The 124,670-nt window shown below is 46.1% G+C and overlaps 8 protein-coding genes, 1 long non-coding RNA gene and 1 other non-coding gene across 12 annotated transcripts; 6 read left to right on the top strand and 4 right to left on the bottom strand.

Annotated features, from left to right (window-relative positions):
- Window positions 1-17,442: 17,442 nt before the first annotated feature.
- LOC311366583 (bone morphogenetic protein 2) lies at window positions 17,443-19,664 on the top strand (the record flags this gene model as incomplete). Its single annotated transcript, XM_084485363.1, has 5 exons — window positions 17,443-17,773; window positions 18,067-18,203; window positions 18,289-18,405; window positions 18,854-19,034; window positions 19,267-19,664. The coding sequence occupies 5 exons, from the start codon at window positions 17,443-17,445 to the stop codon at window positions 19,662-19,664; spliced, it is 1,164 nt and encodes a 387-aa protein (XP_084341489.1).
- Window positions 19,665-20,018: 354 nt separating this feature from the next.
- LOC311367037 (uncharacterized protein) lies at window positions 20,019-29,513 on the bottom strand. The gene is made up of 3 exons (XM_084485849.1): window positions 29,408-29,513; window positions 29,182-29,270; window positions 20,019-27,548 (listed from the first exon to the last, which is right to left on the bottom strand). The coding sequence occupies exon 3, from the start codon at window positions 27,384-27,386 to the stop codon at window positions 20,970-20,972; it is 6,417 nt and encodes a 2,138-aa protein (XP_084341975.1). The 5' UTR covers window positions 27,387-27,548; window positions 29,182-29,270; window positions 29,408-29,513; the 3' UTR covers window positions 20,019-20,969.
- A 4,457-nt stretch (window positions 29,514-33,970) lies between these two features.
- LOC311366581 lies at window positions 33,971-37,972 on the top strand. Its single transcript, XR_014639579.1, has 4 exons — window positions 33,971-34,046; window positions 35,932-35,985; window positions 36,580-36,734; window positions 37,796-37,972. It is a non-coding gene; the product is annotated as an uncharacterized lncRNA (long non-coding RNA).
- Window positions 37,973-40,231: 2,259 nt separating this feature from the next.
- On the top strand, window positions 40,232-50,488 carry vstm4b (V-set and transmembrane domain containing 4b). The gene is made up of 8 exons (XM_084485341.1): window positions 40,232-40,364; window positions 41,469-41,882; window positions 46,825-46,878; window positions 47,520-47,627; window positions 47,991-48,024; window positions 48,252-48,376; window positions 49,046-49,110; window positions 49,786-50,488. Exons 1-8 carry the CDS (start codon window positions 40,310-40,312, stop codon window positions 49,909-49,911), a joined length of 981 nt encoding a protein of 326 aa, XP_084341467.1. The 5' UTR covers window positions 40,232-40,309; the 3' UTR covers window positions 49,912-50,488.
- Window positions 50,489-57,008: 6,520 nt separating this feature from the next.
- On the top strand, window positions 57,009-59,633 carry lrrc18b (leucine rich repeat containing 18b; the record flags this gene model as incomplete). The annotated part of the gene is made up of 2 exons (XM_084485746.1): window positions 57,009-57,275; window positions 59,019-59,633. 2 exons carry the CDS (start codon window positions 57,009-57,011, stop codon window positions 59,529-59,531), a joined length of 780 nt encoding a protein of 259 aa, XP_084341872.1. The 3' UTR covers window positions 59,532-59,633.
- Window positions 59,634-61,643: 2,010 nt separating this feature from the next.
- On the bottom strand, window positions 61,644-61,714 carry AC3HAE_037101 (transfer RNA glycine (anticodon CCC)). Its single transcript has one exon. It is a non-coding gene; the product is annotated as a tRNA-Gly (tRNA).
- Window positions 61,715-61,950: 236 nt separating this feature from the next.
- Window positions 61,951-67,173, top strand: LOC311366533 (histone-lysine N-methyltransferase PRDM9-like). 2 transcript variants are annotated; one of them, XM_084485318.1, is made up of 7 exons: window positions 61,951-62,225; window positions 63,029-63,129; window positions 63,231-63,323; window positions 63,452-63,726; window positions 64,176-64,243; window positions 64,603-64,793; window positions 64,972-67,173. In XM_084485318.1, the coding sequence occupies exons 2-7, from the start codon at window positions 63,036-63,038 to the stop codon at window positions 67,074-67,076; spliced, it is 2,826 nt and encodes a 941-aa protein (XP_084341444.1). In that variant the 5' UTR covers window positions 61,951-62,225; window positions 63,029-63,035; the 3' UTR covers window positions 67,077-67,173. The 2 variants fall into 2 exon arrangements, with proteins under 2 accessions (XP_084341444.1, XP_084341445.1); XM_084485319.1 differs by lacking the exons at window positions 61,951-62,225; window positions 63,029-63,129; window positions 63,231-63,323 and having other exon boundaries at window positions 63,698-63,726; window positions 64,154-64,243; window positions 64,972-67,172.
- Window positions 67,174-67,913: 740 nt separating this feature from the next.
- On the bottom strand, window positions 67,914-89,431 carry LOC311366536 (neurabin-2-like). Its single transcript, XM_084485323.1, has 11 exons — window positions 89,376-89,431; window positions 87,477-89,087; window positions 80,187-80,319; window positions 77,959-78,079; window positions 76,832-76,936; window positions 74,924-75,056; window positions 72,802-72,951; window positions 72,476-72,529; window positions 71,702-71,931; window positions 70,666-70,762; window positions 67,914-69,059 (listed from the first exon to the last, which is right to left on the bottom strand). Exons 2-11 carry the CDS (start codon window positions 88,977-88,979, stop codon window positions 69,009-69,011), a joined length of 2,577 nt encoding a protein of 858 aa, XP_084341449.1. The 5' UTR covers window positions 88,980-89,087; window positions 89,376-89,431; the 3' UTR covers window positions 67,914-69,008.
- A 1,229-nt stretch (window positions 89,432-90,660) lies between these two features.
- Window positions 90,661-96,619, top strand: sgca (sarcoglycan, alpha). The gene is made up of 10 exons (XM_084486033.1): window positions 90,661-90,728; window positions 91,109-91,234; window positions 91,374-91,525; window positions 91,770-91,836; window positions 92,015-92,213; window positions 92,415-92,583; window positions 94,144-94,352; window positions 95,021-95,047; window positions 95,641-95,817; window positions 96,252-96,619. The coding sequence occupies exons 1-10, from the start codon at window positions 90,692-90,694 to the stop codon at window positions 96,280-96,282; spliced, it is 1,194 nt and encodes a 397-aa protein (XP_084342159.1). The 5' UTR covers window positions 90,661-90,691; the 3' UTR covers window positions 96,283-96,619.
- Window positions 96,620-99,916: 3,297 nt separating this feature from the next.
- cdc42ep4b (CDC42 effector protein (Rho GTPase binding) 4b) lies at window positions 99,917-116,991 on the bottom strand. 2 transcript variants are annotated; one of them, XM_084485343.1, is made up of 2 exons: window positions 116,780-116,991; window positions 99,917-101,252 (listed from the first exon to the last, which is right to left on the bottom strand). In XM_084485343.1, the coding sequence occupies exon 2, from the start codon at window positions 101,026-101,028 to the stop codon at window positions 99,937-99,939; it is 1,092 nt and encodes a 363-aa protein (XP_084341469.1). In that variant the 5' UTR covers window positions 101,029-101,252; window positions 116,780-116,991; the 3' UTR covers window positions 99,917-99,936. The 2 variants fall into 2 exon arrangements, with proteins under 2 accessions (XP_084341469.1, XP_084341470.1); XM_084485344.1 differs by lacking the exon at window positions 116,780-116,991 and adding an exon at window positions 103,611-103,735.
- Between the last annotated feature and the right edge of the window lie 7,679 nt (window positions 116,992-124,670).

Here is a 124,670-nt window from a genome sequence, read left to right as displayed (position 1 = left end):
AGGGGCCGAGAAATAAAGATTGAGGTCAAAGTTCATGCAACACAAAGAGAACCACTGCCGCAGACGCGTGTACACCTACCAACACGCACACACACACACGCACGCACGCACACACACACACACACACACACACACACACACACACGCATTAGACCCACTTCATGTAACTCAGGGGAAGTGTACCAATTCTTTGGTATTTCGTCTACAAACTCAGGACCACATCCTATCTGTCCAATACTCATCCATCCCATAGTACCCCAGTGACAGCACAACGTCCCCCCCCCACAGGAGATCCTGCCCCATCACTCAGACGGCCCTAACCCCCTTCGACACCGACATACATACAGCAGACCTACCGGGGAAGACCCCTGGACCCAAGCTGATATTATTATGCAAGACGATTCTAGACTAGCTATAGCACTCCTCTCTCTCTCTCTCTCTCTCTCTCTCTCTCTCTCTCTCTCTCTCTCTCTCTCTCTCTCTCTCTCTCTCTCTCTCTCTCTCTCTCTCTCTCTCTCTCTCTACTGTGCCCCCTGCTCCTAATGATGACCTCACCATGGGATCATGATGTCATCCACGCAGGCCAGATACCCAATGCGCCGCAACCGTGTGAACGACATGGAGGCAGGCTGTGAGTGCAGTGAGAGAGTGAGTGACAGGGTGTGAGGGAGTGAGTGTATGTGAGTGAGTGAGTGGGTGAGAGAGAGGTTGAGTCTCAGAGAATGAATTAGAGAGTGAGTGTTCAATAAGATGGATGCAGATTTATTGAAATTCTCATAATGTTGAAGACATTTTGTGCTTGTATTGACGTTGTTTTCTACAGAGTAAGGGAGTTGTGGTAACAGTCTTTCAGTAAGCCCAGTAGACTTTCCCTATATGAACAGTCTGTGTGGTTGTGTGCATGTGTGTGTGTGTGTGTGTGTGTGTGTGTGTGTGTGTGTGTGTGTTTCTCTTCTTTCTCTGTCATTTAATTGTTGGCGAATGACGGATGATCTTGGACGATGGCTGATCTTTAGGTCAAGTAAGTAAGTTGAGGGAAGAGCGATTGGCCAATACACAAAAATATGAAAAATGTTGTCCTTTGACTGCACATATAGAGCTTTTATTTGAATTCATGTTAAATGGTGAACCACTCTAACACAGCCATTGGGTTAAACGATGGTCCCCGTTTATGTTCTGCGCTGGATGCTGGATGTGGCGGATAATTCTCTGTCTATCCATGGTGTTACAGTGCCCCCATCAGGTTGGACGTGGATCAGCAACCAATCTAGATAACTAACACAACGTTCAGATCACTTGGTGTGTTTTTGTGTGGTCGCACGTGTGTGCGTGTGCGTGTGTGTGTGTGTGTGTGTGTGTGTGTGTGTGTGTGTGTTTGTGTGACCTGGTGTGTGTCCAAGTGTCTGCTGCAGTGACTCTTTGATGTGTTCCATGAACTTTGACCTCTGTCTTTATTTCTCCATCCTGCTTTTTTTTCTGACGTAAATCCCACATAACACGTTTATGTCTATATTCATATATCTATTGTGTACCAACAGGATCTCAAATACTATGTCACACGGGTGCAGCATACTCATCTGTCTTAATGCTGGATGCCGTGAATGTTTATATTTACCACTAGGTCATAAAGAACTTGCTTAAGTTGTTAATTAAACGACTCGTTGATAGAAAAATATATCAGACACTGTGCTCGGTACCTCTTTGCTCAAAGTGCTCAACCAACCTCGGCCATTAAGTCAGCAGAAAATCCTTCTAGCACCTGCTGATGATAAAAGATTAACAGTCTGCTTCAACCTATCCTCTTTTTACTGCACCGGGCTTAGAAAGAGTGAAGAGTGTGTTTAAATAAGATCTCTTAAAGTCTTAAAGAAGACGTTTCTCACACCTTTCAGAAAAACAATTGGGGAAATGTACGTCAAGCTGACACATTTGGACCTCTATCATGTTGGTGTCAACTGTCCATGTGTCAAACTAACACCTTCCTGGGGAGACAAGCCATCGACGACCAGCAAAATGAAGGACAAAAACACCTCTATTCTCAATACCACTCAACCACATATCATTACAGCATAACATTAATCGATTGCGAGCAAACAGTTCATGTCAGATCAATTCAAGCCAAAAGGTAAATAGATCAAATAAACAAACTCTAAGGATAAGTAGAAGGTAGTAGTAAGGAAAAGTGAAACCCTTTACGACCACCAACATCACGGTATCATCCAAGCAACATTATGGGTAAACGGAAAAACCATTATCTCTCTCTCTCTCTCTCTCTCTCTCTCTCTCTCTCTCTCTCTCTCTCGCTCTCTGCCTTTCTCTGGTCGCCCAGGTCTTCCTAGACCCTCTAAAGAGTCTAGCAGAGTCCAGCCACAGTCAATAGGTCCTGCAGGGCCCATTACCCTTCATCGTGTACATCAGGTCCCAGGGACTCACCCCGCCACACAGATGCAAGGAGAAGAGGTAAGACAAAGCGCTTTGGGAGGGATGAGTTCCCAGGAGCAGCTGAAGGGGAATTCCACAGCAACTGAAGCATTGAATTTGTTTATAGGCAAGGCCATACCCTGGATCTGCCTTATGGGACGGAGGAATATATTATTGATGTGTGGTTAATCATTTAGATATTTTATTAAGTTATTAGTTATTAAGATGCTTCAAATCCAAAGCAACTTCAACGTGAATTCCTGGATGCCAACAGGTAAGGCTGTGGAGGTCAGGGGATGGAACCCAGAACGTTTAGGTCCTGGGTTCCTCTCGCTTGTTTCACAAAGAAATAACAGACATGAGAAACAGTAGCTTCAGGGGAGGTGTACACTCGGACAGACGTCCAAACAGCTGGAAATGAGTCACTAACATCTGTAAGTATTGCCTGGTGGTCATTTTGTAACGTTGGGTTGTTAATTGAGGACATGTTTCTTTTTAATACAAGTTTTCTGGTTGTGTTTGAAAATGGGAAGAAGTTTGTGAGATGCAGGCACTGTAGCTTCCTACATAGCGTGAAGCCACCGTCATCACTGTTGCAAAACATTGTTATTCTGTTAAAATGTTTGGATTTGGTTATTCAACCCTATACTCACGCACCTGAGGAGAGGGTAGGGGTGTTTGTGCATGATGCATGTTGTCAAAGAGGAAATCTTGCCAATACGACTGTAAGGTCCATTCAGTCCATTGTCTGCATGGTGACTGAGGTCACAAAAATAGACTGAACAAACTCTCACAATGTCTAAATGTCCGCCACTGTAAATGTTTTCTTTCCTCCTGTCTTCCTTTCCTTCCGTTTCCCACCCCGTGTGATTCTGGACCCACCGCTCACCGGAATAGTGGCTCCTGGAGTAGCTCACAGCCACGTCGTCAGCCTGTGATTGTTGCAGCGGTTTGGAGTTGACGCTTAAAACAAGCCAGACTAGGGAGACCCGAAGACATGTGTGTGTTATTTAACAGCAGGGGACACTGGCAGAATGCCCCACCCCTCCCCCCCTTCTTCCTTTCTATGACTAGGGTTGCAAATTTGTGGCATTTTCCTTGATCAATGGTTGAACACGTTAACAATCATTATCACACGGCTCTCCTCGATGCTGTGGAACGCTCCGTTAACTTGCATGGACCTTCCCGACTTCCGGCGGTCAATTAATTTTCAATAATGACCGTTGCTAGGCGTATAATGACCGCTGTCAAGGAAAGTGGATTTTTTCACGTCTTTCATATCTTTCGCAAGTAGTCCGGTAACTCATCAACCCCAGCGTATTTGGTTGCTAAGTGACGTCAACGTCTTTGGCGTACTATTTCTCTGCTGATCAACACTACGAATACTGGCAACAAATAAATTGTAAAAAGACACACCGTGTGAAGTTATTTTTTCGTTTTGGCAAGTAGCCGCGTAATAAACGGGATAATGTACAGAACGTCGCCGGTCATTATCAAAAATAAGCCTCTTCAGGGCGAAGCAAGACACCTCCGCTTTGCGACGGTGTCCGGCTACATATTTAATCAGTTAAATCACGGCCGTTAATCATTAATCATTAACAGCCCTATGAATGACTGTGAACTGAAACTCGTGATTCTGAAATTGTACAAGATAACGTCTTCAAACTAAATGAACGATATTTGGGGTGAAATGCTTTGAACATCAAATGTTGTGACAGTTATACACATTTCTAGAGCTGAAAAGGGATAGCGGTTATATTAAACTATTGTGTAAGAGTATATCTTAAATTTCCCACTGTCTGTTAAAAGGTTTCATGACACATTTTTCAAAAACAATTCCACGTAACACTATGTAGAAGCATGATTGTAGTTTAATGTTGCAGTTCTTTTCGCCTGTCTTCCAAGAAATTCTTACATTTGACATGAGATTATAATCACACAGGACTTAACTGTGCTATCCTCTGTGCTGTTTGGAACGAATGCATAGAGACATCACTTCACAAGCTGAATGAGATTTACCGGCCCGTCTGAAAGATATTTGGGAGATTTAAGAGATTTAATAAATAAGTGTGTCGTGATGGTCTTTCTTACAAATTGCACACCACTATACACAACTGTTTATTCTTAAGTCATTTAGCAGATGCGTTTTATCCAAAGCTACTCAGTGCATTGAGATGCAGGTAATTTAGGAGCAGGTAGGGGTTAGGGTAGTCAGTTAGGCTCCACACATTGGGGATCAAACCCATTAACTTAAGACTGGGATTCCAAACACCCTTATCACAACTACACTCGACCAATGAGAAGTGTCTTACTCGTCCTCGTGACTTTGACTCTAGAACCACCATTTTGATCTTTCTCTTCCCTCTATCAATTGCGTGCACTTCCATATCGCTATTGCATCTCATTTAATTCATTCGCTATACTCAAGCGTTGCGTTCTCCTCCGAGTCAGGAGAGGCCACCGATGACAATGTCCAACGAGTAAAACATCCAGTTTGACATGCCAGTGATACCATGCCAATCGTCATGTCAACAAACTGTTTAAGGTTTCGATTATTTTTCCCTCTCCGTATAGTTGGCGCTACAGGAGCGAGGATGGCTGGGGAAGAGGGTGGGCAGGCCAACATCGGCTGGAGCAAAGCCCCCCTCTCTCTCTCTCTCTCTCTCGCTCTCTCTCACTCTCTCTCTCTCTCCCAGGGAGAGGAACGTTGATTATTCTGCCAAGCTGCTTGAGAATCTTTAACACAGCACACCGAGACAAAGTCAAGGAGGCCAGAGGGACAGGGAGGAAGAGGGGGGATTCAGGACGGGGATGAGCTGAAGAGAAAGAAAAGACAACGCTAGAGACGGCCTAAAAAGACAACGTGAGGCGTAAGCGGTAAATAATATCAACTCAATCATTGAGATGAGCAAACGAGAAAACAGAGAAGTAGCCTATAGGCTACGATAATTTCAGAGTTAATTCAGAACAAAATGCTTGAGTGCTTTAGTGCTCTTTGGCTCGGCTATTCCCGAGTTGGACGACATGGGCCATCGGTTGGGGTAGCTCGCCATCGAGCTGTCCCCTGGATCCCAGCAGCAGCACAATTTCATTAAAACTAGAGACACCTTGTTCGTGTCCCGCTACTCTGACAGCTTTACAGGAACACAGGACGCATTGTGAACCTCACATCAAACTTCTGTGGCCGATTCCATGAAGTCCGATGCCACCGATGCCACACGCGGTGGTCCTAATCTCATTTGGTTCGCGGCTCACATGCATATTGCTCCTCACAACCCTTTGCAAAGCTCGACAATAAGGAACCGTCAATCCAGTAATGATGATACAAACACATGTCAACCACACAACCACACAGCGAAACCCTTCGATACTGAGGCCTCATGTCCATGACGAGCTCAAAACAAGCTCATCCTGGATGTTGTGATTCCTCCCCTGTGGGACTCCTGTGGGAACGTCGGAGCTCAACTTAACAGCGCTGAGACGCTGTGCTGAACGCTACGCTCACTAGAGTTCAACTTTGTTAAACTTTCACCCTGACCTTTCAGCATCACTTGGAAATAACCAATCACATTCTAATCTGACACTTTCCACCAGAAAGATAATAGTTACATTTATGAACAATTCATAGATTTCTAATGCCCAGCCCGGCCTAGCGCCTACACAGCTAGTCTCCAACGCCCAGCCTAACTCCAAACAGCTAGTCTCTTACCCCCAGCCTAACTCCAAACAGCTAGTCTCCAACGCCCAGCCTAACTCCAAACAGCTAGTCTCTTACCCCCAGCCTAACTCCAAACAGCTAGTCTCCAACGCCCAGCCTAACTCCAAACAGCTAGTCTCCAACGCCCAGCCTAACTCCAAACAGCTAGTCTCTTACCCCCAGCCTAACTCCAAACAGCTAGTCTCCAACGCCCAGCCTAGCGCCTACACTATTTAATGACTCATTTAATCTTTCCACAAATTGATGGAACAGACACCAGTATATGCAAAAATTTACGCATAGCACAATAAAACACAATAGTACCTTTCCCATTATATTGAACTACGATAGTTTAAAGTAGACGAGAAGCCAAACGCAATATAAACTAATAAATGCTGTTTAATTTCCAGAAGATTTGTTGCAAAACAATATGGTTACACATCGTCACCCTCTTAAAGTAATATTTTCAAGTTGTTCAGAAAACAGAAAAAACTGAACCATATATAGAGTATATTATACTCTATATATGGTTCCGTTTTTTCTGAGTATATTAGAGTATATTATACTCTATATATGGTTCAGTTTTTTCTGAGTATATTAGAGTATATTATACTCTATATATGGTTCAGTTTTCTGAACAACTTGAAAATATGACTTAGGCCGTTACTTTAAGAGGGTGACGACATGGATTTCAAAGAAACACTTTTGGTTTGGAATAAGAAAACAACGCAGGAAGAGATAGCTCCTATAAACTGGTTTCCTTCCTGGGATTAGAGGTGAGCTCCGCAGAGAGATCATAGCGGAGGCTGATGCTGTAGCTGGCTCTTTCCAGGAGGACTGCTCACTCAGCAGGACCTGGTCCGAGCTAGAAGCCCAACAGAGAGATGAGATGAGCTGGAGACGTCCAAACAGCTGGAAATGAGTCAGCAACATCTGTAATTAACTAAGTAATTTCGTAACGTTGGGATAATGTGGAGTTTGCTTTTTTTTTTTATATACACTTTTTGTCATGTGTCTCATTGGAACATGGGGAGAAACCGAATAGCACTGAAGAAGAAAAGTGTTTTGCTTTTTGCTGGCAGTTGGAATCCCTTGCTCAACAGCACTACGGCAGTGGTCGGTGAGAGCAAACTTTCCCCTGATCCTATGCATCACAGACATTGCCTAAAGCTCCACAGATGTTGGGCACATCATAACTACTTGAACTGTATGATATATTAAAACATTTTTAAAATCCTCAAAATCCTAGACTGCCATCCAAAACCCAAAAAATTAAATCATCCGCATTGCCAAGAACAGTTTGGTTGCAGGCAAGGGCTTGGATAGCCATTTCAAAACAAAATATGATACCCCTTGGATCATAGATTTGTGACTCAAAAACAAATGATGATCTTAGTTTATACTTAAACATACGCACTCACTCACACACACACACACACACACACACACACACACGCACAGACAGACACACACTGAATTGGCCTCCATTAAATTAACATGTTGAATATGTATTGACTTGCCAATATTTGGGTATGAAGGAATTGGACTGCCTGTTCTGTTCTCTGCAAATTGTATATACGGTAAATATATATTCATATTTATACATATACATATATATATATATATATACCAAAGAAGATAAAGTTCCTTATGAGGCTCAATTTACTTATTGTGTCTCCTGAGTCATTGTTTTAACTCACAGGGACCGCAGGACAACCGAACGGAAAGGAGGGAGATTCCAAAGACCCTTTTAGAGAAGGGGGTGGAAGGACGTACCACATGGGGTTAAGTCAGGAAGGGTGAAGGTGTGCCAAAATTACATTTATAAAAGGTTCAATTTAATATAAGTTCAATAAGTCATTTGCCTGTATTGTTCAGTCCACGCATTTGGGTGTGTAAGTCCAACCCTAAATTGTAAAACCTGTTTCAAGTTCAACTAATGAAGTAAAATTCACTTTGGGAACCTGGAAATGCTCAGCAGATTAGCGGAGGGAATATAGATCAGTGTACTTACCGTACGTAGGCCTGCTACTCAGTAGGATCCTTTGCCACAGCTCAGCCTAATGGGAAACACCGTTTGGTGACCAAATTGGATTCCAGTTTCACATCTGAGTAACAAACACAAAGCCACTTGTTATGTCTTTTGACATATATCAAAATATCAGTTAAAACACATTTTCACACACTGCATGGGTAATTTAAGTCAAGGCAAGTCCATTCAATCTTTTTGGCTTAGCCCTTAATCACAATTAAAATCTCAAGGGGCTGAATAGGCCCTATATTATCGACATTCAAATAAAGATGTCATGAACAACGGCTAAATCTTTGCTAGAAAATATGCTGTCTTCATCCATTCCTGGATGAAGACAGCATATTTTCTGGACATTAAGGAGTCATGGGTTGCATATTCACTTTTCTTGACATACAACATTTGATCTCATATTCGGTCTTTCTTCCCCTCTGTGTCTCTTTGTTTTGCCAGTCTCTCTCCCACATCATTGATACCAAGTAATCTCCTCCAGCTCTAAACGTTCTGTCCTTTTTTCCTCTCTCTCTCTCTGTCTCTCTCTCTCTCTATCTGTCTCCCTCTCTCTCTGTTTCTCTCTCTCTCTCTCTCTCTCTCTCTCTCTCTCTCTCTCTCTCTCTCTCTGTCTCTCTCTCTCTCTCTCTCTGTCTCTCTCTCTCTCTCTACCTGTCAGGGAAACAGAATCTCTTCTCATGATCTTGATCCTATTCGCTGTGTGACTCCTTCCTCCCCCGCCCCCCCCGTCCCTCCGTCCCTCCGTCCCCCCGTCCCCCCCCCGTCCCCCCCCGTCCCCCCCGTCCCTCCGTCCCTCCGTCCCCCCCCGTCCCCCCCGTCCCAACCAGAAGGAGAGTGCAGAGAGCTCTTTTCCATCTCACATCTCCAACCCATCAAGGCTCTGACCATGAAATGTGATTTTTCTTCCTCTCCTGGGGAAATGTGGTCTGTGTAGGATATATATTTCTCTCTCGCTCAATATGCTGAGATTGAGATGACAGGGGCCTGGACACCGACATCGGGGGTGTATTGAATTAAAACCTTGTTTCTTGGACCGCTAGGGCAACGCCGCTGAGTGCGTTAGCCCGGTGCTGGGGCGATGGGATACATGTTTGTGAACCATGTGTATCATTGTCATGTCTGAATCAAATTGAGGAAGTCGACAGCTGCCTTTGTGATTTCAAGGTCGTCCGACCGAGTAACGTTTCAGTACAGCGATGTACACGTTCAGACTCCAACAATAACTTATTGACACAATTACATCTTTTACACAACATTTGCCTTTCTTCTGCATACTTTTGTTTCTTATTATTTGATTTGAGAAAATCAAATCTGTCACAGTTCTTCTGTGACCCAAGTGAAACATTTTTTCATCCAATTGATTTTATCCCAAAATCCCTGCCTCTCCTCGTAAGAAGACTAATTAGGTCAACCGTCCCAACAAGTTAGGTTCCCTTTGGGTTTCTCTGGTGGTTCTACATCTCGGCCCCCAAACAACCATTTGTTTACTGTAAACGATCGTTGCTGTGGTGAGGCTCCGTCTGTCACAAGGCATTAATAATATATTTTGCGAGAAAGAATCCAGTTTTGGTTGTTGCAAAATATTCTGGCCTCCAAGCCAACCCCAAACACACTGTATTCACAGTATGAGTTTTAGTGTCTGCATTGTTTGCGTGTGTGCGTGTGTATTGTGTGTTAGCGTTTCTGTTGCTAAATCAGCCTTGGCTTTAGCTAAGGTTTTTGGGGTCATTAATAAAATGTAATTGCAGTCTTGTGTAGCTGTTTATCAGATTCTCGCCCTCCAAACAATAGCTGTGGTTTGAAACTTGAGATCCACTCTGGCCTGCAGGGTCTGGCCAATTCACTTCTTATAAGCCTTCTCTCTATTTTAAATCCGCCTCTGAGAACAACACACACAGACACGCACTGACGCAAGAAAAACACACACACACACACACACACACTCAATAACATTTAAAATACCAGGCACTACAGTGATGAACATTTATTTTGTGAGTTATTTGAGTTATTTGTTCTAATGCAAAAGTTATTTTATTTGTTTAATAATTAATAACGATATCAATATTTATATCATAAATATCATATTTGACTGCAAAAGACGAAATGTTGCCTGGATTTGTTATTATAAATACTTATTTTTATACTGTATATGGTTTTATACTGTAACAAAACATACAATTGGCTAGCACTGTGTGTACTAGGGCAACACAAATACACAATACACCATGATAAAGAACTAAAATGCATCCATATTGGTTTGAAAAGCCACAAAGGGGAAAAGGTCTTTGGAGAGCACACACACACAGTAGACCCAGTAGTAGGCTACAATAGACATTTCTCTGCCTCTGAGCTGGAGACATGATGACTGTGAGATGTCCAGGCCAGGGTGGAGGACTCCCGTACACTTCCATTCTCACCTACTCAAGACCACAGTCTGGGCTGACAGTAAGACTACCAAAGACCCAAAAGCTTCCCAGCACCATACCACCCTCAGCCAATGGAAAAGAGAGAGAGAGATGGAGAGATGGAGAGAGAGAGAGAGAGAGAGAGAGAGAGAGAGAGAGAGAGAGAGAGAGAGAGAGAGAGAGAGAGAGAGAGAGAGAGAGAGAGAGAGAGAGAGAGAGAGAGAGAGAGAGAGAGAGAGAGAGACTATGATGGCTGGATCGATGATTCATAGTGGGAATACGTTACAATTGTCCAAACAAGGTAGAAATACGACTGAGAGTTAAGCACCAAGAGTAAAAGTTAGGTGGTATTAAAGGTTAACAGCGATGCATTGTATATACCATCAGTGAGTGCTAAGCTACACAAGATGACGAAAATATAATAGAGATATTTGGCTTTTCCCCCAGCGTTTTTTTTTTTTTACAGATTTACAGTTTTTTTTCAAACAACTATCCTAACTTTTCCACACGTGGAAATACAAACCTATCGCACGGACACTGAAAACTATACAAGCTGTGCAAAAAAATCAGTGCAATTATCCACAAAATGTATCTAAATATTATATCACGTCATTCATTCATTAGGACTGTGATAGGCTGCAGTCCAACATTTACGCGCACCATTTGCAGTCATCATTCGTCAAACTTGTGACCGGTTTATGCAAACATCCACTTAAAAAGCGCGCAGAAAAGAACAAGAGATATGCATTTGGGACTCAAGTGGACCTTAGAAATAATGGCTTGGTAGCGCAAGAAGTTTGCCAAATCAAATAGTAGCTAACCCTTAGATTGGCAACCTCGCTGAGCACATATGCAGACACACAATCACAGAGCCAAAACCAACTAACACACGTTACACACATATATATAGACTCATACACACACATATAGGTAGAAACGTAGTCCCTCACACCCGTGCACAAACTTACACACACAGATACGTAGGTATCAAACACACACACACACACACACACATACACACACGCACACGCACACACACACACACACACACACACACACACACACACACACACATATAGGAACAAACTTGCAAGTTTACCTTTGAGGGAAACTATAATCTATTAGTTTACCTTTCAAAGGGAGACATAGACTAATAATCTCGCTCTCTATTTTTTTGAATAATTTGGTTTACGGTCTTATAATTTCTCTAATTTTGTTTAAATGTTTGCAGTGGTTTATTTTGATTTGTTATGCCGTCTGCACATTATGTCATGTCTCCGGTATGGAATGTTCTTTATCGATACGTTTTGCGTGACTGACAGTAAACCAAATACAAAAAACGTAGTGCCATGGTATCTATCATCACAGCTTCTGTCTCATCCGCTTCTATTTACTTATTTTTGTTTTTCGTCCCCCTAAATCTCACGTCACATAAAAATGTCAGAGCATAGTTACTGTATTACACTGGTGTCATACTCAAACATTAAATAGGTTGAAAATGACAGGATTGAGACGGAAAGAGACAGAGAGAAAGAGAGGGAGATGGGAAAGAGACATTGACATTGACGGGGGGAGCGGAAACGATTGTCAACAAAATATTTAAAGGGGTGCGGGCTTCATCAATAAGGACAAATCAGCTGAACAGACAGCCAGAGATCGACCAATCAGACTATGCACAGACCTAGTGGGCCCTCCTACAGACCGGCGCTGGGGCCGGGCATTAGATGAACGCTCACTGGAGCCATTAGGGCGGCCAGAGGAGAGCTCTGTCGGCTCCAATAGAGATGATCACACCCGGAACCGGACGGGGTCCAACAGAGGAGCCCGGTCCAGGGGGCTTACCGGGCGAACTCCCACCTGAGCCCCCACGTATCGGCTTGCCCGTAAATTAGACGGCAGTGAGGTGGACCCGGGCCAAGAAATGGGAATGAGAGCTGTGTGTGTGTGTGTGTGTGTGTGTGTGTGTGTGTGTGTGTGTGTGTGTGTGTGTGTGTGTGTGTGTGTGTGTGTGTGTGTGTGTGTGTGTGTGTGTGTGTGTGTGTGGTTTGAGTGTGCTTGAGTCACTAAAAAGTTCAAGTAGCGAGCCACGACAATAAAACATGTAGAAGTCAAATTGATTGGAACTAAATTTAAGGGCTAGGTGGTTTACAGAGGAAGGAAGGGAGGAGAGAGGGGAAATAGTGATGTAGACAGAGGAGAGAGGGATTTGGTCAGGCAGAGCGAGAGTGTGCGAGAGAGCGAGAGAGAGAGAGAGAGAGAGAGAGAGAGAGAGAGAGAGAGAGAAACACAGCGACAGAGACACAGACTCGGAGAGATAAAGAGACACAGAGAGAGAGACAGAGAGACAGAGAGAAACACAGACACAGACAGAGAGAGAGACAGAGAGAGATATGAAGGGAAGAGAGAAGGGGACGATGGAGAGAAGAGAAGAGATATCGGGACAATTGACAGAATGGATGCAGAAGACAAGAGAGAGTGAGGAGAAAAAGCTTCAAAATGAACGTGAATGTCTGTGGTGAAAATGCAGCTATACTCCAACGTCCAAAGCAGCCGATGGACGGTAACGCTCACCGCTCACTCCTCCACCAAACCACCTTCTCTTCTTTAACCTCTAACTCCAGCCTCACTCAGAGACGGGGCGAAGGCCCTCATAACCGCCCCGTTCCCGCTCCCCGATTGGCCCAGAGCGGCGCCCTCACCTTCAGACGCTACTTCATCTGGTAAATTGTTGCGGTTGAGATTAAACCCCTGATCCAGGCGAGGCCCACATTCCTTACTTTCCTTCCGCGTTGGGGCCTACTCGTAGAGAATGAACCTGCCCCTTCTCTCTCTCTACGCCTGGCTGTTTCTAATTAGGGACTTTTTTTGGTGTGTTTTTTTTACTGTGAATATAGCGAAGCAAGGGAGATTTTAGCATGAGTTCCTGATTGAGGTTTGTGTGTGTGTGTGTGTGTGTGTGTGTGTGTGTGTGTGTGTGTGTGTGTGCATCAGCATATGTGTGTGTGTGTGTGTGTGTGTGTGTGCGGGTGGGTGTGTGTGTGTGTGCGTGTGAGTCAAACTTTCAGTGTGTGCAGCCATAACAGCAAGCTACCGACTCCCTCAGGAGCACAGGGCTGGAAGAGTTGAAGCATGCTGGTGAATGGATGAATAATAAAGTACGCATTGGTATTGCCATGTTAATCGATTAAAAGAGAGAAACAGGTATATATGGTGTATAACACTCATCATAGAGTCTGTGTTTATGTTCTCTCTCCTCTATCTCTCTCTCTCTCTCTCTCTCTCTCTCTCTCTTTCTACTCTTTCGATCCTGTCCTTTATATAAACTTGAATTGACTACAGGAAACCATAAGTAGGATCAAGAGGACTGAGCAAAGATAAGAACCCAGCACCTCCCATGGTGACATGGGTTAATGCTATGGGTTAGTCATATGCGTTGGTCATATGGGTTAGTCATATGGGTAGCGTTACCGTTATGGGTTAGTGATCTGAATTAGTGATATTGGTTAGTGATATGGGTTAGTGGTATGGGTTAGTGATCTGAATTGGTGATATGGGTTAGTGATATGGGTTAGTGATCTGGTTTAGTGATTACAGGTTAGTTATACAGGTTATGATATAGGTGTTATGGGTTTGTGAAATTAGTTCCTGATATGGGTTAGTGGTATGGGTTAGTGATCTGGTTTAGTGATATGGTTTAGTGATATGGGTTGGTGATATTGGTTAGTGATATGGGTAAGTGATACGAGTTGTGATATGGGTTAGTGGTATGGGTTAGTGGTATGGCTCAGTGTTATGGCTCGGGTTAGTGATATGGGTTACTCATATGGGTTAGTAAGATGGGTTAGTGATTTGGGTTATTAATATGGCTTAGTGATACAGGTTATTGATATGGGCTAGTGACACAGGTTTGTGATACGGGTTAGTTATATGGGCTAGTGACACAGGTTTGTGATATGGTTTAGTGATATGGGTTAGTTATGTGGGCTAGTGACACAGGTTTGTGATATGGGTTAGTGATATGGGTTAGTTATGTGGGCTAGTGACACAGGTTTGTGATATGGTTTAGTGATATGGGTTAGTTATATGGGCTAGTGACACAGGATTGTGATATGGTTTAGTGATATGGGTTAGTTATATGGGCTAGTGACACAGGTTTGTGATATGGTTTAGTGATATGGGTTAGTTATATGGGCTAGTGACACAGGTTTGTGATATGGTTTAGTGATATGGGTTAGTTATATGGGCTAGTGACACAGGATTGTGATATGGGTTAGTGATATGGGTTAGTTATATGGGTTAGTTATATGGGTTAGTTATATGGGTTAGTTATATGGGCTAGGTACAGTACAGTGGCTGCTTGACTGCCAGCCAGAAGGTACCAGGCTTCATCCCCAGTGTCTGACGCGTATCCACGGGTCTTCTAGAGCTAAGACGCCGTAGTTCACGCCTCGGATGAAAGTGTCCGCTAGATGATGATTACAAAGAATGAAACCTTCTGCCGTCCCCATCCAATGAAAACCAGAAGGAATACGCAGCTGCTGGTGTGAGTTCCACAACAGCAGGTCTGAGACCACAGCGCGTGGTTTCAGCTCCACTCACCAGAACCACGGGACCAGAACCACTTGGAGACCTTCATCAGACCGACAGCTCCCTGACACGGCCGCACAGGGACCATCATCCCCCTCACAGACCTGGAAACGTCCATGCCCAATAGTATTAGTGACATAAGTAATGTATTAACAATATCAATAGCAGAAATGTATTCATTTTAGTGTAATGTAATAGGATTAGTAGCAATGCATTAGTAATAGTAGATTTTGTTCATTATTATTATTATTATTATGTTTTAGTATAAGTAATCATAGAGGTCCAGAAGTGTTGCCTCCATTTATCCACACAGAACTGTATGTTAGTTAATATTACTACAAAAGATCTAGGAGTTGCTTGGACAAACCAACACATGCGTGTGTGTGTGTGTGCGCGCACACACACACACACACACACACACACACACACACACACACACACACACACACACACATTCAATCCAGGCTGACTTCTAGACCTAGGTGGTATGGTTCCACTTTGACCAGTGATTGTATTCTTCTTCATTATTCAAACCGAGGGGGCAACTAATGCCAGTGCTTGTGGCAAATGCCTTCCAGGTGTGTTTGATTGGCGCAGTAAGAAGTATTTAACACAAGGTGAAGTCATTAACACATGCTAGATTGGCAGATGTGGAGACAGCTGCCTTTTAGTGTAAAAGAAGCCAGAACTGCGGGTCAAATGTGTGATTTAATTGCACATTGTGCTGCTGCAGATGTTCGTTACGAAGAGGATTTATGTTTTGTTTTTTTGTGAAACCCCTTCATTTCTATTTTCAATAAATGGTGTTAATTATTAAAGTGTTAAGAATGTCGCTTGAACACATTTAAAGAAGAATCGTCGCGTTTTTATAGAGCAAACTGAGACTGCAGACCTAGATTAACCATTATCTTAACTAATGCGATAAAATAAGACGTTTTCATATTTCTTGGTCAATGTCGCCATCTGCTGGTGGACTCAGGATCGTGCTTCATCTTCAACCGACCATCATGTTCTATATCATGTTCTAGTTCACACCACGTATTTGATTCTACTCCGATTAACACCAGAGGTCGGTTAGCTATGAGAGTTCATAAAACATTTCAGAATAAAGAGACATGAATGTAGGTATTGTTCGGTGTGGTAAAATAAAAGAAGGCCTCTTATGTAGGCTATAGGTCCAATCATCAACATCCATGCCTATATGTGAGGCAAAGCACAGGTATACAATGGTAAATTATACTGCAAATATCGAAGTTAATCAGTGTTTTATCGTTATACACATTAAGAGTCATTAAGTGCATCCATTTTTATCTGTGAATCAAAACGGTCGATGCAGAAGAAGTAAGCACAAGCCGGAGTGAGTGATCGCTCCTCAATGACGGGATCATAATTTCCATTGTGATGGCCCCCCATTCTCCCCCATAACGAATATACTTAACAAATCAGGATTAGCCATGTCGTATTGATCAGCGGGGAAAGACCTTACGAATTTGATCCCTTTTGTCCTCGCTGATTGATCGGTAGATAATCCCTGGTCCGTTTGACCCATGTGACTAAACGCATCATCCGTTTACCCCTCGACCCAACTCTGAGTCACTGTGCAAACGGTGGGTCCCCCCCCGGGTGCCATGGATACCGAGAGGACCCCGACGACGTTTTAAGAGGTGTGTGTGTGGGGGGGGGGGGGGGGGGGGGGGACACGCCTGGCAAATACACGCTCGCGTGTGCAGCGCCCATACGTGCGTCATAGGGCGACTGTTGGTTTGCTCTTGCGGCTGCAGAAGAGCCAACTGGCCCCACACTGATAAGGCGCTCATCCGATCTTTGGGACGGAGGTTAAATGGTCCAAAAACAAACAACCTATGGGGTTGGGGGTTCATAATTCGCATGCGTCATCCGAGTGTTTTACGCGTTTATCTTGTTCACAACAAATGTTTTTTTTTACATACGCCAAAGGGACATTGACATTGTGGCAATTACCTTATGACTTATCTTATGAATTTAAAAGGGGAAAAAACAATGTTTATTTAGTTTTTGAGTCGTTCCTGTGAGTTTTGGGTTATTAACACACCTTTGTCATGTAAACAAGCCTGCACGTTTGCAGCTCTTAACGCAGGCACTAATCCACCATCAATCACTGCCCAATCACCCTCATCCATTTGGTGTTAGCAGAATACAGGAACATCCTGTCGTCAAAGCGGGGCTGCGCCTCTATTATATCACCCACCACCTTCCCAGGTAGGGAGCTCAGTTCGACCGCTCAGCACACACCACACAACACAACACACAGCATGACAACACTAGGTGTGCGCGCCTGGGTGCTCGTGGCTCTCCATCTCCATCTCAGGTGCGCGGTGGACGCAATCGCCTTCCCGCACGAAGGCCTGCCGAGACACGCTAAAGAGGGGAAACCCACAACCACGACGACCATGTCCGCGCAGGAGAAATTTGACCGGATTTTCCACCTGAGGGATTCGCTTCAGAAGCCCCCCTCGCCGCCCCACAAGCAGGCGCCCCAGTTCATGGTGGATCTGTTCAACTCCGTGTCAAAGTCCGCGGGCACCCCGCTGTGCCAGAAGGATATCCTAAAGGGCAACATCGTGAGGAGCTTTGAGGATAAAGGTACGTTATGAACGGGTTAGGATCGTGCGTGTGTAGAATATTAGGGGCATTAGGCAGCTTTGTTATATGAATATGTTGAATTTGAAACTGTGTCGGGAATATTTGCAGCGCGCAAAGTGACCCAAAAATCAATCCCCTAACCCATTAAGAACTTTAGGAGAAAGCATTGAATTGAAGAAAAAAGAAAAGAAAAGAAACATATAGCCTACCCTACGCGTCGATTTCATTTTTGTGATGAAAACTAAATCCCAACCCCACCCTACCACACCCACCCCTCTTCCCCATGAATACAGGTCATACGGGAGAGAAGTTTCACTTCTTCAACCTCTCGTCGTTCAGCAGAGACGAGCAGATGATCAAAGCGGAATTCCGATGGTTCAGGCAGAAACAGAAGCATTACTTCAAGTCCTTGGGGCCGCACGTCTATAAGGTAAGGCTCGCACGACCCCTTCTGATATATTTGTCCGTTCAGGATGTTTGGAAAATAAATTAACAATCTACTGCTCCTGCTCCAGGTGGACGTGTACGAGGTTCTGGAGAGCCGGGTGAGGCCCTGGAGAGGGAACCTCATCACGACCCGGTTGGTGCCCCTCTACACCCAAGGGTGGGAGGTCTTCAACGTAACTCAAACGGTGAGTTTCAAGTTTTGGTGTCGGCTAAAACATGGAGCGTTTCTGTATGGGTGTGTCTGTGCGCGAGCCCGTATGTGTGTGTGTGTGTGTGTGTGTGTGTGTGTGTGTGTGTGTGTGTGTGTGTGTGTGTGTGTGTGCGCGCGCGCGCACGCGTGTACGTGCATGTCTGTGCGTGTTTTGTCAGTGCATGCGAGTGCGTGTGTGGGTGTATGTGTGCGCGCGCACACGTGTATGTCAGTGCATGCGCGTGTGTGCGTGCACGCGTGTGCTTTGTCAATGCGTGCACGTGCGTTTGAGTGTATGTGTACGCGCACACGCATTTACGTGCAAGTCTGCGCGTGTTTTGTCAGTGCATTCGCGCGCGCGCGCGTGTGTGTGTGTGTGTATGGGTGGCCAGTGAATCAGTTCAATTAACGTCAATGCGAGTGATGTTAATGTGTCCTCGCAGGTGTCCAAGTGGATCGGGGACCGACAGGAGAACAACGGTATCCTTGTGGTGACCACTCTCCCGTCGGGCGCCTGGCTGGAGGCCGCGGCCGAGCACCGACCCACCGACCGCAACGCCTACCTGGTGGTGTTCTCCGACGACGCGAGGACTGAGATCACCGGCAACACATCCATCCATCACGGTAGGGGACTACGACTTAGCCTACTAGAAAATATCTATGTGTAGCCCTCCTATTCTACTTTGCTCATGGATAGCTTTAAACAAAAGTCATTTGTGTAGCCTAGATAATGTAACATTTTATACCTACGACTTTACCCCAACATCAATAGTGTAGCCTAGATAATGTAACATTTTATATAATGACTTGTCTAACACGATATTAATAATTTTCATCAATAACTGTATATCGATAGGACATGGGAACGCCCGTCCGAGCAACGACCACCACGACAGGAAACGCAGAGCGATCCCCGCCTTCCTCCGCGGGCGCCCGCAGCCCTGCCAGTTGGTTCCCCTGTTCGTGGACTTCGAGGAAATTGGATGGGCGGGCTGGATCATATCGCCGAGGGGCTACAACGCCAACCACTGCAAGGGCTCCTGCCCCTTCCCGCTCGGGGAGAGCCTGCGCGCCACCAACCACGCCACCGTGCAGTCCATCATGCACGCACTCAAGCTGTCCGACGACGTGGGCTCCCCCTGCTGCGTGCCGGACAAACTGCAGTCCATCAGCCTGCTGTACTTCGACGACGAGGAGAACGTGGTTCTGAAGCAGTATGACGATATGGTGGCGGTGAGCTGCGGGTGTCACTGAAGCCCTGGCCCGCTGGGCTCTTTGTGGACTGTATGGCTGGTTGTTTGGAGGGTGGATTCATAACTTTAAGCTAAATTAATGTTGAAAAAAAAAAAAGAAAGCAATGTATTTTCGTGAAAACATGTCTAATATTGTCATATTGTATTATTTTTAGAAATAAAAGATAGAAAAACGCATTTTATTTTTTAGTGTGGGTGGCTAAGCGTCTTTATAGTGACTGACTAGTCTAACCTAAACACAAAAGGGTGAAGCTTTAAAGGTTAGCATTAAAGGCATATAAAGAATGACCTGCAAATCAAGCCAAATGATTGACACGTTAAATTTAACAAGACAGGATATTATTGATGTAAACAAATGGTTGGTATCAATATTGTCAATCATACAAATTGATAAAAGTTTGATACACAGTGTGTCACAAAATGTATGAAATACATTATTAAGCTTCACAGAATATTTGTGGAATATTGAAAATTACTACAAATGTATAAGTTAGGAAGAGTACTGTCAGTAATACCTGTTGTTTTTATTGGAATGGATCACATAAACAGTAGTCTATCAATGAAATTCAAAATGAAACACCAAGGCCAAACAAAGTATCCTTCAAAGTCCTCTGCATGTATGATTTTTGGCAAAAGGCAACGGTATTTTACAGTTTATTATATAAATGATTGCAAAATAACTTTTATTATTCCTTTAAAATAGTTTTTTAAACTTGTGCATGCATAAACAGCCCTTCTTGTGCAGTCATACACAGGATACAACCAGGATTAACTCAAAGAACGTATATTCAAGGGACTTTAATAGTGCTCTTTGTGACTGCAAACCTATGTGGAAAATATGAAATTGAGGACCACCATTTCAGTGCTTAAGCAGAAATACATCCAAAACTCTTAAATTGCAATTGACTCGTCAACATTATATTACATTTTCAAGATTTACATCCGTGCTTCATCTTTCTTATCACATACAAAGAACTATAAATATATATATATACATCAATTTAAAGCACTATAAAAAAAATATGAAATTGCACATTGTAACACACAAGAAGTTCCTAACAGTCACACACATACACACACAACAATCGCCATCTTCCCTGCATCATTTGAACAATATATTCACACTATTGACTTCATTCCTGTTCAAAAAGCCATCTCCTTACAACAATGAATGGTGGGGATTTTTAGAACAAATTTGTCATTTATCAAAGTGACCAATGTTTTTAAAGCATAAAAACAACACCAGATATCCAAACAAAATACAACCTGAAAGTTCCTCAGTCTATTTAAAAGCCCTTGCTCTATATCAGCTTGCACAGTCCAGCTCCTCTACACCCAGAAAATCTCCCAGCATGTGGTCGTGTTGACCATAAACTGGTTCTAAATAAGGACGTCCTTCGTTACTGTACACCTGTCTCGACCTCTCCTTCTGCCTCCGTTCAAACTCGTCCTGCTCCATTTGAGAGGCCTGCACGACAGATTTATGGGATATGGACGTCATGGGCACCGGGACAAATCCATGGTAGAGCACCATTGGGGTGTTTAACACCTCCACGGTGGACGCCTGCGGTATGGCGCCTTCTGGTGGCTGGACAGGCAACTGCAAATAGTTCCCTGTTTCTGGATCATAGAAGGTTTTGGTCTTCACCTGGATGGGCATGTCTACGAAAAAGTACTGCCCCGAGTCGGGGTCTTGGAGGAGTTTTCGCTGGGTCATGGGGATGGACTGAGTCACGATGGTGTGCTCCACGCTGGACTGACGCGACAGTTGTTGACCGCTGTAGCTGGACTGGCGGGAGAGGTTGGATGGGCGGGGCGCCTCGCTGGCATACGCGTCGATACTGTGACTTCTCTGCACCGCGACGTCTCCCCCTCTGCCGGCTCTATCCTTGGCGCGACCCCTCTGCTGCAGCTCCTCCATGATGGACTTCTCGATACGCTGGTTCCTCGATTCAGTCACTTCCGACATGTTGACCGACATATCCGCACTGGCCCGGCGCTCCGCGTGCTCCCTCACATGCCTGTCGACACTCTGGGATCGTTTGGACTGCCTGTCCACTGCTGGCCGACTCTCACTGACTTGGGCTTTGTATACGGGTACATTGCTGATCACCCTGTCACTGCTGTAGTTCCTGTGTTCGGGTTTGTCGCGAGGATGATGATGCCGGTCACTGCTGCGGCCTTCCCGTTCTGTTACAACAACGTCGGGTAGTCTTTCAACGCTGCGGCCACTGCTCTCCTTCCTGTCCTGCGTTCCTGCCTTGTAGCTGGATCGGATCACTTGGCTGTGATCCAGTCGATCCATGCTCTGGGCCCTCTGTGGATATTGTGCTTCCTCAGGCTTAGTCTTGGTGTGCCTGTGATGATGACTGCTCTCGTTGGGATGGAATCGTTCTTCATTCTTTTGCCCATGCTCCTTGTTGATGCTCTGGCTCCGCTTTTCAGAGTGTCTTCTGGAGGTGGTAGAGGGTTTGTCCTCGGTCTGTACGTTTTCCGGGTTATCAGCGCTGTGTTTTACCGCCCTGTGCTTTCTGCTGCTGCTGGACGACTTCTGAGATGTCTTTTTCTGGCCCTCTTCTTTCTTAATCCTTCTGGTGGTCAACTTCATGGCTTTCATGAGGGCCTTCTCCGATTTAGGTAAAACCGGGGGAGGTTTGGAAGGCCCTGTTTGGCTGCCGCTGGCACTGGACGGAGAGCCTGACCTCTCACTAGGAATCTTGGAGACTTTGTCCCCATCTTCCGTCTCGGCAGTGAGGTCGTCCCTGGTGTCTGCTGTGCTGGTGGCCCAGCTTTCGACCCCGTCGGACAACGGACTCACTCCAGAGTTTCTGTCCTCTTCTTGTGGAACCGTTAGAGTGGGGCCGAATTGGCTTCTCCTGAGATTGATATCGTTTGAAACACTTGAAGGAGACAAGCTATCAAGTGGAGAGTTTTGCGGTGAGACTTCGCCAGGGGCGAAGCTTGTAGTAGTATTTTGAGAACGGTTGCTACTGTTGATGGCAGTATCGCTACCCAGTGGGAGATTATTTTTTACGTGATTGATGGCCCCCAATTCCGAGCTGTTGAGATGTTCTTTCGGTAACCAGAGATGCACTGGCTTTACTGGTTTGTTAAAGAATGTGTTATCTTTGACGATGAATAAGGCAGGGATGTCCAAAGATGGCGAAGAGAGAGTGCTTGCAGGAGACATGGGGGTTGAATTGATTATCTTTTCCTTTGTTTGTTGGCTTATAATGTCTATTCCTCCATCTCCACCGCCCCCGGCTCTGTGCCTGCCAACCTGCCGGTCCGGTTCTTCATTCTCCGTACGAGGAGTTTTTAATAGCGGCTTCAAAACTTCTGTCTCCGGTTCCCATACAGAGACAAGCTCTGTTCCTGTCGATGCTGAATCTGAATTGAGGTTTCCCAAAACATTCATAGGCTCTCCATCATTTTCCTCCAACCCGACAGTCAAATTCTCCAAAGAGTGATAAACGTCATTGTTTCTGTGTCCGGCACTCTCCACAGAGAAATAAGACGACTTTGATGAAAGACTAGCTTGATCAGGGGGGCTTTGGTTTATATTATAGCCATTTACTATAGAGGATAGAGGAGACACAATGATTCTAGGTATGTCAATGGCAGCCTCCTGATCTAGTATCACTTCGGCTTTGGTTGTTTGGTCAGCCTCGGGTGCTATCAGATTTGTAGTTCCTGTGTTTTCTTTAAGGACAATACTTTCTTGGTTCAAGTGCTCTACTGGGTACACATCATCTGGCCTTAATGGGGCCTTGCGCTTAACCTTCCGCGGTGATCCAAGACTGCAAAGACTCTCTTGGCTGTAGGTTATTTCTTTTCTTCTTTGCTCCCTTGGTGAGCTACAGCCATTGTTGGTCTGCAGCTCAGAAGACATAACACATTCAGATAGGATTGGATCTCCTTCTATGGTTGAGTTGGTCTTCTCCTTATTTTTCCCCAGCTTATTAGTAAGGATATCTCTGTTTTGTTCTTCCCTTTCTGATTCTGTATTGACTTCAGTGACAGAGGGTCTTTTATCTTTAGGACTGTCTTTAATGGAGAAGTCATTCTCAGTTCCATCCATAGCACTTCCGGACTCTTCTATATTATCCTCCTCATCCTTTCTAGCAACTCCTTTTTTGCTCCTCGGTGGAACAGGTGGCACATCCTTCGTCTTCAGATTTTCTTTATTCTCTTTTAACAAATGTTTCCCGTTTTCCTCCGATATTTTGGGTCTTACTATATTGTTTTTCAGCTCTAAATCAGGGATATGCCTTGCATCGTTTAGTTCTATTCCATTATTTAAATTGTTAGAGTTGCTAGCTCGCCGTTTTTTCAAGTCACCAGTGACTGTATTTATACCTGGCAGAGGGGCCGTTCCGCCTAACTGATGACTTGCACCGGGCCTAGTTTCAGTCTGTGACAGAATATGTTTGATTTGATTATGATCCCTCAGATCGCCTAACCTCTCCTTTAGCTCCAGATCTCTCAGTGCAAGCATGCAGCCATTTTGATTTTCCTTTGTGTTCTCCATAGAATTTTGCAAAACCGTCTCATGTTGATCTTGACTCGTTGCATAATCATGTTCAGTTCCAGTGTTTAATAACAGGTCTGCGTCCCTTTCCTTTGACGATTTAGACTTTTGTCTTTCCGATATGACTTCCTCAAGTGCCATTTTTGCTCGGTCATAATTGTCATTTATAAGTGCTTTGTTGAGAACAACATGGTTATCTAGCTTTGGGAAACCCTCCTGCTTGTTCCGCTCTTGTTCTTTCTTTGTGAACATGTCCCTTTTGGCTTGGGTGTTACCCCTCATAGATAACATCCCCTTTTTGATATTTCTCAGCTCCCTGGAGATCAGGTCGTTCTTTGCCTTTGCCTCTTCATCTATGTTAATAGACCCTCGCCTTTCTCTTGCTTTATCGAGAACATCGCCTCGTCTTGCCCTTTCCAGCTCTTTTAAAGCATTCAGATCATTTATGATGTGCCCACTGTCTCTCATCATCTCTTCCTTCTTTCCCAAACCTATTCTCACTTTTGTTTTACCCTCATTATGAACTTCTTCCTGCTCTTCCTCCATCTCTGCGTGTCTTTGAGTTTTTATATAATTGTTCTGCCTCGCAGAAAATATATGTTTCATCCTGGCATCCTTCCTAACAGAATCACTTACATTTTTCGGTATATAATCATTTTTAGCTTTGCACGGATCTCTCTTGATCGGGTATTCCTCAGTTGGGTTTGGTAAATCTGATAGTTTCTCAAGAGTAGGTATAATATCAGATTTAGTGAAATTTCGCTTTGGAACTGGTGGGGGATTTCTTTTGACGATAGTATTTTCAGGCACAATGTCATCTGATCCATCAGTTTTATTTTGATGGGAGTGATGATCCATGACAGACAAATCTTCAATTATATATTCATTTGAATCCTCTGTGTTTTTCTTGCTCTGATTTCTTTTGGGCTCTGAAATAATGTTTTTGATGTGACTTGGGTGACTCGCCTTGATTTTTTCTGCATTGATTGCATCTCTGGCTGCTTTAATAACATCCATTGTACTTAGAGGATGGGAACTGGTATCTTTATCATTAACAGCTATGAACTCTGCAAAGTCTTTTGATTGTGTTTCCGACCTACTGGTGTTTTCTGGTAGGTTTGGATTATAAGCCGAGCCCTCTTTCTCCTGTTTATAGGGAGATCGTTCTTTAACAGCTGCTGCTATTTTGGGTGACAGTCTTTGAATAATATTTGGTGAAAGCGCCGCGTTGACAGCTTCCCCCTTTGGTGCATCTGGCAAAGCTTCCTTTGTTTGCTTTAAAAGATGGCCTCTGTTATCGGGAGAGACACTTAAGGCATTCTGTGGGGCTTGCGGCTGACCAGCCCCATTGTCAGCAGTGACGGCTTTCTTGTACAAATTCAGGGACGGATAGTGTTTCTTGATTACCATTGGGCTCCTGTGGTTTTTCATCTGCATTACAGGGGCGAGATAATTCTCTTCACCTAGACTTCTGCTTCCCGCGGCCTCTCTTTTTGTTTGCAATAAATTTGTTATTAAATAATCATCGGACAAGGGTGAACAGAAATCGTGTTTCCCAGGGTCATCACATGTGGTGTTGGCTTGTTTTGAAACTGGACTGCAAGAAACCCACCCTTCTTTAAAGATGGCCGGTGTGTTTAAGCCTGAAGCAAGTCCCTCAGATCCCGTGTTTGTATGGCCGCTGGCCACTCGAGGTGGCTGGGTGTCGCGATCAGGCACCTCAGATGATATGAATTTAGCTGGGCTGTAGCGACTCTTAACCCTTTTCCTGTTGTCTTTGAGGTTAAAGAGGATGCTCGAGGCTAGGGATTTGTAACCCTCTCGCCTGATGGGCATTTCAGAGGACAACCTGGCCTCCGATTCCGGTCTGAGGGGCAGGTCAAGGGCTAATTGGAGAATCTCTGATGTTTCCGTCGGCTGTCTTGATGGAATAAGAGGAGTCATCAGCTGACAGATGCTAAACGGAGTGGAGGCCGCAGAGCTGCACTCCTCGATAGCTTGGACTTTAACACGTTTAGCTTCCTGTTTCACCTGTACACTTCCTGTTTCCTGTTTCACCTGCACAACACTCTCAGCTCTCAAACCATCCACTATTGTTTTGGAGATGCGACCCTGAGGAGGGGGGATCACGTTAGGAGGATTAACAGGAAGAGCGTTTCTTGACCTTGATTTGTTTTGCCGCCAGGGGGCAGCATTTCCTTCGCTTGTGTTAGAGGAGCACCGCATTTCAGCCAAAATGACTTTTGGCTTTGGTGGGACCTTGGGTGGAGGAGGTGGGGGGTGAGGTTTTGAAGCGGGAGTTGGAGGGGGTTCAGCCCCAGCTCGCTGACATGGTTCCACCCCCTCTGCAGACAGAGAGGGTTCTTTGGCCAAGGCTTTCAGACATGGTTGGGAATCGTCTGCGTGGAAGATATCTATTCTATGGGCCTCGGCCAGCTCCCTGTAGAGTGGCGAATCATACCATTTGGGGATCTTTTCAGAGGGGATGGAAGTAACTATCTCCTCCCGTCCAAATGGGAACCGGTTGATGTCCCTCCACATCTGAAAAGGGCTAAATTCACTATGAAGGAAAAAGTTTTTAATATTCAGTTTTCTCAGTTTGATAGTGGACTTCCCATTCTTTACTTTTGAGGTGTCTTTTCCAGACTTCTTCAACAGGCCATCACCAGAGGGATGTCTGTGACGGTCGTTTTGCCCAAAATGTCCGTCCGCAAGCGTGTTGTGATAATCCGACGAAAACTCGGAGAGTTCCTTCCGGATGCTACGAAGAGCCGATTTATCCCACGATTCCTTCTCGTTGCCATTGTCCAATATTCCCTTGCAGCCTTTCTCCGTGGCGCTCAGTGCCTTCAGGAAAGACGACACCTCGGTCATACTCTGCTGATGCTGTTTCCCACCGTTGCTGCCGTGATGCTGCGACTGCCCTTGATTCTTTTTAGATTCCTTCTTCTTTGTTTTGCCGGGGGTCCCCACTAAAGGCTTGTGGCAGTTGAACGGTGAAAGTCCGTAGGAGAACTCGTCGTTGTAAACGGCGTCGTCCCCCACGCAGAGGCTCCGGAAGGCCCGGTCCGTCAGAGTGCTGACCTCTCGGTCGGCCTCGTCCATGAGCAGCTCGGTGAAGCCGTTGGGGAAGCGGTGGTGCAGCATGCTCCCCGCCCGCTGGCCCAGGTGACGCTTCTCCACGCAGGTCATGGTGAAGCTGGTTGTCTGACTGTCCCGACGACGGCCTTAACGAGTTTCCCGGGTGTGTATCCGTCACGTCTCCCCTTTGAGCAGACTGTGTGTAGTCCAACAAACCATCTGCTGACGGTCCATTCAGGTCCCCATGAGGAGTAGGTTGGGTATCACTGCTTCCTAAAAATAGAATTTGGTTTTAGACAAAGCATAGACGACTTATCTAGACACATATCGTTATAGCTGATAATTTATTGAGTGTGCGTGTGTGTGTCCAAGTTTCTGCATATGCTATAAATGGTTTGAACTTGTGAGGGGGTGCAGTTGACCTTTGTGCACAAAGCATATGCAGAAGTTGACTATGCGTCGCTATGTGCATGGTAGACAAACACTCCAAAGCGCCAGGGTTATTTTAAGCTGAACAAGGTGCTTAAAGCTAGGGTAGAGACTGGGGACTGGCATGATAAAGGGGCCATGAATCCATATTTGAAAGTTTTTCTTCCATTTCCATTGAACTAGGGTCACTATCCATGTCACAAACGTCAACGCACACTCCTTGTGCATATATGTGATTATGTTGGTCATTTAATTCTTTACAAGCAAATCGCAAAGCAAATTGTTGTGACAATCATTTGTGCTAGTTAGTGTCAAGCACAGAGCCCTGGAAATCAACGCATCACTTATAGTGTGCTTTAACAGCTGCTGCCCTAGCTTACTTTAGCTATCTGGCTGAGGGCCTGGAATAGCACATTAACCCATTTATATATCCTGACCGAGGATCCTACATTGACACTCAACTCTTTAAGCATTCCCACGCAAACAGTACACTCCAGGAAAGTAGATAGATAGGTAGAGAGCTAATTGGAACAAAGATTAACACAAACACACTGAAGTTGCCAACACTTGCAGTCATTATATGGCTTGGTTTAAAATAAAACTTAACTAGTGAACTGGTTGAACTGGTTCATATGTCAAAAAAAAACAAACGTTAGGATTCATCACACCCTGACTGCTTTATAACATTCTAATGACTTGGCCTTTTCAAATATAACCAGCTATATTTTGCACGCTATAATTGATACTCTTTTACACATTTTTACACATTTTTGTTCAACAAACATATTTCCTGTTGTTATCTAGAATTAATGTTAAACCTATTAGGACCCTTAACCATAACAAAGCTACTTGTTGCTAGTTACAATATATTTTCCACATATTAGGATGTTTTTACTGTAACCAGCCACCTGTTGCTAGCTCAATATCATGACATTACATTAGTGACATTACTGTATGCACCCAGAGGAATATCATGCTTTCCAGTATGACTTTGGCTGTATTTAGTTATTTTCCAGCGCTCAGAACCTGATACCAGTTCTGCACCAAGGTGCTTTCCCACCAGTCTCTGCTGGTGTATTTATACTCAGTGACCTGGATCTGCACCCTCCCGCTGGTAACATTACTGTATTATATGTAATTACTCACACGCAGATATATCTATTACTGTCTGATGCATAGCAATAATGAATTACTTCTGTAAAGTACCATCACTCCTTTTGGTAGTTGAAAGTGTGTCATTCATTGTTTGAGAAACTTTCTAAATGTATTGCTTGTTCATCTCAGAATAATAATAAAAAATAGAAGCAATGTAATAAATGAAATGTGTAAATAGCACACAATAAGCACACATGCTAATTCCATTCTACATGCCTCCTTGTTTTGGTTATGTCCATAGTAGGATAGCTATCCCATGGTAGCGCCAGTTAGCACGTACAGGCAATCTTCTAACTGCTCACCCGTTAAACGGATATCTCACCTTCCAATAGTGTCTTCCATGTAGAGGTCGAGAGAATCCAAAAGGTAAAAACCTGAAAGTCCTTAGTCTGTGATATCGATCCAAACAACCTGTTGAGGAAAAAAAGTAATGTTAATAATTCAGGCTTTGGGGTAAAAAAAAAAAAAAAAACCTGCACATTCACATTCATTTTCTTTGCTCTGAGGGTTCAAACAAAACAAACCAATCGACAAAGAACTTTACTCACTTAACTGACTGAAGCCCTCAGCTCCATGTTCAAAAGCACTGCAGGCAACCGTCTTGCTGTCCGATACGGAGATACTGAAATAGACACACCCGTTGGTGTGGCCTAACTTGAGTATAGGAACTCTGGAGCTAGCTAGCTTGCCCACATTGGAACCTCCGGGCGGGTGTCGAGTGGCAGTTGCAATGGGAGGCAGCGAACGGCCAGAAGTGAGGAGGATGAAATGGACACTGTCATTGGCTATTTTTGTGTCAGGGCTGTATTGGCTTAGGGAGTACCACATGGCACTGCTGTTGGATGGGTGGTCGCTAAGCACCTTTTTCCTTTTGAAAGATGACAAAGGTTGCTGGGTATGTGTTATTTGAGGTTTCTTGGAGAAGGAGTGGCAGAGGGTGGGCGGGGGGGGGGGGGGGGGGGGGGAGTTGTTGAATGGGATCGCAATCCTTCAGGATGAGCAACTAACGTATGCGTACTGTTTTACATTTGTTAAAAGAAAAAGTTAAACACCCCTCAAATGAACACAAAAATAACCAAACAAAGCCTGAACTACAACGTGCCCACAACTCATAGTGGAGAGAGATGGCCTGGGCTTGGAAAACAGCCACTTAAGACATGATGACTAATGTGTTGATGTGGAAGGGTCGATGTTGTCCATGTCGTTTCCCCAGTCACCAGTTCATGCTTTGTTTACATGACGGCCCTGTGCTCTCCAAAGCTTCCCGTGACCCAGACGGCTGGTTAAAGCACCAGCCCTCCGCAGTCCTCTATGCAGCTGTTGTTGATGTTGAATATGGAAAGGGCTATTTTGTTTTGCTTCTTTTCTTTTTTTACTGTTACTTTTTACTACTTTTGTACTGTTGTGAGTCAGAGGAAGAGAGAGGAGCTGAGGTCATGCTTAAAGGTGGACCCCTCGGTCATTAATAAACCGGTGAAAGAAGTTCTAGGTATCACAGAACGGAGCGCATTAAACGGGGTGTCTGCAGTTCTTAAGTTCGTTAAAAAAAATATGACCTTATTAATACCTATGTTGTGGACACAAAAATAGTCAACCATCTGTAAAGTTCCAACCATAGGTTCTGTTCCAACTGCCTATTTGTGACCCGGCGCCTTGGATTCTGGTGCCAGTGAAAGACGTTGCTCCCTGGAAGGCCACAACAACATACAAACTCCACAAAAACATGATGTAATTAAAGCTGCAAGCAGCATTTTACGGTGCCAAGCATAAGCCGACCAATAAACCATTAAGACCCTGACACAGACCATGAAGACCCTGACAGACCTGACAGACTAACCCTAACCCTAACCTAACCCTAACCCTAACCATTAAGACCGTGACACAGACCATAAAGAGTTGACAATTAAGACTGTGACGCAGACCATAAAGAGTTGACGCTAACGCTGGAATAGCCTCAGCTTGGATCTGGTGATGGGCGAACAAACTTTCATGACCGTACGTCAAAAAACCTAGGATCCTTAGGGAATTGAGTGTTTTTAACAAAGTTCAAAATAGTCGCAAATCTATCCAAATAAACTCATAGGTTATTGAGGCATTGAGTTTTCATTTTTGGACTGTTGCTATAGCACCACCTTTAGGCCGATTTAGATACAATTTGGACAGTTTTATCTTGACCCATGTGCCTTGGACTATCCCAAGTTTGATGATGATTGGGTTAAGTTAACCCTGTTAACTTAAGTTAAGTTAAATTTTGACGAATTTTAGCCTCTGGCGGCCATGATGTTTTGTCAATCAACTTCATTTCACTTGAGCAGTTGAAACTTTGGTCCCCAACAGCCACTAAGTCGGTCCCGCTCAAATCAAACATTGTGTCTATGAACTGTGGTGATTTTAGTGACAGGCCACGCCCATTTGTATGCCACGCCCTATTTGAAAATATGTTGACTTTGTCTTGTTCAGAATTTGATTCTGAACAACTTTTGTATTGGAGTCAAGATCATAGGAGTCCAATTTGATGTTGATATGAGGATTTAAGTCTTTCGTGGTTTAAACCACACCCCTTTTAGAAGTCAATGGCTCATGGGTGCTTTAAAATCTATTGTACAGACTAATCTTTATGTCAGATTGAAGAAATTGGTCCATAGATGATATGGGCTAAATGATGGGCTAATTTTTTTCAAAACCAGCCCAAACTGTATGTACCCGCCTGTTACGGACCCTCTTTATTTTATTTAGTTTGTATATGCACTTTAGCACTTCCCTGCTAGTACTATTATGTGTTAAGGATTATTTTCTAACTTTCACCTGCTTCCAGCTGCTGATTGGCAATCATGGCCTACACCTGGTGGTGTAGGCTACACCTGGTGGTGTAGGCTATTTAGGCAGACGAGTTCCAGGTGGAAGCTCTCTCTCTCTCTCACACAAGGATCGGTGGTTGGGCTGGAGCCTTGCCACCTCTTCTCTTTGGTTTTTGTCTCCTGCGTGAGACTTATGATTGTCCGGCCTTTGGCCATTTAAGTCACATTTTGACTTTATGCGGGAACCTGATTAAAACCCCAATTCAGTAATTCTCGTGTCCATCAATTCATTGTTGCTCCTAGACCATGGGCCGTAACACCGCCCAATGCTAACTGTTCCAACCTGAAGTGATGAAAAGTAGCCCAACTGGGAGGAGAACAGCCAAATCTTGCAACACTGGTTAGTGTTTATGGGGAAAGCTGTTTCGATTAGCGATGGTTGTAACACATTGGGTTGGAGAGTTCAAAGTTTCAAATATCCTACCAGGTAGAGAACAAGTGGAAACATATCATTGTGGGCTAAATTGGCAATGGCTAGGGCAGAATGTTTCTCTGCTTACTAAGAGCAACCAACCTTTCCATCAGGAATCCTGAAGTAATACCTCTGGCTAATGAAATCACAGGTGGAATGTAAAGGTACTTGTTTGGAAGCTACCATCAACCGTCCCTTGGAACCATTTCCTTGCCACACCTTAAAAATAACAGAACTGACAGTTATGGAATAGCCTCAGGTTAGATCTGGTGATAGTCTTTCATGACTGTAAGTCAAATGGCTGAGGAGTTATAAGTCTTTAAAGTTTTCAATTAATTGCTGTAGCACCCCCTATGGCCCTATATGGATGAACCATATGGATTTAGCCAGGTTAACCTTGACCTATGTTTCTTTAAGTACACCAAGTTTGTGTGATGATTGACTCAAGTTAACCCCGCCTTTAGTCACCTAACATTGAGCGTAGGATTTTCAGTTAATTGTTATAGCGCTCCATATAGCCTGATATAGATACAATGATGATGATGATTGCTTTAAGTTAACCTTGCTTTTTGGCATTAAGTTAATTTTGGATGATTTTGAGCCTCTGGCGGACATGTTGTTTTGTCAATCAACTTCATTTCACTGTTAACACAAGTCACTTTGGATTAAGGCTTCGGGTTAAGCCTTTGTTTGTGGACTTTTTGATTGACAACCCCACATGTGGATTCTGGCACACAGGATGTAAAGCTCTAGGCGGGTTCATCATTTCACCTGGCTACCTCGCTAGCTGGCTACCTCAGCAGACGATGTGTTGGTCATTTTCGCTATTTATTTTTTAACACAATCTTGTATTTGTCATTGCTCATGCTCATTGCTCATGCTCATGGTTTTAACTTAGCCTATACTACCTTTGCTACCGTTGCTAAGTATGCTCAATGGATCAAATTGAGAATTTGACATTGGCTGTTTAAATGGATGAAGCTTTTTGATGTAGCTGTTTGGATTCTGAGCTGAGGGAAAGGCTTTACTGTGTCCATTCAACACCATGATGTTCACGTACAATGTACATGAACATGTGCAAAGGCAGTTTGTTAAGGGTCAACCACGAGGGCTGCTTAATTCTGACGTGCGTACAACATGAATTTAACTGGAGCAAAGGCTTCAACCATCCAGTAGGATGGTCCTTCCATGGGGGTCTGGATTATACGACAGGGCTTCATTCCCGCGCTGTAATGTGATAGATACTGTAGCTGGGAATATGTTGTGAGGGTGAGAAGATGTTGACAAGTTGCCAGTTGACTTGAGAGCTTTGAAAGCAGGATAAGCTTTTGTGTTGTTTGCTGTCACATTGTGTCTATGTGACATGTGCTTGAGGATAGATGAAACATAGGATCAAATATGTTTTATCTATTTGTAGGCTTCAGCTGGGTCACTTATAATTCCATTTCCATTTTTTCCATTTTGTTGGTACCCACCCTGGTCACCCCACCAGGACCAGTTTTTAAAAGTAAAAAGAAACAAGTTTAATAAATAATTTAATAATGTCCAGCGGTGGTTAGCAACTTTGGCATCCCCCGTCCACAGGTCACCTCTCCCGCCATACATTCGTACGTTTATTCGTTTATTCCTTACTAGTATTAATTTCTCAATCGATTCATCCAGTCAGCCATTAATTAAATATTTCATTAATCCATTCATTTGTAAATTCATCCATTCATCCGTCGATCACTATTTATTTTGCTGATGTGTCATTTGTGCCGACCGCACTGTACGACAGAGCTTGAACTGAACTTACAGGAAGTGGTTGTGAAGGGAAACAGCAAGGAAGATCACCCAGAGAGAGAGCATGCATGGCATTCTGAGAACAGTTGATCATGGTCCATACGCGAGGCTGTTTCTTAGCCGTTCTAATAATTGGTAAGTAGGCTACTATTAAAATATATGACTATTTAAGGAGTGGATTTCATTGCACTTGTTTATGATTTGTTTTGTTTATCACACAGAACAGTGTGTATCCGTGTAACAGTGTATTGTACAGTGTGTTTAATGTCTTGCGTTTGGTGGGCTTAAGTGGATTTCTTTGTAATGTGGATGAGTGGTTAATGTCTAATTTCAAAGAATGACTTTATTACAAATACTAATAAATGTATAATGAATAATGTTGCTATTACAGTTAGACCCGTTTTCCAGTAAGACAAAATCGTCACTAATGCTTCAGCCTCTTTTGGTGAGACTATTCAGATTGGATGTCTTATGTAACAGGTCATGGCCAGGTCATCGATAAGGACATCTGACTCCTTCTAGTTAGTACCGAGCCCAGGTTTAAAGTAAAAATGACCAGAGAAAAACAAAACAAGAACCATAGGCCTGTTTAAATTTGGGGTTAATGTGAACATGTAGTATGACATGGTATATTATTGTGAGAGAGCGAGAGAGAGAGAGAGAGATCCACCAGCATAGACATTGGCTCATACATTTAAATGTATAAGGTCATATAAGATAACCATTGGTAGACAGTGCATACAAAAAGAAAAGAGGAACTATTATTTTGACAAAATTACATTTCTAGAAAAGTCTTTGTCAAGCCTGTCCCGTTAACCATTTAATCAGTGTTGTTAATTTAAGTCTGATAATTCATAGCCTAGAAACACAGCCATTTTAGCCTTCACATAACAGGTCTGTTCAGGTCTGCTGCGTGTCAGGTTCTGATCTCCAGCCAGTGCTGTGTCTTTATTTCAACAACACCTTGTGGCTCTCCTGGCCTTTCTCCCCCTCAATGCAACAAAAACAGAATGGAATGACTGTTACGACACTTTGCTGTCTCTGCAGCCCTGTAGGCACAACTTGTTCAGCCATAAATTGTTTACCAGTAACTATTTCACTATGTAGTCTTATAGGCGACACTTGTTTCCAGAATGAGCAACAGGGACTTCAGATACAGGTCATTAATGTCATTAAGGTCATCAGGCCCTCAGTTTGGACTGCAGACATTGGGAGATCTAACCCTTTGTCTGGGGGTCACTAGACAGTCCCCAGAACCTCTCCCACCCCCTGAATCACATGCACTGCAGTGTACCCAGCTCCCATTTCAAGCTAAGGAATAGCGGCAAGTTGTTGATCAATGAGTGTTTACTACTCCGACCATGGTGTTATTGTTTGTATACACCTAATGTTCACAAGTCAACTTTTGAAGCAGCAACTGTTGAAGTGTGTTTGTGACATGCATGTGTGTGAGTAAGTACGTGACTTTTTCTGTGTTTTCTGCCTTTTGCCTTAGTTCCCTGTGTGTGTGTGTGTGTGTGTGTGTGTGTGTGTGTGTGTGTGTGTGCGCGCATGTGTGCGCATGTGTGTGTGTGTGTGTGTGTGTGTGTGCGCATGTGTGTGTGTGCGCGTGTGTGTGTGTGTGTGAGACATGATACCACAACATTGTTTGCCGATGCCTTTAGGTCAGTGTGTTATCTATTTCCTTTTCCTGCTGTCTGAGGTATTGCTCTATTTCCTTGCATTGATGTTGTTAATAATGATCTACTCTACACCGTGATTTTGCCTTTCTTTAGAACTTTAGAATTTTTGTTTTTTGTTTCAAAAATGTATAGTTATAGTTGTATTGTTATACTTCACCTGTAGTATTATAGTTTTTCATAAAAATGTGAGGTAGCACCAAAATGTAAACTGTTCTGCTTTAGTACTTAGGGGTGTTGAAGCGCTCTAACAATATATTTAGCTTGGTGGTATTCCTAGATATATGTTAGAATACACACTGCTGAAGGTTGTTGTAACAAAGGCCTGTCTTTCTTTTAAGATGTTGTGCTGAATGGGGTCAGAGGAGAGGATATGAGTGAGGAAGGAACCACAGGTAGGTAGAAAGAGAACTGATTGATCATCATCTCTGGATAAACCCCACTGTGGCCAATACACACACACGCACGCATGCAAGCACACACACACACTTAAATATAGTCCACTTACAAACGCATATTGACTATCTGAGCTTATTTTTATTATGACTTATTTTAAACTCAATTTGAAAAATTTAAATCGTATTGGTTTGAAATAACTAATATTGATCTAGCATGTCATCAAATCAGATGTTGGCCCTATCTTTGAGTATAGTTGATCACTGTTTATTTGTATTGGATTTCATAATCCCCCGTATGAGAAGAACACATACAAAAAAAGGAAAGCTGAATGAAATGCAAGGATTGTGGTTCATCATTCGTCTATTCTGGGAACCGAAATATTGTGCTGGACATCCCACGCAAAGAGAAAAACAGATTGTGAAAGCAAATCTCTCCTCACATTTCCCCAGATGATTCACACTTCAAGGAATCAACATGACATGACAGTTCCCTATACGCGTTTCACAACAGTGTATCAGGGGGCTAACCACAACACAACCCCCACCGTGCAATCACATGCCCTTAACCCCCCCACCCCACCTCTCTGTCAGACTTCAGGTACGCTCTGATTGGGGCAGGGATCGGGCTGTTCCTGGCTCTGTGCCTCCTGGTTGTCAAGCTGTACACGATGGGGACGTGCAAATGTCCGTGCACGGAGGCACACATGCACAACGGGGGCTAGATGCACTCATTCACAACACCTCAGGTACAGCTATGGAGTGAGGAGCTTGTGTGTGTCAGGCGAAACCGTTGGTGGTGTGTGTGTGTGTGTGTGTGTGTGTGTGTGTGTGTGTGTGTGTGTGTGTGTGTGTGTGTGTGTGTGTGTGTGTGTGTGTGTGTGTGTGTGTGTGTGTGTGTGTGTGTGTGTGTGTGTGTGTGTGTGTGTGTGTGTGTGTGAGAGAGATGGTTTTCAAATTGTGTAATCATTTTCTTATTCTTTCAATAGTCTCACACAAGACCGAGTCTCAGAGTTGAGATGTCATTAATACATATCATGCATTTTTTTATTGTTTGCAGTAGTTTTAATTTTTATATATTTTTGCACTGGAAGATTTTTATATGAATGTGCATGACATTAAACTGGAATTGATCACATACCTAATAAGCAACACAAAGATTGCCTTAGGTAATTTCCTTGTTTGAGACAATGTTTATTGATTTATTGCTGCAGAACTCATTCATTCACTCATATTCTTAATTTTTCTGTCGCTATCTCAGGCTGCATTGCAATACTTATTGCAATACTTATTGCAATGCAGAAACAGACATACAAACATACGACATGCTTTTCAGTGAACCTGGCACCACGAGACTATGCACATGGCTATGTTTATGGACAAGTCCATGTACGTGTCTCAAATGGCAGGCGGTGTGAAGGGTCAGGTGAAGTCTTGTGTAAGTGCTGCATGGGGGTGTGCTGTAGACTGTGGATGAGTGAGTGCCAGAAACTGCCTGTATTGTTTAGTTCCACTAGAGGTCACTGTTTGCCATATTACCATATCTAGCAATGCCACTACGGTTTGCCTTTTATATTTATGTATGTTTTATGTATTTACTCTAATGATATCATAACAACAACTCAAAGTTACTTGAGCATTATATTCTAATGGGGTTAGGAAAGCAATAGTTCATGAAAAGCTAGCAATTTATTTACTTATCTAAAATCCACCAATGCATAGACGAAAAATCGAAGCTGACCCACTTACTGCACGGTTCAAGATCAGACCGCTCAGTCTGACTTTTAGCACTTCTCCCTTCTCTCCACAGGGGGGCTGTGTACACCACACAGCACCATTCACATCTAAAGGAGCCGGTAAACCAGGCAGACGTGCACTTACATCACCAGTGTTTACCTCACAAGTATAACAAGGCTGACGAACAGCGACTGTGGTCTTTCATTTCCATGCATGGATTGATGTCAATGAGTTTGTCAATTAAAGGAAAGAAGTGAGATACCCAACCATTGCAGCTTACATTCCATTCCCTTATGTTGTGTCCTAAACGACTGCTTTCAAAGTAGGCCCATGTCTCTCGACTGCAGACTCTTACCATCTTGGCTAGCAACTACTCGTGTCGTCTTACCCGTGGATGTATTACGTGAACCGTTTAACTTGGGGTCACCATTTTGTAGGGGTGGGGGTCTTTTTGAAATTGTGTTTCATTTGTGTTGTTGCATTATTGTTTAAGTGTTCATTAGACTTTATAATTGCATTGTTTATGCAGCATCAAAGTGGGTTATTCTGGGGTGAACTGAAGAAGTGACGTCCAAACAAAGTTGATTATTATTATATACGAAAAAGAAAAGAATAACGAGTCAAATGAAATGCATACCGGTTTTCTTGGTTATCACGTGACAAACATCTGGAGCTGATTCGTCTTGCCTTTTTGCTTATGTATGCAGTAATGTGGCACCCAAATCCACACTTTCACATCCTTCAAGAGCTATAGGAGCCCAGGCCTGACTGCTACTACCCACAGCCCACTTCTTATTACCTTCAAATGTGACTACAAAGAAGCAATCAAGAACACACAAATCAAAGGGTCCAAACACCCTTTAAAAAGCAAATCAAGGCAACATGATGCAACCAGCATATATGCTGATGTATATATGGGCAACCAATCCCTACATTGCAATATCCCAAACAATATTTGCATACATTGCAAATACATATATGCAATATATGTATTGCATATATTACCCCCAAAATAACTAATTGTTTAAAAAACACAATAGCTGTAGTCCATTTTACAAGTTTGTGGTTTCCCAAGTGCAATGTATTTTTTTTTCTTATGCAAGTATAACAGCAGTCTAGGTTTGCTGTTCCAACAGTGTTGAATAATTATTGGTTTGGTTTCCCTTTGCAACCAGACTGCTGCGTCACCAGTGCGATAAAATGTTTCAACGCATGCATGCATCAACATGCTCTTTGGTTGAAACACCAGTATCACAGTGGATGAGGTATCTCACCGTATTGGTGATACTCACCGTATAGTAAAATGTTGAAGACATGATAATGCCTTTCCTGTTTAAAATCTGTATTTAAGCCTCTGCTTCATATTGGTTGTGTGTGAAATAAATATGCCTTCTCTCTCCAGGGTGCCTGTTTAACTGCCAGACCAGTGTCCCAGACACACACTGCTCCAAGTCTGGCTGGGCAGAGATTCACTGTCGGGTCTGGTTTCAGAGCAGACAGAAACTGATGAACAACAGACATACACACACACACACACACTTTATCTGTCATTTACTGTCTCACACACACAATAGAAGAAAAGAGAAAAAGCACACACACACACACACACACATGTACACAGTAAATCTGTCATTTACTGTCTCACACACAATGCAAGAAAATCACACACACACACACACACACACACACACACACACACACACACACACACACACACACACACACACACACACACACACACAGCCATTCACTGTCTCACACTCAAAAATGGAACACAGGCACAGCCCCCCGCCCTACCCAGTGTGTGTGTCTACTCTAGGCAGCAAATAAAGGACTGATGGGAGGGGGGTCTGTTTGCTTGCCGTCCCCCACAGCTGGAAGTGTGATTTGCCTGGCGTCGATCTCTCAGACAAACTTCCTGTTTCCTACCCCCTCGCACTTACTATTATTCACTCTCTCCGCCCCTGGTCCTTTCTCCCCCTCTCTTCCTCCATCTCAGTACCCCCCCTATTAATCATCCTTTGCCCTCTCATCATTTTATCTTCCTTTATCTCTCTCACCCTCTCTCTCTCTCCCTCCCTTACTCTCCCCCTTTCCATCTCTCACTCTCCGGTCTCCTCTAAGCAGAAAAAAAACATTTCCCACCCATTTGCCAAAAGTCAAAGCAGTAAATGCGTCTATGTGTGAGTGAGTGTCAATGTGTGTGTGTGTGTGTGTGTGTGTGTGTGTGTGTGTGTGTGTGTGTGTGTGTGTGTGTGTGTGTGTGTGTGTGTGTGTGTGTGTGTGTGTGTGTGTGTGTGTGTGTTTGCACCTCTTCCACACGTCTCGTGCCAATGTATGTTTTCACTAGAGTGCCACAAAGGAGGAGTCGGAGACCGGGGGGGCATGTGGGCGTGGCGGGGGGGGGGGGGGGGTGGGGGGTGCAGGTCCCAGGGTTAGCCGTGGACCCGCCCCTCTGGGTCAGATTACACCCGGCTGTCAGCGGACGGCCGGGAGCGGAGGAGCCGTGGAGGAACCTCCAGACTGCTTCTCCCTCTCTCAGTGGATCCATCGCGCTGGACGTTTATGGAGGCTTCAGCCGTGGAAAATGAAGATCTCCGCGGTGGTCTTTGCTCTCCTGATTAGGGTCTTCTTCCTTGGAGGTAGGGTCACTGGTGTCAATGGTGCCACTGGTATGAGAATACTTTGATTGGAGGTATTTGGTATTGAAGTCCTGAGAGGGATTCTAGTAAAGTTGAAAGATGTGTGCGTGGATACTGAGTGAAGGGTGGGCAAGGTCGCGGTTTAAACCAAACAATGTGGCAATGCGCATTTTTGTTCCTTATGTGTCTGTGTCTTCCACTTTGCTCTGTCCCAATGTCAAAATGTGGTTCTCTGTGAATCGAACATATTGAGGCATGATTCCATCTATTTCCTTCTGTGGGAGGTGGGACGGCATATGGTTTATGTATGGCTTTTTATGGCTATGGTAATGTGTTGTAATCTGTGAACTCCCTGATGTAGGGCAGACGATGTGGTTGCTAAAATGAAAGGGAGGGAGTGAGTGAGTCAAGAGGTGCAGTTAAAACAAGGGAGATAAGTTGAGAGGAAATACAGAAATAGAGGGCTATGTAGAGCATTACTGGGAGCGAGACAGAGAGAGAAATATGAAAATAACCAAATTTAATAACCAAATACAAATAAAAAGGACAGAATGGAAAGAATCCCTCAAATTTGGGTCTGATTGAATGGGTTTTCCTGCTTACTCTGTGTGGAATCAGGGTGTTGTGAAATCGTCAAGGATGGAAAAAGCAGTTAAGGGACGTGCAGCACCTCAGCGCTTCCCTCTCCTCCTCCCACACCAGTCCTCCCATAGTGTTTTACTACTCTGTTTGGTAATGGAAGTTGGCTGGAGGCTCCTAGTTTCCTCTAAATATTGTGGAAGTCATTGACCATAAAGATAGACTGCACTTATGTGAGGATAGCTTTGTATTGTCTTGGAACAAAACCAGGAAAAAAATATCATAATGGTCAAATCTTCAACTTCCAGCCAACGTTCTTTGTTTTTGGATTATCTGTTGTGGAGAAAACACAGACTTAACATGTTTGCCTTAGGTTTGTTTTTCTACCTGTATAACTGAGCACACCATATGATGTGGAGTGTAGATTTGCGTTTCGCACCGACCGGAAATCCTCAACGCCGGTTGACCCTTGACCCAAAACCCACCCTTCAAAACAATCACCTTCCGTCTCTTCTCCCTTCCAAGACGTCTGCCGCTCCATCAACGTCACCGTCACGCCCGCCCCCTTCACCGTGGCCCGGGAGGGCGAGAACGTCACGCTGTCCTGCGTCGTGTCCCAGCGCCGCCGAAACGCCGCCCTGCCCGTGGTCAAGTGGACCTTCCTGCCCGCCGCCGCCGCCGACGCGCGCCCGGAGGACGAGGTCCTCGTGGCCCGCGTCAACATGAGGAAGGCGCGTTTCTACGGCAACTACACCAAGAGCTTCGCCTGGCCCAAGCTGAAGCTGACGGTGGTGAAGCAGGGCAAGGTCTTCGACCTGCTGGTGCTGAACGTGTCCGAGGGGGACCGCGGGCTCTACATGTGCCGGGTGCAGGAGTTCAGGAAGCACCAGGAGCGCTGGAAGGCCTTCAGCAACGGCACCGCCGCCACCGAGCTGAGAGGTTGGTGGGGGTTTGGTCATTCTTTCAGTCGATTTTGTTTGGGGACGTTTTCCCTGGATTGTTGTGTATTGTGCATATCAGGAGGGTACGACCGGTATTGTGCGTCGTCATATCAAGAGGGTAGCCCGGTGTGATTGTAGCTTTCGGCGTTGAGACGCCACACAGGAACATGAACAGTAGGTGACGGGGCCTCAGAATGGGGAGGTGGAGGGAACCACGGATTCATTCTCCAGCTCTGGATCACTATGAGAAGTACAGTAGTCCCCCTCTTAGGTTGTATTATGTGCTTAGCTTCGTTATTGACATTCCTGTGTTCTTCTGCACTTTCAGGATTTGGGCACTATGGGACCAATATCAATAGTAGGTTTCAAATGTTATTGCTCGTGACAACAGAATGTGTGGAAATGATCTGACAGGAAAAGCACACCTCCACCAAACGTTGGTTTTGTGTTGTCTTTATAAACTGAGCAGATGTATTACTACTATGCCACTGCTATGTAACTAGTCTCTGGGGGGTTATTCTAAACAAATGCAATGGCCAGTCTCAATGAGGGTTTAATTTAATTGAATGACCATGAAACACATCTAAACCATATTTTGTCAGACCCCAAGTGGATGGTCCCCGCAACTTGTGGTTTGAAATGGGGAAGATGATCAAATGTTTCATCCATACACAGTAGTATTGGATTTAAATTACAGTGTAATTACAATACTAATAAAACATCCAATACAATACATTCAAGGACATACAAATGCTATTCTTCTGGCGCAATAGCATCAAGTCTCTGGAAGCAGGCCATACCCAAGTTTCTCCAGCCCACAACTGCATGACTTAATTCATCCATCTCACAGTGACTTCACTAAGTAGCTGATGATGCTGGTTTTCATTAAGGGAGGAAGAGGAGGAGGTTGTGGGCTGGTGGTGAGGGGGTTAGGGTGATGCTGTCATTGGTTAGGAACATACCTAAAGATAAAAGAGGCCTCCATCACAGTACGTCATGCGCCTTTGAAAGAGTCGTCTTAGAGAAAGTGCAGGAACGCGTTTGTGGTATTCGATGGTAATGATGGGCCCTATTGGATGACTGAGCATTCAGCAGTGTGCTAGATACTCTGGCCAAGCGTTGGTTTTGTTGGTATAGTAGCGAAGGACACTTTGAGAACGATTTTGTTTCTCGCTCCTTCTTCTTTCTCCTCCATGGTGATCCACTTACATGTGCTGGAATATGATGTGTTTGGCAACCTTCATCATGCATCATGGGGGTATATTTGGGATAGGGTATATCGACACTAAGGGATGTCTGAACGGTCTCCAGCCATTCAGTCTGATTGACAACACAACTGCCCAACCCCCCGCCTGACTATGCCAACCCCAAATTGAAAGAATGTCCTTGAAACACATAATGATCGAGCATAGCTAGAGTAATCTTTCTTCGCATCCCTACCCCCCCACTCTTCCTCTGTGAATATTAGGGGGCCTCCACTGTTGCACTTTGAACTGCAGCGTTGAAGCGCAGCTCCCCAGATGGAACTTGTTCCATGGAAAAAAGAATCCTTGACTGGGCGACATCCAGGGATGACAGCCAAGTCTGAGTCGACAGCCCCGGTAGACACGGTAGTCTCCTTCTATGAAACCTGTTGACATTGGCGGCAGCCCGAAGTATCCCTTCTCCCCATAAAAAGTAGAACACAAATACTGGGTTTAGTGAAGAAAGTCTGGAATGGGACAGGAGGTATTTGTGTGAATCACGGTGGAGTCAGATCATGTTTGTTTTTCTTTTCTTCTGGGCTGACACATTGAGTGACACGGCTCACAAGGGTGCGAGTCTTGACCTTTTGGTCCTGATGGGGGAGGCACTAGTGCTTTTCTGTAGTTTTCTTTTCATACTGTTGCTTATTTTACATTTTGAAACCTTGGGGAATATGATTTTCTTTTTTCCTTTTCTTGAATTCCAAATGACAATGTGCCATATTTTAAGATTGATATGTAACAGTAACAATTGGTATTCTGGTGTCGTTTAAGCTTACAATTTGTTTGTATGAAAGAGAAAGAATGGTTGCCTTAAAATCTCAAGGGCAGGCCTTGATCTCTTGCTCACATATGAAACATCTTACCATCTTACCTCCAACACAGTGTTTACTTTATTATAGTTGAGAGACACCAAGTGTGTGTGTGTGTGTGTGTGTGTGTGTGTGTGTGTGTGTGTGTGTGTGTGTGTGTGTGAGTGTGAGTGTGAGTGAGAGAGAGAGAGAGAGAGAGAGAGAGAGAGAGAGAGAGAGAGAGGCCGAACAAATGGCTTTCCTGTGGTCAGACCAGCAGCGGGCCAGGTGTTTCCACGGTCCAATGTAACCAGACAGACACCGGCCAACGTACACGGCCTGCTTTGTATACATCCCGGGTAGAATAGCAGAACAGGGTGGACAGGAGTGCTGCCCGACATGAACAATAATACTGCGGGATGGCTTAGACACGTGTGGGCTGCCAGAAATAGACGTTTTAAAATAAGGAACATGGGTAGGAAACGGATGTGGTGTGCGTCTTAAGAATAGAGCTGGTGACACACTGGCTTCCCTTTTCAAACTAAGTGAAAAACGTAAGGAAGAAATAATATCATTTGAGTATTCTGGTATTGCTGGATTCTAACTGCAGTGCTATATTTAGAAAATAAGTAATTTGCTTTTGTGTGTCCACTAATAGAGCAGATCACGTTTCTAATTTTGGATTCAATGTTGTGAAAATGTATTAACAATTTGACTATATGTACAATAACAAATAAGCTTGATAGCGTTTCAAACATGAAAAAACAAGGTGCAAAAGTTAAAATAAGTCATAGAAGTGAGAAAGGGAGGTCAGTAAAGGGCAGATATGAAGAGAAAGGTAAAACATAGGCTTGACTAAAAGGATTCCCCCTTTGTTTTTCGGCACTCTGTACCGAAAAACTGGACTGTATGCGGAAGAAACGCTGGCTGAGTAACAGACGGAACTGACACAGATCGCAATCCAAGCCCAGTGCAATTTAATCTATTTATATTTATAGTACTATAGTATCAGGCTTGTTGGAAGTACGCTTCTTGGTTAGAGCGTATTCAAAAGCGTCTCTGTGCGTCTTTGTGTCGGTGTGTACCGTCTTCAACCCTTCATACTGATCCGTCAGTTGAGGGTATTTGGTGGCTGGAGAGAGCGTGTTTTATAGGCAACAGTTACGGTTACTGTTTGATCTCGGGTTTCATTATTCCTTTGTGTGCAGCTGCCACATTCGACAACTGCTTTATATTGTAGCATCCCCTGCAGTTAATGCTAACACATGCTAGTATATGACACATGACAGGCTTTTTGTTGTAGCATCAGCTGCTGTTCATGCTAACATAAGCTAAATGTACAAATCTAAAATATCTTTCAAAACAAAGTGGGTCTCTTGATCTCGATGATAGCGCTTTAAATTCTTCTTGAGGTTTTATTTGTAATTGTGTAGCCCATATTTCAAACTTTGGGATCATAAGGAATGGTTGAAGCGCTGATATGGCAGTTACTATTGTTCATATTATAAAAGATTCAAGACGTCTGTGTGCTTCGCCCGTTAGCAGATGAGGGATGGATCCCAGAGGATACAGGAAACAGAAGTGGGGGCTTCCCTTGCTTGACAGGCCTTGTGCCGTGTGGCATTAAAAGGCGTCATGGGCTACCAGCACACGCAGAAGATTAAACCGTCTACATGACGATGATTTAACTAAACATTAGGGAGAGGGAACATTAATGGAGACCGCATGTGTCCAGACAAACACGGTGATTACCGACCGGTTCTGCGTGCGTTGGGATTTGGTTTATGTAGGAACCCAGAGGTTGAATCGCTAGCCATAATTCTATTGAGAAGCAGTGTATATTTTGTTTGGTTGGTTGTGAAATTTCACATTATTCTCTGACCAAAGCAGATGAGGTAGACAGCAAAGTGTAGCAAAGAACCTAAAAAGAAGCTTGGATTTCTATAATGTCCGCTACTTCAAGAGGGGAACTGAAGTACTAACGCAAGTAACACGTTATCAACGGAGCATGACATATGGTGGAGGACATTTGCCTAAACGGGCCCATGATTCACAATGAAAACACAAAAAAGAATCGGCACAGATCCAGTGCAAAGCTTGCATCTGGTTCAATGGTCATGGCTGCCAAGCTGCTAGGGAAGGCCTGGCATGGCTGTCTGCCTGTGGGATTCAGGGAGGGGCTTGTGCCTGTGGGGCTAGCCTGCCAGTCATCCAGTGGTTTGGGGTTGCAGGGGGGCGGGGGGGAGGGTTGGTAGTTCAAGGCTTTCTCGATGGGTGTCACCCTAACAAGCTGCCCCCAGCTATGCCAGACAGGACGGTGTTAACATTTGTGTGGTTGACATTAGCAAGGGCGGAGAATTGTTTGTGAAGAAGGGGTCTATGGAACTGGGAAACCCATTTTGGTTTTCAATAACCACCTCATAATTCTGAAGTTCATATAGTGCGAGGTGTTATATATATTATTATTATATTATGTGTTATATATTATGGCATAACTGTCATATTTTGTGAAACTGACTTCATGTTAGATTCACAGAGTACAGAGGAGTAAAGCATACAACTCGAGAGCCCAAACAGAGAATAGATCCATTCAATCATATGACTCATTAATCAAAGCGTAATTTCGTCATCTTGCTCAAGGGTTCGAACCCACAACTTTACCACTACAATATCCAGCCCCTTTTGACGCGATTATCCGTCATAAACTGACCGAGGATTGTCACGTTCAGCCAGCAACATTAGTTTTTCGAGTTAGAGTTCAAGGTTAGAGGTCAAAACACTGTGGCCGGCCAGTCAGTTAGCCCAGAGCAACTCAACTCTACGTCCACCTACAATTAGCTTTATTTAACCTCCGTACAGCATGTAATCAAGAAGCCACAGTGATGAACTCTCTCCCTCCCTCTAGTGCACATAGTCCCGCCCGCCAGGCCCAAAGAGAGCCTCCTGAGCTTGTTTCAAGGTAAGGCTTCATGCTTTCCTTGTTCTTTTTTTCACTGCATAGCCTTGTTGACTTGTTCATGTGTGTGTGTGTGTGTGTTTGTTGTCCTTGTTTTACAAAAATGCCCGCCCTAACCCACAGAAATTTAAATAGACAGGGAAACGTCAGTGACTCTGAGCTTGACACTGAACTTACTGCTGTGTTTTTTTTCATGTGTCTTGTTGGTGTGTGTGTGTGTGTGTGTGTGTGTGTGTGTGTGTGTGTGTGTGTTTTTGTTTGTGTGTGTGTATTTTCATTTGTGTTTTGTTGTTATGTATGTGTGTGTATTTTCGTGTGTTTTGTTGTTGCTGACTCGACTTGTTGATGTGTGTGTTTGTGTTTTTGTGTGTGTGTGTGTGTGTGTGTGTGTGTGTGTGTCTGTATTTCATTTGTGTGTTTTGAAGTTATGCAAGTGTGTGTGTGTGTGTGTGTGTGTGTGTGTGTGTGTGTATGTATTTTCGTGTGTGTGTTTTGTTGTTGTTGACTCTGAGATTGACACTGCCCTTACTGCTGTGTGTTTTGTTGTTATTGTGTGTGTGTGTGTGTGTGTGTGTGTGTGTGTGTGTGTGTGTGTGTGTGTGTGTGTGTGTGTGTGTGTGTGTGTGTGTGTGTGTGTGTTACAGATGTGTACCTCTGCGCCGTGCTGATCTGCTCGGTGGGCCTGCTGTGCATGTGTTTGTTCACCGTAACGGTGACCTGCCAGTACATACACAGGAAGCAGAGGTTAAAAGGTTAGCATCATGCTCAGCATCCTACAAGCCAAATGCCCTCTGACCTTTACACACAGCTGGCTTGTTTTCCCCTCATTTCCTCCTCAGCGCGCCGTTGTTTTTTCTTTCTATCTTTTCACGCTCAAATTTCCCACCCCAAGTCATTAGTTGCTAATCTCCTGCTCGCTCTCCATCTTTCCATCCCGTCTTTTTCCCCTTTCCTCATCCAGCATAAACACTACCAAATGCAGTGACATCTGAATTCACTTTGGGGGATTTCATGAATCGTTGGGTTAATGTTGCTTTGTGTTAGAAATACAAAGTGTTTTATTACACATCACAGAAATCCTTTTATTTATTAAATTATATATGATTTCTCTGCAGATAATTATCTACTGGTCAAAAGCCCACAGTACAGGTACGTTTAAACAACGAGAATTGATGTTGAAATAACTTATGGTGTTTATAATTTATCTATTATTGCACAATAGTAAGTAATCAAATCAATCAAAAAAATTTTTTTCATTTGCTTGCATTGCATTGCATACATATTGTATTGTGTTTTTTGACCTTTCTCAAAGTTACAGATACAAACAAAAGCGTCCTATGATCTTGTAACCTTCTCATAAACTGGTTTGATCCCAGCTCAGGAGAGACGGTCACCAGTGTGATCAGTGGGTCTCCAGCTCTCCCCAAGAAACAGAGGAGATACAGAAAGAAGAGGAGCCGAGCCCCACAAGAGGACACACCCCCGGAAATACCCGCTAAGGGTAAAGCTATTTTCTCTACGCTAAACACATGCTAGTACACGACCAACTTATGTTGTAGCATCAACTGTAGTTTCTTCAAACACATGCTTCCACACGACAGGCTTATGTTGTAGCATCAGCTGTTTTTAATGTAACATATGGCCTCATTTTGTAGCACTAGTTGCAATCAATATGCTAAAATTTGACATATTGACAGATGGCAAGACATACGTACGTCGACCCATTCGCTGGCATCACAAGGATATCTTGCAACAACTATCGTCACTAAGTCCTAAATGTGTTTTCCTGTCTGTGTGAAAGGGTCAGGCAACATGTGTGTGGTCTTCATATCCCCTTGGTCATATTGGCATACTAAACGTTGATAAACCTCATTGATTAAAACATTTGTCAAGTCACTCACTTTAGTGTTTGGTTGCTTAATTCATTTAATTAGGATAATTGGGATCCAATTTCACCAAAGATTGTGTCATTAATCATTCATGATGATGTGAGACAAAATAAAAAAGTAATAAAAAAAGGTGGTCTGTAATAAAAAGTGGTTTACACCACCCAATAAACTCTTGAGTGCACATTTAGCGGTCACTTATGTTCCACAGCCACCCCAGATCCCATTTGGACCCGAGGTCCACTTTAAGCCACTGACTTGTTTTTGATGTTTGTATTCTGTAGCTCCAATCAGAGACAAAGTGCGGATGCCCAAACTTCTAAAGCCGCAACCAAGGAAACTGGTTCTGGTGAGTCTGCTCCCGCCCCCCACCCATACCCCTGTCCTAGATCAAATCTCAAAGACCACAAAGGAGGCTTTCAGCCAGCCAGCTATTTGATTGGTCAAAGATGCGCCGTCTTCTTCTGGTAAAATGAAAAAAAGTGATATTTTTTCCATCAGTTTGATTATTCTGGAGTTTGATTAGTTTAACAAACGGAGGACCTTGTGTTTTGTGTTTTTAGTTTGTGAATAACTTACAAACTGCACAAAATACTTCATAACCAAACCTTCTAATATTAGCTCACCCTTTCTGTCAGTCTGCTTTTGAAGCACAATGTGAAAATGTAGAATCCTTACCTTAACCTCCACCTCCTCCCTTTCCCACCCATCCCCTGGCTGCAACTGGTCCCTCTTGGTCTGTAACTCCTCTCTTCCCATTCTCATCCCTCTCATTTCCCCCCCCCTCTCTCTCTCTCTGTGGGCCTTTGTTCTGTACATATGTTGTTATCATTTCCCTTTCTCATCCATCCCACTCTTAACACCCACTCTTCCTCTCCCTGGTGATCCTCTCTTCACTCTCTTCTCCCTCTCCTTCCTTATTCTCTCTCTCTCTCTCTCTCTCTCTCTCTCTCTCTCTCTCTCTCTCTCTCTCTCTCTCTCTCTCTCTCTCTCTCTCTCTCTCTCTCTCTCTCTCTCTCCACAGCCAAAGATACTGGAGGAGAGTCTTACATATGCCGAGCTGGAGCTTGTGAAGCCCATACCTGAGACCAAGTCCTCCAGCACGGGCACCGTGTACGCCCAGATACTGTTCACAGAGAGGAGACTCTGAAGGGACTTTGTTGCACCACTTAATACCTGTGTTTTTATTTCATATATATAAAAGACTGTCTATTTATAGTATGCGTTGTTGTTGTTGTTGTGTAGATGCAATTATATATCGAGTGTGTGTAACAGTTATCAGAATGATGTCATGATTGTAATTTGAACATACGTATTCTGGCCTTTTGGGCATCCTGGGATCTGACTTTACGGTTTTGAGTTGTAACTGTTGACAACTCATGTTCTAGGCTGAAGTTGTGAAGGGGGGTGGATCTCAGTCTCGCGGCCCCTGGAGCTAGCTGCAGTTACCCTGTTTCTTATCCGTTTCAACACATCTCAGCCCAGTATGTGTTTCAGGCCCTTGTTTAAAATGACCACAGATGTGGGAGGCTGATATTAAAGGCAGTGATTAGCCTCGACTCCCTCGCAAGATATCGCAAACCCGCTGTCTAGGGGGAACATTAACAGGCTGCTAGTGAAACAGACACACACACACACACACATAATGTGTGTGTGTGCCTCAATGGGTTTACATATACGTTTCTTTATGCAAACCAGGGTGTGTTGGTGATAACCGAAGATAACAAATGAAAAGACGACAAAGGCTTCAGTTAACAATAGTGGTTGAGTATATGATCACATTATTAATGAGGTTTGTACCTTTTAATTGAATGGAAGACAACAACCTCTGCTAGAATATATTTTTATCAATCAATCTTAACGCATGTCTGAAAATTCTTATGTTTCCTAACGATCAGGAAAAGTATTATATAGTATTACTACACAGAAAGGATGGGGGCATCATCGCTCTCCTATCCCTACCCCTTCCCTCCCAGACCAGAGGGCACCATGTTAGTCCCCTTCCCTCTGGCATGACTATCTGGTAGACGGATGAAATTGATTTAGAGCTTAAATGTATTTACTGGTCCCCATCGCACTCCCTTTGGCTGCGTACGATTAGGGATTCATTCTGAAAAGTACAATTTTCTTTTTTTAAAGCTACGTTTTATTTTCCTCTGTCGAATTAACTTAAGAAAACTACGAAATTCTGATTCTGAACATGGATCCAATATCATGTGTGTATCTACCACAGTTTATTAAAGATGACTAAAGTATAAAACCGTAACGAACAGTATTACAACCCCCCCACCTTTCTCTCATAATTGCTGTGAACTCCGAGGTCGGAATCATGTGTCTTGTTTTCTGCATCCATACACTACAGGGGGGAGCAGAAAAAGTAATAAAAAGTCCACAAACTGTGAAATGTGGAGAGGCCTACAAACCACGTTGGCCTTAATGGGAGGCCTCTAACTAGATCCATGTGTGTGAAGCTCCACCCTTTTTCCTCCATATCTTCCCCTCTCAATCTCTCTCGCCCTTCTGCACTCTGTAAATGACGTGCAACAACAACATTCTACTTTATTTGTCATTTATTCTGTAGGAATTTTTGTACATCTCAACAGGAAAGTGTGTATTGAAGTGTAAATTAAAAGGTAAACGTGAGTCAATGTTGTGGGGGTTGTCTCAAAGGGTTTGTATTTTTACAGATCTACTATTGTGGCTGTCTTGTATGAAACATGTCAACATGAGAAAGGCAGCACTGTTGCTGGGTTTGGGTATCTCTATGGGCCTGTATTTCAGAGCAGGAGTCATGGTTTGTTGCTAGAGTGATATATAAGTATATCATTTTTTTTTTTTTAAGTATTATGATTAGCGTGGACCAAATCCATTGTTTGACAATGAGCTTCCCCAACTGCTGCCATAGGCCACCTGTTGCTTTGTCTCATGAAGGACGCTGTGGCTGCCAGCAGACTAGCCAACGAGCAGGACTGCCAGGTAGGCTCCTTCCAACATCTTGAACGTTTCAGTCCAATCACCGAGAAACCGCTGGCGCCAAGGGCAAGATAAACAACGTGGCGTAATTTCGACAACGGTTTCTTGTTCGTTGGAGATACCCGACCGGCATTACAAGAAAGTGACTACTAGTCAAACGTGGCTCACTCCGTCCAACGGGTATTCCTCGGGTTGCTGATAGGAAGCAGGCTTTGCACACCTCGCAGCCGGCCCTAACGCGCGGTTCCCCCGGAGGCTCCGGAGCCACGGGGGGCCGTGGAGAGGGGGAGTCGGGGGGCGGGGAGCCGACGGGGCGATGGGGAGCCGTGGAGAGGGGGGGTCGGGGGGGCGGGGAGCCGACGGAGCGATGGGGAGCCGGTGAGATGGGTGCCAGCTGTTGCGACGGTGGGCGAGCCACTGTAATGAGAGAGGAATGAGCTTTCAATTTCTGCTTTCGTGTATGTTGTTTTCATTTGAATACATAGTTATGTGTACTGTGTTGTAGACGTGTAAACAGGAGAAAACCCCGCGTGGGAATGTAAAAGCAACATAACTAAGAGAAAACATAACTAGTAGGCTCAAATAGCAAAATTGTACCTCATTTTAAAGCGATCAAAAGTAGATGTTGACGTCATATGGGAGGAAAGAAAGAGGAAACGTGTATGGAGATTAAGTTGTTAAATTTAGTGATGGGAATTTCGGCTCTTTTCAGGTAGCCAGATCATTTGGATCACCAACAAGAGCCGGCTCTTTGGGCTCCCAAACGGCTCTTCATATTACCACATATACCTTTTATAATTCAGCCAAATGTAGCACATTTTGACTCATGATTTGTATGTCTATATATCACTTAAATTATTCAATACACCCTATTAGTATTCAAAAATAAAAATTACATTTTCTAATGTCAAAAAATTTCTGTAGCCAATTGTTTTCATTGCATATGAGCGCAACGCCCATCCCCACCCCTCACTGCTTGCTTAATGGTATGATCCTTGTCTATCCACACTTTATTGGTTGCATGCATGCACATGACAGTCAGTCACTGCACACATGCATAGCATGCACGATGCACCCGTAGAGCAGAGATCTTCCTATCATTCTGCCTAGGCAAACTTTATATATATATATATATATATATAAAGATATATAAAAAAGAAAAAAAAAACGGCTTGCGGTCGGGAGCCAACTCCCATCGTTCATTTAAGAGACCCGGCTCTTTGAACCGGCTCGTTCGCGACCGACCCATCACTAGTTAAATTATGAGTATGAGAGCCGGTTCATAAATCATCATGAAATAATCCTAAATGTTACATAAGAACGTAATAATTATATTTCTGTGTCAAGGATATACCAAACTGACCCTATTTTATCTCATACAAAAGGTATGTTTCATGTAGGCCTACAAAACCATCAAAATCAAATATGTCCCAATGACATCCATTTGAACCCCAACAATCGTTAGTCCCACTCATCTGAAAGACGACCAAACACAAAAAGCCCTCATTAATCATTAATAATCAATGAAGCAATCATCTGGTGGAACGCGGACCACTGTTTACAAAATAAGCAGAGCTCTTTAAACTCCTGGCCCTCCACCCCTGGACTGTTTGACATGCCTGGTCTTCAGACAGAGCAAAATGAAGCCACATGCAGTCCGAGCTTTTGTAAACACAAGAGGGGAAGCCTGGTTCACTTTTCCAAAACATGTCCAAGAGGCTATCGCTCATCCAGCAGCTAAGGGCGCCGTTAACCTCGCTCTGAATTACAAGGCCTTCCAAACACCAGTCTGTACGTATGGATACACCCCCTCCATAAATAGACGAGCCAAAGTCCTCAACAAACCCAAAGATAGGTTGACATGTCTACACCATTTATTTGGGTATTTACTAACCTCTTTTTTTCATTTATTAAATTGTTTGCTGTGTTTAAAGCCTGCAATGTAGGCAATAACAAAGCCAATACCCCGACCTGTGAGATGGACTATCTATCCATCAGTCTATCCATCTATCAGTCTATCTATCTATCAGTCTATCTATCTATATAACCATCTGTCTATCTGTTGCCCTAAGTCGGCCAATTATAATTATTATTGATGGTCCAATACTGTGGTATAACAAAGGCACATTGTTTGTTTCTTTGCCACTATAGACTAGAGCAAAATGAAATTAACATGGAAACGAGATGAGGTGACAAAACTGGCCCACAGACACCTTTGCCAGCAGCAGCAACAAAGGGGAGGGAAGGAAGGTGATGGGATGTGCAGGAAGAGGCATCTCAACAAGGTGTTGAAGGCTGTGTTATGAACATGTAGGCAGTAGTCAGATGGCACTGCTGTGTACTTTTCCTCAATAAGGTCAGAAAGGTAACTTCCTCCTCTGTGCTCTACTTTTCAACTGAACTCTATTGCTCCTTCATGGCATAACCAAACCCTAACCCCATAAATCACAAAGCTCTAAGGAACTCTTCTCTTTGTGTGTGACGCCACCTTACAATAAGTCATCAAATCGCAAAATGGAATCTAACTTTCGTTAGTAATTTCGTTAGTAGTTTCGTTCGTAACTAAGTTTCGACATTTTCCCGCCTGGCTTACTTCGGTTTTCCTCCTCCCTCGCGCGCACTTTGACGTTGGATCGTCCGACGCTGCGGCGCGAACGCGGTGGCGTCACGTTGCCAAGCGCCTCCGAGGCTCCCGTTTCCCTCGGCCAAATGTCTATGGGAAATAACACGCGGTTTTTGAATGGTCGTCCATAACAAACTCTGTAGGTGGCGAATAAGTAAAAGCTGCGTCACGTTTTCAACTACAACCTTTTTCCATCTGGTTTCCACTTGGGTTTTGGATTGTCGGGCCGTTAAAGTAGTTAACTATTATGAAGAAGCATTATGCTAACGCAGATATGCGCAGACTTAGGACGTCACGACTCTCCCAGTCAAGGTTGCATAGCAACGCCAATGTTTCATAGTTTGCCTTCGCCGACAGTGAAGACAGCAGAGCTCGTCCATATGGAGGTGGCCTTCTACGAGCAAGTAAGAATGAAAATAATAATAAATACAGAATATTTATACAAAATCAACAAATAAAATAAATCAATAACTCAATAACGGCAAACAAACTCTTATCACGGTCAAACCAAAAAGTTGTCGTCGATATAAGAGGCTGAACTTCGCCAGCGATTAAGTTTTATAGACCAATGAAATCACGCGTGAAATGAACATCACGTTAGGTTGTGACTGGCGGCGCGAACTCCCTCCTCCCTAACAAGTATGACGTATAAAGTCCGCGCAGATTGTAACTAGCTCCTGGTTAGCATCAATACTCGTTTACTACTTTAACGGCCAGACAATCCAAAACCCAAGTGGAAACCAGATGGGAAAAGGTTGTAGTTGAAAACGTGACGCAGCTTTTACTTCTCCGCCCCCTGCAGAGTTTGTTATGGACGACCATTCATAAACCCCGTGTTATCTCCCATAGACGTTTGACCGAGGGAACCGGGAGCCTCGGAGGCGGGACTTATTCTTCAGAGATCTATAGGAAAAAGCAATTAAAAAATAATGTTTAGAGGGATTAGCCGTTTCTCAATAACCAAGTACGCGGACTACGTACTCGCGGACTTGGAATTGGAGCAGTGCTTGGGCTACCACTGATGACGTTTACCGAGAACGAAAGTACACGAGTACACACGAGAACGCGAACTGAGAAGCGGCTCTTGTTTGGGATCGTTAAGCGGGACACCGTAGTTTGGGGACCCCTGATTTGATGAATGAACGCGAAGTAAAGGTCAATATTATTTAAACACATAACCTACATATGTCACTACAGCGCCCTCTTCTGGCGTATTTGAGTTACTGCCTGATATCAGTAATCACATTGCAAGTCGCGCCTCCATCGAACAATATATACGGTAGGTATGGTTTGGAACAAGCTATGTGATATTACAAAAATTTGTGACAGAATTGCTATGCGTAGAGGTATTATGATATACACAGTATGCCCAAACCTTGGAAATAGGTCAGACAGGATACTATTTACAACTTAATTCAGTATTTAACTTTCTGGTTGTCAACGTATAGTATAGTTAATTGTTGTTTAATTGTTGTTTAACACTTTGTAACAGTTGTTTCTATGATTATACAATATTATTACAGAAATATACACTAATAATAGTCTACCTATAGGTTACAACTATATATAATTTAATATTGAAATATGTAAACACAAAACATTTTTTATTTTCTTCACCGGCCTCTTGCTAAAGAAGTACATTTCTAACTACAAATACCATTTACATTTGTAATTCATGAATGCTTTTTATGCTTACCATTGTTCCGAACATTGTAAATGTTTTGCTTCTAAATCTCCATTAGTGTTTGCTGGTTAACACTGGTTATTTATTCCCCAAATTGCCTGTGAAAACCCTCAGGACAGAGGGCAGGACCTATCCCTAGCTATCCCAGAGACAGGCCTCTGCCACACTTGTAAAAAAGAAAAAAAACCTCTTGGCACATAAAGCAGTTGCCTAGAAACAAAGCTAAACAATTCCGTTGGCAGTCCCCCTTGCATGCTCAAAGCAAAAGCCACCAGAGAACAGGTCTAATCTTTCCTTCTTCAAGTGACACTAATCTGTTGTACACTTCCTGGTTTTTACTTACGAGGATCCTGAGTGTCGTCTTTTGTGAATTATTGAAGGCCCTGGGAGACGAAGATATGGAGATACCTGAGTTGACCCACTAGTGGTGGAGATTGGAGAGAGAGACTACAGTGTCAGTCCCGGCTTTCTTCAGTTTTTTTCCAGCTCTGAGGAAGATAGAGCTGCTGCTGGCCTGGTAAGGATTATGCTCTGTTTAGACCATTTACTAAAAAATCCAACAATGTAGTTGAACGAAATGTAAGATTTTGTTTTCGGTAGAGTAACACTTGACAGCTTGAAAGTCCAGTGGTCTAGTCTTAGTATAAGTTCCTTCAAATACTACAGAAATACAGAAATAAACACTGTTCTGATCATTTAAATCTTATAATAATAATAGGCCTTCTTGCACAGATTAAAAATGAACAAAGTAAACGATCAGTTGAGTGATCATCTAAATTAGACTTTGTATTTTCACTCTCAAATCTCTTTGTTACGTGGTTTGTCATTATCCAAGATCCACACTGGAACACATTCAAACTGGACATTGGTTAACCAGTAACTTCTTACGTGTGTGTGTGTGTGTGTGTGTGTGTGTGTGTGTGCGTGTGCGTGTGTGTGTACAGCAGACTACCAGCCCTCCAGGAACATGGCCAAGGGGAAGAAGAAGAAGAGTAGCAGTGAACCCAAAGGTAAGAAGATCACCCTGGCCATGGCCCAGAACTGCCTGAAGATGACGGTGGACGGCAAGCGGCTCCTGGACCTGAGCAACCAAGGCCTGGCCAGCGTGCCCCGGAGCCTGCTGGGCCTCTGCGACGTGGAGGAGCTGGACCTCAGCCGCAACCTGCTCACCAAGCTCCCCGACTTCATCGACAAGTTCCTCAACCTGCGCTTCCTCGACGTGCACAGTAACTATGTGAGTGGTTAAGGTGGACATGGTGACGTTATTATTATAAGAGATGGGACCTCAGACAGAGACTATGTGAGTGGGACCAGTGGGGTTAAGGTGGACATGGTAATGTTATTATTATAAGAGATGGGACCTCAGACAGAGACTGTGTGAGTGGGACCAGTGGGGTTAAGGTGGACGTGGTAACGTGTGGCCAGGTTATGTTATTATTAGAAGAGATGGGACCGGACACATACACTATGTGAGTGGGACCGGTGGGGGGATGGTTGACATGGTGACGTGTGGCCAGGTTATGTTATTATTATAAGAGATGGGACCGGACACATACACTATGTGAGTGGGACTGGTGGGGTTAAGGTGGACATGGTGACGTGTGGCCAGGTTATGTTATTATTAGAAGAGATGGGACCGGACACATACACTATGTGAGTGGGACCAGTGGGGTTAAGGTGGACATGGTAATGTTATTATTAGAAGAGATGGGACCTCAGACAGAGACTGTGTGAGTGGGACCAGTGGGGTTAAGGTGGACATGGTAATGTTATTATTAGAAGAGATGGGACCTCAGACAGAGACTGTGTGAGTGGGACCAGTGGGGTTAAGGTGGACATGGTAACGTTATTATTAGAAGAGATGGGACCGGACACATACACTATGTGAGTGGGACCGGTGGGGTTAAGGTGGACGTGGTAACGTGTGGCCAGGTTATGTTATTATTATAAGAGATGGGACCGGACACATACACTATGTGAGTGGGACTGGTGGGGGGATGGTTGACATGGTAACGTGTGGCCAGGTTATGTTATTATTAGAAGAGATGGGACCGGACACATGCACTATGTGAGTGGGACTGGTGGGGGGATGGTTGACATGGTAACGTGTGGCCAGGTTCTGATAGCATTAATCAGTGACATCCATACTTAATGCAATGCTCTGCACTTTATATATTTTGCACTACTGTTTTAATGCATACAATGGTACTGAGTTGATGGTATAGTGTATGACGACATGAATGTACTGAGTGAATGAGACGATGAGAATGTATTTTTTATTGACTATTTATTATGCTACCTTTCTTTTTAACGAGTCCAGTATGTGAGTGCATTGAATTTTGTTGTATTCCTGTGCAATGACGAATAAATCTAATCTAATCTAATCTAATCTATATAATTAAAGTTGGGAGCTCAGATTTAGTGCGACGTCCAAGAAGTTGGCTGAAACTTTTGGCCGCAAATACTAGAAATCGTTTGCTTGACTATGGTCAAGAAAATATTGATGCATAAGTCAAGGTGTATTGATGCATAAATTATCTCATAGAAAAAATGCGATAACGTAAAATTAGGGGGTAGGATGTACAGTTAAACATGTGCTTAAAATACCAGTCACTGGCACAGGCCCCTAAGAACAGATTCTGAGCATGGCTTACATTGTTTTTTAGTTGGATTCAAGGGCAACTAAACAGAATGGCCACTAGGAGTCTCTGAAGCCTGATAGCTTAGGTTTTTCATACTTTCATACTCTTAACATTTCAAATTCTAGATATTTTAGAAAACACACTTTGTTGAAATGTACCATTTCTGATGTAACTTTTATATATATATATATATATATATATATATATATACTCATCATCACTATAAATAAATAACATACATTCTGCTAACTCCGTCCTTCGTCCTTCGTCGCAGTCTAAATGTATGAGGAGGGTTGTACTCTTAAAACACTCAACAGCCACCTCCGTCCCCCCAGCTGGAGCACATCCCCCCCTCCATCGGGCGCCTGCAGAACCTGCTGACCCTGAACCTGTCCAACAACCGTCTGACCAGCGGCTCCCTGCCCAGCGAGCTGGGCCTGCTGGCCAAGCTCCACAAGCTCAACCTGGGCCTCAACCGGCTGGACAGCGTGCCGCGCTGCCTGGCCGCCCTCAAGGAGCTGCGGCACCTGGGCCTCTTCGCCAACCGGCTCACCGCCTACCCGGACTGCCTGCGGCCGCTCAAGAAGCTGGAGAGGGTGAACGTGGACTCCAACCCGTTTCCCCCCAAGGGGGACGTCGACCTGGACCCCATCCGGAGGCAGGAGGGCCTGTACCTGGTGGACGGGGAGGCCTGCCTGTGCAGCGGCTGCCTGGACAAGTGTCGGTCGCAGCGGAGGAGGGTGGAGGAGCGGGCCGAGCTGGAGGTCAAGGTGAAGCCCCGGCAGGTGTTTGCGGGCTTGTTCATGCCCAACTCTGTGGCCCAGGTGGACCAGGAGATGTGGAGATGAAACGTCAGTTTGTTGTTTCTAGTTGGGTTGCGAAATGTATAAATGCGGTCCACTGTTTCACTGGTCCACGTATATTTACTAGAATTGTCGTGCCGTTTTCACTTGAAATGCTTGACATTTATCCCGGCAAGTCTGGGGAACTGCATGGAGTCATCTTCAGCCCTGGAGAGAGCTTTGAACCTCCAACTGCAGGGAGAGGATTAAGGATTAAGGATTAAGGTTAAACTCAGACATTGCATTTTGCAGATGATTGTACAGACTTGCAGGTGAGGCCTTGAACAATCAAACAACAAAAACTACAAAAAATCCAGCATGACCTAAAACCTATAGAAATTAAAACAAGATTTGTTTTAATAGGTGGATCCCAGGTGTATATGAGTTTGTGCATCTAGTAATGTTCTAACAAAGTACACAATTCAGTAGAAATATTCCCCCAAAAATGTGTTGAATGAAGATTGGGAAGGACTTGGCATATTTGGCGTACCTATAGGCGTCGATTACGCTGGGGACGCTGGGGACGAGTACCCACCAGTTTTTGTCAAGATTCATTTTGTACCCACCACTTAAAAAGACAGAAAACTTGAGTTTAAATATTATGGATTATTACACGGCTCTTCTCAATGCTGTGGAATGCGCCGTTCACTTGCAGGGGCCTTCCCGACTTCCTGCAGTGAATAATTTTTCAATAACTACCGTTGCTAAGCATATAATGACCGCTGTCAAGGAAAGTGGCTCTGATTCACATCTCTCGTATCACTCCGCAAGTAGTCTGGTAACTTATCAACCCCAGCCGATTCAGTTGCTAAGCAATGTCAATGTCTTTGGCGGACTATTTCTCTGCTGATCAACACTACGAATGCTGGTAATAACAAATAAATTGTAAGAAGACACACTGTGTGAAGTAATTTTTTCGTTTTGGCAAGTAGCCGTGTAATAAGCGGGATAATGTATAGAACGTCACCAGTCATTATCAAAAATAACCCATATTATTTATAAAAATAAATAATATGGGTTTATTTCCCGATAATGGCCAGCGTTCTATACATTATCCCTAGAGAAACGAAAGTATATACTAAATATGCAAATCCAAATTTTGATATTTTATTTGACCAATGCAACCTCTAATTCAGAGAGATATGTAAATCATTTTATCCCATTACTCTTCTCAAACCAATAGACAGCTGTTCACTTAGTGTATCTTGATTATCATTATTCTGCCATGATTTGCATTTCCATTTATATGTGGAATCCTCTATAATTAGCTTGTAAGTATAAAGTGTCCCCTTATAATACCCGATCATGGCTCAAACACACATGTCACTAATACAGATAAATACCTGTCCTATAGTGAAGGTTAAGTTAAAGTAACCCAGAACTAACAGTTCTGCATTTTTTTGGGGCACAAGTCGTAGTGTCAAAAGATAAACTATGAACTAAATGTTACCAAGCCGAGGAAGAAATCAAAGACAGCATTTCAGCATCTTAGCCATACCGTTGCTGGGCGCTCCTGTCCTGGAGTTCAAATAAACCCTAACCACTGACATGGAGCTGTGCTTGGAAGTTGTCTTCACGTTCCAGGAGCGGGCCTTTAATCGAGTAGTCTTCATCATCATCATCATCATCAGGACCACCATGTGATCCAGGTGACACTCCATCAATGACCAAACGTCGAGTTAAAACAGACTCAACGAGGCACAAAATAACTTACTGAAGAATGAGCGTTGGAGATATGAAGTCTTGCTCATTGATATATTCTTCAGACTGCATCAATAGGAACAAACACTGAATATATGCTGCTGTGTTTGATCTATAAATAAAACACAGAGCTGAAGTCAGTGATAAAAATGAATTATTATTTGTTTTGACTCAACAATACAATAGATTCATAGGAAAACTAATTGACCGTCATTGACGATACCTGGAATTTGAATACATAATAATCTTACATAATAACACAATCTAGATTACATAATAATCTAGATTGAAAGATTATTCATTCATCTCCAACCAAACATTCAAACGGAAAGACATGGTATGGGAGTGCCGGAGGGCACTATCCACAATCAGACTGCAGTATTGGTATCTATTGTTGGGAGAAGGCGCAAAAAAGCGTGCGCCGCCCGGGAATCGAACCCGGGTCGCAAGAATGGGAATCTTGCATGATACCACTACACCAGCGGCGCCCATGCAATGACACAGCAAAAAAAGTATTAAGTGAAATAAATCAATAAAATCAACAAATATATTATTATTTGGCGTAAATATATATTTTGTATTGCAAGATTTTAAACATTATGACTGCGGTCCATCACCCGTTTTTCAGGTTTGAGTTTAAACAACCAACGTTTTAATTTGAATTCGAAACAACCCGGAAGTGATAGCCAGTAGCCACAGGTTACGCGCCTTTGTTTTGCGGATGGAGGCTTTACTTCTGTGAGGTACATATCCCATAGACTCAAATGCATAATCTGGCTGCGTCGTTAGACATCATAACAGTCGGGTATGTCTTCCTAACTTTAGGAACAATGACCACCAGCAGCCCACGGGACTAGCGGATAAACTCAGGACGGCAGCGCGGTAGAAACACCATAGACTGTTCCAGCCTCGCTAGCCGTGGGCTAGCCGTATGAGAATGCGTTCGGCCTGCGCTGACGGGCTGCGTTCAACTCCCAGCACTGGGATCTGATCCCAAACGTGAGTCCAGTGCATTCATCTGACCGTTCAGAGCCAGGATCAAAACTTTTATTACATCTTAGGAACACAATAGTGAAATGATCAGGCTTGGTTCCCCAACAGCCAGACAGTAGCAACAATACAAGATGAACTAAAATAAGACAAGTAAAACATATGTTAAAAAAATAAGTAGCAGAAGTGGCACGGTGGGTTTCTAGTGGCAAAATACAGAAATGTGTATTTAAACTTGGAGTTCGGGAGCGACGCCAGGCCTCGTAACGCCACAGCGCGGTCCTCATCCTACGGTGCAGGTTCTTGAATCATAAACGCGACGTGGTAGTTGGCAGCCCCGACAACAAATCTTATTATTTCTGCTTTTAAAAAGGGGATATGTTTACATATTTACATACAGCCTATTCTTATCGTGGTAGTTATCATGTAGTAGCGTTACTGCTTTTGGTTGGGAGGAAGGCCTACGTCGCTACTGGTTTACTTTGATGAGTTTTAAGCTTTGGTGCCCCAGTCTAAAGCAATCTGTTCAAAATGGTGGGCTACTCAAATAGGTTATCGTTTATTGATATTGTTTATGACCGGTCTGCTTATGGTATAAAATCCATAGATAGACCTTCACAGCCTGATAGACACGAGACGAATTGCCAAAGCTGTCCTAATTAATGGGCATGACCGACCTCGAACCTTTAACATATTATTGGAACCCTATTTTGTTTAAAACTGATTCATTACGGGGACAGGCCACGTCTGTTCACCCACATTTACAACAATAAAAAATAACAGGCATACGTTTTTTGTTTGTTTACTACCAGACTACTCATGTCGGACAAAGGGGAGGTTATGGAGTGGGTGGAAACCACAGAGGAGGTCATTATTGAGGAGTGTGTACTGCCCAATGGTAACTCATCTGCAGGTAAGGCATTCACTATCCTTTACTGTTCATGACTTCATCTAATCTTTACCATTGGTGGTCATCAGGTTCGCCCTAACAATTAGTTTTCTTCATTATATCAGTGCTTCAAGTATCAGAGCCAGCAGAGACCCCCATGCAGAAGTTGCTGGACACAGTGGTGCAAGGAGAAGATGCAGAATTGGACGATGGCTTTTGTAAGCAATTAACCTGTTTTTCATAATATAATCCATAGACCTAATACCAGGACACTGACTCAGTTCAGTTGCATTGCTAACCTTTTCTTTTCTTTCTGTGATTGTGATCTCCAACTCTTTTTCTACAGATTGCGTCGAATGCCGCTCTCTGTTCCAGGAGCAGAGCAGTGTGGGCCTCACCAGCCCGTCCTTCGTCCTGGACTCGCCCACCAGCATGGCCGTGGCCCAGAGGGCGCTGCTGACGCTTCCCCACGGGCTGATGATAGGGAGGTCCAGCATTCCCAACACGGGCCTCGGGGTCATGAACCAGGGGCCGGCGATGACGCCCGGAATGCATTTTGGGCCCTACGAGGGGGAAGTGACCACCAGGGAGGCTGCAGTGGCCAGCCGATTCTCCTGGGAGGTGAGCTGGACCACGGGCAGGAAAAACAAACATGAACCCATTTGATCTTATTTCCGTAACATGGAGGATATTAAGAATGCAACATGATGGAGGAAGGAGGGCTGGGATGAGATCATTCAGGGACGATTACCCATAGTTGGGGTCCCGGAGAGCACTATCCAAACACAGCTCTGTGGTATCTATTGTTGAAAGATGGAGCAAAACTGTGCACCGCCCGGGAATCGACCCTGGTCACAAGAATGGGAATCTTGCATGATACCACCACACCAGCGGCGCCCATACCAAAATACATTAAAGAAGGCAACTAGTTAGAAAGCCGATAGTTTTAGGGAGTTAGCCAGCCAGAATTATGTTTTTTAAACGTGATTCTACCTGTGTGTGTGTGTGTGTGTGTGTAATGCATGTCGTTGGGTGACTTTGTTAGTAGACACTTGTTTGGGTTTCTCTAGATATACAAAGTAAATGACGAATACGACTACATCGACGCAGCGAGAGAAACACACTCAAACTGGATGAGGTGAGTACTGTACACATTCTGTTTGTATCGCTGAAGACACATTCCATTCATATAAAGACAGAATGCCTTGCATTCAAATGAAGCTAAATGCGTTCTATTCATTAGAGATGATAGAATTCTATCTATATAGCCAAAGAAAAAATACATATTAAAAACGAAATAGATTTCTTATAGACAATTTGCATTGTATTTAATTGTAATTTTTTAGAACATAATTTGAATGACAAACATCAAATGAGGTCAGCCTTGGTAGAAAAAGACTAGAAGCAACAGAAGGTGGTTGGGACACGTTGAGCAAAGATGGACACCGCTCACTGCTCTGGGTCAGTCTGAGCTCCCTGCATCCTTTCGTCCAACAGGTATGTGAACTGTGCCCGCAACCAAGAGGAGACTAACCTGCTGGCGGTGCAGTACAAGGGCAGCATTCTGTTCCACTGCTGCCGCACCATCCAGCCAGGAGACGAGCTGGTGTGGTGGCCCAGTGCAGGGCTGGTGAGCCACCTCAGTGAGGCCTGGAGCCACATGTGGCTCAGGAAGCTTTGTCCCACAGGTGAGGGGGCTCTCTAGGGCACTCGTATTGGGGGAAGTCAAAGTACGTGTTCCTGAGATGCACCCCGTCAGAAGAGGATGTTTTGACACGGGGGGGAAAAAGCACTTTGTTCAACACTCGTCCTACTTGGAAGGTTTTCAAAATGGCCATGTTTAACTTTTGTTTTGTTTCTATTCAGAGAGTGACCCGAGTATCACGTTCCAGATGTTCCTCTGTGCCCACTGCCCGCTGTCCTTCACCACGGAGACGTACCGCCAGCGCCACGTCGAACACTTCCACACGCAGCCCAAGAGGGAGTGTTCCTCGCCCGACACGGAGGGGGCAGAACCCCTGGACCAGGACCCCGCTCCGGAGGAAGACTTTGCCCCCGCCGCCTCCACCACCGTCGCCGCCGCCGCCACTCCCAACCCCCTGGACGCGCTGGACGCCCTGGAGGCCAAGACGTGCCAGGAGTGCGGCAAGGTGTTCAAACACATGCATCACCTCAAGAGGCACGCGCTGTCGGTGCACTCCAACAAGCGGCCCTACTGCTGCCCCAAGTGCCGACGCAGCTTCAGCCAGGCCTCGGGCCTGCTCCGGCACCAGCTGGTGCACAACAAGCAGGCCTCGGGCGAGGCGCCGTCCGACCAGAGCTGCCGCCAGGAGACCAAGACGGAGACGGAGACGGAGACGGGAGGCGAGGTGCCCGACGCAGACGACGCCGCCTCTCAAGAACCCGCAGGAACCGAAGAAGCGGCCGTCGCCGAGCACACACCCGGGCAAGAGGGTCGCTCTCCAGAGGAGGCGGAGGGAACGGCGGCGGCGGCGGCGGCGGAGAAACGGAACACGTGCGTCCAGTGCGACAAGAGCTTCTCGAACGCGCGCTACCTCGACAAGCACCAGACGCGCGTCCACGGCAACCTGCGGCCCTACGTGTGCACGCTGTGCAGGAAGACCTTCAGCCAGCACAACGACTTGGCCCGGCACCTCAAGTCTCACCAGGCCAAGGGGAAGGCCATGTACGAGATGGCGCTGGCCGAGGAAGAGGAGGAGAGTTCAGAGGCGTCGGCGGACGACGTCCACGACACGGAGGACCTGGACTTTGTCGCAGAGCCCTCCTTGGCGGCCCAGACGCCGGAGCCTCCCAAAGAGCCGGCGTACCAGAGGCCCCAGCGCCTTGGGGTTCGCTCGAAGATCTTCACCATCACGAAGCTCATCGCCCCCAAGCGCAGGACTCCGGCGCACAAGAGGAAGACGCCGTGTCCGGCGAGGGTCACTCCGGAGGGCGTGGAGGAGTCCGACGTCGGCGCGTCCGCTCAAGAAGGCCAGGCCGACGACGACGACGGCGGCGGCGGCGGCGCCCACAGCTGCGTCCACTGCAAACAGAACTACCAGTCAGACGAGGCGCTGAAGGAGCACGCCTGCGACGCCGCGGCGCAGCACAAGTGCTCCCACTGCGGCGCCGCCTTCAAGAAGGCGGGCTTCCTCAAGCGGCACGAGAGGACGGCGCACGTGTGCGGCAAGTCCTTCGTGTGCAACGTGTGCGGCAAGGCCTTCAGCAAGCTCTTCAACCTGAAGCAGCACCAGAAGATCAAGAGCTGCGACAAGCACCACTGCACGTCGGAGATCTTCTCCTGCGCCTACTGCCCCTTCTCCTTCACCATCCGCAGCTACCTGCGCAAGCACGTGCGCAGACACCACCCCGAGGAGTCCGAGTGGCTGCCCGGGTCGGAGAAGGCGCACGGGGAAGAGCGCGGCGGCGGCGGCGGGGAGGAGGAGGAGGAGGAGGCGGCGGCGGCGGACGGGGCGCACGTTTGCCCCGAGTGCGGGAAGAAGTACGGCACGGCGAAGAAGTACAGGGGGCACTACTGCTTCCCGCAGGTGGTGCTGTACCTGTGCACGGACTGCGGCAAGGGCTTCACCAACCACTACAGCCTGAAGCAGCACCAGCGGGTGCACACGGGCGTGCGGCCCCACAGCTGCCCGCACTGCCTCAAGACCTTCGTGCACATGGGCCAGCTGAACGTGCACCTGCGCACGCACACGGGCGAGAAGCCCTACCTGTGCACGCACTGCGGCGACAGCTTCCGCCAGTCGGGCGACCTGAAGCGGCACGAGCGCAAGCACACGGGCGTGCGGCCGCACAGCTGCCCCGAGTGCTTCAAGAGCTTCAGCCGCCCGCAGAGCCTGCGCGCCCACCTGCTGCTGCACCTGGGCCAGAGGATGTTCAAGTGCGACGACTGCGGCAAGAGCTTCTCGCGGAACTACCACCTCCGCAGGCACCAGCAGAAGATGCACTCGTGATTCTGGGGCTTCAGCCCGTTGGCAGATCAAATTTAATTTGGAGACGATTGTTAAAGAAATGTTATTTTTTTTGGGGGGGTGGGGAGAACCAAGAGTCTTCTTCTGGGTGTGAATTTCGGTGGACCGGGATTAAGAGGGATTGCGAAATGCTTTCATGTTGTTAATGCATTTAATGAGGGCTGCTTCAAATTCTCCTCATGCTTGTTTTAAAGCGCTTTACGTTGAAGTTGATCAGGAGTTAACAGTTGCATACATTTCTGTATCACCTTTAACATTCTCACTCGGTCAGAAACATCAATGCGTTCTAGCAGTTTAAAATGTCGCACGTGGAAATAAAAGAAACCCCAAGCTTAACCTCACTGTTGACCATTTATTCCACAAAACATACAATGCAAAGCATGTGCCCTGTACAAGCCTTAATATTATGAAAATACTCATGCCGGTTATTAATTTTTAACTCCCGTTATCCTAACACTTTTGCGGTTACCCAGATATAATTCTCACAACATACTGTATATCTTTTTTTCCGTCGTTCACTGCATTGCTTTTTGTTCCGTTTATTTTTTATTTTTTTAATCTCCATCGCCGTTGTATACGTCTTTCACTACATCTCAAACATTAAGCGCCGTTTAAAATATTCCAGTTTTTATCTGGACTATACATACCGGTATGACGGTTGACACAAGTAAGACCCAATTCACTTTAAAGTGTGTGTGCGGATTGAAGCAGGGACGACCCTGGCAGTGTTCCATGTGCTACACACAGGGGGGCTGGAGGGGGCTGGAGGTAGGGGGGGGGGGGGGGGGGGGGATACAGGGGTGTCGTGTGCAGCTGCTGGTTCGTTACACTACATATTCAAATCTAAAAATCTACTGCTGGTACGGGCGTCTAAAACCACCCGAGTCCCAGTTGTGTTTCGTTTCTATATATATATATTATATATATGTATTTGTATATCAGTAGTGCTAGCTAATAATACCGGTTACAACAACCCTTGGCAACATCCATCTTGAAGAGAAAAATCACAAAAAGAACAACTTGTAATCCGTTTCTTAGTGTGGCACAGCAGTTCAGGAATCTGGTCCATGTTAGGAAAGTTGTAGAGCGTTCTGATGACGAGAGTGGAAACCAGCGATTGTTTGATCGTCGAAGTGCGGGAGAGTCTTTGTTAAGTTAAAGAAAATGTAAAAAAAAACTAAAAAGCAGAAACTGCTTTGAAAAGTAGGCAGCAGGTGGTTTTTCTTGAAAAGAAGAGAGGAGGAAACCATTCTGAAGGAGGTCAGGGTATTGGTGTACACGTTTAGGAGTCGCTCCGGGCTCCATGCCGTTCCAGTGATGCCGATATCCCACTCAAGTGCAATAGCCTTTCAAAACCAACACGCCTCTCTCGATCACATAAATTACACACGCTGATCCTCAATCTCGTTAGTTTCTATAATGTTAAATGTCTTACACATTAATAAAAATATATACACGGCCCCCACAACTCTGCGCGATGCACCACATACAGCAGTAACGCCGTCTGTACAATTCAGAACATTTCACAAAAACGAGGCAAAGGAATAGTAGGAATGTGTTTGGCAATTAAAAGCAAAAGCAAAAATAAAAGAAAATGAAAAATACAAATGGGGAATGGTTAAATACTGAACTCTCAAAAACAAAACGACACGAATACTGCGACAGAAAATGTTATCCTTTGTGAAGAGAAAACTATTTCCAAATGTAATAAGAAAAAGCAAAGTTAAAAATGGTAAATAAACTATGTGGGGTTAAAGCCAAAGGGTACATACACAGTACGTTTGGAGACCAAAGATACCCTGCGTTGCACTGCAAGTACAATAACGCCACCATCATCGTCATCGGCGTCTCCATAAATCTCGCCAAGTTCAGCTTCCATTGATAAACGCCACGAGGAGAAAGGCTTTTTGTTCCCTATAAAGGATCTGATTTCAGCTCCTCGACCCTGGATTCCAGGTCAGCCACCTGAAGACAAGGATTAAAAAGACATTAGTTCATTCATAGTTTTAATAGATGTGTATTGATCAATGTCAAAGCATTCAGTGCATTCTGCATGACTAAATGAGCCAAGATGTACGTTATTATTCCTAGACAAACTATGGGTGTCACAGCAGAAGCAATACATATGAATTGACTAATGGTAACACTGTATTTGAAGGGGTGGAGGACTGACATGACAGCTGCACGAACATGAGTCTTAATGAAGCAAGTTTTAGCCAGCATGTTTGGTGAAATGTAGATTTTAGTGTTCTTGAAAACGTGTTGCTGGTTGGTGTACAGAAGACTGGATCCAGGAGGCGGCTCAGCCTTCACTGATCACTGTGGAGCCTTCTTGAGGCGTAGTGGACCAAACTCCGCCCACTTGATAAGTTCAACGACACGTCTACTCTGTACGGCTAAAAGCTGCGTGCTTTTCGTTGAAATTTGAGCTAATTTCTCCAAGATTGATAGAATATCAATGCTACTTTTCTTCTTTTGATTGTCTATTTGAGAACTGATTTTAATAGTATCATCCTCTAAAGAACTATTCATCATGTTATTAAAAGTCTGTAATGATGAAAGCCTTCTGGAAGCTTTTGTTTGAGGGCATATGTATATATTTTTTAGGAAACATTGATGTCACAAAAACAATAAAGGAATAACTATTGATATACTTGTCTATTGCTTTTGTTAAGGTGTTTACAAGCATTTGACAGTGTACCACTAGTCGAGGTCAAAGAAACTATTCATGACACAATTATAATAGTCTCATGACAGCCAATGTTAAAACCAACATACTCAACATTCCGTTGAGTTCTGTAATTAGGCCATTCATGGCATGTTTACGTTGTCTTGGTGAACACCAAGTTGTAATAACAAAGACATTGACAGGTTATGTTGTCTTGGTGAACGTCAAGTTGTCATAACAATGACATCTCACACATCAACCTTGCGTCAAAGACGACATCCTTTGCAGATTGGCACCTAAATGAGTCATAAAGACTTCCTGTTCAGGAAAGCCGTCAGTCAGTCCATCTTATTCACACCCCTTCAAATTAAGTGCCACCAAAGATCAAATAACATAGGTTACTGTGACCCCAGGGCCCCACTGTGTTTAGTTTACTCTGAGTTAGAGTGTTGAGGCGATGCTAGCGTTGAAGCCCCCATCCAGAATTGAAGCTTGGCTTTGTTTTTATTGTGGTCACGGAGTACAGTCCATGGATTATCACCGTCGCCAAATTGAAATGCTTTTGGATATGAGGAGTAACAAGAGAGAACCCTGACGTTTAATAAAACCCTGTGGTCACACCTGCATCCAACGAAAATGCACGTCCACCACAAAACGTTATAATACAAGGATCCAAACTTTACTGACTGCTCTTTTAGCAGCTAATGTATGTCTAATCGTGAATTAAAGCAGCAGATAAATAATCAAACCAATTCTCAGTTGGATCAGGTTCTATTAGACCACCCTTACCAAATGACGTCTGTGTTATATCAAACAAATATATCACTACAGCTGTGTGGAGCGCGCCCTCGCTCCCTCAGCCCAGAGCAGACGGCCCTGGTAGTCACACGGGGGGGGGGTTACCTGCTCCTCCAGCTGCCCAGACTCCTCCTGGAGCTCGGAGGCCTCGGCTCCGTCTTGTGCGCACCGCTGAGTCTCCTTCTTCAGGTACTCTATCTCCCTGAGGACCACCACCACAACAACAACAACAACAACAACAACGGGGTCATCCCAAAACTTGGAACAGGAGTTTACTGGTTTTGTGACACAACACTGATGACGTTTTTATAGTTTCTTATTTTAATGATGCGGCAGTGGCTCTGGCGGTAGAGCGGGTTGACGTGGGCTGCTAGTAGGGGTTTAACAAAAACCGATTTGAATCGGAAAATCGATTTTGATTTAAAAGATGTGAATCATCTGAATCGAAAATGTATCGTTCCTGAATCGTATCGTACCCCATGTATCGAGATACGCATTATTGGAGAGACGCACACCCCCTAACCCATACACTTCTTCTCTAGTCTTTGATAAATCTTTTTGAAGGAAATGCCACATTTACAAGTTCATTCATTTTGTGAAATGATTGTCTACTTTCAACAAGAAATCCATTGCATCACACCCTCTCGAATTGAGCCGTGCCACATCGAATCGAAATCCTTCTGAATCGAATCGTTCCATTTAAAAAAATTATCATTCCTGAATTGTTGTGAATTGAACAGTATTGTACCCCATGTATCGAGATACGCATCGAATCGTCTTTTATTGGAGAGATGCACACCCCTAGTTGCTAGTTTGATCCCCGGCTCCTCCTAACTGCTCCCAATGAGCAGGCTGTCCCCTTGGGTCTGTCCCCTTGGGTCTCTGTTGGTGTGTGTATGAACGGTTGTAAGTCGCTTTGGGATCAAAAGCGTCTGCTAAAGGCCCTCAATGTATAATGTAAATGTAATGATGACGCGGTGACATCATTAACCAAATCAAACAGAATCAGCCTGTATTATAACGGTGTCAGTCGTAGCTCGTACTATTGACAGGTAAACGTGACGTCGGTGGATCCCTTGTACCAATCGACTCCTAAAAAGGAGCGGGTCTCTAAGCTCCCAACAGACGCGCCGGGCCTCACTTCTGCTGGTACTCCTTGATGAGCCGCTTGGCCTTGCTGTACTTGCGCTCCAGGGCCTGGTACTGGGCCTGCGTCTCCTTCAGGTGCTCGTCCACCGCCTGGCAGAGGCTCTGGGCCTCCATCCAGTAGCCCTCCAGCTTCTCCATGCGCTCCTTGTTCTCCTGCAGGGTCTGCTCCAGCTGGGCCTTGTCCATGCGCCACCGCTGCTTGTCCTGCTCGGCGTGGTGCAGCTGGGGAGACGATCGCAGCGCGCGTTCAGAACATACCGACACGTTACGGACGTTATGGACGGAAATGTGCATGTTATGTGAAGTAACATGACAGCAAACATTGTTCACAGATGATTAAGTTGTTGATATGTGGTAATGTCGTGCAGGACTAATGTACTTAATATTACCACATATTTACAAGGTAACATTAATGTGTGTTCATGTTCTGCAGACTAATGTACTAAATATTACCACATATTTACAAGATAACATTAATATGTAGTAATGTTCTACAGAACTCTTGTACTAAATATTACCACATATTTACAAGATAACATTAATATGTAGTAATGTTCAGTAGGACTAATGTACCAAATAAAAATATTACAGGGGCATTGTTATTGGTATACGACTAAAATGTGCCTGTAAAAGGGAAAATAATGAATGACCTAATTATATTTAACTCAAGCGATTTGTTGGCCTTGATGTGTGTGTGGCAAAATACAATCGAGAAATGTACCATTGGTAACCTGCTCATCTATAGGGTACTTGAGGAGGAACATACCTTTCTTTTCAGTTGTTGTATCTCAGCCTGCGTGACGGCATGTTTTATGTGGAGCTACGGAACAAAACACATCACGATATCGTCAGGCAGCGCGTCTTTGACCCGTACCAAGACAAGGGTCAACCACAAAACCAAAAAGGAGCAAAGGCAGTATAGGTCCAACAAATACATGACATATGACAAGAGGTAACGTACCCCCCAGCGGCTGTGTTTTCACAGTGTGCCTGTGCACAAGGTGTTATGTAACACGTAGCATCGGCGCCCACGCGTGATACAAGGTGTGATTATGAGGATCTCTTCTTCCTTCTCTTTCATTTAGGGCTCACCTCTTTGTACTTGTGGGCGAGCTTCTCGGGATCCGTCTCCAGGGGCGACATGTCCTCGTTCTCCACCAGGTCGAACACCTCGATCGCCCCGCGGTAGGAGGGGCTCATCTCGTCCTCGTCCTCTTCCTCGTCTGTGGCGTATTCACCCCCCTGCCGTCACAACAGAGATGAAGGGATGAATAAATAACAAAAAAACACAAAGCCCTGACGACCATCTGTTGCTTATTATTTGGGTCGATGGCACTCTGACCTGTGGCCACTCAAAGCACTGGACAATCAGTGTCTGATAATCACCCATTCATACACCCATTCTTTCACCCATTCATACACAGAGGGCGGTGTCAGCCACGCGAGGCGACAAAAAGGGAGCAGTTAGGGTTAGGCGTCTTGCTCAGGGACACCTCAACAATATAGTGGGAGGAGCTGGTGATTGAACCAGCATCCCTCCAGTTGCCAGGCAACCCTCTCTATCTCCTGAGCCAATGATGCCCCAATTTACTTTGGATAGTGGTGTTTAAACAGAGGCAGGATACCGGTCAGGGGGTTTGACTCCCAGGGGAAGGGTTGTGGGTTTTAACCCCAATATCCAGTCTACCCGTTGCCATCCTTGAGCAAGAGGCCTAACCCTTACCACCTCATTAATGGCACTAACAGTGTTGGAAACGTTACTTTAAAAAAGTAACGAGTTATAGTTACTCACTACTTGTTCCAAAAAGTAACAGCGTTAGTAACTGAATTACTCTATAATAAAAGTAACTAGTTACCAGGGAAAGTAATTATTTGTGTTACTGTAAAAAAAAAGTAGCTTTGTAGATGCGTGTGTCGTTGTGAGATGCTTCATTAAATTAGAGTTGCTTACAACGGATGTCGACAAAGTCTTTGCTCCTGGACATAATGTTCACTTTACATGCACGTTCTTGCCTTTGACCTCAATGAATTTGAAGTAGTGCTTATATCTCCACCTTGAAAATGCCAACTTTTCATCGGATTGCTCCGGACTCGCCGTTTCTACTGCTTCATCGAATCTGTTTGGTGTTTGTGTGTGTGTGCGCGTGTGGCACGCGTATCCTGGCTTGTGTGTAAAAACACTGGCTTCGATTGGCTACCATGAAACATGACTCTGCCTTAGCCAATAATAATCGGTTATCTCTTTGTTAAACCACCCGGTCTCCTCACTATCAGTTTGTGTGGAGCCAGGGGTGCGTTCAGATTACTCAGTTTATTCAATCAATTCATAGTAACGCACTGCATTTAACTGTCAGTAACGTAACGGCGTTGTAACGACGGAAAAAGTAATTAGTTAGATTACCCCGTTACTGAAAAAAGAACAGCGTTATTACAAACACTGCTCAATAGTAATAGTAAAACGGTTGAAATCAAAAGTGGACAGCGTGAGCGCATTCACGACTTTCTAGCAGCAGCTCTCAGGCCTGGCGCACTCGTTCAATGGGACATTGTTTGCAGGAAGGCGTGACAGACAGAGATAACTCAGAGGGAGATTACAATCTTCATATGTGGAGATGAATGCTGCAGTGAGTGTGGCACGCCCCGGCCCCAGAGTCGGACTCTTCCCATGTCTTCCTGCTCGCCTGAACCGGCCTTTAAATCATTTTGATTGTGCTGATTATGTAGTCTGGATGAAAACAAGACACTGCAGCGTAAAACACCTCCCCCTTATCTCTGTCACACCCTGCATTAATGTCAGTCATAGTGGGGGGGGGGGGGTACTGTGGACAATGCGACGTGGTTCTGGAGGGCCCTTATGTATTCTGTATAGGCACTGACATGCACTCAGGGAATGTATGGAGGGCATTGTATTGACACATGGATTTAATTCACAGTGTATTTATTGGATAAAGTTACGTTTTTCGGGTCGTTATCTTTGGGTTGGTTTTACCATTCAATGTCGTCATTACATGTTGATGTTTTCTTACCACTGTGTAACTTGAAAATGTAGTATCGAATTTTACGAAGACATGTGCCGTGTTTTTGGTGTTGTTATTTTCCTTCTTACAACCGAACCGGACCAACGGGTAGCCTCTAAACCGAACCGGACCAACGGGTAGCCTCTAAACCGAACCGGACCAACGGGTAGCCTCTAAAGGGGGCGCGCTGTGCTGACCTCCTGGTCGTCCATGTACTGGTTGTAGCGCTGCTCCATCACCTCCCTCTGCCAGCGCTCCTGCTCCAGGGTCTGCTGGATGAGCTGGGCCACCTCGCTCTGCTCCCCGGGCTTCTCCCGGCCAATCAGGAACCTGCAGCCCACGTGGGGGAGACACACCCGCACTCAGAACGCGGGAGACGGCGAAAAACATGCTGACGAAGGACGGCGAACACAACGGCGAACCATACGTAAAAAGATACTACTTAGAAAAAGGGTGCTATTTAACCACCAGCTGTGATGTTGATGATCTAGCAAACACTCCCAGTTGTGAAGTCACTACAACGTCGATCTTGAAATGGCGTGTGATTGGCTAATCAGCATGACACCTGGTGGTAAAATAGGGGCCCTTTAAATATATTGTCAATCATTTACAATTACTATTCAGTCATCCAGGAGTACACCATAGCGACTCTACATTCAGACCCGGATCAATACGCAGCAGTTATGGGCAACTCATCATAGCCATCACACACTCGGAGTAGTTCATAAAGAAGGGCAATGTTTTAAATGAGGTAAGGGTTAATATAAGCATTAACCTATGCACTGGCACCAGTGGGAGAAAACAAGTCTTTATTTATGTGGAGGCAGCGTTTGAGCTGGGGTACAGTAGTGTACTGTGTGCAATATGGAATGTGCTAGGCTCTCCAGCGGCTGAAATCTGCTTCCTGTTCAGAGCTGAACAAAAGGCTCTAGTCTCTAGGGTAGAGGCTCTTCTGTGATTAAAATCAAAGCCCTTCCAAAGCCTGTCGTGGACACTCTCTGTCTGTCACTCCCTCTCTCTCACTCTCTCCCCCTCCCTCTCTCTTTTTTTCACTCACGTGCCCACAACAGTGCATTGAGTAAATATTGTAAACCATTACGTGGCCCGGGTCCGTTAACATGACGACCCACAGGGACCTTTCACTTCCCCTCCCACTTGCTGACGGGTAATGAAGTGTTCATAAACACATGTCCCCATCGGTATCCATGGCTGAGTCGGATGTCTTTATGCCTCTGTGGAAGATCTTTTATGTATGTGTTATCTCACGAAAAGAATGCGATATTCACAAGAAAACATAACGATTACTCTTGTTCCTTACTGCAAAATGCTCTAAATTATGCATGAGCCTAGTGGGGCAATGAAGTGCCCTGAAAACGGTTCACCTCACCTAAACAAACCACATCGCAGCACAGCGAGAAGAGGCTTCTTCATAAAATAAACTACTTTTCCAGCCAACTATGTCAACTGCCGATGTTTACTGCGGCTGAAACCGTCTGTGCTAAATTTAGCCCGGTCTCTGACGGAGGGGAGGACTGCGATCATAAAAGGGTGTAATCATCGTCACGGTGGTGTTTAGCGGCGTCTCAACGCAAGGGCCTCAATCTCGGCAGCCAATCGTAATGGCCCAGGATGTGGTCGGAGAGGCCTCGCATGACAGAACTGGCTACGGGGGCAGAACAGAATATATAGGAAGCGATCAATTCCAGCGGGCTGCAGGGATGATGACAAGGCAGTCGTTGTTGTTGTTGTTGTTGTTCTCGTTTCGTCGCTTGCTGTCGGCCATGTTGTCGGCCATGTTGACTACTACAAGTGTGAGGGAGGGATAATGTAGAGGACAGCGTGTCCAAAAAGATCCTGGGTTCAACTCCCGTGCCTCGTCTACCTTGTCGGCCGCTAACCTCTCAACTCACAAATAGCTTTTGGATGAGAACGTCTGCTACGAAGCAAAGTACTGCACGACTGAGTGTCAGGTCAGAGGAGCTACAGGCAACACAACACACAGCCATCTGACGGGCCTCACCCTCCCACTGGGGCCGTCTCGGTTCTGAGCCGAGCATTGAGAGACCGAGACGGCCCCTCTGTAAACAGTGAAGGAGGTCACTTACTTGACGGTTCCCGAGGTGTTCCTTAAGACTGTGGCGGCGAAGCTCTGCGTGACGCCCACCAGGCTGGTGCCGTCCACCTCCACGATCAGGTCGTTCACCTGGATCCTGAACACAGACCACCGGGGTCAGGCTACTTCTAAAGGTTTCTATCATTATAAAACAATTCTAGGTTAAAAAATTTACAGTCAGCATTTCTATTTCTATTTAGTTCTATTTATGCTGACATCCGTTCATTAAGTGATAATTATCATTACTTTACAGGGTACAGACCAGTCTCCATATGGTTTCAGGGCTTCAATTTCATTTTTCAAAATGGGGGGGAATTGCCCCCTTAAGAGCTCCACATAGGGGGGATCTTTAAAGTTTGGGGGGGGAATACTACTTGCGAGCTTAATTACATTTGGCCCCCAAAACAAATTTAAGGGATTCTCTTCATTTAATTCCTTAAACAAATGTCCTCATGTGTGGAATCAGTAGTTATTTTCTTGACTATATACAGTCCTATTAGTTTCTCCCTCTGCCCTCTTAGTCAAGTCTTCATGGTACATCAGTATTTTGATGTACCATCAGTGTGTACCGATTGCGCAATACCCGCAATCCCGCACTGAAATTGTGGAGGTACGTTTAAGCCAGCGGTCCATTTGTGCATTAGCCTGCTGAAAGCTCATAGAGATGGAAATAATTGCCAAGAACAGCACATGGGTCGTGTCAACTTTTGATAGAGAGTGAGCGATTTGGAGCCAGTGCGAATGGGTACTGTGTGCCTGCGCGCGTGTGCGTGTGCGTGTGTTTGTCACCAGATTGTACAAAGGAAGTGAAATTTGTGCGGGATTGTCCCGCATTATGCTGGCCTGAGTTGTGGGATTTGAAAAAAATACGCGCAATACCGCGTTGAAATTTAAGCCCTGGGTTTCATTGGATTGTTTCCCATTGAATGTTGGAGAACTGGAATCGAGGTCAGCAGGACATCACCATCAAATCCATGTATTGATTGCATTCGCACACATTAAACATCAGACTACAAAAAAAAAAAACGAAAAAGAAAAAACCATTTGGCTCTGTTAGAACCACCCACTCTAAACAGGACCGGCCCTGTGTTGGATGTGTTGGACGTCCAGGGCCCCTACCTGCTGTCTCTGTGGGCGGCCCCTGCATCCGTCACCGTCTTCACGAAGATGCCCAGTTTCTCCAGGCCCATGTCCGCCCCGGCGCCCATGCCGATGATGCTGATCCCCAGGCCGTCGCCGTCTAGCCAGGGGGAGCACGGGACGCGGTTAGTGACCATACCCTCCGTGAGGTCACCGCCCACATCTCACTGGCTCGTGGATGTTTACACGGCCGGGTGAACAGGCACAGGCGTGAAACGTGGCCGCTGCGCTATTAATGTGCCACGTTTGTTGTGTGGCTCATAAGAGAATGTGTTAACAGAACAGATTTTATTCTAGTACTCATTAGATAGTGAGAACATTCCAGATCTATTTTTTTTTTTTGCCGTTATTTAAAGGAAAGTATATGCAAAACTAATGAGTTCTGGTTGGTGGACGCCACAAATGATGCATCACCTAAAATGTACAAAACACACACAGATTATACATTATACATGTGTTAGTCATCTCACCATAATACCGGCCAGTATGGCTTGTTTTGCGTATTCTCCGTCATCGAGTTGCCTTTACCATGTCCTTATACACAATGCTATATTTAGATGCGGATGAATACATTAATTAATACATATTGATAAAGGGACGTAAGGAAGCCGAGGGAAAAGCTTCTAACGTTGCACTACGCTGTCTGTATGACGCGGGGGATGTGAGACTGGAAGCAGCCTAAACCTGGAATTACGTCAGTAAATATTTGCTCTCCACATGAGCAGGCTGCAGCCCCCAAACCGGGACGTTTCTATATGCTAATGCTGTTCACAATCGCTCCATTTCACTTTGAAGTATGCTGTGAAAAATGTGCTATGGTGGTTTGCTGGTTAAGGATGGGTTCATCTCAGAGTCAGAGCTGGCGCTCCTACAAAGCTGCTATAACATATGTTATATAAACCCCTTAAAGAACTTTAAGGGGACGGCACAGAGCTTGGTCCAGAAACCAGAACTGCAAGGGGAGAAGTTACGTTGTTAGTTTGTCACAGAATATACTCTATCAGAGAAAACTCATCGTGTGACTGGATGATGCTTTCAGAAGGGGATTTTCTAAAACATGTAATACTACAGTGGTGTAGATGTCTACATGGTGTTGGTTTAAACCTTTTTTACAGTTTACTTCTGCTGGCCGAGTTCGTGTTTGCCAATTACCTGTGTACACATCCCCACCTCCAGCGACACGATTGGTTCAAACATGAAGCGAAAGAAAGTGATACGGCCTATTCAACCGGATTTGAACTGGTCTGCCATCAGACTCTAGATATTGATCTACACTGCCAATATGCCTTTTACACACACACACACACACACACCCCGGTAGCCGGACAGTCTCAGGATGATGCCCGGTGGGGCTGTATGTGGGACAGAAACAGCCCCACCGGGCATTCTCCAGACCCTTCCCCCCAGTGAAGGGTCTGGAGGATCGGAGAGCAGCAGAATTCACAAAAGAGCGAGTGGGTGTGTTGCTAACGTGATGATGACGTTTCTATCATGCCAATGACACGACGAAACCAAGTGCATCTGCTTCGTCCGTTTCTCTTCTTTCCTGCCTTTTGCATTCCAACTATTTTCCACTTTCTACTCTTGTGCTGACACCTCTAAATAAACGCAGTATTGATATCACCGCAAGACGAGTCAGCACTACGGAGTCGGTAGCCGCACCCGCCATCTCCGATGTGTTGTAAACAAAACACTGCGCCTTCAGCTGCACACTCTTTGCGTCCCGCCCTGCCTCTTCCACCCTCTACCCAGGGGCCACACCGCGCCTGAAGGATATGGCGTATCTCCAGTACGTCTGATGCGGCTTACCTCCTGTGGTGTGTGTGTGAAAGTCCTGATCATCTCCTGACCTGATTCTCCGGAGTTCATCCGTGGTGCGTGTGTGAATACGAGGCATACGAGGTGGAGTCGGGGTTAACCTGTACCTTAGTCTCACAAACAAGACCGTTGTGAGAGACGCACACACGGCACTTTTCCTCAGACTGGTCTGGTAACCCAAGTCGGGTCAAATAAACGCTTCCATTTCCCTGACCACGACGTAACCCGACCCGTCGGACAGAGAGGACGGATGATGACGGACGACGTCAGGGAGAGGAGGAAGAGAGGCAGCCAGGTAGCTGCTGTCCGGACGGACGGGCGGGTGGGCGGGGAGGGTGGGAGGGTGGGAGGGTATATAAACGGGCCGTGGGTGGGGGGTGGGCGTGTACCTTTCTCCAGCTCCACGGGGAACAGGTCCAGCCGCTCCACTCTCTTCTCCAGCTCGTACTCGGCTGAGGCCGCCATGGGGTCCACGTCCTCGTTCCGCCGGTCATAGTCCTCGTTGGGGTAGGTGGCGAACACCTGGGAGGAGACAAACATGGCGGCGTTGGAGGAACGCAGCGGTATGGAAAACCGAACGCGTCACAGAGACGACAATGTTTTTACCAAAACACCTGGGGGAGAGCAGCAGGCAGGCAGGTAGGAAACAGACCGTTCTGGAAACATAGCCTATACTACAACGCATTCCACAATGTATTTAATAGGCCTTGTTCATGTTTCATGTTTCATGTTTGTCGTTCCACTACAGGCACGTTAAAGATAGACAGCGACGGACAGGTCCAAAGCAGACAGCGACGTCTGCGCTGCAAACAGCTGCAGGCTTCATCGGGTTGTTGTTTTGCTCCTCTGTGATGCTAGCTGTTTTGGTCAAAGATGGATCAGAGCCATGCAAGTCTGCTGGCTGGGGTGTAATAGTAGTGTAATAGATTCACTGCACACCACCAGACTCGGCTTGAGGTTAAGCAAGCCGGCCCGATGAGCAAAAATCAGCTAAGGTAAGCCACCAAGAAGCTAGACCCAGTCTAGCACAGGCCCGGTTTCAGGACATTTTCCCATCGCACACCCACTCTTGTGGGGCTGGTTTACGTAAGCGCACCCGGCATGCTAATGGAACTCTTCTGCAGCTGCTACTTAGGAGGCCACACACACACACACTCCAATGGATTTTCTCTTAACACACACACACACACACACACACACACACACACACACACACACACACACACACACACACACACACACACACACACACACACACACACACACACACACACACACACACACACACACTTTGGCTGAATGTTAAAAGCATCACCCTTGGTCTTTGGAAAGTGATTATGCATGCAACACCTCATGCCCCATCGGCCCGGCAACCAAGCCATCGCTGGACCTTCTTGTGTACATTCCCTTTGATTTCTTTCACATCCTTCCCCCACTCTACATAATGATTAGCTTCTTCATATAGTTCCAAACCTCATACTCAATTTGATAAGATGTTTTGACTTTTTTACACTTGTGTTGTCTCGCTCTCTTTAATCTCTCGTTCTCTCTCTCCTTTACTCCCTCTCCATATCTCTCCCTCGCTCCTTCCTTCCCCCTTTCCTTCCTTCCTTCCCTCTCCCTCCCTCCCTCCGTCTTAGCCTCTTTCTCTCTCCCTCCTACTCTCTTCCCCTTTCTCCCATAGCTCAGTTTCAGTCTTATTTGTGCCATCTTGTTGCTGCAGTGCTGGCTGCCATTCAGTCACACCCCCCCCCCCCCCACCCCTCATCTCCCTGGTTACCCCCACCCGTCACCGTGGTTACCCCACACTAAATGGCCGGTGAGTTTTGACAGATCCTGTTACATTCCAGCCCCCCCCCCCCCCCCCCCCCCCCACACCTCCTCTAACACTGTCTCCTCGTATCTTCAGCTCACGCGTGATCAAACACCGGACGTACGCGGACGTACGCGGACACACCTCGCTGCACTGCAGATCCTTCCCTGGAATTCTAAACGTAATGATGACCAATCTCAAGAGCACTAGGAGTCTGATATTACCCTATAACGAGTTCATCAATTTTGACGGGGATAAGATATAAACCTGAAGTTTCAACAAGATAGTTATTTTTGAAGAAGCATAAATGAATGCATATGAATACATACGTGATGAATTATTTGCCAGAATAAAAAAAAAAAGGCAGTTAAATGTAAAATTTAGCATTAAGTCCTTTCAGTGAACCGGCTGACCTAATGCCGCGGACTGCCAGCACGGGATGGAAGAGAGACTGGAAAGAGGCTTCCGATTTAGGTTACCTTTGTATTTAGAGGGATTAACAGCATGTGGATTACAGACAGCCACACTCGCACGCACACACACCCACCCACGGAAAAACACTGCGTGGCCTACTGCCTCCAACGGCTTCTGGGGCCAGTGGGATAAATAAACAACAGAGCAACTCGTCGCAAGCTAGCTTCTCAACAACCTGTCCTTTAAAGACGGAGGCTAAGGCTGGTTGGGTCTCAATGCCTTTAAATCGGTGCCCTCACTGTTCAAGATGTCCAAATAACGATTAAAGCAAAGCAAGGTCCTTGTGTGGCTGTTGGGGTATTGACAGTGTTTCACTTCTAAACCACCCCCACTAAAGTTCCCACATACGTAAGCCGTGGGGCAGCAGAACCCGACCAGAGTGCATTAACGAAGGCTGCAGTCACACTGTCTTCGACATGGCATCGACTTTGATTTGATTTTTTTCATTGGATGATCGCACACACTAGACACGACAACAGGATTCCGCCAGGTCCCTGGCCACGCGCACCCTCCCCAGCACCACTCTCACACCCATGCATGCTCCGAACACGGTGGGGGGGGGGGGACTCCACTGAGGGGGGGGAAACACAGACAGCCCGTCTGTGACAAGGAGTGACAAGAGTGTGCGGAGTTGAGCGCCTTGAGGAGACAAACATCGGGATTAAAAGCAGGGGTGGGCGGGTGGGTGGGTGGGCGGGTGGCTGGGTGCGACTGGGCAGGGTGCAGGGCTCTAGGTGGGGCGGATGCTCCAGTTGTGGCAGATAGTAGGTCACAGTGGATAACAGATGGCCAGGAAACTCCCAGCCTGCCCCCCCCCCTCCCTCCCTCTCTCTCTGGGGCGTCCTACAAAGGGCTCTGTGGGCATCCAGCTCCCACATGACCCACCCAATCCCAGCAGGTCGTTTTGTTTGCGTGCTCGCATGCATTGCAGCGCGCCTCGCGTTGACAACCACCATTTTGTTTTGGTGACTTGTTGGATGAGGCTAAATGAGAAGGCTTCTCCCTCTCTCCGGGCCTTCTATTACCGTCTGCTCCCAGCGTGGTGGGGTTGTCTAGCTACCATGTGGTTACTCGAACGCCATGGGAGCGCTGTTTGTTTTTTTTGGTCGCTGGCTGCAACGCCACTCACATCTCTGGGCGGACTCCAGCTGCTGCCCCGCGTATGCACGGTTCCCTTCGTTCCAGACTAGGGCAAAAACAGAAAATCAAGAAGCATCTAATTTTGGATTGGGCCAAAAGGATGTGTGGAGGAGGAAGCGGTTGTGTTCTCTTACGCCACACAGTGTTTCCTGCAGAACGCCCTGCAACACAGTAGTGGTCGTCGTTATCATCTTCATCTTCATCTTCAGAGTTCTCATCACAGTGGCCTGTTTTTTTGTGTCAGCTTTTACAGGTTAAGTGTTAAGGGTTAAGTGTTGCCAATGAGTTTCTTATCTGGTCGTCGTTTGTCGTTCTCCTTGATAAGGTCTGGAGTTGGATTTAGGTAATTTCCTCTTCCTGCGATACCAAACTCGATTCCAGCTACGAGTCAAGTTTTTGTAAAACTGGCAGGATGTTTGGGAGAGATAGAGCTTCTGTCTAGTCGAGGGAGAGCTGAGATTTGACACCAGATAACTGGCACACCAAACGGTTCGACAGAACACATGCGGAACCAAAGCTCCAGCCCGGTTTGAATTAAGTGGAAAACGAGACAACCAAATAATTTCCGATGGCCGTACCAATTTACAAGAAAAAAAACAAAAACTTCCCTTCAGCAACCCTAGCACTCGAGCTCAACCAATCAGCGAAAGCTTTTGAGGCCGCGGTCATCATAATTGGTTCCAAATGGTGCTAACCCTGGTAATGAATGCTCTTGACCCCAGATGTGCCACGTAACCGACCGGGACCCCGTCGCCCTGCGACTCTCCTCTGGCCCCCGACGGCTATGCTTCACCATGGTTACGGTTGCATAGCACCAGAACGTTTTCTATTTTGGCAAGCAGGCCTGATTGGTCAGGAGCGACTTTAGGCTTAAGCGTTGACCCCGGGGCCGGCCACAGCAGCGTGCGTATAAAGAGGCGGGTGGGGGAGCTTTAAAACGTGTTTGTCCCGGGCTCTAGTGCTCGATCTGGAGACGAGACGAGGGAAACAACCCGGCCCCAAGGAGGATGCCAAGACCCATCAGTAGCCGCCGACTGACAGTCCTCGACGCACCACCCAGAGGAGTGTTGTCTCCCATTCAGCGCAGCAGGTTGATTGGTGCGCTGCTGACAGACACATGTTATAATCGCACTGTTGCAAGCGGGACGTTATGTAACATGGTTTTTGTCGCAGTAACCTGAACGCATGGGCTGACGGGGGGCTGGGGGGGGGGGACATCACATGTACGGCTCTGCTGCTGGAGAGGTGGGGTAGCGGGAGGGGTAGAAGCAGGACAGAGTGACCTTGCTGGATAATCTGTCTGGTATCCCGCCATATCTCACTGGATAATGAAAGTCCGGGACGGCGGACACATGGGGGGGCTGGTCGGGACTGCTGACACACCGACTCGCGATAGTGTCGAGTGAGCAAGGAAGGAAGGAGTGTCTCTCCTGTTGGCTGAGGTGTGGGCAACCTCTAGCCACAGTCCACTGGACGAGGTGCCCTGTGCCTTTTCCCCCCAGATGTTGGGTAAAAGACGTGCGTTTCTGCATGAGGTGTTGACTCTGCCCAATAGACTGTATATTAGGATACCGGTGTGGTTGGTAAGGGAAAGAACATTATAGGCTTTTTGTGGTCGCCTTATGCGTATGTGTGTGTGAGAGACAGTGTTGTGTGTAGGCAGGGGAATACAGACAGACGTGGGAGGCGATTGAAGAGGAGCCCGCCCCATGCTTCAACCATGTTTGTTTCATTCAGCCGTAATTAGACGACACATGTTATGAAGGAGCAGGGAGCTGGTTTGACTGCTTGCTCGAGGATACCTACTACTGGTCAGCTGGCAATGAGGGGAATCCAAGCCAGTACCACCGCTGCTTGCTCAACGCCCTAGCCACTACACTATCACTTTGTTGTATCTCTTATCCACCAAAGAGATCAAATATTCAAATAATGGAAGCAGTACACTGAACAAATATTATTTACATAATATTAATATATTATGTAATATATAAGCAAACAAGATATGATATGTGACATGACCGTTCGTTCATCAGTGGAAATGCATGGGAAGGGGGTTGTCTGAAACAATCATACTGGCACTGCCAGACTATCTTTTACTAACAGTAGGAGAATGGTAACACACAGAGGAGGGTGAGAGAGCACACAGGAGAACGAGAGGGACAGAATTAGTGAACGAGGGTGTCGAACAAAGCGGCTAGTGTGGATTCGGCCTCAGCCTTGGGATGCACTGGCTGTTTTCAGTGTCAGTTAAGGGTCGTGTGTGTGTGTGTGTGTGTGTGTGTGTGTGTGTGTGTGTGTGTGTGTGTGTGTGTGTGTGTGTGTGTGTGTGTGTGTGTGTGTGTGTGTGTGTGTGTGTGTGTGTGTGTGTGTGTGTGTCCAGCATGACATAACACGGCAGAATGATGTCCGAGACCATAACACAAGTAAAGATATGCACTAAAAATGGCATTTCCTGTTAGTGGGGGAGAAGAATGTCTGCCTCAGCTTGACGCAAGAGCTTTGAGCATTTCTTTTTTACAGTGGCTTGACATTTAACCTCAATGACGACGGGTCAGCTCTTGTTGACATCACGCCCCCCCCCCCCCCGCTTTGCATGATCACATCAACCCCCCCGAACAAAAGACCCACTGATGTGCCGCCAGCCGCAGAAGCACCGCGTGTGATGACATTCTCTGTATTTTCGGAATAACCAAAACAACAGAAACTCCGTTCACACGCGGCCCGAGGTCTATGCGGTTTGTTTTTGTACCACCCAAACATGGACATGGCGGCTCTACAGGGGCCTTGACGAGGGGCCCGCACCACTTCCTCCCGTTCCACCTGACAGCCGTCCACAAGCACTGACAGACCGACGCATCAAAGGCAATCAGGAGGGGGGGGGTCACTGTCACATGTTGGGAATGATTGTCCAACGACACACTTCGACTTTACATTCACCGGGGGGTGCCTTACGTTGACGCGACATGACTGAAGCACTGAAGGCTCCTCCGCCGGTGTCTCTGTCCTGGGTTTGGGGCTCTCCTCTGCCCCTGCCCTTTAGCAACGTGCGGCCGCAGGGACAGAGGACCAGACAGAGAACAGTGCAGCTTTGAGCCCTCGCCACTCATGGGGGGGGGGGGCGCCTCCGTCTGGGCTTTGAGCGCGAGGAAGTGGAAGTGTGCGAGCGCGTGTGATGCAGGGAAGCCGCGGCGCCACCGGAGAGAGTCCCCGTCGGTCTCTGTGGACCGGAGCCCGAGGCAGAGTCGGATTAACACCAGACCGAGCCCTGGGAGTCTGACGCTCGTCCCTGGATCATTACAACGGGGCCCCGGCTCGGAGAAGAGGCTCGCTGAATCTGCTCTAACCATCACTGTCTCTTTGGCTTCAGCCCATAAAGGCCTACCAACACATGGGTCCCTCTGGGCAAAGCTTGACCTTTTCCGCTTTCTCGCTCTCTGTGTGCGTCTGTGTGTGTGTCTGTGTCTGTGTGTACTACTAAAACAATAAAGCCTTCTCACTCCTCTACCACGGTCCCTTTCTCCAAGCAGCAGTCTAAGTGCTATCCAAAAGCTATGCATTAATTGTCTAAGGGGCCGGTTGCATTTCTCGCAAAAACGGAATGAACGCCTTTTCTTGTTTCTCCCCTCGCGATTATCTACGGACAGAGTGGCTCCCACTGCATTTTTGGATAAGTATCGGAGGAGACACAGCAGCGTTTTCAGGGCCCAGTGAAAGGCACGGGGGGAATGCAGGCGGTTAGCAGGGAGCTAGCTAGAAACACACTGAGTGTGGGATGGGGGAGCCTGTGCCATTATGATGTGTAGACACTCTCATCAACAACTGTGACGGCGTCAGAGTGGAGCCGTGGAAAGAAGCGTGGAGGGTGCTAATTAATGAACAATAGTGAGCGTTAAAACAGCCTATAGCGCACACCTCCGTCTGTCTCCATCTCTTACGGTGGCTCGTATGAGAAGAGTTAACACTGCATACGAATGATGTGTGACACATTACATACAATACAAAGAACACAGAGGCCTTTCTCTGCAAGAGGAATAAGACATGTATATAAAATCAGAGTAGCCCATATCCAACTTCTGGTGGCCCTGTGGAAATGTGTTTGCATTGAGAATAAATTAAAACATCTGTTTAGTAACAGTGCTATAATTCCTCTGTGGGTTTTAATTTCCATTAACCACAGGGAATCCCCAAGGCTAACTTTAGATGGACATGGAATAAGGATGCAGAATGAGTGAGTGAGTGAGTGATTGATCACCTTAATAGGGTCGACGCTGAAGCGGATCTTCCGAGAGGCGGGCGGGTCCTCCTCCTCAGGCAGCCCGGTGACCTCCACGCAGCTGGACTCGGGTTCGTAGCTGTCATCCTCCTCTTCTTCCTCCTCCTCTTCCTCCTCGTCGTCTTCCTCATCCCTCTCACCTTCCTCCTCGTCTACCTGGCTATCGTACTCCTCCCCCACCGAGCTGTAGGTGCCTTTACCCCCCGACTGGCGGCCCGACTGTCGCTCCTCCTCCCCGGTCCTCCCTTCACCCTCTGCCCCCTCGCCGTCCACCTGTGGCCCTCCGTCCTCGCCCGAGCCCCCCTTCGGAGAGCTTTGACGCGGCTGCCGGCCGGTGGCGTCCCCGTTGCCCACGGAGGCGTGGGTGTCCCCGCTAGAGAGGGTGCTGCCGGGGTCCTGACCCTGGGTACACTTGCTGGGCTTCACGTCGCCACTCTTCGCCTCCACCCCCGCGTCCGAGACCGTCTTTTGGTTCTTCTGGTCGCTCGGTTCCGCTGCGTGGTGGTGGTGGTGGTGGCGGCCGGAGGAGAGTTCAGCACCGTTTTGACCCCCGTTGAGGATGTCTGAGGTGGGGGGCGACCGTGTGCTGGTGGTGGTCCTTCCCCTGGGGCTCCTGGGCGGGCCCCCCTCCTGGTCCTTCTGACCGCGGCCCCCCTCGTCCTCGTGGTTGCTGACCGGCAGCGCCCTGGCCCTCTTGGGGATGAGTTTGGAGTGCAGCACACCGACCTTGGTGCACACCCCGCGGGAGGGCAGGGGCGGCGTGGAGGACAGGCGGTGCAGGTTGCTCCGCAGCTCGGCGGCGCGCTCGAACACCGCGCTCAGCTGGCTGACGGTTGGGGACACGGCCTCGCTGGTGTCCAGGCTGTCCAGGGACTCCGTGCTGCCGTTGAAGCGGCCGACGTCTAGCCGGCCGTCCGGGAAGCTCGCGGCCTTGTCCGTCTTCAGCAACACCCGCGTGGTCGCCAGCTTCTCCTGCTGCCTCTCCTGCTGCTGCTCAAATATCCGCCGCGTCTCCTGCAGCTTGGAGTAGCTGGGCGACGACGCTCGCTGCGTCGGCTGCTGTCCGTTCTCCGCCTTGGGGTCTAGCTTACCAACGCGGTCGGAGACCGTAGATCCCAGTTTCAAAAGCGCACTATGGTCCACGTTCTCGTTCAAGCTCCCGGCTCGGGGTAGGGACAGACGTACCGATTTGTCGGCGTTGTCCGCGTCCTCCATCTCGCCGCCCTCGCCATCGCCCTCTTCGGCGCCGTCGGCGCAGGGCGACGTGGTGGTCATCTGCTGGAACATGTTCTTGATACGGTGGACGTTGGAGCCGTACCTGCGGCCCCGCGGGCCCTCCTGCAGGTCTCCGTTCGCGGCATTGTTCTCCTTCACGGGCTTGAGGGCCTGCATCCCGGCTTCGTACGCGTTACGGTGCGGGGATGGGCTCCTCAGAGAGGATCCAGAGCCAGTGCTCTTGGATGTGGGCTCCGTCTTCATCATGGTCGGTCAGGCGTCGCAACGGATGCTCGCCAGCAGCATGTCTCTCCCGTCTCCTCCTCCACCAGGGCAAACACAAATATTGCTGATCTCGAAATCCGCCGATCAATCCTGGAGAGGTTGGTTAGCGGCAGATGGGGGGGGGGGGGGAGAGAAAAAAACACAACAAGAGATGGTTTAAAGGCCAAGCTAGCATCCAGCACGGCTGTATTTCAGTGCAATTGAGAATGGGAGCACGATGCATCTGTCATTAGCCCCGCTTGCAATTATAATGCAAAAAAATCCCTATCCCTCTCAACAAAGCTGGACATATCAGTACCACGCATAAACACACTGCTGCAGAAAACTAGAACAGTAAGTCATAAGCTTCGGACTTAACACTGACGACAGATTGCTTACGTTTAATCCCTTTTTAAAGGAAGCATCATTTTGATCTCTTCATTCTGTGAACTGCAGATTTCTGGTCCTCGTAGAGAGAGAGACTGCTGCATGGACCAGGAGCCCACTGGGTCCTAGTGCCAGTTGTGTTACCTGGTATTTCCCATCTGGAGGCACATTTTATATTTCCCCTTTACTAATATAAACATATGGGACATTAAAATGTACTGCACTGAGATAAAAAACGTAATAGCCTACTCGTTAACTAAATTGATTTGCAATATTTGCCCTATCATCGACACATTAAAACGATGTCAGTAACCGAGGTAGTGCGGCAAAATAATTGAGTTTGACATTAGCCTACTTGAGCACACACGTGTTTCCCCCACGTTGAAGTATGTTAAACTACTGCGTCGTAATAATGCGTTATAAATGAATAAAGTGTAAAGAATCCGGTTAACTGTCAGCGTTAGGACCCGGAGGATTAAAGCGAGGACACGTCAAATCTCTTCAGTCACTTCCGCTATTGTGTTTCCGTGGTTTCCGGCAGGCTCTGGTTGCTGCTGGGCAGTCAATAATATTTCCTCATTATATCACAATTCTTGATGTTTGGCGACGTGTATTTTATGCTTATTTTACCTGTGTTCCCCCACCTTATATTCATATTTTATTTGCAACAAAGACACACGGGCAACGAGCTTAAACGAATATTAACAATTTTACTATTTTCCCTATGGGAATATTATGTATGTCGTGCAATATACAATAGTCTAAAGAGTCAGTGATACAATTGGAAATAATGTAGCAGTTTCTAAATGTGTGATATTGTAACAAATCAATAAAAGACAAGTATTATTCAACCCAGTCAATCAGTCAATGTCTCAATCACACCATGAAGCATCCCACAATATAGAGTATATACACGTTGAATAGAAATGCCTAATTAGCAGGATGGTGATGAAAAAAGCTTCCTATTCAATTGATGGAAATTGTAATTACACACATACACACACAAAGAGACACACACACACACACACACACACACACACACACACACACACACACAGACAGACAGACAGACAGACACACACATACAGATACAGATACACACACACACACACACACACACACACACACAGACAGACAGACAGACAGACAGACAGACAGACACACACATACAGATACAGATACACACACAGAGACACACGCACACACACACGCACACAAACACACATACACACGCCCTACTGGTTGTTTGGCTGCAGGGATAAAGATAGCCCTGGGGTTGTGGGCCTGCCTCTGTCCACTTGCTGCTGTCAATCAGAGGTGAAAACAAAATGGCAATGAAGCAGAGCTGGGTCTTCTTCATAGCAGGCAAGTGAATACGCTCTTTATCTATCTGTTGATTGACTGTAACCGTGGCTCCCTGTGAAAGTTTACACACGGCATAGCAGGCCTTGTTCTGAAGTTGAATTGTTGGTTTTATGGAAATATTAGCAGATTGTCTCACACCTTTGACTCACCTCAAGTCCTCAAGCTATTGTGTGTGTGTGTGTGTGTGTGTGTGTGTGTGTGTGTGTGTGTGTGTGTGTGTGAGTGTGTGTCTGTGTGTCTGTGCGTGTGTGTGTGTGTGTGTGTGTGTGTGTGTGTGTGTGTGTGTGTGTGTGTGTGTGTGTGATTACTATTACTTACTGTTATTATTATTACTAACTATTCATATTTTTATATTTATATGATATATTTTATATCTACAGTATGTGCCATCTGTTGTTTGGGGGCCGATGCGGATATCAAATTCAACATTCCCGTGGGGAAGTTATTCACATACGAGCTGATGAGGGAAACGTTCCAAAACGACTTCCAACCCTTGTCGGTCCTCAGTAAGAACCCTTCTACATTCCTCCCATGACTGTCCATTATGAGACAATTACACACGGCTATGCTTCCAGAGAACCGTGAACCGTGAGAATCAGAACTGTGAGTTTCCCCCTCTCTGGTCTCTTCCTGAACCCCACTCAGCTGGCATCCTGTACAATGACCCCATGGTGTTCAAGTGCAACCTGCAGCACTCGCCCGACCTGCCCGAATGGCTGCGGCTCACCCAGAGGCACCCGTACGACAATGGCTTCCTCTACGGCGCGCCCACGTCAGCGGGGAAGAGCATCATAGAGGTATCCACGCGCAGCCTCATCTGTCAGCTGATTAAAAACGTGTCAGAAGAAGGGTGCTGTGTTGTATGTACCGGTGCCATCGTGTGTTATGTAAATCATTTAGAACCATAATGCAAACATGTTTATTTTACTGTGGAAAGAAACCACATTCATTTAGTCGCATAAGTGATGATATTTATACAGGCTTACTAAACTGTAATTCACCCTTTTGTTTACAAATGATCTTTTTATAATTGTTTTACAGATTTATGCCATTAATAAACGGACGTATGAAACAACCAAGGAGAAACTCATCATACAAGCCTTTGCAGGTAGGCCTATGCATTCATTAAGAATTATCTTTATGGTACAGTGAATGTTTTTAATTGAAGAGAGAAATTGGCTTATATGAAAAGGGACAAAGAGGTAGGCTGCTAGACATCCTCCTCAAACCAAAACTGACGAGATGTTTATTTTGGTCCTCGTATGTCCACGGTGTATTGTCCCTAGAAAATATGCTACCCTACCAAGCAGAATTCTTCCTCAAGCTGAGAGAGATAGAGAAGGTGCTGCCCTCTAGCGTTCAGAATGAGATCAAGCAAGACCTGCAGAAGCTTTGGAAGACAACTGAGTTGGAAATAGTCAACATCACCAACGCACTCGACCGAGGAGGCAGAGTGCCCCTCCCGCTGGCTGGCCACTACGAGGGGTAAGTCGTGATGGCATGAAAATCATTTAGAGCATTCCTTTTTTTGGCATATGGTCCAATTTGTATAGGAATTTCCAAAGCCAAGTGCTGTATTTTTACAAATATGTATTTTAGATTGTTTTTTTTATTTTTTTTACACACTTTCTTTCCACGTCTATTGTAAAAATCCATTCTACCCATCTGTCTGGGGTGCTGTGTCAGGGTGTATGTTAAGGTGGGCTCGGAGCAGTACTTCTCAGAGTGTCTGCTGAAGGTGCTGACCCCTGAGCAGCAGATGCAGTGCCAGGCGGGGGCTAGGGTGAAGATCCCCGGGGGGTGCAACTACTGCAACATCCCCGGCAACTGCATCACCTGGTGCAAGACCCAGCTGGTGAGAGCGCACCACTTTATTAACCCGTTCACTTTATTAGCATGAACACAGTGTAACTGCAACACACCATGTTAACCCAGTCACTTTATGAGCTTTACTCAGTATTTCATTAATACACAGGATCAGATGTTATAATCCCTTGTGCCAAAATCCAAGGAAAACACATATTCAGAAGCCCCTGTCCAAACCAACCTTACAAGCACGCTGGCTACCAAACTACCAACCAAAGGTGAAAAGAAAAGGAAAATAAATAAATAAATACAATACAATGTACCTATCCTATCCTATGACTATCACAGCCTAAAGACAGCAATGCCACCTTCAACAGACCCAGGCTCTGTTTAAGTGCAAGCTCCAGGTAGTGACAATACCCCCTGACCAAAGCAACCTTATAAGCACGCTGGCTACTAAGCTACCAACCAAAGGTGAAAAGCACACGGCAACTAGCCCAACTAACAGCAGTAAATACAGCAGTATGCAGTAAGCAGAATATCATTGGGGTTATCAAGTGGGCACCCTATTTCACAGATGTTTCGTTAAGTTAGGCCCACGACACCTCCTGAGGGCTTAACAATGAAACCAGCGTCCTGGATTCACCCCCCTCAATGCTGCCACCACATTGCCACATTTAATGCATCTAAACACTCTCTTTCCTGCATTGTACCCCTAGCCCTACCACTAACCCTGACCAAACAAACACGTTAGCACAGTAGCACACGTTAGCACATCTAGCTTACCTTAGCTTGGTAACCCCAGGAAGTATGTTTTCTTCTTATCCACAGCCATTCACTTGCTCGTTCTGCTGCCACGGACATGTTACTAACCGCCTGCCTCAGACTTCGTCCACAAATACCCAGTTCAGTTACTCAGTGTTTTGGCCTGATCCCATTTTTACGTTTGAAATTATTTTTGCAAGCCTTCTGTAGACAAATCATTTGAACCAATCAACATACACAATGTTAAATTGATGAGTTAAAACATCATTGTCGGTTTAGATTTCACATGCAATTCTCAGTGAAACATGGCTGTAAACCAGTTGAGATGTAATGTATTGATGTAAAGTATGGAAGAAATGTTGAAAAGCTCTGCTTTGTATGACCAAACTAAACCTTTACCTTCCATCACTATAGAGCCTTGAAACTTCTTCTTTGTAAATGGTCCTCATTTATAGAGCGCTTTTATCCAAAGCGCTTTACAGTGTTGACTGACATTCACCCATTCACACACCGACGGTGGAGTCAACCACGCAGGGCGACAGCCAGTTGATCAGGAGCAATTAGGGTGTGGCTGGCGTCTTGCTCAGGAGCAAGTAGGGTGTGGCGTCTTGCTCAGGGACACCACGACACTCAGCTAGGAGGAGCCGGGGATCGAACCAGCAACCTTGCGGTTACCAGCCAACCCGCTCTACCTCCTGAGCTAATGCACTTTGTACTATGAAGACTATATTTTAAACTTGAAATAACTTTTACTTTTCAACATAAAGCCCCTCACATCCTTTGTTCGTCTACACCACCATGAACTCACTTTCAGTTCCTGTTTGTTCCTTTTTTCACTCTTTAGTTTGACTTCTCCAGTCCGGAGCCCACCGCCCCTCCCCCCACCATGGGCCCCGGGGTCCTGGAGGATGGGGGGGTCTTTAACCCCCCTGAGGCCCCCCCCAGCAGGGACTTCCTCCCGGACTACCTGGTGACGGTGATCGTGCCCCTGGTCCTAGGCCTCATTCTCCTGGCAATGCTGGCCTACGTCATGTGTTGCCGACGGGAAGGAGTGTATGTATTTATAGTCGTCGGTTTTTACTTTTTCATTTGAACCAATGTGTCATCATAATTGAGTCTCTTTGTGTGTGTGTGTGTGTGTCACACTACACTACACTGTGTTAAATGTGGTGTTTGAATGGTATTCCCCCTGTCTAAACCATGATGGTGAAAGCCAGTCTGTAGTTAAGTCGATGATTCTACTTTCTTCACTCTTTAGAGGGAGTAATTAAAGGGGCCCTATTTTACCACCAGGGGCGATCTCTCCGTCATACATCTGGGTGGACACGCCCACGTGTGATTTCACTGAAGGATAGATTTGGGCACAGCACGGCTGATCAGCACGACTCTTAACTAAATGAGGGACCCTCTATTAGTGACATGGACGACATGCTTTGGTTAGCAGAAAGAAGCTACACTGGAAAGAGTCGTTGGGGATGTCTGTTTTTGTGGTTCGGGGGCGTTTGTTTTTGTGATTGGGGCGTGTTTGTCTTTTATAGTTCGGGGGCGTTTGTTTTTGTGGTTAGGCGGGCGGTTTTGTTTATGTGGTTGGCAGGGGTGTTTGTTTTTGTTTTTTGGAATATATTTAGAATTGTATATTGTGATACTACTTTTCTTTCAGAAGCTTAGCTTATGATGTGTCATTTCTTCAAATGCTGATATGTGTTATTCTTTCCTCACAGGGAGAAGAGGAACGTAAAGACTTCAGAGTAAGCCCTTTCATCATTTGAAGTCAAATTGTGCACCTTTCTTCATCACCATAGACTCGATTTTATTACCTCTCACAAACCTTTAAACTCTGCGTTCCATGTGCATCGATTACGTCTCTACTATCAGGTTGTGTTAGCCACTCCTGGCAGCGCAGGAATCTGTAGTCTTGCCCGTTCAGTCAACACTGAAACCCTGCGGCCGGCCCGCGATCAAGCAGAGAGGACCGCCTCTTTGCAGAGTTCTCTCTCCTGACTGGATAAAGGGGGAACGGGATACGAGAAAAAACGGGGCGGGACTGGGAGCCACACTGACAAAACACTATATCATTGAAGGCTATTGGACCAAAGAGCGGTTTAACACTTATAACAAATACATATAGCTTACAACGCATTTAACCCTAATTCATTTCCATAATGAGCCAACCCCCACTACCAGCACCACAGTCCTCTGTAAAGCCTCCTCTGTCTCCACCACAGTCCTCTGTAAAGCCTCCTCTGTCTCCACCTCCACCACCAGTCCTCTGTAAAGCCTCCTCTGTCTCCACCTCCACCACCAGTCCTCTGTAAAGCCTCCCCTCTGTCGCCCCCTGCAGGATCCAGCTGTACCACCACCACACCATCCACGGGAACAGGGACGAGCTGAGGAGCATGGCGGAGGGCCGTCGCGTGGCGCCCCTCTCCACCCTGCCCATGTTTAACTTCCGCACCGGGGAGAGGTCTGCGCCGCTGCAGTCAGACAGCCCCAGCATCCCCCTCATCATGGCCCAACAGTAAGACACGTCTGATCCCTGACGTCAGGATGCTTCTGAGTTCACTGTCGGTCGCCGTGTGTTGGCTCAATGACCGTATTGTTGGATTGACTCGCGCTCTGTTTCAACTGATAACACTGGAGCTTACGGTAGGTGAGATCTAAGCTATAATTTGAGTGTAATTTATTAGAATTTCCATAGGTCTATACCTATCAGCTGTGGGAGGCGTCTGTTCTAATTGACTGCACACCTGACTGCATGAGACAATTTCAATTTTAGATTACACCCAGGTCCATTTCTGACAAATCAGGGCATCTTTTCTCAGATTAGTTCAGGAAATCCATCTGGCCTGTCAATCACATGTTCACACAGCGATATCATAGCTGAACCTGGAGGGAGCAGTTTTGGTTTTGGATGTCAAATCTTGCTCTTCATTATATTTTTCTTTTTCACAGTGAACCCTCCGTTGACTCGATGCAACGGTAAAGCCCAGCTGGTCTACCGTCCATGCTAGAGAGGAGACATGCATGAGAAACTTATGTTTATTTGTGTGTAAAATGGGGGCTGGCTTATATTTCCCCCCAATATATACAGGAAACCACACTGAATGTTTACTTTTTTTGTTTTTCGTGCTTTTCTTGTTTGGAAAATTATTAGTTAACCATTATATCTACTGAAAATATGACGTGATAAATGTCTTTCACGGTTTTATTATTAACATGTATGTAGGCCTACTCAGCGGTGACACTAGAGGGCGATGTTGGATCGTGTTACGATCCAACATGTTACTTGTTTCTGAAAAATAAAGAAATAAAGAAACTAAGCTATGCTTCCAATACATATACATATCAGTCTTTGCTGTGTGTCAAGGTTAAAACGCTTCCATTGTAGGATTGTAGTTATGCCACTTATTCGAAAAGGCACAAAAATCTACCCCAAAGTCCAGCTGCTGCTTCTATGGGGAGAAAGGAACACGAATCAACTCGCAACAGTCTGCGGTCTCAGCGTCCACTCTCACTCCAACTAGTGAAACGCATTACCAAATGAAATACATTAGCACAGTCACAGGTAAAGATTACCAGCTTTTTCTTTTATTGAAAAATATAGCTGTTATTTCAACAACAGAATAGAGTGGTAGATATATATTATTCATATACAGTAACACAATGGGAGGAGAAACGGTAAAGAAAAGAGCACATACTTTATTAGATTACAGCCACCCAGTAAAAAAAACAACTAAAACGAGACGTTTTACGGCCACGCTTTCACCAGCCTCTCCTCACAATCGTTTTTTATATCAACCTCTCAACCAACCACAGATGGTTCATTTCTTTTTTGCAGCCTCCCAGATGATTTGATGTAAAAAGTTATCATTTGGAGCCATTAAGGTGGATTTTATCACCAACCTTCGTGTGTTTTTTCCCCAATATAAGCTCCACTTTGTTTTTTATTGCTGAAATGAAATCTCCTAATTGTATTAAAGGATGGCACAATGTGTAGGCTGTTATGTTCAATTATTTGGATTAGAGCAGCGACAGCGCGGCGTTCTCCACTGTGGAAGTATTCCTTCCTAGAGTCCGTTAGTGTGAAACACAAAGTTGGAGGAACATGAGGAATTTCAGCTCCCCCAAACAATCCCAAAAAAGGATTTAACCAATCAAGTCAAGAGTGAAACCAAAACAAAATGCAACACAACCCAGATTTATGGCCCATTGAGTTTCTGCGAGGGAACTTGGTGGTTTGAAAACATACTGCAGCGAGCGCACATAAAATCATTCAATCACAAAACACAGTGACGAGATACATACACACACTTGGTAAATACAATTTCCTTCCAAATCACTCGGCTGGTCCTTCTTAGTGGACATGGACACGCAGCGAACATGACTTTCTCCCACTTGTGACTAGTACCACAATGACAAAACACAAACAAACCAGAGACAGAATGAAACACTCAAAATAACGAAATAATCCATATGCAGGTTTCCATGTTCCAGAGGGACTTGCGCCCCATGTAGTGCACTATTTGGGGCGTCGCCATTTTGTAGTGTCCGAAATGTGACGGTACAAATCTGGTTACTGCATGATTAGTGTCCGAATGCCCCCCGATTCCCTGACTTGTGTTCCCTAAATACTGGACTCAAGTGTTCCATGTACTATGTAGGGATTAGGGAATGAGGGAACAAGCAAACAAAATTGGAGCAGGTCTGAGGAGAGGGAGAGGCCAAGAAGCCTCAGCAGGGGGAACAAGAATCATGTAGGGATGCTATCCACAAGATGTTGTCGTCTAATGGAGCCCTGCTTAACCAAGCATCTGACCTCTTCCAGTCCTGCCCCGTCCAATCACAGGGCAGATGTGGTTGCTTAGAGACATCACAGCCAGAACTAACCGAGGACTGGTCTTTTTTTCATAACCAACATCCTAACATGGAGGTAAACACACTTGTCTAGGGTTGTGGCTTCGATGCCGGGCGAGCAGGCATCTTGTTTTGTTGTACAACTCCTGATTAACTTCAAAACATCTCTGTTCCCTGCTCACCTACCTCAGGCACTCATCTGTGGTGCGGAGTAACGACTCCAAAGCAACAAGCCACGTCTCCCTTGACAACCACATTTTAGACTCCAAATTCTGGTCAGTTTAAGAACATCGAAAGAACAAGAAAAGGACAACAAGGAACAAAATACACCCATGTACCAAAGGCCTCTGTTTTGCAATAATTCACATTTGTGTCTTTTACGTTTCAACAAAAAGTAAGCATTAGCATACAAAAATGAGTGACAGTGTAAAAGTCATCGTCAGCCATTACAGCCACATTGGGACATCGCCAGCAGAGCTGACATGACCTTACGTTTAGTGTCGTGTAACGGTTCAACCAAAGAGTCATGTGTACCGACAGCCGATTCACCAAGCCCTCGGGGTCCCCAGCTGGCTCACTGAAGACGACCAAAACCAAGGAAAGCCACAAATCCAAAAAAACCAACCGCAAAAAAAAAAAAAAAAAAAACCTGCAATGAAAAGCTCAGGGTAGCACAAAAGACACACAGAATCCAAGCGTGTCCCTGACAAGAAAACGAGGAATGGTGCGTGGAATGGTGGACAAGAAATAAACGGTAAGAAAAAGGAAAATACTGTAGGCCTGCTAGAGTTAGGAAGCAAGCGCAACGTTAAGATACTGATGATATAATAATGGGCCATAGAACACCAACTACTCAATAATGTATGTACAGAAAGGAAAACGCATAGGAGCAATCACCCTCAACAAGCAGAAACGGGCTAAGTGATAGCGATTTAATTTCAGTTTTAGTGTGGGTGCCACTAGCACATTGTCACTGGTGAATAGAGCACCAAGGCTAACTCCCTACCAGTACTACAGTACTATCACGGCCACACACTTTACGATTCATTCCCTCCCCCACCCCCCCACCCCCCATTTTTCTCACCCCTGTGTGTGCTTTCTCTTAACCGTAGACATCATACTCTTACTGCACTTATTTTTTCATGTTCTCATGTTGAAATCATGACTCCCGCCTACTTTGTCTTTACAGAGAACCACCGCTTCGTCACTAGGCAGGGCAGGTTACTTGGAACCGGATGAATGCTTCAACATTCATCATTCATTACATTTTTCGAACATGGAGAATGTTCAGCGCATGTTTCGCTGGAATGCGACCCTAGAAATGATCGCTTCAAAAAAAATATAAGACTAGTGTTTTGGCGTCGTCCTCTGCTCTATGAAAAGACGGACGTGGGCGAGACTGTGCTTTCACTTTCCTGAAAGTCCGTTCGGGACCTCCATTTCAATTTCCGTTTCATCTCCCGTTCGCGTGAGAGAAGTCCGCTTATGTATGGCAACAATAAAGGTGTTTAAGGCTTAATAACAACAGGATTTATTTATTCTTGCCGTAAGTATAGTCGGACAAATTGCAGAGAGATTAAGACCCAAATACGCCCGGATACAGCTCCGTCATGTGCTGGCTCCCTCCCTCCCTCCCCCCCTCTCTCCCTCCCTCCCTCCCCCTCTCTCTCTCTCTGTCCTCAGTCTTTTTGCAACAGCCTTCTGGATCACCAGCGTGGTGCGCCTCTGAACGTACCGTCCCCGACCAGCGGCCTCCACCCCCGCCCCCCCCCCCCCCGGGCGCTCACACCCGGATCTCATCCTCGTCGTCGTCCATGAAGGAGAACTCTCGGTCGTCGTCCCCGTGGGGCGAGCTGTACTTGGCGCTGTCCGTGTCGCCCTCGGGCGCCGCTCCGCCGTGCGTCTTGTCCTCCAGGGCGGCCGAGCCCGAGCTGGAGAGGGAGCAGCTGTCCAGCCGGTGGTGGTTCCTCCGGGCGACGGGCTCCGGCGTGTAGGGCTCCCCGTGTACGGCCGTGGTGGTGGGGGGGGCCGCGCTGCGGGGGGGCCTGGCGGGCACCGCGCCGCCGCGCTGCTTCACCTCCTCCTGGGGCTCGGCGGGGCCGCAGAAGGAGGGCGAGCCTCCGCCCTCGCTGCCCTTGCCCTCCTCGTAGCCCAGGTCGTCGTCCTCCCCCCAGCTCTTCTTCTCCATGACGCTCAGGATGTCGTCCATCATGGACGGGCCCAGGTCGATGTTGAACGACATGATGGAGTCGGCGTGCTTCATGCCGCCGCCGCCGCCGCCGCCGCGGGGCATCGACGGCGGCAGGTCCGTGAGCTCCCCGAAGTTGAGCTCGTCGAAGTCGGGGTCCAGGGTCGCCATGGCAACCGCCCCGCCCCCGCCCCCACCGCCGCCGCCGTTGCCGTTGGCCGGCCAGGCGGCGTCCGACCCCGGCGACCTCTTCATGGGGCTCGACGAGACGCTCTTGGGCATCATCGTCTGCCGGCCGAGGTGGGCGTGGTCGTCCTCGTTCAGGTAGGGCAGGGAGATGGCGTTCTTGACGTAGGCCGCCGTGCCGCCGCCGCCGCCGGGCGCCGCTCCTCCGCCGTCGCCCCGGTTGATGGACTGCGAGCGCTTGCTGCTGCGGAAGGTCCGGGACAGCAGGCCCTGGGGCTTGGGGCCCGGGGACTCGGGCTGCCGGGGCTCGGGCTCCCGGGGGGCCTCCCCGGACCGCGTGCTGAGGAACGACGTGTCCCCGAAGGCGTCGCCGCCGCGCCCCACGTGCATGGTGTGGCGGAAGTCCCCGAGCGGGGCGCTGATCATCTCGGGCGTCAGGTCGGCCCGCGACCGCCTCTTGGCCTGGTTGGAGTGGGACACCAGCTGCTTGAGGATGGGCATGACAGGCAGACGCTTCGCTAGGACCCCCCCCCCTGGGCTGAGAGGAACCACGGGGCGCACAGGAGCACACGGGTGCGGAGGGACCTCAAGACGAGCGCTGGTGAACTCAGTACTGGGAGCGGGGGCTGGGGGTTTGTGTCAGAGCAAGAGGAGGTCCGTGTGCGTCGCCATTACAATGTCCCTCGACTGCTTCGTCCACGTCTCGTCTCACTTGCTGGATGGACCTGAGAAGGAGGAGGAGGAGAAGGGGAAAGAGAGAATTAAGGGCACTGTAATGTAAACTATTCTCTACAGCTTGGCAGCATCGCTGGAAACCGATCATAAATAACATCAGAGGTGGCTTTTATATTGCTCTAAACTTTTCCTACGAGGACCTAACATAGCATTTAAATGCCGATCCAGTGAGCTACTGCCATTTTGTAACCCGTCGCTTCGTCGCCTTCCCCTCCAGTTTGATCCGCATCCAGCGTGGAAACTTTGCTCTGCTGTGTCTGGGAAACAAAGCCTGGCAGTGTTTTCAAACTCAAACTCCCGTTCACAAGAGCCAGAGCTCTGTGAACGCTTGATGTAATGGGGCAGAGCAGCACCTTGGAGTCAGGTTCACACCTCCTTCACTCTTCAATTGAGTCACACACTAACGAGGAGCCAGACAAAGACCGGGACTTAATAACATTGGTGGAAAATAAATTATAATAAAAATATGTTGCTGATTTTGGCACGGGGTCTGTGTTCACTGCTTTGTTCAGGTTCCCATTCGGGGCCCCTTACTGTTACATAACCAGCAAGACACCGGATACTGGGGGACGCGAAAAACCAAAAGGGAAACAAGAGAGAGAGCGAGAGGAGAGATAGAATGCAGTGGAGCGGCATTTCTTCAGCTTGAATCAACGCATAAATCCAGACGGGCGGCATTCTGTTTAAAAGCTTCCATCACCACCAGATCACATATCTTATTTAGTTAGCCAACACTCGTGGTACTCTGTTCCTCTCCGTCTATTTGATTTGAAGGGGAGTTGAAAGAGAATAGCGGGCTGCCTAATCAAAGCCACTCTGGGATCAGGGATTTTTTCTCAACCAGGCAGGACGCGGTGCGAGCGGAGTCTAGTGGAGCGCTCCAGATTACGGACATTTAAAATGTGCGATTGAGAAGACGGGTTGTGATAGCTTAGAGCTTGGTTCTCAAACTTTTTTTTTTTTTTTTTTTTTTCCAGTGATGTACCCCCCTGTGAAATATTTTTTACCCCCTAACTAGCGCAAAGCATTTTTGTTTCGGTCTCCTTTGCCACTCGTCCCTCCGTGTTTTCAAAATAATTTGCTGCTACGCTTCAACCACGACTCCATCGTTGATCCGAGTGATTGACAGGTGACGCCAGGTGGCACGTGACAGGTCGGGTCGAACCATCCTGGTAGGGGGGAGACTCTGGGTTTTAAGGATAGTGAAATTGAATATCCTACTGAATATAAAATTAATTTTATGAACTTATATTTTCCTGAAATATTTATTAAATAATAATTTTTTAAAGGAGTTTTACATGGATGCTACTTTAAAAAAAAGATGATATATGACTGCCTTCTGAAGAGAGTGCCTTCACGTACCCCTATTGGAGAACCACTGGCTTAGAGGCCTGCTGGTCTCCATTGCAGGAGAAGGCCTTCTGGAGGTCCCTCTTAACCCCGTCAACTGCCCATCCCTCAGCTCAACGCTCCGGTGATGGGGAGCGGGGTCGGCTTACCGCCGCCAAGCTGTCCTTCACTACTCAGGGACGACGCCCGGTGAGCAGGCGGCAAAGCTGGCGACCAGCTTTGCCTGCTCTAAGTTAGAGGCTGTATGAGACGCCCCCCCCCCCCCCCCCCGCGCCCCCCCCCCTCGCCCCCGCCGTGTCTTTAAACTGGACACAGGAGGTTGGATTGTTAACGTCAGACAGCGGTACCATCCCACCATTTATTAGGGGTGTAAATCTGAGCCTTCATGACGATTCGATTATTTTCGATACTTCAGAATTCCCCACGATACGATTCTCAATATTTTTTACGTTATATCTATTAATATAATATCTATCAAATAAATCAACAAAAAAAAGAACCATTTGCCTTTTATTGAGAATACAGAAACAGTATTCTGTACACACTTTAGTGCTTACGGTGCTGGTCTGGTACGGCGATTAGCCATACTACAAAAGAATTCCACAAAAAAGAAGAAAGAAAAAGACTTTTTTCTATAATCGTTATTCTTGCGTATGAATCGAATCGTCAGCTGTATAATCGATTAATCGATACAAATCAATCGATTAACATTTACACCCTTACCATTTATGTTCGATTTCTTTCTCCTTTGCTGTAGGCCTCGCGTGTGCATCAAACCCTCCATGTTGTGCTACAGTCGGCTTTGCAGTTCAATGTCTTCTATAGTCTTATTTTTTTTATTTGTTTGAGATGCAAACGGGTTCAAGTGTTTGTGTGAGATGGCTCTCAGGAACATTGCCTTGTTTCACGCCTTGTTTCACGCACACACACACTTCTCCTGCATCATTCTCACGCAGCGATAATCAATCAGAGGTTGATTCCGTGGTTAACCATCTCACCTGGGAGAGAATCCGGCTCAAGCTGCATTCCAAGTGTAGATGAATGAAGACCAGGAGTGATTGCGTGCTGCTGCCGTAGCACCGGACGGGTTATGTGTTGTGTGAAAGCACTTAACACATTTCTAAATGCCATCTGATATAAAGAGTACAGACCCAGCTGAGGGCAAACACCGCCACTCATTGTGCACTCAAACCCAACCCCTCATGCAAGCCTTGAGGCTGCGGGATAATCTATCATTTGATCACATTAGCTTAGGTCAACACGGACATCTCTTTAAAGGCTATAGAAAGGTCTAGAAGAGTCCTTGTCATTTTAGGGTTAAAGTAAAAGTAGATCTGGAACCAAAAGCCGTTCCATTTGCATACTGATTTCATACAACTAGAAATAAAGTGCACCATATCAGCCCTCCATCCATAAACCAGGGTAGTACAGTGATTGCTACAGAGACCCCATGCATGCATGCATGCACAGATTCCTCACATCCTTTCCTGCCGAGCTGCCTTACCCCGGCAGCGTCAGACCGCATCACTGACCGCCCAGCGAGCATCCTGTCTCTCTAAGCCAGAGACAAGAGGACAAGAGAGGGAGAGGGAGAAAGTGTCTTTCATGGCAACTGGAGTGAGATCACCTCATTCAGATGGATTAGCCCTGCGGGCGGGGCCTTCCTGGAGGTGAGAGGAACCGCACCACAATGCCACAGCGGCAGAGGAATGCTTTTGATGTGAGGCTTTTTCAAAAGTATCAAACACTCAAACCCCTGCATAAAGAGACCTCCTGGGTGGATATCAAAAAGGTTGGCGGGCCCTCACACCTTGGGCCGTTGAAGGAAATGGTCCGTTGGGGCCCTGTTTGGGGGGTGGGGGGGGGAGGGGCTGTCGGGGCCCTGCGGTGTATGATGAGAGAGGACCCCCCCCCCCTGCAGGCTTTCAATTATCAAGAGTCCATTACTGCCGCCAGGACAAAGGGAGGGCAGCCCTCGAGGCAGCGCCGTCATATTCAGTTACAGGCTTTCAGCGGCGCTGCACCCCTGTGAAGATGTAAATCACCCACACACGGCGCTGGGAAAGGTTCAGGGGAACATCACACCGAGAGCCCGGCGTCCTCAGCCCTCCCTGCTCCCTGGTGCCAAGACGCATAAAGAAGAAGAAACGGGTTTTCAACACAAACGCAGTTTATGTTTAAGCACGCCTTGCTGATCCAGGGCCCATCCAGACAGCTAGAATAACAGATAATCAAAGCCTTGGCCATTTAGGTTTCACTCAAACGCCGGGTCAACACTGGCCACTGGGGATTCAGTCCACTCCCACAACCGGTGGACTGTCTGCAGGCCAAATTCCCCCTTAACCCAACAAATCACAAATTGGGCGAGATGGACAGAGATGCAGACAGGTCTTGCAGCAACGCTGGGATCGCGATAAGCATTCCGGGGCCTTCCGAGGTCCAATTACGGAGAAACCCGCAGAGAGAAATAAACGTGTGTGTTCAGAGTCCGAAGGGGAGAAGTGGTGTTGTTATTGAGACCGTTTGGAGTGCGATGGACGTGCCAGCTGGAGACGGCGACGCTTTAAGTAACCGGGCACTCCCCGAGTACCACACGACCCCGGCTCCATCGCAGAGCGGCGGTGACAGGACTATGAATGATTAACACCGTCTTGCAGCGCTCCGCCTCCCCCCTCCCCCCACGTGATGTCACGGTGCCCTGCGAACAACGCGGTCATCACCGCCCAACTCTTGCCTAGCGTAATCCCATGACTCACCCTCACTACCCCCCCCCCCAGTATCACACAGGAATCTCCACCCCCACCCACACACCCACACACCCACACCCACACCCACCTCTGTAGGGATGACGCTGCCAATTGAATTCTTTATTCATGAGTCAAGAAAAAAGGGTAGTACTGATTCACAAGATTAAATGTTTAAAGCCTGCTGGTTAATAGTTTAGTCATAGAACCGCAGACAATGTGCCCACAGACTGGCTGTCCACAGAGACACTCAGAACCATGCTGGAGTTGGGCTTTTTATGCTCTTGTTCAACAGGTATGTCGGTATGTTTAAAAAAAAAAAAGAGAAATAAGAGAAAAGTTTTGTTTTTGTCATCCCCCTCGCTAGACAAAGCAGCGTGTTTGTCTGAGCGTCTGAAGACCTCCGTAACCTTGAACCGGCTTCCACTTTGTCGAGGGGCCCCACAATAGGAGGGGCTGCCGTTGTGCGGACACATTGAGGTGCAAATGAACCGGTGAGCCGTGCCGTCAATACAATCACCGATCAATTAATCAGCAGGGCCGCATGACAATGGCCGGTTGTCCAGCTCGTCTTGACAAAAGGAGCTCAACGGCCAGCCAGCCGCTGGGTCGAAAGGCCCTGTTCCCACGGTGAGGGCTGACTGCCCTTGACCACAGCGCTTCTAACAATGGAGAAACCCTAAACAAGTTCATCAACAACCCAGTCCGATACAAGCACCTCCACCTTGGTAGTTAAACTTGATGCGCTGAATCGATTTCGGTCTCTCCATAAAATACAAAAAGGCAAAATGAGGACAGAAACTATCAGTCCGTCACGTCCCCCGGATTGGACCCCAGGTGGAGTTCAATGCGCCCGCCACCCAGCAGCCAGACAGAGCAGCGGGTTTTACTTTGCAAATTGACGGGGCTATATTTACATCGAGTTGAGTTGAGTTGTAAAGCAAGCCATCGCCCCGGGCTTACTCCAAGCAGGCACCACAAGTCACAGACGGTAGAGAAATCAAGGCAGACAAATATCCTGCAACAGTTGACTCGGTGTAACCCCATTAAATCACAACAACCCCAACCCCTTATTAATAAAAGCCTCAACACCTCCACCTCCGTTTTCCTCCAAGCTTGCCTGTTTGAATACCAAGCAGGCAGACTACTTTGGTCTGGTATTAAGGAGCCTGAAGCTCAATGCATTTACATGGACGACAACTTCAACTTTATTCAAAGCACAGGTTGACTTTCCCTTCAACACATAACTATGGCTTCCGTTATCAACAACATGTTGACCCAGGCCATTACATGTCGTCAGTCTTGACAAACAGAACTGATGACAACACGTAGTGCTGCCTATTGTCTTATAATTAGCCCTTGATAATAAACAGCTGACCAGTTTTTCCTGTTAACCCACATATCCTTCAGAAAGATAGCTTGCCACGTGTAAAATAAAACGGGTGTCTTTTAAGCTAAATTAGAAACGTCTCACTCCCATTAGAAACGGCTCACTTCCATTAGAAACGGAAAACTCACGTTAGAAACGGCCAACTGTAAAGTGACCAGCAAACACGAACCGTCTCGTAAATGCATTCAAAAGACGAGGTGAAACATTGGGATCTGGGTGAAAGGTGAAGCCTTCTTGCAGGAGTCCTACAGCAGAATGTGATTGGCAAGAGGGAGTTCAGGAACCGTCAATACAATTTACATTTGGAAATTGGCAGAGCCAGACGGTGCATAACGTGATTAGTGGTAATGGCTGCCGTTCCCCCTGAGAGACACCAGTGTGTGTTGTCAGGTCAAACTAACGGAGAGAAGAAGAACACAATGCATAGAGGTGCATACCCTATAACACACCTGGGTGGGGAATACTGAGAGGTAACACACCTTGAACAAACTGAGTGACAACCATCCAACCAAAAGGGTCATAGGTCAACCAGCCTAATGGTATGCGAACATAACCCAAGACCTACTCTGGTCTCGGAGGGGGAAGACACTGACAAAGCAACGTTAATGCTTATCAAATTAAAAAAGATTTAGAAGACAAGCTCGGACAGATAAGCCAGGGAGAAAAAAAGGCTTTAGCGTTCAGCACAGAACCCCTGGCCCAGCCTCACAGTGGGCTCTCTGTAGAGTGCTCACGGGACAGTGTGTGTGTGTGTGTGTGTGTGTGTGTGTGTGTGTGTGTGTGTGTGTGTGTGTGTGTGTGTGTGTGTGTGTGTGTGTGTGTGTGTGTGTGTGTGTGTGTGTGTGTGTGTGTGTGTGTGCGTTTTAACAAGTGCACCATGTACAGCACATGAAGCCAGCACTAGACGGCGGCGCTGGGCGCTCCGGTCCAGCAGTACCGCTCCTCAGCCCCCCCCCGCCCCCCCTACCACTAAATAACTCTCTCTCCCTTGCAGAACAACCACCCAAGCTTGTTCATCACCATTCGCATTTCTCCCATCCTATTCCCCCGTCAAATCCACCCTCTATTCAAAACATGCTCTCACTTGTTCGGCTGTTGTTGTTGTAAGGCGGGCTAAGTATTAGCCGTGGTCCCGTTTTGGGCCGTTTCTCGACAGAAAGCGAAGTGTGGAGTGATGTTTGTTTGTTTTGGAAAGGTTTCCCATCCATCGCCTGTGGAGGAGGGCTTCCAGCGGCTCTCCGTCAGGCCTCCTATACGGAGTAGGGCTGTCAAAATTGCTCAAAAATGAGGTTTGAATATTCCCTCTAAAAAAACCCACATGTATTTGAACTATTCAAATATCTATATTTACGCTAGGGATGTGAATGTGAATCTTTTTTCATGGTGGAATAATCAGTGGGTGGTACGAAGGAATAATCGATTATTCGACGTGTGCCGACATTCACAAAGGCAGCCGTGGATCATTGGCAAGAAATCACTTAATATCTTAAACGCAAAAAAACTAACTTTAACAGTGATCAGCGTTTGTGTTGTATATATAAATTTATTTATGCTGTTTATTGTATATGTTGTTTTTCTGTACATGTACAGAACCTGTACATTGTATAGGTAGTTATATTTAAGTTTAAACATACAATAAACAAATGCAACAATAACAATAAACAAATGCTGAGTGCTGATCAAGAGTTTTGTGCGAGCAATTTAAGGTCCCGACTCCCGAATATGGCAGGCTTCATTCAGTGATTGAAACAAATATAACTAGGGATGGGTATCGAAAACCGGTTCTTGTTGAGAACCGGTTCCGACTGTTTTGATTCCTTGGAATCGTTTGCCAGTTTTGCAAACGATTCCCTTATCGATTCCGAGCGGGCGCGAATGACGTATTTGCCACAGAATAACTTATCTTGTATTGTATGTTGTTAATTTCTACATACAAGAATATTTATTTTATTATTATTATACCTCAAGACAGTTTGTAAAGTCATCATGTTACTTCTAACTGAACTAAAGTTGATTCTAATTGACCTGTTTGTTCTCCTTTTTTCCAAATGAGAATCGATAAGAGAATCGATAAAGAACCGAATCGTTTAGCAGAATCGAAAATGGAATCGGAATCGCAAAAATCTTATCAATACCCATCCCTAAATATAACACTGACTGTGTTAAGTGCAGTGCACTTTTTCCACATTTGAATATTAATTTTCACCTTTGAATGTCTGTTTTTAAAAACTATTCAAATATATATATTCGAATTTAGAATATTCGTTGACAGCCCTAATATGGAGCAGTAACTCCTGCATGGCTGGACAGTGGACACCCAGGCCTGGAGCCTGCTGAGCTAGCCTCCTGGACTAGCGTGTTAAGCTACGTGGGATGCTTGGGTGGAACCTGACTTGAGGGGGCATCTTTATTACATTCAATGGTGGGGGGGGGGGGGAGGGGGTCTCCCATTGCACACACACACACACACACACACACACACACACACACACACACACACACACACACACACACACACACACACACACACACACACACACACACACACACACACACACACACACACACACACACACACACACACACACACTTTTCCTTGTGAAAACACTTAGCCCTGCGGTACACCCTCCAAAAAGTCAAATATAGATGTGCTGCTGGCGGGGGCATGAGTTTCTGGGCATTAAAAACCAGGACGGTAGTAGCAGGGCTGGTCCGTTCTGGAGCAGCATGGACTCCCAAGGGGCTAGTGCAATAAGGTATGCATTTAGACATGGTTTCTTCATGCCAATGCCGAATAGGTTATACCTTCACATACCCACGCCAAATCCTGGAAAAGTGTGTGTGTGTGTGTGTGTGTGTGTGTGTGTGTGTGTGTGTGTGTGTGTGTGTGTGTGTGTGTGTGTGTGTGTGTGTGTGTGTGTGTGTGTGTGTGTGTGTGTGTGTGTGTGATCATGATCATCCAGTCGATCTCCAAAGTGGTCACAGCTTCCAATAGGGTTTTGTATGCTTGCATGCACGGCATATTGAGCCAAGAGGTGCAATGGTCGGCCTAAAGGCCATTTCTTCCTTCTGGAGAACAAGGCAACGGATAACGGAGAAAGCCTGGACCAAAAGACCCCGTTAAAGAAAGACGGCCGCATGGCCAGTATCCCAATTAGTTTCCACTTACAGTTAACAGGCCGCAGCAACATTAAGAAAATGCACAACACCGGGCCAACAGCAGACCTGTGCCATGGACCAATGATTATGACCGTCAATGAAAAATAAAGTTGGGGGGGCCATTTACCAACGTGTGCCTCTGTTCACCACTTTGTAAACGGAGCGAGCAGGATTGTAGTAGTTCAGTGAACCAAACGCTGTGACTGGGCGGGAAAAAAATGTGCCAAATCACCAGAAAGATAAGCTTCAGCAGATACCAGGGTGGCGAAACAGGAGCGCAGACACAGCAGTTCGTCGGGACAAACACGTCGGGTGTGCGCACACGTACGCATCAACGTCGCTTCATGAACACGCACACACACAGGATTTACAGGTTTATTATCAAGTCATATTCAACCCGGTTTTAAAGTGATTGTTTTTCTAGTCCTCTGGTTCTGATTGTGCGCGCGCGCACACACACACACACACACACACACACACACACACACACACACACACACACACACACACACACACACACACACACACACACACACACACACACACACACACACACACACACACACACACACACACACATCATTTGACTCCCACAGAATTCAAACACAGAGGCTCCAGAGAGGCCATAAAGGCATGGGGGATAACAAGAAGAGATAATAGAGCCAGCGGGCTTTAACAACAGCAAAAGGCACTCCACAAAAACACCCACTGACTAAAATGCCTAACCAGACAAAGACCATAGGGGTCAACAAACATGGCAACTTCAGCCCTATAACGCGTTGTAATTCACCCCAGCTGACGCGCTGAGCAAGTATACTGGTGGACGGATGCCGGGCTATGAAAGAGAAAGGGCATGTGATTAGTTGGCGTTAACGATGACATTACTCGTTAACGGTAATTACTTCCAGGTTAAACGCACAATCACCGTGAGCGACTATGGCCCGGCCTGTAAGGGCATTGCATTTAATACAGTGTGTGGTATGCGTGCCTTTTAGACGATCCACTTAATGCCAGCGCAGCCGAAACTCAGAGCGTTCCCTGGAGATCTGACAGCGGGACGGAGGTGGGGACATTCTGGGTCACAGAGTGCTTGGATATCAGCAGCACTTGCTCATGCTCTGTCCTAATTAGCATACACGGCAGAGAAAGGACTGGAGGCCCCGGTATACTTTAAACAGTATGCAGAATTTTGCAGTTCGCAGAATAAAATGGCTTGACTGCGACCAAATCAAAGCTCCACAACGGTCTCCAATCACCTCAGTGTGTGCCCGGTACTCCGCTGAACTACTCCCATTTTTCCCCACAGCCCAGTACAACGCCTGTAAATGGTTAACATTTTGCTGAGCCGTCCATCTCGTGGACAGTTGTAGTTCATCAGTCTATAGGAGCACTTCCCAAATGGTCAGCTTTCCCCCTACATAGCCTCAATCAGCCCTGATTGGCTCATGCAAAGCACAGCACAACTGCACTGTACACTTGCATGTTACTGATAGGCCCAAATAGGCCCAAATAATTAGAGAGCTCTTTCAGCCATGTGTGGACTGGATGCATGACTCAAGTTCCCAAGCATATTGTAAACATAAGGGATAGTATGGGCTGAATAAGGCTTCTGACAGCAAGCAAGACTCATTTAGTAATTTTTGTATTGCATTGTATTAATTTCAAATGTAGTGTTTCTCATTGTTTCTCCTCAGAGATTTGTAATAAATGTATTAGCTGTGTGATTGCATGTTGAGGCAGGAGAGGCAAGAGGGTGAGGAATAATAAGCTCAAAGTCCACCAGCCAATCTGGTGGACAAGGCCTGTGTTACTCCTTGCTTCTCTTAATGACATGCCAACACAGCGACCAAAGGCCATAAGGTTTCTCTCCCGCTAAAACAATGGTCTGTTTGCACAGAATCTATTGACACCATGAATGCAATCATTTTCCTCCCTAAATCATCGGTAAAAACAAGTTAGTGGAGTAAAGCAAAAAGGTATTTCTTACCTGATTTATTAATAAGTGACTGACCATGACCCTCTAAAGCTGGCCTAGATTCAGGACTATTCAAATATTCCTCGTAGGGATGCTACGATGAGCAATTAGCAGGCTCAAAATAATTTGGAAGTGATCCCATAGACAATAAATCTTGACAGCTCTAAGTGCAAGTGTGGGGTGTGCTCTCAATAAACATCTCAGGTGAAAAAGCAGAGGCTGCTCCTCCGTTAAAAGTGTTGATTTATAAAGCTAAGATACATAACAGAACACCCAACCTCGCTGATTAAAGGGAACCGCAATTTTCAAGGCCAGTAATGTGAACAATTTATGACGTGCACTAAACTACAACCAAAAGATTTGAAGTAAGGTTATAATGTTAAGTTACTAAACTAACGAAATATATGTCAACTTTTGAGTAGTTTTCCTTAGCTGTTGAACTGATAGTGTTAGCCACATATAAATCTTTTTTTTTTTTAGTTCCTGTTTGAATGTGTTCTTGAAACACTTTGTTGAGGCCGGATGGTCTATATTTCTAATACTCCTAACCGGATGTGTTTACAGTCTAGTAGGTCTATAGCAGCAGGTTTTGTAATAGCCTAGTAGTCACAAATGAACTGCCTTTATAACTGATCTTAGTTTTAACACAAGGAACTGATAACTTTTAAAAGAAAGCGGAAAGAGGTAAACCCAGGTAACAGGGTGGAGATAATTACATTTGACACAGTTTTATACCCCAACGGCTGGTTTTGGGCCCTGCAGCTAAAAGGTCAAACGATGCACTGTACTGCGTTGCTCAGGTTGAGTTTTGAATGACAGAAATGGACACTGTCTGAATGAGCAAGAAGATTATTTCTCACGGCCAAAGCCCAGGTTGGCACCTTATTGGCTGAAAGGTCTCCGTAACATGCAAAGAGGCAACACACTGACAATGGAGAAGAGACAACAACAAAGCATGTTTTCAACACTAATGCAATGCGAGAACCTAACCTTACAGACACACCCCAGCCACACACATGCATTCATATATCGACTCACACATCAACACACACACACACAAGATCTCAGGGCCGATATGAATGAGTTCTATGAAGAAACTGAAACCTACGCTAATAACCTGGACAGATATTCACATGGGGCCCACTATCCCTTCCCTTTATGTAATCACAGTTTAAGACCTCACTTTTCCCATAGTCCAATGTCGTGTAGTACCACTAGTTCTGACACAGGTTTGTCCAGTAATCACTCCCAGACCAGAGCCTGTTGCTTGCGTTGAGACAGCAGTGTTTTCTTTCCTGCCATGAACATTATGGTTGAGAAAGACCATCTGCTTCCCTAGTCCATACAGTGATGAAAAACAATGGGGGATCGCTGAAGTGCGAACGGGCCAGTGCCTCCACCACCCCAAGCCATCTGGACTCCAGCTCCTTTGTGCTTTTGGTACCAGACCCAACAGTTGTCCCACACAGGCCGAATACCGCAGCGGATGGCGCTGTGGAGGAAGGGTATTAATTCAATTAGGCCTGTGCTTCGCTAAGTCTTAACCACGATTCCACGGGCCTCTGCATCACAGCTGTCGGGACGCCAAACCTCAATGGGAATTGCCAACAAATACATGCAGGAGAGGGACAAGAGGCCTTTACCAGATTTTACTTAAGTGGTATCAAAAAGAACAAATCACTATAATAAAAGGAGGACCCTGTACAATTTCGGAGCTGTGCAATAACTATCTGTACATTGAATGTCAATTTAAGAGGCAAGCGGGGAGTGGGAGGAATAAATAATGTGGTTTTCTATACCAAGACCTTTCTATCCTGATGATCAATGTTGTTTGGTTAATAAAGTGCATCCACCTATTTAACCACCATGTTGTAAAATCACATGAAGTTATTCTAAATATGTTTGTGTCTTAGGAGGACAATGGAGAATTCCTTGGTGGACAGGTGTGTCAGATAATTAAGGTGATGTCTTGTTCTGGTTACATTCTCAGACCAGACTGAAACCTCTGTGGACTTTCTCAACCATTTGGAATGCCAGACCCAACCCAGAAGGCTGCTTTGGCTCGAGTTCCATCAGCGATGCATCACCTCAGATATGATAATAATGTCACTGGTTCCACAGCTTTAAACAGCACCTTACGGCCATAATGTTGCATGGAAGGACGCGTTGAGATGATTAACAGTCTCTCCACAATGTCGACAACTCATTCAAATCAATGCCACACCTTTGCATGGGTTCTTGTCAACTATACTATATTATAGAAATTGATTGATAGAGCCATCGTATTGTCATATTAAGTGCAACATGGGAGTATTTGGTTTTTTATCATGCCCAGAGGGACAATAAGCCTGCTGAACCAGGTACTTGGCTAGGCCTTGGTCATGTTACGTTGATAACATCCAAAGACTAGTAGACTCAACAAACTGAAATCTGGAGTTTCAAAAGGTGGTGCTCGAAAAGGTTATCAGCCCACTGACTGATCTATAAGCAATGTCAAGGATCTCTTCAGAACTCCCGAATCGAAACTTTTTTTTTTTTTTTGGTGGTACCAATTCAAAAAGGTCACGTTTTAAACTGTCGGGATTGATGTCCAGAACGCGACCTGATGAGTCAGGGACAATTCACCTCTCTACTGTGACTTCTATCTTTAATTTCCCATGACCCCTTCCCGGAGCCTTTTCAGAATATCATATATCAACACATTGTTGATTAGTTTTGTCGATCGAGCCTGCTATGGAGGTCAGCGAACCACTGAGTGTGAAAGGAACTTTCTGGAGCATCAGCAGAAAGCCAGTCACTCAAGATCATAAAAGGGCATTTTTCAACTCAATTGAATGAAAATAAACAAAAAGAGACAAATGAGATTTCGGCTCAAGACTCGAGCTCACCAGGTGCCTTCACTGAAATACACACACAGATACAACTGCTTCCGGAGACACAAGATATATTGAAAAAAAACAGAAGTAGAAAATAAAGTGGAAAGAAGAAGCTGATTCACTCACAACTCATCATGAGTAGTCATTTACTGAATGTCCCAGAGCACTCAGTCAGTATTAAATTAAAGCCAGTTCCAAATATTATCTATATTATTGTGGCATGTCCTATAGATAAGAAACAGGCAAAGGACGTATTCAAGGTATTCACCCCTCCCCCTTTCCTCTCCAGTGCAGACTGTAAGGAAATGAGCTAAGAGCAGACCATGCTGGCTGGGCAGGTAGCCAGTTCATTCTGCTTTGCTGCAGGATCCTCCTCCACAGCATTTAAGGCAAAAGTAAGAGAAGAAAAAAAGAAAGTGTGTGCGTGTGCGTATGCACGTGTGTTCTGGCAGACTCTGTATAGATGCTTAAATGAGATAAGCAGCAGCCCTCGAGTCCCAGAAAACACACATATGCATATAAAGCCAGAGGTGAAGGGGTTAAATTGAGAAGCCCTCCAAGTACAAAAAAAACTGTGACACTGCATTATGCACCATCTCACTTGTAAGTCAGCCTTGGACCTTGGCCTCAATCTCAACTCCTTTGTCCATAGCACTAATAATCGTTATTCCCCAAGAGTTAAAATGGTTCCTCTATCAAGAAAGATGACTTATACTCAAATCGATTTTTGCATGTTACGCCTAATATATGTTGTCAGGGTGATGTGTCAGTCAAACACAAGCAGAGATGGGCGTCGTTTCCATGCGGGGTCAGAGGTCATGGTGGTTTGTGATGAGCCAAGCTCGTTTGTCAATATGTCCACACACACTGATCGGTAACGGTTTAACAAGGGAGGGCTGATCCACAAAACACGCCAATTCAACAACAATGTATCCATCATTCTATGAGGGGCCATTTATAATCTAACCGAAAAACAACTGCCAAATGCCCTGGAAAATGACTAATTTGAAGAAGCCTTATTTGTGGTTAAGTCCTATAGGTATCCTACTCGTTTACACCTCCACTGTGGGTTTGTCGTTAATGTTCCCAGGGCCGTGTGGTTATGTAACAGGGGTTGTACACCGTTGATCCCATCTGTTCTGTTGTACTCTGATCGGAGTCTACTACCTACTCCCCGACAAAGGAAGTTGTTGAATGACTCGCGCCCCAGCAGCATTTCAATCCAAACCAAAAGTAGGATTGCGTGTTACACCATTAATTAGCAAAACACATCCAACAAGAAGTCATTGGATCAAACTTTGCAAACACTTTCGGTAACTTCTAGTAACAGTAGCAACTGTTAACTCAAGCGCTGACAGGATAACCATCTGCTTATCAACAACAGCAAAAGGCTTCCCTCGCCTGTATTTTACACGTCATGGTTCACCGTCGCAGCAACAAAGACCAGTGACGCGAGACCCTAGTCCGGGGCCGACGAACAAGCACCGGAGCCTCATCTGAGCGGTCGAAACATTGTTTCCATCCCCTTGGTTGGGCTTCGGTCGCGATACACACACACACACACACACAGAGGAGGAGTGAGTAATGACATGTTTTTTCTCTGAGCCAGTGGGTCCTTCTTCTCACTAGGCAGCTGGGGGGGGGGGGAGCTGGGGGGGGGTGGGTGTGTTGATGCGCTGTAGTGGAGAGGTCGTCACCGCACAATGGATCTCTGTCACCATACGGGACGGCTAGCTTAGCTTTCACGCGCGCAGCCTACCAGACTCCTGCCGGCGGGCGCTGATTGTCCTCGAGCACGTTTGCTATGCAAATGAGATGCAGATGAGGTACACACACATCGTTATTTCACTCAGCGTCTTGGCGTGCGGCGTTAACTGATCCCAGTGCAGCCTACGTGCGCTTCTTAAGGGATGGCCGACCCTTGTCCATACATTAACTGGTAATACGGGCAATTGTGGTCTGGGAATAAACAATGATACAACTGGTCATATTGTTACAGCGTCCATTGAAGTATAGATATTACCTCTCTTAGGTGTATTCCTGGTAAAAGGGTGAAGTTTCGGTGTAAATTCCCAGAACTTTCCAAAAGTACAGCCCACAGCAAAGCAGTGAAGCCACTGGATAGTTTTTGTCCGGCAAAAATCTACAGAAATGTACTTAATGGTAATTAGCTCTGATGGAGTATTTTCACATACAGTTCACTGGTGCTCTACTCTTCTTTCTGCGTCAGTCAAGTTTGCCGAGTCGTACTGGCGCACTAAACCACCCCGTCCCTCCTCTCCCCGCGAGACTACCAACCTCCCGTCGAGCCTTAAAGGGCCAGTACATAGTTGTTCCCAACTATGGGGCAACAGTAAAGAACGTTCTTACAACAGTCACCTTCTGTTTTTAATGATTCGTTTAAGATTTTTTTAGTTTTTAGATTTTGTGACATTAGGGAAAAAGAACAGTAGCTTGATGAAGAACAGTGAACAGTGTCTTGATGTCCTGTGTGACAAGGTCCTTACAATATTTAGTATAACTGGAGAAATATATACATATATAATCACACAGAATACTGCCTTTCTACTATAACACATAATTCAATTATATCCGTGAGGGAGTAAGACATCTTCTATTGAAACTCTAACACCCATCTATGAGTTACATGCAAAATATTATGAAATCGTGGAAAATCATAGAGAAACTACGTTAACTCTTTCCAACTTCCTCATATGTGTGCTACTTAATGTAACGTAAACGAAATGAGAATACCTAACATTCTGTGAAACACTCACAAAATGTTATTTACAAACATAAGCTTATATAGATCTTTTTTTATACACCATAAACGATAATCTTTCATAGAGCCTAAAGATGATTTATTGGAACAAAATGTATTGCCAATCAATTCCTCATCTGTGAAAAGGGTTACAGTGTGTGTCAGTTCTTGTGTGTCCACTCCTGTATAATGTGACTTATAATATAACGCCTGATCATTAAAGGGATACACAGAGAAATAAGTAAAACGGTGTTTGCCCGTCTTACCTGAACTTAGCAACCGGCACAGTGATGATAAAGTTTGATGAGCCAAACGGGGCCGAATTAAATTAATGAACATGAGGCCAGAGGCGCAGAGGTGCTGTGAAACCAGAGGCCATACAGAGACAGACTGACGGACACAGACTGTGGCAAGGGTCCCCCTTGGTGGTCCTTGGTTCCGCGTTAGGAAAACAAAAAGCTTCAAACGACATTGAACTCATTCATAAAATCAAAGTGCTTGACGGGCGACACCCTATATGATCCCTGTGTACCGTATTATACTTCCCTCTGCCCACCGGCGTATCCTGTTGAACACCCCGGTCCCTCCTCTCAGCAGGCCCCCCCACCAGCCACTAAATGTTGCAATTAGATGCTGGGGTTTCCGAGCCCTTTGAACTGCTCTCTGCCGTCTACATCCTTTCTAATCGTACCGGTGGCTCCTCCAGAGTCTCACTGAGGACGTGTCGTGCTTCAGACTCTCTGGGGTACAGAAGAAGACCACTGGCATCAATCTGTACTTCTTTTTCTTCTGCAGGAGAATAAAACAAAAAGACAATAAAAAAACAGGCTATGTGCCATTCAGAGAAATAAAGATCATAGATGAGGGATTGTCAATGCTGCAGCAAATGAGAAGTGTTTGTGTGTGTGTGTGTGTGTGTGCGTGCGTGCGTGCGTGTGTGTGTGTGTGTGTGTGTGTGTGTGTGTGTGTGTGTGTGTCATCTGTCCCCCAGTGAAATTGCCTGCTGCATGTTTTCCACAAAAGGGATTAGGGTCACGGTGCAGCAGGATGCGACGGGTCCTGGTTCCTGTCTCCTGCATTGCAATCCAATTTTGCTCCTCTGGGTTGGGACTGTAGTGTGTCGTTGTTTGGCCTCTGAATCAAGCCACACATACCGCTCCGTTTTTACGATCCAACACCACCTATCACGTTCACTGCTCACAAATATATGTTTTTTTTAATTCTTATCTACATTCGGGTTATTAAAGTATTCAACTTGGATGCTACTAAGACTAGCATTGATCTGCGACCGTCTCCGCCTTAGGCTGCCGGGAGAGGGTCATGAATCGTGGCGCTATCCGGGTCCACTATGAGCTGTGTACGCCAGCTAATTCCCCCGAAGCGAGAAGATCACGACAAGGAGAACAACACCAAAGACAATGGGAATAAATATGGAGTTTTCTGAACAAGTCGTCAGAAAACTAGACGAAAGCTTGACAAATTGCTTTTTTCCGAACTATGTTTCGGAAAAGCAATTCCCGATACATGTCATGGCTGAGGTCATATCCACCTTGTCTCCAGCCCGTGGAAGCAGTTTAAGGTAGAGATAGAGGACATTGAACGGGCTGATGACCCTGTGAGTGTGACCCTGGCTGTTTCCCGAGGTTGTCTTCAACACAAGTGGCTGCCGTCACTACAGGGATAGGGCCTCTCTTCTTCACTATCATCTGACTGAGACCCACACCGCTGGCTGTGGGCCGTCTGGTCTTTGTCTGGCCTTACCGTTGGGATGGAAAATAAATAAGTGTGAGAGAGGTTAGCAAGGCCAGGGGGGGGGGGGGACAGACAGAAAAAAAAAAAGAGAAAAATAGTTGAAGAGAGGTGATAAATAAAACAGAAAGAGAAGAAGTTATTATTAAAAAAAAAGAAGATATTCAGAACACTAGATCCCACACGGGGGGTAGAGGAACTACGATGAACTTCTCGACGTGCGTTCTTTTTTTTATTAAAGTGGGTCTCTGGGAGAGAACGGTGAACCACAGTAAAGGTCAGCAGGCCAGCTGGAGCTCAATAACAGGGTTAGACGGTGGTTGCCCGGTAACATTAGAGAGCACACGGGGCTGGTAGGTCAGGTGGGTCACCTAATGGATCAACGACCTGCCTCACACCGATGTATATAATGTGTAATTCATACAGACACACACAAGGTCAGAAGAGAGTTAGAGTTAGGGATAACTCTTAACATAACGTAACTGTAGTGGCCTACCGTTCAATAACTATTATACACACACTTAGGTATTTTGTGTTCCCATGTTTTGGGGGGTGTCTCTGTTTATGCCTCTGTTTTTTTGCCTTTGATTGAAGGGAAAGGCTTTTTGACTATGCCACAAAGTAACCACGATACGTTTCTTACTGAACACCTTTTGTTTCATCACTTCACGTCCACATTTCCGTTGAATTGAACAATCTTAGTCTTCTCAGCCGTATTCTCTTCTCCTCGCTCTGTATTCCACCACGCCCTCCCCCATCTCCCCTTCGCTCAGCTGAACAAAACAGTCAGTTTTCCAGCAGAAAGGATCACCATTGAAAAATAATTTATTTCAGAAATGTACCGTGATCATATATCCATTTAGTTTAAGCATGATAAGAGTTGTACTTATTTTTTTTTGTTCTTGCGTACAGTGAAATCACCACACAGAGAAAAGGAAAAAAAAAGCGATGAATATATACTTTTTTTAGTTTTTACCTATGAAAACTGAAGACACCACTGATTTTCCACTACAGCGTGATGGGATATATGTCTCGAGGGGAACATGGTAGGATGGTAATGCCGTGCAGTGAATGCTCTGTAAAGCTCACACAGAAGTGAAGACAACACACAGACGCACACACACACGCACACAGTCTCGTTTACACATACCAATACACTTTTAAAGTCCTCCATTTTGGGTCACAATAGTCTTTGCAACTGCATTGTGCAGATTTGTACCTTACAAAGGGTGTGTGTGTGTGTGTGTGTGTGTGTAAGGGGGGGGGTAGGGGGCGGAGGCCAGAACGTCTTCTCATTGGCCCCCCCGATAGTTCTCAGTGGACATCTTCTACGGCAGCAGTCCCTCATTACCAGACTAGAGGAGGAAGGAAAAAAAAATCGGATCCTCTTGCTGTTTCTCATCAAAATGGCCCCCACACTGTACGCTGAGAGTCGGCAGCTGCGCGACCGCATCGTGACAGCCGGCCCAGACCACTTCAGTCACAGCCCAGCTCCTACTTACAGTCGGGCCCTGGAGCGGTGATGTCATCGCTGCTCTAGTTTATCAGGCATAGGCAGAGAGAGTGGGCTTTGCAGTTTTGTTACGCTGTGTGTGTGTGTGTGTGTGTGTGGGGGAGAGGGGGGGGGGTGGGGTTGTTGGTTGGTTTGTCTCGCCATAAGAAAGATAAGTTCTCTTTTCACTCTTGGGTCACTGTCGATGATAGCACATGATGCCCCCCCCCCCCTCACCGGCAGAATCAGTAGTGCTGTGTCACAAACAGAATCGAGATTCATCACATACAGTATATATATATGTTCTGCTGCCAAGGCATCTATGATCCACCGTCACACACACACACACTCCACGAAACAGATTGTAACACTTAAAACTTTTAGAGATATACATGTCATGTGATTCCATCTCATGTCCTCGGTTCAGGCGCGTGGCCTGGAAGAGTCAGATGAACGGTGTGTGTGTGGGCCGTGCTCACAGGGGAAGTTCCCCACCAGAAGAGTCGGATGAAAAGTGTGTGAGTGTGTTGTGTGTGTGTGTGTGTGTGTGTGTGTGTGTGTGTGTGTGTGTGTGTGTGTGTGTGTGTGTGTGTGTGTGTGTCATGGTCACAACAGGGCAGGTTCTCCACCAGAAGAGTCAGAGTTGAACAGGGTCTGTGTGCAGTGCGACAGGGCCGGCTCCACGCCAGAAAAAGTGTTTCTTCGATGGGGACACACACACACACACCTCGATGGGGGGGGGGGACACACACAAGAAATGTTCCCTGATCAATGTACAAAGGCCGACTCATTGGCATTGATTTGATTTGGCCTTGATTTGTCATTGATAATTGTCCCTTCACTGCTTCCATTTACAATCCATGTTGTCAGTTTGAATCCGTGCAAATGAACACATATGTCTTTACTCGGGCCGTATGGCTGCCTGGCCGCTTCCCGTCTCCCTCGATGGATTCAGCGAAGACTCCAACAGGCTGGATAAGCTCTCTATGTTCTTGATCACTGGGGCTTTGAAGAAAAAAATCTTTGTACAGAACAGTTCCTTTATATGTTGTGTCAGAAAGAATATCGCAAACGCAAACGCAAAAGGAAAACTAAAACAGTTGATAACAAAACATGTCAGGCAAAATTGCTTGGATGGCAAAAGCAAAACAAATCAGATGACAGACGATGAAAATATCATCTCATGTACTGTCTTCAGAAGATGGCACACTGGCACACGCACATTCAAGGAAAGAAAAGGAAAATGGATTATGTACTTTCATCTTGTATGTCTTAAAAAAAAAAAACACATTTCAAACAAAATAAAGGAAGAAGAAAAACCAAACATAACCGATAATAAAAAAAAAGGATGCAACCGTGGAACAAAACATCTGTAAAACACAAAGCTAACTGACGTTTGATTGGTTTGATTAAATGCCTGTCATATGACGCTAAGCTCTCCACCAATACCATTCACCCGGATCACTCCAGGAATACTTTATTCTATACTTTCAACTCGTTAGTCTCTGTCGACATCATGACCATCATCTTCATCTTCGTCGTCGTCGTCGTCACACAAAGGAGGAGAAGCCGGCGATGGGGGCCCTGGAGCCGGGGGCCAGGCTGCTGGGGGGGCGGTACAGGGTGCTCTGCTGGCTGGGCGGGTTGGAGCCCTGCTGGGAGGGGGTGGGAGTCCGGCTCCCTTTGGGCCTGAACAGGCTGCCTTGGCCCTGGGGGGCTCCCTGGGGCTGCTGGCCCTGGCTCTGGCCCTGGGGCTGGGGCGGGCCCTGGGGCTGGGGGCTGGGGGAGCTGAGCTGGGGGGGCAGAGGGGGCAGGGGCGGCAGCGGGGGCGGGGCGCAGTGCTGCTCGGGGTCCCCCGACTCCGACTCGGTGTAGCTGTAGGCCTGCGCGCGGGAGATGCCCTTCTGCTGGCGCCGCCACGAGTTGTAGTAGGTGGGGTCGCTGATGTAGTGGTTGACGAAGGAGTGGGTCTTCTGGCGGTTGGGGTCCACCTCGTACTCACTGTCGCTGCCCTGTGGGGGGGGGGGGGGGGGGGGGACACAAGGGAGGAGGTGGTGAGCGCGGGGGGGCGGGGCCTGGGTCACGTATTAAGGGCGGTGGTTTGAAATGCGAATGAACGATGAGATTACTGAATAATTGTCAAGATACAGCGTATTGCGTTTAGACTTGTGCTGCTCTGGTCCTCTCGTCACGACACGCACTCACGTTCAGGACTGCATGTAAACCCAAACTCACATGTGCACACACACAGACACACGCACACACACACAGACACACACACACACACATAACACACAAACACACACACACACACACACACAAACGCACTACACACGGCATGTCGACACGATGAAGAGGATGAGGGGATGGCCAGAGCATGATTGCATGATTGCAAAAGGACCACTCGTTAGCGGAGCGGAACGTTAAATGGAGCAGCAACACAAAAGGGGAATGGCAACGAGACACTAAGCCTCCAAATCATCCGGCACTCAAACCAAAACACTCAGAGTGAATGTCCACTAGGCAAGGCACTCCGGGAACAAGGGGATAGGGACGGACGGGTGGTGGTGATGGTGGTGGTGGTGGTGGTGGTGGTGGTGCTGGTGGTGGTGGTGTGGGGGGGGGGGGGGCTGTGGCATACCACATACAATACACCACAAGACGCGAGAGGGAATCTGAGGGAGGAGGAGGGGGAGGAGGGGAATTGGATGGGAGGGGGATGGGATGAGGGGCTACAGACACGACCGAAGGCCGGCCGCCGCAGGGAGCTCACCAGATGCAGTGGAAGCGTGCGCAGGCCCCCTGTCCCATACGAGAACACCAGCGCCTCCTACGGGTGGACAGAACAAGGCAGAGGGAGGGGAAGCGGGGGGGGGGGGGGGTTTAAATTTAAAGCACGGACAAATGGTGAACAGCAGCGCTTTGTGATGCCACGCAGCCCGAAGATGGCCCCACACCACATGAATGTCGAGGACGCGATGCAAACACATATGGATGATCATCATCCATATTCAGAATCGTTGGTTGTTCTCACAGAGGCCACACTTCAGGTGTGCGTGTGTGTGTGCGTGTGTGTGTGTGTGTGTGTGTGTGTGTGCGTGCGTGCGTGCGTGCGTGCGTGCGTGCGTGCGTGCGTGCGTGCGTGCGTGCGTGCGTGCGTGCGTGCGTGCGTGCGTGCGTGCGTGCGTGCGTGCGTGCGTGCGTGCGTGCGTGCGTGTGTGTGTGTGCGTGTGTGTGCGTGCGTGTGCGTGTGTGCGTGTGCGTGTGTCTGTTCTTTTTCTCCATCCCGTTGATTTCCCCAGCCTGCTCTGATTCACGACCTCTGTGACATTAGCCCACCCTCTCTCTGACCCTCCACCTTACAGGGGGAGCGTCCACACACCACATTCCAGCTGTCAGACGGCGTCCAGGATCCCGCTCCGTGGGGACCTGGGCCCGCGGTCACCTCACATGTCATGGACGCAGAGAGAAGGGAAGGTTCTCCTCTGGAGCGATCAGACCCCGTGACGATGAACGGGAGGGTGACCTCTGACCTCCGACATGCTCAGCCTGTCGTCAACCTTCCCATTTCTTCTTTCCATTCAATGAGGCTCAGAAGAATATCAGCCATGCGGATCAAGCAAAAAATATCGGACTGACAAAGAAGCCATTGATGCTTTTTTATGGTAGGGTTGGCTTTCAGGCGGTGATGACTTTTCCTTCTCCTCCAACCTGGCTGTTGAGATTTTCAGTTTTTAGTTCAGTTTTTTTCACTCATAACACACAGGGCCGTGAATGTGAGCATACTGACGGACACACACCAGAACGGGCCCCCCTTAGTGTGCTATCGTATGGCACATATGTGACACATATGTGCATAGGAGCGGAAGATTGCTCATTGCACATTCTCTCTCTCTCACTTTCTCTTTCTTT

The sequence above is a fragment of the Micromesistius poutassou genome, assembly GCF_964030765.1.
Source record: "Micromesistius poutassou genome assembly, chromosome: 21".
NCBI lineage: Eukaryota > Metazoa > Chordata > Actinopteri > Gadiformes > Gadidae > Micromesistius > Micromesistius poutassou.
Note: the sequence above shows the minus strand (reverse complement) of the source record. Positions and strands in the feature narration are given on the sequence as shown.

Excerpts from the sequence above, each read along its gene's own strand:
- LOC311367037 (XM_084485849.1), bottom strand. The coding sequence starts at position 27,386 with ATGACCTGCGTGGAGAAGCGTCACCTGGGCCAGCGGGCGGGGAGCATG.
- vstm4b (XM_084485341.1), top strand. The coding sequence starts at position 40,310 with ATGAAGATCTCCGCGGTGGTCTTTGCTCTCCTGATTAGGGTCTTCTTC. Across the intron at positions 40,365-41,468 it reads TAGGGTCTTCTTCCTTGGAG|ACGTCTGCCGCTCCATCAAC; the intron begins GTAGGGTCACTG and ends CTCCCTTCCAAG. Across the intron at positions 48,377-49,045 it reads CCCGGAAATACCCGCTAAGG|CTCCAATCAGAGACAAAGTG; the intron begins GTAAAGCTATTT and ends TGTATTCTGTAG.
- LOC311366533 (XM_084485318.1), top strand. The coding sequence starts at position 63,036 with ATGTCGGACAAAGGGGAGGTTATGGAGTGGGTGGAAACCACAGAGGAG. Across the intron at positions 64,244-64,602 it reads ACACACTCAAACTGGATGAG|GTATGTGAACTGTGCCCGCA; the intron begins GTGAGTACTGTA and ends TTCGTCCAACAG. Across the intron at positions 64,794-64,971 it reads CAGGAAGCTTTGTCCCACAG|AGAGTGACCCGAGTATCACG; the intron begins GTGAGGGGGCTC and ends GTTTCTATTCAG.
- LOC311366536 (XM_084485323.1), bottom strand. The coding sequence starts at position 88,979 with ATGATGAAGACGGAGCCCACATCCAAGAGCACTGGCTCTGGATCCTCT. Across the intron at positions 76,937-77,958 it reads GCCGCCCACAGAGACAGCAG|GATCCAGGTGAACGACCTGA; the intron begins GTAGGGGCCCTG and ends GTCTGTGTTCAG. Across the intron at positions 72,952-74,923 it reads AGTACATGGACGACCAGGAG|GGGGGTGAATACGCCACAGA; the intron begins GTCAGCACAGCG and ends TTGTGACGGCAG.
- sgca (XM_084486033.1), top strand. The coding sequence starts at position 90,692 with ATGGCAATGAAGCAGAGCTGGGTCTTCTTCATAGCAG. Across the intron at positions 90,729-91,108 it reads CTGGGTCTTCTTCATAGCAG|TATGTGCCATCTGTTGTTTG; the intron begins GCAAGTGAATAC and ends TTATATCTACAG. Across the intron at positions 94,353-95,020 it reads TGTTGCCGACGGGAAGGAGT|GGAGAAGAGGAACGTAAAGA; the intron begins GTATGTATTTAT and ends CTTTCCTCACAG.
- cdc42ep4b (XM_084485343.1), bottom strand. The coding sequence starts at position 101,028 with ATGCCCATCCTCAAGCAGCTGGTGTCCCACTCCAACCAGGCCAAGAGG.